The sequence below is a fragment of the Danio aesculapii genome, chromosome 5 (genome assembly GCF_903798145.1).
Source record: "Danio aesculapii chromosome 5, fDanAes4.1, whole genome shotgun sequence".
Classification (NCBI taxonomy): Eukaryota; Metazoa; Chordata; class Actinopteri; order Cypriniformes; family Danionidae; genus Danio; species Danio aesculapii.
In genome coordinates this window covers 9,791,201-9,935,379 of record NC_079439.1, presented here as the reverse complement: position 1 = coordinate 9,935,379, position 144,179 = coordinate 9,791,201, and the positions used below count along the sequence as shown (strand labels likewise).

At 36.7% G+C, this 144,179-nt stretch overlaps 7 protein-coding genes and 1 pseudogene across 15 annotated transcripts in view; 1 reads left to right on the top strand and 7 right to left on the bottom strand.

Annotated features, from left to right (window-relative positions):
• Window positions 1-33,588, top strand: part of gak (cyclin G associated kinase) — an 85,833-nt gene extending 52,245 nt beyond the window's left edge. The window contains exons 12-28 of one of the 2 annotated variants that reach the window (XM_056457350.1): window positions 1,491-1,540; window positions 3,155-3,303; window positions 5,997-6,119; window positions 7,905-8,038; window positions 11,555-11,749; window positions 11,839-11,956; window positions 14,179-14,258; window positions 14,341-14,534; window positions 20,693-20,857; window positions 22,678-23,088; window positions 24,476-24,610; window positions 25,474-25,566; window positions 26,833-26,919; window positions 27,265-27,510; window positions 28,168-28,316; window positions 30,673-30,849; window positions 32,443-33,588. In XM_056457350.1, coding sequence (XP_056313325.1) covers window positions 1,491-1,540; window positions 3,155-3,303; window positions 5,997-6,119; window positions 7,905-8,038; window positions 11,555-11,749; window positions 11,839-11,956; window positions 14,179-14,258; window positions 14,341-14,534; window positions 20,693-20,857; window positions 22,678-23,088; window positions 24,476-24,610; window positions 25,474-25,566; window positions 26,833-26,919; window positions 27,265-27,510; window positions 28,168-28,316; window positions 30,673-30,849; window positions 32,443-32,544 — 2,608 coding nt within the window. In that variant the 3' untranslated portion in view covers window positions 32,545-33,588. Of the gene's footprint in view, window positions 1-1,490; window positions 1,541-3,154; window positions 3,304-5,996; window positions 6,120-7,904; window positions 8,039-11,554; window positions 11,750-11,838; window positions 11,957-14,178; window positions 14,259-14,340; window positions 14,535-20,692; window positions 20,858-22,677; window positions 23,089-24,475; window positions 24,611-25,473; window positions 25,615-26,832; window positions 26,920-27,264; window positions 27,511-28,167; window positions 28,317-30,672; window positions 30,850-32,442 lie in introns of both variants that reach the window. The other variant, XM_056457349.1, reaches the window with a different exon arrangement.
• Window positions 33,589-41,944: 8,356 nt separating this feature from the next.
• On the bottom strand, window positions 41,945-68,053 carry LOC130228868 (UDP-glucuronosyltransferase 2C1-like). 2 transcript variants are annotated; one of them, XM_056457353.1, is made up of 7 exons: window positions 67,303-68,053; window positions 54,808-55,431; window positions 51,524-51,672; window positions 46,412-46,543; window positions 46,179-46,266; window positions 42,823-43,045; window positions 41,945-42,721 (listed from the first exon to the last, which is right to left on the bottom strand). In XM_056457353.1, exons 1-7 carry the CDS (start codon window positions 68,009-68,011, stop codon window positions 42,439-42,441), a joined length of 2,208 nt encoding a protein of 735 aa, XP_056313328.1. In that variant the 5' UTR covers window positions 68,012-68,053; the 3' UTR covers window positions 41,945-42,438. The 2 variants fall into 2 exon arrangements, with proteins under 2 accessions (XP_056313328.1, XP_056313327.1); XM_056457352.1 differs by lacking the exons at window positions 41,945-42,721; window positions 42,823-43,045; window positions 46,179-46,266; ... (1 more) ...; window positions 51,524-51,672; window positions 54,808-55,431 and adding exons at window positions 62,733-63,382; window positions 63,504-63,726; window positions 63,927-64,014; window positions 64,194-64,325; window positions 66,723-66,871.
• LOC130228869 (UDP-glucuronosyltransferase 2B15-like) lies at window positions 62,733-108,848 on the bottom strand. Of its 5 annotated transcripts, XM_056457358.1 has the most exons (8): window positions 108,136-108,848; window positions 105,370-105,371; window positions 103,410-104,034; window positions 98,688-98,836; window positions 92,591-92,722; window positions 91,703-91,790; window positions 91,088-91,310; window positions 90,071-90,966 (listed from the first exon to the last, which is right to left on the bottom strand). In XM_056457358.1, exons 1-8 carry the CDS (start codon window positions 108,842-108,844, stop codon window positions 90,684-90,686), a joined length of 2,211 nt encoding a protein of 736 aa, XP_056313333.1. In that variant the 5' UTR covers window positions 108,845-108,848; the 3' UTR covers window positions 90,071-90,683. The 5 variants fall into 5 exon arrangements, 4 of the variants coding, with proteins under 4 accessions (XP_056313333.1, XP_056313331.1, XP_056313332.1 ...); XR_008837815.1 differs by lacking the exons at window positions 105,370-105,371; window positions 108,136-108,848 and adding an exon at window positions 62,733-62,979 and having other exon boundaries at window positions 90,565-90,966; window positions 103,410-104,163; XM_056457356.1 differs by lacking the exons at window positions 103,410-104,034; window positions 105,370-105,371.
• Window positions 73,488-105,659, bottom strand: LOC130228870 (UDP-glucuronosyltransferase 2B15-like). 2 transcript variants are annotated; one of them, XM_056457360.1, is made up of 6 exons: window positions 105,638-105,659; window positions 77,474-77,622; window positions 75,549-75,680; window positions 75,286-75,373; window positions 74,997-75,219; window positions 73,488-74,896 (listed from the first exon to the last, which is right to left on the bottom strand). In XM_056457360.1, the coding sequence occupies exons 2-6, from the start codon at window positions 77,597-77,599 to the stop codon at window positions 74,614-74,616; spliced, it is 852 nt and encodes a 283-aa protein (XP_056313335.1). In that variant the 5' UTR covers window positions 77,600-77,622; window positions 105,638-105,659; the 3' UTR covers window positions 73,488-74,613. The 2 variants fall into 2 exon arrangements, with proteins under 2 accessions (XP_056313335.1, XP_056313334.1); XM_056457359.1 differs by lacking the exon at window positions 105,638-105,659 and adding an exon at window positions 78,064-78,816.
• LOC130228872 (UDP-glucuronosyltransferase 2A2) lies at window positions 98,843-103,395 on the bottom strand. The gene is given in 3 exon segments (XM_056457362.1): window positions 98,843-101,026; window positions 101,029-101,191; window positions 101,193-103,395. Coding segments are annotated over 3 exon segments (783 nt in total). The 5' UTR covers window positions 101,736-103,395; the 3' UTR covers window positions 98,843-100,949.
• LOC130228873 (UDP-glucuronosyltransferase 2B17-like) lies at window positions 105,630-106,453 on the bottom strand (annotated as a pseudogene).
• Window positions 108,849-119,375: 10,527 nt separating the features above from the next.
• LOC130228871 (UDP-glucuronosyltransferase 2C1-like) lies at window positions 119,376-129,393 on the bottom strand. Its single transcript, XM_056457361.1, has 6 exons — window positions 128,664-129,393; window positions 128,445-128,593; window positions 124,672-124,803; window positions 124,466-124,553; window positions 120,677-120,896; window positions 119,376-120,594 (listed from the first exon to the last, which is right to left on the bottom strand). The coding sequence occupies exons 1-6, from the start codon at window positions 129,370-129,372 to the stop codon at window positions 120,312-120,314; spliced, it is 1,581 nt and encodes a 526-aa protein (XP_056313336.1). The 5' UTR covers window positions 129,373-129,393; the 3' UTR covers window positions 119,376-120,311.
• A 10,026-nt stretch (window positions 129,394-139,419) lies between these two features.
• On the bottom strand, window positions 139,420-142,336 carry tal2 (T-cell acute lymphocytic leukemia 2). Of its 2 annotated transcripts, none has more exons than XM_056456837.1 (2): window positions 142,084-142,336; window positions 139,420-141,980 (listed from the first exon to the last, which is right to left on the bottom strand). In XM_056456837.1, exon 2 carries the CDS (start codon window positions 141,963-141,965, stop codon window positions 141,636-141,638), a length of 330 nt encoding a protein of 109 aa, XP_056312812.1. In that variant the 5' UTR covers window positions 141,966-141,980; window positions 142,084-142,336; the 3' UTR covers window positions 139,420-141,635. The 2 variants fall into 2 exon arrangements, with proteins under 2 accessions (XP_056312812.1, XP_056312813.1); XM_056456838.1 differs by having other exon boundaries at window positions 139,420-141,977.
• Window positions 142,337-144,179: the final 1,843 nt, after the last annotated feature.

Here is a 144,179-nt window from a genome sequence, read left to right as displayed (position 1 = left end):
CTTTTAAATTTCCCTAGGTTGCAGTTATTAAATAAAAATGCAGTAAAATTAATATTTTAAACATTTGTTTTTATTTTGTATTTCATTTTTTTCAAATAACAGTCCTTTTAATAATGTACTTTTGTGATGGAAAAATGCGTTTTCATTATTACGCCAGCCTGATGTGTTTATGCATCAGCCTGATTTTGTTTTGAATTGGTAAAGTGAATAAAAAAGTAAAATAATTAATATTTTTACAACAGCAAAGTTAAAAATAATAATAATAGTAATAATAATAATTTATTGTTATTATTATTATTATTATCATTATCATTATCATTATTATCATTATTATTATTATTTAATCCAGAGTTTGTATGGTTTGTTTTATACACAGTTTATTAAAACTTCTTTTTTTAATTGGGCTTATAGTTGTTTTGATTAAATAATTATTACTTAAATAATATAAAATAAAAATGTTTATTATTAGTTAAACATTCGTTAAGGTAAATCAAAAAACACAATGATATAAAACAATTCAAAATTTGATGATGATAATAATAATAATAATAATAATAATAATAATGTGTACAAATAATAATCTTATAAATAACAATAATGATAACAATAGTAATAATACAAACAATTAATAATTGTTTTGTTTATTTACCCTGAAAATTTTATTAATAATTTTTATTTAACGATATAATTTTTAATAATCTGTTAATTTAATAGTTTGAATATATTTAATTATTATTTCTATTATTAAATATTATTACTTAATAATGATTTAAACTAAACAACTATTAAATAAACAATATAAAATAAAAATGTTTATTATAAATTAAGCATTTTTAAGGTAAATAAAACGCAAAAAGATATAAAACAACCCAAAATTTGATGATGATGATGATGATGATGATGATGATGATGATGATGATGATATTAATAATAATCTCAATAATAATAATAATACCGATTATTAATATTAATAATAGTTAGACAGTTTTTATTTTTGGTTTTGTTTCATACTATTCAGTGTTTATTAACCTTAAATAAATTTGATTAATCATTTTTTTCAATGTTTGATTATTTTTTAATTTTTAAATATTTTTTTTTATCTATAAATTGAATTTAGTTTAGATTTAATTATTATATTTAATCAATAATTTAGAAAAATCATGCCATATTTGAAATGGAAATATTTTGTGACACGATTCGATCGATTTAATGAATCTTTGCTAAATCAAACTATTAACGTCTTTCAAAATAAACAAACTAATAAATCACTCAACTCCAAAATTCTGAATGATACTGGACTGTATGTAGCAGACATTCTGAGTGAACTATCCCTTTAAGTGCAGCCTTTGCCTTTTTAGCCTCAGATTTGTGTCAAGAGTAGTATTGTTTTTTGACTCGTTGACAGTTTAGCCTGTAATCTAGATGTTCGTTTAGTACCTTCTCGTTCTGTTGTGCTCTCATATCTAACTGTTTGTGCTTTCTTGACTCAGTTATGCTAAAGGAGACCTGGACCTGTCCTACATCACCTCCAGACTAGCAGGTAAATTTGTTTATTTACAGTAGGTTTCCTAAAGGGACAGTTCACCCAAAATTTTAAATTGTGTTCATTTACTCACCCTTTACTTGTTTCAAACATTTATGAGTGTCTTAACACACTAAAAAGTACTTTGAAAAATGTTGGAAACCTGTAACCATTGACTTGTTTTTTTCTGCTATGGAGGTCAATGGTTACAGGTTTCCAACATTTCTCAAAATATCTTCTTTGGTGTTTAACATAAGAAGCTCATTAACATTTAAAACTCGTTGAGGGAGTAAATGTTCATTTTTGGGTGAACTATCCCTTTAACAGAAATGCTAAAGATGTTAAAGTCCGCATGAACCGGAAGCTGTTTTTGCTTTATTCATATTGTAATGCAGTTCAAGAGAGCTACATTATCATATTGAGAAGCTGATTGGTTGCCTGAGTCAAATGAGCCCACACCCATGTCTATATGGCACTGCTATGCTAAAATATGCATACAGTCCTATTATAATGGAAGTCTATGAAATCAGTTAATAGGGGTATTAAAATGGTTTTGGGGTGTGGCTTGAGAGCTACATTATCATATTAAGACCCTGATTGGTTGCCGGAGTCAAATGAGACCACCCCCATGTCTGTATGGCACTGCTATGTAATGTTATTGATGTGTCACATTTATAATAGGAGTGAATGTGATCAATGTATTTTTAATGGGGCGCCCCGTCCCCATCTTAAGTCAGTGGGACCACTTTGGGATGTCCTAGCGCCCCAGTGGTACAGCTTATAACCCCTTGCGGTGTATGTTCTCACTCAAGCTGCAAACCCCTACAGATGTTGTTAATCCCATATTTCTACAAAATTCACATTCGGCGCTGTGATTGGTCAGATTTTGACTCAATGTTAAGTCTATGGGATTTTTGGAGGTTTTTTTTACATGGGGACAAGGTGCCCCGTTAAAATACATTGATCCTATTGACTCCCATTATAAAAGTCACATATTAATAACATTACTTAGCAGTGTCTAACAGACATGATGGTGGTCTCATTTGACTCAGGCAACCAATCAGGATCTAAATTTGACAATGAAGCTCTCAAGCCACACCCCCCAAAACCATTTTAACACCCCATTAACTGATTTCATAAGCTGCCATTATAATAGGCCCGTATGCATATCATTGCAAAGCAGCATCATAGACATGGGGTGGGCTTATTCTAAGAAACAGAATATTAAATGAGAAAAAGGTGGGCGTGGCTTGTTTTGTTCTACTGCGAGCTGATTGGATGTAGTAAAGTAGGCAGTTCATTCAGAAAGATCTGGAAAAGGGTTTGAGGAGAGTTATTACAACCGAACAGACCGTTTCTGTTTGTTGTCTAAACTGACAGTTGGAGGGGCGTGGTTATGCATGTTAGCCACGCCCAATACCTCAGGCAGACGTAATCTGAGAATTTAACTGAACACAAACAGGAAGTGCATTTTCAGATTTCACTTACAGATTACAAGCGTTTTTCTTTTCTTAATGACATGCACAGATGGATTGTTCACCACAAAACTAGCAATGTGAGCTAACAAAATCAATATGGTTAGTTTTGAATTCACGTGTACTTTAAAGTTGTGTCTTTGTGTGTTTCTTGCAGTCATGTCTTTCCCAGCTGAAGGTGTTGAATCTGCCATTAAGAATAACATTGAGGATGTGCGTCTGTTCCTGGACTCTCGACACGCGGGTCATTACGCCGTTTATAACCTGTCCAAACGCTCCTACAGACCGGCCAGGTTTCACAACAGGGTGAGAGCAAAGAGCCAAGAGTTCAGCTTGTTTCTGTAATTGTTAAACTGTTAACTCATTACTGTGAGCTAGGGCTGCACAATATATCGTTTGAGCATCGATACAGCAATGTGTGTCCGCAATAGTCACATCGCAAGATATACAATATTGAGATGGGATTATAGATGACCAGGAACCACAGGTCAAAGCACATGAGATTTGTGGAGACTTTAAGCGTAAAAGAGTGAAAGTTATTTATCTCCACGTGTTCTTAAAGCCTGTGGCTATGTAAGCATTTTAGGAGAGTTTGAAGCATTTTAATAGAGCATAAAGAAGTTTAATAAAGATTAATTTTATTGAACAATTTATATGATGAACACAACGCGTTTTTAATTTACATTTGATTATTACATTTCTGTAACCGAATACTGTTAGACTCTCCCCAGAAAACCATAAATCACTATTTGTTTCACTTTAATATTTGCTCCGTTGGATTTTATGACTGTATTTTGTTTATTTTATGTGTATAATAAATTACATAAAAATATATTTATCTTTCACTCCCCCATATAATCATCCCAATCAATCTAAAGTCTTTGCAAAAAGAGTTATTTAAGTCTTCTGGGGAAATTATATCGTATTATATTATATTATATTATATTATATTATATTATATTATATTATATTATATTATATTATATTATATTATATTATATTATATTATATTATATTATGTGTTATATATATGCTCAGCATATAAAAGTACACCCCTCAGAAATCTCTTTTAAATTCATATTTTTAATAGAAAGCTATGCAATATTATATTTGTGCGTATACATTAGATTATTCAGTACTGAAGCCAAATCTGGAGATTATTTATAAAAATAACTTATGATAACGGTCTAAAAACTAGTACACCCAAATTTATATGTTATTGAAAAATATTAAATACAAATTTAAAAAAGAGAAAAAAAATCAAGAAAAGCAAAAAAAATTGAAAAATTTAGTTTAAATTTTGTAGTTTGTAATTTTTTTGCTATATTTAGCCTAAATTTAATTGTATCATCTTTCAATTTCTAAAGATGTTCGGTGACTAAAATATTATTTAAATAAATATATCTGTTTAATAAATCTGTTTTGTTTAAATGCACCAAAATGCACTGCCTATATTCACTGAGAAATGGAGAAAAATATTCATGTTCAAAATGGGGTGTACTTAATTATGCTGAGCACTGTATATTGCAACATATATAGCAGAGAAAAAATATATCACATTATTCCAATATTGTTCAGCCCTAGTGAAACCCAAGTTAATATATTACATTCTTGTTGACAAATGCAGTGTTGTTACTGGTAAATAAAACTATTCATGTAGTTTTATTTACCTATTCAAATAGTTTTATTTAATGAAAGTTTAGTTTGATTAGTTTTTTTTAATCAAAATTAGCTGAAGTAAAATATTAAAGGGATAGTCTAGATCAGGCATGGGCAAACTCGATCCTTGAGGGCCGGTGTCCCTGCAGAGTTTTGCTCCAACACTAATCAAACACACCTGAACACCCTAATTAGTGTCTTCAAGATCACTAGAAAGCTACAAGCAGGTGTGATTGATTAGGGTTGGTGCAAAACTATGCAGGGACACCGGCCCTCCAGGATCGAGTTTGCCCATCCCTGATCTAGATTATAGATAGTTAGAAAGTCTATAGATTATAGATAATATATATAGATTATATAATATATAGATTATAGATAATGTAGATTATAGATAGTACAGATTAAAGGAATATTCATATAGTTTTATTTAATCAAAGTTTAGTTGGATTAGTTTTATTTAATCAAAATCAGCTGAAGTAAAATATTAAAGGGATAGTCTAGATTATAGATAGTTAGATAGTCTATAGATTATAGATAATATATATAAATAGATAACATAATATATAGATTATAGATAATGTAGATTATAGATAGTCTAGATTAAAGGAATATTCATACAGTTTTATTTAATCAAAGTTTAGTTTGATTCGTTTTATTTTATCTAAATCAGCTGAAGTAAAATATTAAAGGGATAGTTCACTCAAAAATGAAAAATTCCTCTCCATTCATTTACTTATGAATTTTTTCTGTTGAACACAAATGAAGATATTCAGAAGAATGTTGGGGAAAAAAACAGCCATTGACTTCTATAGTAGGAACAAAAAAATATTGTGGATATCCATGGCTTTTTTTTTTTCAACATTCTTTAGAATATATTCATTTGTGTTCAACTACTACTACTGCTAATCACATGGGACTTACCTAAGTGTACACTATTGAGGGGGTTTACAAGGACATGTTTTGGACACAAGAACACTTAAGTCATACTTTTGACATTAAAGATTTGCCACACTTTTGCTGTAAGAGTTGGGTTTAGGTTAGGGCTGGGGTAAGGCCATTTAATAAGCATTTTCTTTTTACAGTATGTAATACATTAAGCCTATGGAAAGTCTGGTAACACTTTACAATAAGGTTGTATTAGTTCATGCTGCTGAATGCGTTTACTAGCAGTAACAAACAATAAACAATACATTTATTGCATTTACATATATATATATATATATATATATATATATATATATATATATATATATATATATATATATATATATATAAAAGTAATGTGTGTGTGTGTGTGTGTGTGTGTGTGTGTGTGTGTGTGTGTGTGTGTGTGTGTGCAGGTATCAGAGTGCGGTTGGCAGCCTAGACGAGCTCCTACACTGAAGAACTTGTACAGTATATGTAAAAACATGCATCAGTGGCTCAAACAGGACCAGAGGAACATCTGCATCGTACACTGTCTGGTGAGCATCAGCAATGGGTGTAATTAGTTAAAAAGTAATTATTTGCTTTACTTGAATTACTTATTTAATTAAAGTAAGGGGTTTCTCTTCATTTTTAGGTAATTTAATTAGTTACTTGCCGTGAGGCTGTAAAGAAATTCCACAGTTTTGTATAAATGAACGCAGAGAAACAGTTTAATTGTATTTATTGTATTCGTATTCGTAGTTTTTGTATTCAAATGCAAATTGCTGAATACATTGTTCAACATAATAAGGTTGCATTTGTCTGAGAATTGTACATGCTTAAAAAACAATTGAGAAATTAATGATAAAATATGGTATTTATGAAAAATGGTGTCAATTACTTTGAAATGTGTCATTAATGTGTCATTAATAATTGCATTAATGTGTAATGTTTTGATACGTATACTGTAATGTTTAACTACTCTTAAATCTATATATATAGTTGAAGTCAGAAAAAAAATCAAAAGGGGGCTAGTAATTCTTTTTAAAATTTAACAGAGCAAGGAAATGTTCACAGTATGTCTGATAATATTTTTTCTTCTGGAGAAAGTCTTATTTGTTTTATTTCGGCTAGAATAAAAGCAGTTTTAAATTTTTTTAAAAGCCATTTTAAGGTCAAAATTATTAGCCCCTCTAAGCTATATTTTTTCGATAGTCTACAGAACAAACCATCGTTACACAATATCTTGCCTAATTACCCTAACCTGCCTAGTTAACCTAATTAACTTAGTTAAACCTTTAAATGTCACTTTAAATATCACTTAAAAATATCACTTAAATAACACTTGAAAAATATCTAGTCAAATATTGGTTACTGTCATCATGGCAAAGATAAAATAAATCAGTTATTAGAGATGAGTTATTAAAACTATTATGTTTAGAAATGTGTTGAAAAATCTTCTCTCCGTTAAACAGAAATTGGGGAAAAAAATAAACAGGGGCAGCTAATAATTCTGACTTCAACTATGTATATATATATTTATTTTCAAATATAGCCAAAAAGCATTAGCATTTGATTTCTATTGTCTAGGCAATATAAATTTATTGAGTTAAGTACTTAAATTACTTATTGAGTAATTCAGTTATGTTACAAACAAAGTAATAAGAAAAGTAATTAAAATAATTATGTATTAGAGCTGCACGATATCGGAAAAATTGAACACAAACTGAACATTGCAAATATACTGTGACGTGACCATTGCGAATGATCACATTGCGAAATCAATGCTGAAATGATATATTGTGCAGCCCTGATATGTATATATTTTGTAATTAGTAATTTGTTAGTGTTTGTGCAGTACCTTACACAACACTTTTCAGCGCGCGCACTCTTTCCCACCAATACTACTGTCTATGTTAAACTATAAGCAATGAAAGTAATGCATTTTTCTATTATTTATAGTTAAATTCAGCACATTCAGAATGAGTTAGGCGAGTCCAGTTGCCTTTATATTGTGTTTTTCAATGGTGGAAAGAGTACTGAAAAATAAAACTCAAGTAAAAGTACTATTACTTGGCCAAATATGTATTGTAGTGTAAGTAGTAATAAACCAATCTGACTTAACCAATCTTTTGTAGACAAGTATAAATAAACCTATCAAGTTGCGACTGCCGTTTAAAGGAAAATAGTGTAGTGAAAGTACCGGTGCAGCACTAAAAATGTGTTCAAGTACATATTTTTAAATCTACTTGGTAAAGTACAATTCCTGAGAAAGCTACTCGGTTACAGTGATTTGAGTATTTGGAATTGGTTACTTTACAGCACTGGTGTTTTGTGTGCAGGATGGACGGGCAGCGTCTGCTGTGGTGGTTTGTGCTTTCCTCTGTTTCTGTCGTCTCTTCTCCACCGCTGAGGCTGCAGTTTACATGTTCAGCATGAAGCGATGTCCACCGGGCATCTCAGCCTCACACAAACGGTAAACACTTCCTCTGCTTTATCACTCGGTTGGTTTGAGTAAAAATGGCATAAGCAGGCCTGAGTAGAAATAAATGAATTCATTCAACATGAAACATCAAGCCACAGGTGTAAGTTTAAAGAAATATACTGTATTATATGCAGACAGACACCGCGATGCAGACAGATTCGGTATCGGTTCAGTAATAATCACAACCGTTTATTACGTACTGGCGTTATTTATCTCATATGCGCTAAATAGCGGTAGCTTACTATGATGTGGGAGGTGAGCATGAGTAAGTAAGACACTCACTTAACTACTTAAAGAGCACCTAGTTTACCCCTTTTTTAGGATTTAATATTAATATTATGGTTCTTCAGAGTGTGCCAGTTTAGGTTCAGTTCAAAACACAATTCAGATTGTTTTATTATAATGGGTTAAAAAGAGTCATTTTGGGGGCGTGTACACAGGTCGTTGTTTTAGGGGTGTGTTGCTTCACCTGAAAAATTGGTTTCGATTGAGCTCTTGCGGACTATGGAGGCATTTGAGTACAGTGAACTCATTGTCATGCACTGTTAACCAGTCTGAGATGCTTCGCGCTTTATGACATGGCAAGTTATCCTGCTGGAAGTAGCCATTAGAAGATGGGTACACTGTGGTCATAAAGGGATGGACATGGTCAGCAACAATACTCAGGTAGGCTGTGGCATTGACACGATGCTCAATTGGTACTACTGGACCCAAAGTGTGCCAAGAAAATATCCCCCACACCATTACATTACCACCACCAGCCTAAACCATTAATTCAAGGCAGGATGGATCCAAGCTTTCCTGTTGTTGAATTCAATGCTGCATTTTCATTGTTACTTCAGCCTGAAGTGTTATTTATTGAATTCAATTATTAAATAATTCAAACAACACAAATTATATATAAGTAACAAAATTAAAAATAATTATATTATAATGATTATTATATATCTATTTTATTATGTGTTTTATTTTTACCTTAGAAAAGGGTTTGCTTAATAATTTAAGGAAATTTAAGCTTTTTTTTTTTTTTTTGCGTCTCAGCATCTCAGCCTCACACAAACACAAACTCTGTTAATTTCAGTCGAGCACAAGCAGACCGGAACAGAAGTAGACAAATTCAGCACGAAACATCAAGCCCCAAGTGTGACACGTCTTTCTTTGGTACTGAGGTCACTTCCTACCACAGCTGTTTTTTTCAGTTCACTAAGTGTTTCTGGCGAACTTCGCGAGATCATGGGAATCTTCTGATTTTAACCAAGTGTGAATGTGTGCGGTTACTGGAGCTGATAACAGTGGCTCTGACAGCTTGATGGAAAGGAAGTGATGTAAAGATTCACCAGAACCCGTGAGCACACAGAGCTGCCGCTGAAGATCATGCATCATGGTATTAGGATAAATATAAGCAACTTTAGCACACGTGTGTTTATACCTGATGTGTGTGTGTGCTGATGCGTGAGATCTGCTTTTGAGGATGTGGGATTCACTGCAAAGATCATCATGATCTCTCTTTTCACTCTTCATGAGAATGAGGTCAGACTTTTACAAACCTGAGATTCTAGATAATTGATTTTCTAAGGTTTTCAATGGTGCTGACTGTGCAATTATCACCATTATAGTTAAATTTTATTTTAAATTTTAATTCAATAGTTTAATTCACTTATATATAGATGTATATAAATAAATACAGTGCTCAGCATATATAAGTACACCCCTCACAAATCTACCTTTTTAATTCATATTTTAATAGGAAGCTATACAATATTATATTTGTCCATATACATTAGATTAATCAGTCCAAACTCTGGTCTAAAAGCTAGTACACCCACATTTATATGTCATAGAAAAATATTAAAAACAATTTTGAAAAAGAGGAAAAAATCAAGAGAAGCAAAAAAAAAAAAAAAAATAGAAAAATGTAGTTGAAATTTTGTAGGTTTTATTTTTTATTTTTTACAATATTTAGCTTGAATTGAATTGTACTTTCAATTTCTAAATATGTTTAGTAAGTAAAATAGATTTTTTTAAATAAATAAATCTGTTTAATAAATCTGTTTTGTTTAAATGTACTAAAATACATTGCCTATATTCACTGATAAAGGGATAAAGAGCATATTTTTTATTTTACTAAAGGGCACCTATGATGAAAATCAACTTTTTTTTGTTAGCTGTTTGGATAGTACTGTCATATTGGAGTAATACAAACACAACAAGTCTCTTTTTTTACATTTCCAGGCGTTAAAATAGGATACGAATCCCTCCCATTTTGAGGCCGACCACAACATGATGTAGGAGTGCCGTTTCCCCGCCCAATGAATTGATTGACAGCCGTGTATTAACTTGCCTTCGTAGTAACGTGTCATTGTGTGCGACTTATCATCACAGACTGTCTTGAATTAACTCCACAACAAATACATCAAATAATCATTAGGAAAGTTCTTACAGTAGTATTTATTTCTCACAAACCTTCCTTCATGTCTGTCACTGTGCTGTTTATCTGACGCAGCCGAGGTGGAGATTGAGGCACACTCTGACAGGCACGTGGGGGCAGTGGGCGGGGAAACTTGCATCAAAGGCAACAAAAACAGCTCCATAGTGTTCAGAGCAGAAAACTGCAGTATTTTGAAAGGTATAATAAATAATCAGATAAGTGTTTTTAAACTTTACAGACACATTCTGGAGACACAAAAGACTTATATTAAATCTTGAAAAAGGGGTCAAATTGGTGCACTTTAAGCTTTACGCAGCTAAAAAATAAATACGTTGTGATTACGCCATCGCCAAGGAAAGTAAATGAAAGAATTATTCTTATGCACAGATTGCGCTGTTATTCCTGTACGAAATTTAGTCATTCTTATACCTGTAGATCGATAAGCAATCTTATTTTATATGATATATTATTGCTTGTTTTTTTTAGACATGGTGTACATACACACACAGTTGAAGTCAGAATTATTAGCCTTCCTGATAAACTTTGATTAATAATTTCTGTTTAACTTAGTTTTTTTTCAACACATTTCTAAATATAAAAGTTTTAATAACTCATTTTTAATAACTGATTTATTTTATCTTTGTCATGATGACAGTAAAAATATTTGACCAGATATTTTTCAAGATACTAGTATTCAGCTTAAAGTGACATTTAAAAACTTAACATTGTTAATTAGTTTAATTAGGTAAGTCATTGTATAATGATGGTTTGTTCTAGAGACTATCGAAAAAATGTTGCTTAAGAGAACTAATAATATTGACCTTAAATAGTTTTTTAAAAAATTAAAAACTGCTTTTATTCTAGCCGAAATAAAAAAAAAAAAGACTTTCTCCAGAAGAAAAAATATTATAGGAAATACTGTGAAAAATTCCTGGATCTGTTTAACATCATTTGGGAAATATTTGAAAAATAAAACAAATTTTGTCTTGACTGTATATCATTCTTTAGCGTGAGCATGATTGATATCCGTGCACTTTTGTTCAGTGAAATTAACTGCATTAGTCTGCTGTTGTGTGCAGGTATATTGAATACATGTGTGATATGATGGCAGAAGAGCCCATAATCCCCCACAGCAAGCCTATAACCATTCGTTCAGTGGCCATGACGCCCGTACCGCTCTTTAATAAGCAGAGAAATGGTTGTCGGCCGTTCTGTGAGGTTTATGTTGGAGATGAGCGCGTCGCCACCACCTCACAGGAGTACGACAGGATGAGGTAAAGACGTTGTTTTACTTTGTCATGTAATTTTGACTGTCATTGTTGCACAGAATCTCCATCTGTAACTGTCTGTGCTGTTTTTATAGGGATTTTAAGATGGAGGACGGGCGAGCAGAGATTCCTCTGAATATCACTGTACAGGGTGACGTGTTGATTGTGATTTATCATGCACGATCCACACTGGGGGGACGCCTGCAGGCTAAAGTAAGACACACACTGATGATAGATATTTGTATACGTTGTCGTAAGTGGGATTAATAAAAAAAGATTTTGAGCAAATGAGATTTCTTTTTAGGAATGACATGACAGTGCTGCAGTGTATAAATGAAGTTTATTTTATTTTTAATTACATTTTATTATTCATTCATTCATTTATTCAGTCATTCATTTATTCATTCATTCATCCATCCATTCATTTATTTATTCATTTATTTATTCATCCATTCAGTTATTCATTCATCCATTCATTCTTGTATTCATTCATTCATCCATTCCTTCATTTATTCATTCATGTATTTATGTCATCCATTCATTTATTCATTCATTTATCCATTCATTCATTTATTCATTCATTCATTTATCCAATAATTCATTTATTCATTCAGTTATATATTCATTTATTTAATCATTCATTTATCCATTAATTCATTTATTCATCCATTCATTCTTTCATTTATCCATTCATTCATTTATTCATCCATCCATTCATTCATTCATTTATTTATCCTTTCATTTATCCATTCGTTTATTTATCCTTTCATTTATTTATCCATTCATTTATTTATCCTTTCGTTTATTCATTTATTTATCCATTCATTTATTTATCCTTTCATTTATATATCCTTTCATTTATTCATTTATTTATCCATTCATTTATTTATCCATTCATTTGTTTGTCCTTTCATTAATTCATTCATCCATTCATTTATTTGTCCATTAATTTATTTATCCTTTCATTTATTTATCCTTTCATTTATTCATTCAATTATCCATTCGTTTATTTATCCTTTCATTTATTCATTCATTTATCCATTCATTTATTTAGCCATTCATTTATTTATCCTTTCATATATTTATCATTTCATTTATACATTATTTTATCCTTTCATTTATTTATCTTTTCATTTATTCATTCATTTATCCATTTATTTCTTTATCCATTCATTTATTCATTCATTTATCAATTCATTTATTTATGCTTTCATTTATTTATCCTTTCATTTATTCATTCATTTATCCATTTATTTCTTTATCCATTCATTTATTCATTCATTTATCAATTCATTTATTTATGCTTTCATTTATTTATCCTTTCATTTATTCATTCATTTATCCATTTATTTCTTTATCCATTCATTTATTCATTCATTTATCAATTCATTTATTTATGCTTTCATTTATTTATCCTTTCATTTATTCATTCATTTATCCATTCATTTATTTATCCATACATTTTTTTCATTCATTCATTTATTTATTTATTTATTTATTTATCCATTCATTTATTTATTAATTCATTTATTCATTCATTTATTATTCAATTCATTCATTTATGTATTCATTCGTTTATTTATTCATTTATTTATTTATGTATTCATTAATTAATTTTTTCATAAATTTATTTATTTATTTATTCATTCTTTTATTCATTCATTCATTCAATAATTTATCCATTTATTTGTTCATTCATTTATTCATTAATTTATTTATTCATTCATTAATTAATTAATTTACTCATTCATTAATTTATATTTTTATTATTTCGTTTATTTAGTTAATCATTCATGTATTTATTCATTTATTTATTCATTCACTTATTCATTTATTTATTCGTTCATTCATGCATGCATTCATTTATTTATTTATTCGTTTATTTATTCATTCATTTATTCATTCATTCATTTATTTAGTCATTTATTTATTTATTTATTTATTTATCTATTCACTAATTTATTTATTAATTAATTCATTCAGTCATTTATTCATTTATTTATATATTCATTTATTCATTCATTTATTTATTCATTTATTTTTTTCCATTCATCTATTTATTTATTCATTTATTAGGTTATTAATTTATTAATTTATTTATCCATTCATTTATTTGTTTGTTTATTTATATTTTTAATCTGTTTATCTTTATCTGTTTATTTGTTTTTTATTTGCGTTTTATTGCAAGTCTGGGTTTCTTTTTTGCTACTCAAGCAGGCAAATTTAGGTTTTGTTTGTTTTCTTTGTATATTTAAGTATTTGATTTGGATATGGTAAACAAATAGTAAGTAATAGCATATTAATGAGATTAATCATTTTATCACTTAAGATGCAATACAAGATGCAATATTTTCTACTTTATTTTCTAAGTGCCTCTTTAAGTGCCTCTTTGTCGGTCATCGCAAACATGTTGTTCTGTGTTTGTTTTTTTGCAGATGGCATCTATGAAGATGTTTCAGATTCAGTTTCATACAGGCTTTGTGCCCAGAAATGCCTCTACTGTTAAATTTGCAAAGTAAGTTTCCACATGAACTGTTTAGTGTATGTCTTTGGGATGTTTGTCAGAATGTTATGGTGCTTTTTGTGTGTTTCTGCAGGTATGATCTGGACGCGTGTGACATCCAGGAAAAATATCCCGACCTCTTCCAGGTGCACGTCAATGTGGAGGTGGAGCCTCAGGATCGTCCCAGCAACAAAACTCCGCCCTGGGAAAACTTCGCCACAAAAGGACTCAATCCCAAGATCCTCTTCTCCAGCCGAGATGAACAGCAGGAGATCCTGACTAAATTTGGTAAGATTTCTCTCTGTCTATTTTTTAAATTTTTTTTATTTATTTGACTCTTTTTGTATTCTTAGATATTCTTTTTACATTTAACTTACATTTTTTTACGTTACCTTTATATTTATATCTTATATTTACTTTTTTACAGTTTCTTACTTTGTTTTTACTGTCGTTTTACATTTATATCTTATACTTTTTTATAGTTTATTACTTTATTTTTACTATACCTTTATATTTATATCTTATACTTCTTTGCCTTTCTTTACATTTTACCTTTATATTTTTTACTATATTTTAAAATTTTCATTTTATACTTTTTTTTTTTTTTTTTTACATTTTCTTGCTTTATTTTTACTATACCTTTATATTTATATCTTGTACTTCTTTACATTTTCTTACTTTGTTTTTACTATACCTTTATATTTATATCTTGTACTTCTTTACATTTTCTTACTTTGTTTTTACTATACCTTTATATTTATATCTTGTACTTCTTTACATTTTCTTGCTTTATTTTTACTATACTTTTATATTTATATCTTGTACTTCTTTACATTTTCTTGCTTTATTTTTACTATAACTTTATATTTATATCTTGTACTTCTTTACATTTTCTTGCTTTATTTTTACTATACCTTTATATTTATATCTTGTACTTCTTTACATTTTCTTGCTTTATTTTTACTATACTTTTATATTTATATCTTGTACTTCTTTACATTTTCTTACTTTATTTTTACTATACTTTTATATTTATATCTTGTACTTCTTTACATTTTCTTACTTTATTTTTACTATACTTTTATATTTATATCTTGTACTTCTATACATTTTCTTACTTTATTTTTACTATACCTTTATATTTATATCTTGTACTTCTTTACATTTTCTTACTTTATTTTTACTATACCTTTATATTTATATCTTGTACTTCTTTACATTTTCTTGCTTTATTTTTACTATACCTTTATATTTATATCTTGTACTTCTTTACATTTTCTTACTTTATTTTTACTATACCTTTATATTTATATCTTGTACTTCTATACATTTTCTTGCTTTATTTTTACTATACCTTTATATTTATATCTTGTACTTCTATACATTTTCTTGCTTTATTTTTACTATACCTTTATATTTATATCTTGTACTTCTTTACATTTTCTTACTTTATTTTTACTATACCTTTATATTTATATCTTGTACTTCTTTATATTTTCTTACTTTATTTTTACTATACTTTTATATTTATATCTTGTACTTCTATACATTTTCTTACTTTATTTTTACTATACCTTTATATTTATATCTTGTACTTCTTTACATTTTCTTACTTTATTTTTACTATACCTTTATAATTATATCTTGTACTTCTTTACATTTTCTTGCTTTATTTTTACTATACCTTTATAATTATATCTTGTACTTCTTTACATTTTCTTGCTTTATTTTTACTATACTTTTATATTTATATCTTGTACTTCTTTACATTTTCTTTATTTTTACTATACTTTTATATTTATATCTTGTACTTCTTTACATTTTCTTACTTTATTTTTACTATACCTTTATAATTATATCTTGTACTTCTTTACATTTTCTTGCTTTATTTTTACTATACTTTTATATTTATATCTTGTACTTCTTTACATTTTCTTTATTTTTACTATACTTTTATATTTATATCTTGTACTTCTTTACATTTTCTTACTTTATTTTTACTATACCTTTATATTTATATCTTGTACTTCTTTACATTTTCTTGCTTTATTTTTACTATACTTTTATATTTATATCTTGTACTTCTTTACATTTTCTTACTTTATTTTTACTATACTTTTATATTTATATCTTGTACTTCTTTACATTTTCTTACTTTATTTTTACTATACTTTTATATTTATATCTTGTACTTCTATACATTTTCTTACTTTATTTTTACTATACCTTTATATTTATATCTTGTACTTCTATACATTTTCTTACTTTATTTTTACTATACTTTTATATTTATATCTTGTACTTCTATACATTTTCTTACTTTATTTTTACTATACCTTTATATTTATATCTTGTACTTCTTTACATTTTCTTACTTTATTTTTACTATACCTTTATATTTATATCTTGTACTTCTTTACATTTTCTTGCTTTATTTTTACTATACCTTTATATTTATATCTTGTACTTCTTTACATTTTCTTACTTTATTTTTACTATACCTTTATATTTATATCTTGTACTTCTATACATTTTCTTGCTTTATTTTTACTATACCTTTATATTTATATCTTGTACTTCTATACATTTTCTTACTTTATTTTTACTATACCTTTATATTTATATCTTGTACTTCTATACATTTTCTTGCTTTATTTTTACTATACCTTTATATTTATATCTTGTACTTCTTTACATTTTCTTGCTTTATTTTTACTATACCTTTATATTTATATCTTGTACTTCTTTACATTTTCTTGCTTTATTTTTACTATACTTTTATATTTATATCTTGTACTTCTATACATTTTCTTACTTTATTTTTACTATACCTTTATATTTATATCTTGTACTTCTTTACATTTTCTTACTTTATTTTTACTATACCTTTATAATTATATCTTGTACTTCTTTACATTTTCTTGCTTTATTTTTACTATACCTTTATAATTATATCTTGTACTTCTTTACATTTTCTTGCTTTATTTTTACTATACTTTTATATTTATATCTTGTACTTCTTTACATTTTCTTACTTTATTTTTACTATACTTTTATATTTATATCTTGTACTTCTTTACATTTTCTTACTTTATTTTTACTATACTTTTATATTTATATCTTGTACTTCTATACATTTTCTTACTTTATTTTTACTATACCTTTATATTTATATCTTGTACTTCTTTACATTTTCTTACTTTATTTTTACTATACCTTTATAATTATATCTTGTACTTCTTTACATTTTCTTGCTTTATTTTTACTATACCTTTATAATTATATCTTGTACTTCTTTACATTTTCTTGCTTTATTTTTACTATACTTTTATATTTATATCTTGTACTTCTTTACATTTTCTTACTTTATTTTTACTATACTTTTATATTTATATCTTGTACTTCTTTACATTTTCTTACTTTATTTTTACTATACTTTTATATTTATATCTTGTACTTCTTTACATTTTCTTACTTTATTTTTACTATACTTTTATATTTATATCTTGTACTTCTTTACATTTTCTTACTTTATTTTTACTATACTTTTATATTTATATCTTGTACTTCTTTACATTTTCTTACTTTATTTTTACTATACTTTTATATTTATATCTTGTACTTCTATACATTTTCTTACTTTATTTTTACTATACCTTTATATTTATATCTTGTACTTCTTTACATTTTCTTACTTTATTTTTACTATACCTTTATATTTATATCTTGTACTTCTTTACATTTTCTTGCTTTATTTTTACTATACCTTTATATTTATATCTTGTACTTCTTTACATTTTCTTACTTTATTTTTACTATACCTTTATATTTATATCTTGTACTTCTATACATTTTCTTGCTTTATTTTTACTATACCTTTATATTTATATCTTGTACTTCTTTACATTTTCTTACTTTATTTTTACTATACTTTTATATTTATATCTTGTACTTCTTTACATTTTCTTGCTTTATTTTTACTATACCTTTATATTTATATCTTGTACTTCTTTACATTTTCTTACTTTATTTTTACTATACTTTTATATTTATATCTTGTACTTCTTTACATTTTCTTACTTTATTTTTACTATACCTTTATATTTATATCTTGTACTTCTTTACATTTTCTTACTTTATTTTTACTATACCTTTATAATTATATCTTGTACTTCTTTACATTTTCTTACTTTATTTTTACTATACCTTTATATTTATATCTTGTACTTCTATACATTTTCTTGCTTTATTTTTACTATACCTTTATATTTATATCTTGTACTTCTTTACATTTTCTTACTTTATTTTTACTATACCTTTATATTTATATCTTGTGCTTCTTTACATTTTCTTGCTTTGTTTTTACTATAACTTTATATTCATATCTTACAACTTTTTGTTTAATTTTTCTTACATTTACTGTTATATATTTTGTACTCTTTCTCTACATGTATATCTTATTTATAACCTGATTTTTACGTTTTCTGACATTTAATAATAATACATTTTATTTAATGCACCTTTTAAGAAACCAACATATACACAATTCAATAATTAAAATAAACCGACAGTATAAAACAGAGGAAAAATACAAACACAAAATATAAAATGAAGTAGTTTGATTGGAATCCATTGCAGATCTTGTAAAATGGGGCTGATATGGTGAAGTTTTGGAGATTATATAACTTTATATATTTTTATTATAATTTTATATTTATTTATTATACATTTTTACAATATCTTTAAATCTGTTTACTATACCTTTACATTTATGTCTTATACTTCGAAACATTTTCTTGCTTTTACCTTTAACACCTCGTTCACACAGGGCATCAGTATTAACGCTCCTCTTTTTTTTTTTTTTTTTGATGGCATGACTTCAGGCATTACTGAGCATATTTAATGGTCCACTGCTTACAATAAAAGTTTAAAAGCAGGGGCTAGCCAATCAGAGTCCTGTATGCAAATATAGTACTGCAGATGCAAACTCCAATCATGTTTGTGCAACACCAGAGAATAGAAATATGTCAAAATGCTGGAAAATCTTATTATAGTGATTAACAATCACACAGCGCTTTATGATCAATCTTTATATACATACTGGTACTGCAGCTGCTTCTTCTGTGTGTATTTTGTGTCACGGTCCAAGCTGGATGTAATGTTATGTAAAAAAACAGAAATCTAAATTTTCCAGGAACACAATTTAAAAGAAATTAATTTTTTTAAGTGCAGCTTAAAGGTTAAATTAAAGGTAAAAACAGTCAACTTTTAGCATGAATCTTAAAAATTCTAAGATTTTTGTATGGCAATTTGTGTATTTTATGCCTAAAATTGTAGTTTCGTATGTGACTAATAAAATTTGAATTAGAATTTTATTAATTTAAAAAAGTACAAATTGCAATTAAAAATTAATGTGTTCATTAAAATTGAAAATATTATGATTTGATGTTCTTTGGGTTTGCTGCTTCAGGCTAACTTAATTATTCGGCAACAAATAATTTATTAATAATAATAATAATAATAATAATAATAACAACAATAATATTAATAATAATAATAATGTACATTTATGCCAAGCCATTTCTTATGATCTACTTTCAGGTTCTCAGTTATAAAAAAAATATCTACCTGTCCGTCCGTCCGTCCATCCATCCATCCATCCATCCTCAATATTGTCACTATTTTAATCACAGTTGTTTAAAATGATTATGAGTGGGTCATATGACCAAAACTTTTTTTAATAGATTTTTTAATGTATATACTTAAACTATATATATATATATATATATATATATATATATATATATATATATATATATATATATATATATATATATATATATATATATATATATATATATATATAAGTTTAAGTATAAACATTTGAAAAAATCTATTAAAAAAAGTTTTGGTCATCGGTGTAGTGGTTAGTGCGTCGACACATGCACTCTGGTGCTCACAGTGACCCGAGTTCGATTCCGCCTCGCGATCCTATGCCGGCCCGTCTCCTATCTCTACTCCCCATGCCTTCCAGTCAATTCTCTCTACTGTCCAATCAAATAAAGGTAAAAACCCCTAAAAATATTTATTTAAAAAAAAAAAAAGGTTTTGGTCATATGACCCAGTCATAATCATTTAATGGTGTTGTGATTATTGCACGGCACTAAGATCTACTGATGATTTATTACAAAGTTTACTCTGTACTTGTAAGAATACATATTTGATCTCTTGTCTTTTTAAGTGTGCAGGTTTATATAGAAAACATTGCAATTACAAATCAAAAGTGACTCAGGACTGTTTCTGATTGGTGTGTTTAAAGGTACCGCATTATTTTTTGTGGATATTGTTGGTATTTTGGTATCACGGTGAACTACTTCTGGCATAATCTTCAACCTTGCATTAAGATTTTGTCCGATGTGGTTTTGACATAGTTTGTTGTTGATCAGGTAAACCAGAGCTTCCTCGTCAGCCTGGTTCGACAGCCTGTTACGCCTCTGACCCGCCGCAATCGGAGAACTCTCCAGATGACGCGCAGACTGAGCCGGACTCACCGTCACCTCAGAGCACAGACACCAACGCAAACAACTTCTTCCAGACGCTGGACTGGGAAGGTATACAAAACATGGAACATTACTTGGCAAATATACAAACAAAAATCCAAACACTTCGAATTTTTACCGTTTTGTTGTTAATGTTGTTGTTTTTACACAATAAAACTTGTAATGTTTAATCTTTAAAGAATTAGTACCTGGCAAAGATTAAAAGTTTGTTTTGACATAAGATATGTCAAGCGTACCGAACTGTACTGTACCACAGCATCTAGCACTAGCATATAGCCTAGTGGATAGTGCGTCGACACATAGCACCAAGGTGCTCACGGCGACCTGAGTTCGATTCCCAGCTCGAGGTCCTTTGCTGATCCTCGTAAAATCTCTATTGTCCTATCCCAATAGGGTGAAAACCCCTAAAAAATAATTATTTATAAAAAAAAAAAAATACATTCAGTTAAATAGACTAAAGCATTCATTTAGTTGTTCAATCGTAAAACGAGATGACAGACTGTGTAACTGCTAGCTCCGTCAGTACCAGCAGGTGAGCTCAGAACCTTCATTCAAAATACTGTGGTAAAATAAATGTTTATATTTTAAAGAGATGGCAAGGAAAAATGTCATTTAATGCAGTTCTTCTTGTCCGGTCTAAGACCAACTTTATTTCAAAATCTATTAGGCAGAGAAGATCACTGATTTTTAAAGAAAACAGATCTTAAACGTGGCGATTTTGTAATGGGAAGCCGTCGGGCTGGCTGAAAATTAAAAGTCTTGGTGCATATAGCCCAATAAATTATTTATTAATTAATTTATTTCTAATGGTAAATGAGTAACTCCATGAAATGATAGGCATGTGTGAGCTATTTACAATGTAGCAAAAGAAAAAGGGAAAAAAATTAAACAAGTTAACTTGGCGGAGAGTGGAGGGAACTATTGTGAGGCCAAAGCAAAGAAATAACCGCATAGATTAGATCCCAAGAGCCCTCTAATCTTCTAGGAAAAATAAAAATGTGAAAAAGAAACTGAAATCTGTGGCGTATCCGATGCCACAAAATACAATACCTACATAGAATAAACAAATACAAAACACAACTCTCACCGTCTTACCTAGTGCATCTAAACATTGTTAGCCACAAGCAAATTGTGTCGCGCGACCCGATTACCTATAAAAGGAGTTGTAAACCATTATTTGTTCTGAGGTTAGGTAACACCACCCCAGACAAATGAATAATGATCACATACTAAACACAACGAAACACAAGCTTACACACCATATCAGGCCTATCACCCTACAGCCCAAGACCAGTTACACACTGAAGCTATGCAGGGCTGAGCCTGGTCAATACCTGTCATTGAGTGCCGTCTTTCGGATGAGACGTTAAACCAAGGTCCTGACTCTCTGTGGTCATTAAAAATCCCAGAGTAGGGATGTAACCCTGGTATCCTGGCCAAATTCCCTCCATCGGCCCTCACCCATCATAGCCTCCCAATCATCCCCATCCACCGAATTGGCTCTATCACTGTCTCAACACTCCATCAATAGCTTGTGTTTGGTGAACACACTGGCGCTGTTGTCCCGTGGCTGCCATTGCATCATCCAAGTGGATGCTGCACACTGGTGGTGGAGTGGAGAGACCCCCTCTCATGATTGTGAAGTGCTTTGGGTGTATGACCATACTTGATGAATGCGCTATATAAATACACACGTTACATTACACACACAGCACTGAACAGCAGTGCCTGTAAAATTGAAAGTCCACAGAACGGCACCTGATTGGTCCACAAGGAAACGTCCGAATGAAGATCGACACATTTCAAAGCACTTCACGGGAACTTTAACCTTTTTTTTTTTTAATTCACAATGGGTTATGGTGTGTTTACAGACACCAGTCGACACTTTGACCACTCTGACGGCCACTTGGATGACCAGGAAGATTTGAGTGGTGGCTCGGAGGAGGAGTCAGTGTCTTACTCTGCCCCCATTGACGGGACACTGTCACGGGACACCAGTGAGCCGCTGTTTGAAGCAGACTTCACAAACACTCCGCCTGAAGCCCAGCCCGACACTGAGGACCTGCTGGGTCTGAACTCTGAGCCTGGTCCTGCAAACGCTGCTCCAGAGAGTGGCTTGAAGAGCTCCGCCAGTAACAGTGATTTACTGAACGATCTACTGTTCGCCCCTCAGACCAACACTGTGCCTTCAGCGAACAATGAAGACCTGATGGGGGAAGATGCGAGAGAAGATCTGTTCTTCTCCAACTCGTCCAGCCAGCCGCCACCAGCCACTAATAAAGGTGAGACTGACCAGTCTGATCTGTGTGATTAAGTGTTGTGGTCATTAGTGGAAATTGGTTGATCGCAGAGTTTCAGGTTTGATAATAGAAAGTACAAATAAAGTCAAAACTAATGTGATTCATTTAAATGAAATTGTTCAAATTGTGTGTTTTGTGTATTGTTCATCCATTTCGTGATGTTCGGGGCTGTTTTTGCTCCATTGACTTTCATTATAATGACATTCTTGTTTGCAAAGCTGTGACTGCATATTAGATGTTGTCACGATACTGGAATTTGGTACCAATCGGTGCTTTAAAAAGTTTTAAAAACCTCCATTGCCCGCGAACATTTGATCGCTGTTCTACACATACTTAAACAGCGCTGATTTATTTGCCATTGTGTTCAACAGAAATAACAGTGCTTGGCCGTGAAGGCCATCAGTTATCAAACTCACCGCTGTTTACAGAGTGTAAACACAAACACAGGGACACTGGAGCATTTCAGAGTCACATCGATTAGCTGGTTTGTCTATAAGCTGAGATACAAGTGATCCGCTGATGAATCGCGGCTTTAAAATGCTCCAGTGTCCCTGTATCTGTTGTTACACTCAGTAAACAGCGGTGAGTTTGGTGAACTGATGATGTTCACGGCCAATCACAGTCATTTCTGTTGAGCACATGAACACATTGACAAATCAGCGCTGTTTAAGAACGTGCTCAAATGTGGGAAATGGATGTTTTTATATTTCAGTATTGATAGGTACTGAATTCCAGTATCGTGACAACCCTACAGCATATAATCATGCATTCTTGATTGTTTCCCTGTTGCAAAGAGATACAATTTGTCATTTTTACTGTTGGGAGTTGGGGCAACAACAGCTACCAGTGTAATGAAAGGGTAGTACATTTGAGTTTTTGAAAACTTTGAAAAATTTTCCCAAAATGTGTGTCAAAAAAAAGATTAAAAACCCTCAAAATCATTTCATTTGCTGAAGCACAGAGAAAGTTGTGGCCAAATTAAGAGTTAAAATCACTCCAGAGTGGATGAAAACATCCCCAACAGCACACAAGGTTTAATATAAAGTGGGACCAAAAACTCTTCTGATTTCGTAATAAGTGTCTGATTTCTGCTCTGTAAGACGGTCTGAGCCATCTTACCAATCAAAGCAGAGCAGGCTCTTGGAAAAGAGGAGTTTAGAATGATCAAATGATTAAAATGAATCATGTAAGGTGCTTTGAGAGCTGATTTTTAGTTGTGTAAAATTGTTTTCTAACCTTGGATGCATTTAAACTTTGTAGGAGACCTACAAAACTAAACAAGGAACATTTTATATGTCATAAATGGTGCACTTTAAAAATGTATAAGTGATCAGTTGGCTAAATTATGATTAATTTTGTTTTTGGACAGATTTCTTTGACCCGTTCGGCGTGGGTTCGGCCTCCTCAGGGTCTGATCTGTTCTGTGATCTGCTGGGTTCAGATGCTGCTAACAGTGGCTTCAAAGCTCCAGCTCCTGCATCAAACTCCAGCCTCTTTAACCTCAGTGAGTTTCACTGTCGAAACACTCAACTGCTTCATAAAATGTTTTAGCTACCACAGGAAATCGGGTAATTATGGAATTATGGTGGTTGAAAGCAATGTTTTTACTTATAACCATGCACAATAAATTTCCCTCCTTTGTTCATTACTGCGTGCCGCCATTGTATTATCATGGCCTGCACCCGAACTTCCATATTATATAGTATGTTAAAAACAGTATGTCTGAATTCATAGCATTGGAAAAACAGTATGCAAGAAGTTACCGGATGAGTTACTACTTCCGGCGAGATTCTGAAATGCACATCCAATGAACACTACTCTATCCAACGATGGCCCGTGAGAGAATTCTTGAATAGGACATGTATAGGTCACATTAAAATGACAAATAGCAGATGTAGTATATTCAAATTCCATTCATACTTCCCACATTCATACCATATTGATTGTACTTTTCTAATGGTCATGTAGTAAATTCACAATCAAATGTAGTTTATACTTGAGTAGTAGGCGCTTTCGGATGCAGCCACGGTGTCATGTTTTGGCTGTGTATTTAAAAATGGTGCTTCCCGTGTAGTTGTTTCTTTGTCTTGTTGCACATGCTGATGACTATTCTCCGTAAACCAATCAGCATTAAACATTTTGCTAATTTGTTTTGCTAATTAATGTAGCAAACGTTAAACATTTTGCTCATTTTCTACCATAAATATATCAAAACCAACATTTTCGGGGAACATAATTTAGACAACTTTAAGGGGGATTTTCTCAATATTTATATATTTTTTTCTTTTTTTTTTTCCAAAATCAAAAGGCATTAAACTGTGGTTTTATATTTCAGGGTGTCTGAAAGTGTTTTGATTGTTTTTACAGACAAGTTAGCAAACGAAACCCCGAAGATGACATCATCAGCGAGTCAGCCTGATCTGCTGAGTGGATGGGACAGCTGGACCACCAGTGGAACCAGTACGACTGCTAACTTGAGCACTGCTGCCAACAAACCTTCTATGAGTGGTAATCTGTCATTCATTTGGTAACACTTTACAATAAGCCTCTGTTACTGAAAGCTAGTTAATGCTTTCTCTAATATGAATTAACAATAACAAAAAAATGTACACTTGTATGTAAATGGATATATATGTAAAAGGAAGTTTATAAATGTTACTCTAGTTCTGTCAAAACATTAAAAGTAAATGCTTGTAAGTACATAGTTAATAATAACATTAAATATATATATATATATATATATATATATATATATATATATATATATATATATATATATATATATATATGCACATCGAGTACACACACATCATGTAAATACAAAATCTGATATATTTAAATATGTTCTGAAAAATATTAAGTTTAATTGTTGATGATATTTTCCACTTATTAAAGTGGTATAGTAGTGTAGGGTTATAGTTGTTCTTTGTTTATTTGCAGTTTTTTTATATAGTTATTTAATTTGCTTTAATATTGACATTTAGATTTTTTATTAAAAATGTAATAGCTAATATGAACGTTCATTTATTTATTGTTAATTATGGTGGATTATTTTTGTGCTTGCCTAAAACATTATATAGTTTACATTAGGTTTAATTGTTTTTTATAGTGCTGTATTTAATTATTTGTACTTTTTATGCTTTAAATAATGTTAACATTCAGATTAATAAATGCTTTAGAAGTATCCGTCATTATTATTTAAATGGAAATTCACTGTAAAGTCACTTAATTCAGAAAACAAATCTTAATGAGATTTATTCAGTTATATAAGATCTAATTTGTCAGTATGAGTTATTCCATTATTGTTCATGATTGTTTATAATGCATATATTAAACAGGTACAACTTATGATCTTAACCCTTATAAAAAGCTCCTCATAGGCTACAAATGTCCAAAAACATCATAAAAATATCACTTTTTTTCACCAACATTAGTTTGAGTCATAATTACCAAACATTTATTCATTTTGAGAATATTAAACATGCTTATTTTGCTTATTGTTAACTAATCAAGCCTAATTGTAAAGTGTTACCTGTGAGTTTAACCATTAACAGCTCATGCAATGAACGCTTTCTAGCTTTATCAGCTAATCAGATGTCCTGGTTAATCATTACACCACTCATAAACCAATTACAGCAGCCCATAAAACATTAAATACTTTTATATTTAGCAAATTTTCATTTAACTCATTTTAATTAATTAATTTTTTTTTTACATTTATTACAGCCTCAGGAGTCTCGTCTTTCTCCAAGGCCAAATCTCAGAGTTTTGACCCCTTCGCAGACCTGGGAAACCTCGGCTCGACACTACCTGGTGAGTTTTTTTAGGTCACACTTTATTTTGATGGTCCGTTTGTTGAATTTAAGTTACATTGCAACTTATTCTCATTAGGTTATAAGTGGACTGTTCGGTTGGGGTTAGGGTTGGGCTTAGTATTAGGGTTAGTGTAAGTTGACATGTACTTGCAAAGTATCTTATAGTCAGTTAAATGTGTGTTGAGTGTCTGTATCAACAGATATTAAGCAGACAGTCTACTAATACTCAGACGAACCTTCAAAATAGTGTTACCATTTTTTACAGCAGTAACTTATTTATCTGGCAATTTTTCTCCTACATCGTCGATATCCTGTTACTGACTAACATTGTTTTTGCGTTCAGGCTCCTCCAGTGCTGGCTTTTCTGGCTCAGGGTTTAAAACTGCACCCTCTGCAGGTGGCCCTAAAAACTCAGGTCAGCAATGGCAGCAAACACCTCGACCCTCTTCAGGCCCCAACAAACCCTGGATGCCTCCAAACTCCACGGCCCGACCGCAAGCTGTTCCTCAAGCAGCCAAACCAAACTACAACCCTAGCTTCAGCGTAATCGGCGGACGGCAGGAGAGGGGCATCAGGGGGCCTGGATTTGGTATGCTTTCACACAGTCTGCACAAACATTACAAACTTCAATTTGCAATTATCTATCTATCTATCTATCTATCTATCTGTCTATCTGTCTATCTGTCTATCTGTCTGTCTGTCTGTCTGTCTGTCTGTCTGTCTGTCTGTCTGTCTGTCTACAGTATCTGTCCATCCATCCATCCATCCATCCGTCTATCTGTCTGTCTGTCTATCTATATACAGTGTCTATCTACAGTATCCATCCATCCATCCATTCATTCATCCAGCATTACAGCAATATAATCTAGAGGTCATAAAAGCATGAATTAGCTTTTTTTGCATCCGAGATAGATAGCATAGTGATATTTCTAAGATGAAATAAGGCTGTACCAGCATTGCAATGACAGCACATTAGCATTATTGCAAGCAATAGAAACGAATATACTAGATAGAAACATCCTGTCTGCGCATTATTTGTACAGACTTTGATTTTTCAGCAGTGCAGTACAGCTTAGCTTTTCAATTAGCTCATATTTTGGCCTTTTTGTCTCTATAAATATATATATATATATATATATATATATATATATATATACCTAATTTCAATGCATCAAAGACAATAGATTGTGTGATTATTGACGTCTGTTTTTAAATCATAACTCTATTCTTCATTTGTCTCCTTAAGGTCCAAAGCCAAAAGTGAAAGAAGACGACTTTGAGGATCTTCTGTGCACACAAGGTTTTGGCTCTAAACCTGACAGGAAAATGCCTAGAACAATCGCTGAGATGAGAAAGCAGGAGCTGTCCAAAGACATGGACCCTCTCAAACTACAGGTCCAGATATTTTCAAGACATTGGCTTTCTCCAGAATAGACATACAGTGCTCAACAAAAATGAGTACACCCATTACAAATCTCTAATTTAAATTAATATTTTCTACAGGTAACTTTATAACATTATATTTGTGCGTATTATATTGGATTAGTCTGTACTGAAGCCAAATCTGGAGCTTGTCTAACAAAATAACTTACAATACCGGTTCAAAATTAGTAGCCCGAATTTATGTTAGGGAAAAATAATAAATAAAAAAAAATTGCGAAATTCAAGAGAAACAAAAGATTTATGAAATTTTGTAGTTAAAAATTTTTTTCCCAATATTTTGCTTTAATTTAATTGTATTATCTTTCTATTTCTAAATATGTTTGGTGACTAAAATATTATTTTATTAAATATATCTGTTGAATAAATCTGTTTTGTTCAAATGCACCAAAATCACCATATATGTCCTATATATACCATATACCATATATATACCATATATGTCATATATGTACCATATATATCATCATATATGACCTATATTTACTGAGAAATGGATACAAATATTCATTTTTAAAACAGGGTGTACTCGTTTATGTTGAGTGCTGTATTCCGATATTCAATTATGAACATGCACAATCATTATATTGGGCACTTCAAAACACAGTGAATAATTATGAAACATTTAAATTGCCTTTTAAGAATATTAATATTGTTGTATTAGTGGTTGTTTATCACAGCAGCAAATGATGAAGACTTAATTGGTGATTTATTTTCAAACATTAATATTTTCATGTTACTCTGGCCTATGATATTGAAAATTGTGGCATTTTTAATTAACCATTAATATATTTTATTATTTGTTAAAGTTAAGTTACATGTTGTACCAAATAAAAGTCAGTTGTTGTTTTTTTACTTTAACATAAAACCATTTAACATAAAACCAAAGTTTACTATTGAGACTGTATTGTAAAGTGTACTTCATCATCCTTTTGACCTTTTAGTTTGTGTAAAGCATTTATTTACTCCTGAACATGGACATTGCTCAGCATAAATGAGCACACCACATTTAAATATATATATTTTCTTATCCATTTATGAATAAAGTTAATATAATTTGGTGCATTTGAAAAGAAAACTGATTTCTGAAACAGATATAGTTATTAAAATAATATCTTAGTCACAGAACATCTTTAGAAATAGAAAGATAAAACATTTAAACTCATGCAAAATATTGAAATAAAAGTTAACATTTTTGCTCTTTTAACATTATTTATTGAAAAACCTGACATTGTGAGTTGTATTTCTGCGATATATGTTGCGATGTGAATACAATTTCACCAAAAGACTTTAAAAAAGCTTTATTTGGAAAGAATTCTTCAATTTACATTGATTGGGGGTGATTTTGTAGGGAAGCAAGTCTCGAATAATATAGAACAAATAAATTACAAGCACAGATAAATACTATATAGGAAAGATACAAGTAAATTATAGTTTTCTGGAGAGTCTAACAGTATTCACGTACAGATATTGAATAATCAACACTGCATAGGTTTCATTGAATATAATGTTTTCTTTATTAAAGTTACAAACATTATCATTGCTTGTGGCCAGATGTCTTTAACTCTGTAGTATTGAAATGTTTACACAGTAACAGGCTTTAAACGGCATGGTTCACCCAAAAATGAAAAAGTACTCACTATTTAGTCGCCCTTCACTTGTGTCAAACGTTTATGAGTTATTAAATATCTTGTTTTTGTGTTCAACATAAAAAAAAGAAACTCATAAATGTTTGAAACAAGTAAAGGGTGAAACGAAAATAGTGAGTAAAGTAACATTTTTAGGTGAACTATCACTTTAAAAATGCATGCAGATGATAAACTTTTACTCCATTATATTTAAACTCAGCATTGATTAAAATCAACTATAAAATCAACTCAACTATAAATTCCAACTCAACATTGTATATCCAATAATGTGACTATTGTGGATGCGCACATTGCAACTATAAAATCAACTCAACTATAAATTCCAACTCAACATTGCATATCCTATAATGTGACTATTGTGGATACGCACATTGCAATATCGATGGGGAAACTATATATAGTGTGCAGCCCTATTGTAAAGAATCCTATAGAAAATATTAATTTAAACGAGAGATTTGTGAGCGGTTTACTTGTATATGCTGAGCACTGTATATACAATACACGAAGTAATCCTTGTTATTATACCTGTTAAAATGATATTTTTCATAAATTAGGTCTATATCGTGATCAAAGCTTCAGCAATTAATCACAACGAGAACATTTCTCCAGGAGATGTTTACTGGTGGACCTGCTGTGATGATGAATGTTGTTTTGTGTGTTAGATCTTGGACTGGATCGAGGGAAAGGAGAGGAACATCCGCGCTCTTCTGTCCACGCTGCACACAGTCCTGTGGGAGGGTGAGACCCGCTGGAGACCCATCAACATGGCAGATCTGGTCACTCCTGATCAGGTCAAGAGGGTCTACAGAAAGGCTGTGCTCGTCGTGCATCCAGACAAGGTGCGAAATTTTAGCTTTTCCCTCTATTCTTTCAAACAGTTCTGAGAACAGTCAGGTATGGTTGTATTTGAACTAGCGATGCACAGAATTGTCTTTTTAAAAGGATCAGCTGAAAATGCCATCAACTGAAAGTGAAAAAATATGAGCCAAATAAAAAGCAGTGCTGCACTGCTGAAAAAGCAAAGTCTGCTCAAATATTGTGCCGACGGGATGTCTCTATATAGTATACTTGTTTTTGTTGCTTGCAATAGCGCTACTGTGCCATCAGCGGAACGCTGGTACAGCCTTCTTTCATCTCAGAAATATCGCTAAGCTTAGAAGCATGCTAAGGAAGGAGTATATCCTATATATACTACCTGACAAATTTTTGTCGCCTAAACAAGTTTTAGGATCAAAAAATAATAACTTGACTTCTAGTTGAGGCAAAAACCTTTAGATTACGCTTATTTTACCAAAATAAAATATGATCATGCCTTGAATTTGAATTATTTCATTAGGACTGTAAGGTCTGACTTTGCTTAGACAAAAGTCTTGTCACTGAACAGAAATAATGTCCAGTATAGAATATAAGGTCATGGTGCAGTGGAAAGAGAATGAATATTGTGTATGACTCCCATGAGCTTGGAGGACTGCATCCATACATCTCTGCAATGACTCAAATCACTTATTAATAAAGTCATCTGGAATGGCAAAGAAAGCGTTCTTGCAGGACTCCCAGAGTTCATCAAGATTCTTTGGATTCATCTTCAATGCCTCCTCCTTCATCTTACCCCAAACATGCTCAATGTTCATATCTGGTGACTGGGCTGGCCAATCCTGGAGTACCTTGACCTTCTTTGCTTTTAGGAACTTTGATGTGGAGGCTGAAGTATGAGGAGGAGCGCTATCCTGCTGAAGAATTTGCCCTCTCCTGTGGTTTGTAATGTAATGGGCAGCACAAATGTCTTGATACCTCAGGCTGTTGATGTTGCCATCCACTCTGCAGATCTCTCGCTTGTGCCCATACTGAATGTGACCCCAAACCATGATTTTTCTTTCACCAAACTTGACTGATTTCTCTGAGAATCTTGGGTTCATGAGGGTACCAATAGGTCTTCTGCAGTATTTGTGATGATTGGGATGCAGTTCAACAGATGATGCATCTGAAAAATCCACCTTCTGCCACTTTTCCAAATGATCAACTAGAAGTCAAGTTATTATTTGTTGCTCTTCCAACTAGGATCGACAACAGGACTTTTGTCAGGTAGTGTAGGTGCTTTGTCAAGCCCACTCACCTATTAAACTAGAACTACACAATATGCACATTTGCACACACTCTGGTCATATAAAGTGTGGGCTTATATGCTCATATAGTTCCAAAAGTAGTAATAAATTACTAATAAATATTATTTCATGTTATCTGTTCAATTTGTTTGGTAAATATGTATAAATGTATATAATAAAAATTACATATCGTAAAATAACTACAAATGTATAAATTGTATAAAGCATATAAATATATATACATTATATAGAAAGAGAGATGTTTTCTGAGCTTTCTACTTGTGTCCAGAAACAGTGCAGAACTCATTGTCTTTCACTGTGCTCCTGCAGGCCACGGGTCAGCCGTACGAGCAGTACGCTAAGATGATCTTCATGGAGCTGAGCGACGCCTGGTCCGAGTTCGAGAACCAAGGATCCAAAGCCCTGTTCTGAGCGACAGTCTGCTCCAGAGGCCCAGCGCTTTCTCTCTGTCCACACACACATGGACACACTGCCACTGTCAACAAACACACACATACGCAAACTGTGGCTCTGCAGAGAGAGAGAGAAAGAAGGACTGAAGAACACTCACATCTCTGCCTGAGGAGAGACACTGCAGCTGGACCACTGTGCTAAGATCCTTCTGGCATATGTAGACCAAAAACACACACACACACACATCTGAGACTACAGTCTGTCTTGCACTTCAGAAGAGCTTCAGAAAAGATGGATTCTTGGATGACGAATGACATGATTATTGCTCTTTTTCGCCATTCTATGCATCACACTTTTGGTTTTCACTTAGTCGGTGTGGTTTTGTCAGTTCCTGGTGTAAATATTCACTTGAGTGAGTGTGTGTGTGTGTGTTTGACTGGGGTTTGTATGAAGCTGAAGCACTTCTGCGCTCGCTCCACCATGTGAGGATTTGGTTGGGCTTCTTTGTCACTTTCACTTTGGTTTTTATCATGTTTTCCACGGATCTCAAGTGTTAGCTCTCTCCCAGCACCTCGCTTTGGAAGGTGCGTTTGTGTATTTGTGGGTTCAGGGCTCTTTTTCTGCAGTCCTAAGGGTATTGAGTGAGTGAAAAAACAGACAACGTGTATGATCTTTCCATTCTTTTGTTTGTTTTTTCTTTTTATCTCAAGGACCAATCAGAAATGTCTGTCTTATTTATTGTTTGGAAAGCTGTACATGGCTAACTGATGGATATAAAGAGGACTAAAATAGCAAATTTATTATTATAAAAAAAGAAAATGACGGAAGAAACACGCTGAGCATTTTGCAATACTAAAATCATTCCAAAGCATCTACTAATATGAATGTGCTTTTTAAGATTACTGCTGGCAATTTGGAATGTAAATTGTTTTGTTTTTTTGGTACTCCCTGTATTATTATTATCATCCTGTTTTCCATTTGTGAGAGAGCCTATATTTTATCTCATGTTTCCATCATTTCTTAAAGGGACAGTTCACTTAAAAATGAAAATTCTGTCATTTACCGATTGATTCAAGCTTGTATGAGTGTTTTTTATGTTGAACACAGGAGTAATTTTGAAGAATGCTGATAACCAGAAAATAATGATTGTAATATTTTCAAAATGCAGGCTAGTTTTAACAAAATATGTTACTTTTGGCTAGTTGGTAACAGCTGATTGTGCCCTAGGCTAGTTTTGATCAGCAGCTGGCGCTCTAGGCTAGTTTTGAACAGCAGATGGTGCTCTAGGCTAGTTTGTAACAGCAGAAGGCGCTTTGGCCTAGTTTGTAACAACAGATGACGCTCTAGGCTAGTTTCGAACAACAGAGGACGCTCTAGGCTAGTTTTGAACAGCAGAGGGCGCTCAAGGCTAGTTTTGAACAGCAGAGGGCGCTCTAGGCTAGTTTTGAACAGCAGAGGGCGCTCGAGGCTAGTTTTGAACAGCAGAGGGCGCTCTAGGCTAGTTTTGAACAGCAGAGGGCGCTCTGGGCTAGTTTTGAACAGCAGAGGGCGCTCTGGCCTAGTTCGTAACAGCAGACGGCGCTCTAGGTTATTTTCGAACAATAGAGGACGGTCTAGGTTAGTTTGAACAGCAGACAGCGCTCTAGGCTAGTTTTGAACAGCAGAGGGCGCTCTAGGCTAGTTTTGAGCAGCAGAGGGCGCTCAAGGCTAGTTTTGAACAGCAGAGGCCGCTTTAGGCTAGTTTTGAACAGCAGAGGGTGCTCTGGGCTAGTTTTGAACAGCAGAAGGCGCTTTGGCCTAGTTTGTAACAACAGATGACGCTCTAGGCTAGTTTCGAACAACAGAGGACGCTCTAGGCTAGTTTTGAACAGCAGAGGGCGCTCAAGGCTAGTTTTGAACAGCAGAGGGCGCTCAAGGCTAGTTTTGAACAGCAGAGGGCGCTCTAGGCTAGTTTTGAACAGCAGAGGGCGCTCGAGGCTAGTTTTGAACAGCAGAGGGCGCTCTAGGCTAGTTTTGAACAGCAGAGGGCGCTCTGGGCTAGTTTTGAACAGCAGAGGGCGCTCTGGCCTAGTTCGTAACAGCAGACGGCGCTCTAGGTTATTTTCGAACAATAGAGGACGGTCTAGGTTAGTTTGAACAGCAGACAGCGCTCTAGGCTAGTTTTGAACAGCAGAGGGCGCTCTAGGCTAGTTTTGAGCAGCAGAGGGCGCTCAAGGCTAGTTTTGAACAGCAGAGGCCGCTTTAGGCTAGTTTTGAACAGCAGAGGGTGCTCTGGGCTAGTTTTGAACAGCAGAAGGCGCTTTGGCCTAGTTTGTAACAACAGATGACGCTCTAGGCTAGTTTCGAACAACAGAGGACGCTCTAGGCTAGTTTTGAACAGCAGAGGGCGCTCAAGGCTAGTTTTGAACAGCAGAGGGCGCTCTAGGCTAGTTTTGAACAGCAGAGGGCGCTCAAGGCTAGTTTTGAACAGCAGAGGGCGCTCTAGGCTAGTTTTGAACAGCAGAGGGCGCTCTGGCCTAGTTCGTAACAGCAGAGGGCGCTCTGGCCTAGTTCGTAACAGCAGAGGGCGCTCTAGGCTAGTTTCAAACAATAAGAGGACGCTCTAGGCTAGTTTGAACGGCAGACAGCGCTCTAGGCTAGTTTTGAACAGCAGAGGGCGCTCTAGGCTAGTTTTGAGCAGCAAAGGGTGCTCTGGGCTAGTTTTGAACAGCAGACAGCGCTCTAGGCTAGTTTTGAACAGCAGATAGCGCTCTAAGCTAGTTCTGAACCACAGAGGGCGCTCTGAGCTAGTTTTTAAATACACAAATTTTCACAAAGAAGGTTTGTGCGTTCAGCTGTGTAAGTTGGCTTTAATGTCACAAGATTAACTATGTACATTCTTGTTATTCGCTTGCATCTATATCTTTATTAATGATTATTTTAGCTTTAAGTGGGATTGTAAGGAATTGAATGCAAGCAGAGTATGGCTGTAAAGTAACAGCGCTATCTGCTTTAAAAACCAGGTTAGAGTGCAGTCAGCTTTTAATTACTACCCTAGAGTGCCATATGCTGTTAAAAACCAGCCTAGAGCACCATATGTTGTTAAATACTACCATAGAGCACCATCTGCTTTTAAGAACTACAATAGAGCGCCATCTGCTGTTAAAAACTACCATTGAGCCCAGCCTAATGCACCATCTGCTGCCACCAAGCCATCTGCTGTAGAAACTAGCCAAGAGCGCTGTCTGCTGTTAAAAACTACCATAAAGCGCTATCTGCTGTTAAAAACTACCATAGAGCACTTCGTGCTGTTAAATACTACCATAGAGCACCATCTGCTGTTAAAAACTACCCTAGAGCACCATCTACTTTTACAAACGAGCCTAGGGTCTGCTATCGGCTGTTTAAAACTAGCCTAGAGCACCATTTGTTGTTAAAAACTAGCCTAGAGAGCTGTCTGCTCTTAAAAACGAGCCTAGAACCCAGTTTGTTCTTAAAAACTAGCCTAGAGCATCATCCACTCTTAAAAATGAGCCTCTATAGCGCTATCTGGTGTTAAAAACTAACCTAGAGCTCCAATTGCTGTTAATAACTGCCCTAGAGCACAATTTGCTGTTAATAATTACCCTAGAGTGCCATCTGCTCTTAAGAACTAGCCTCTAGAGCGCCATCTGCTGTTAAAAACTAGCCTAGCGCTAGTGTAATAGCTCAAAAAATGGAAGTCAGTGGTTACCAACATTCTTCAAAACTCATCAGAGGAAACATAATACAGGATTTAAATGACCTGAGAGTGAGTAAATGTTCATTATGTGGTGACCTGTGCCTTTATAAATAACAGCAGTTTGCACCATTCCCTCAGGCTGAATCCATATGCAGCCATGATCCGACTTTAAAAAACGAATTCCCAATGTAGTTGCAGTGGTGCCGTTTTGAAACACATGATAGCTTGAAACATTGCTTTATAAATGCGTGGTGAGTTCTATGACCTGTATTTCTGAGATTATTAATATATAATAATATATGTTGCAAGGATCAAGGAGAGTGTGTGCAGTTTTGGGAACTGAGGGCCTGGTTCAGATTGTCTGTTTTGGGAAATATTTTGGCTTCTTTCCCCTCCACCAAAGTCATAAATATTTCAAACTGATCAAACTTCAAAATCTTTATTGGTTGTAGAATTAGTGAACCAGATTAATGGGCTCTGAGTCTAAATAAAGTGACTATAAGTTTATTTTCCCCATAAGTAGGAACATGAGAATATAATGCTGCTGTAATGGTGGAGAGTGAATCTTGGTTTTAGTTCTGTTTTCCTCCTCATTTGGCCCGCTCTGCTTTCCTTGGGATGTCAAACTAGTGTTTCTCACCAGCTCTCCTGCAGTGGAGGATGAAATCATAACACCACGGTCTTAACATATGTTTGTCATATTTTATTTTCAGATTTTGACCAATAAACCATGATCATGGTTTGCGTTTGGGATGGCCTGATTTTTATTTTTAGTGAACTTAATGATTAAAAATGCATTTAAAGTCAAATTCTTGTAAAGAATTTACATTTGCACATATGAAATATCTAGTGTTGTTGTTTTTTATTATTATGATATATATATATATATATATATATATATATATATATATATATATATATATATATATATATATATATATATATATATATATATATACTCAATGGCCACTTTATTAGGTACACCTGTCCAACTGCTCATTTACGTAAATTTCTAATCAGCCAATCACAAGGCAGCAACTCGATGCATTTAGGCATGTAGACGTGGTCAAGATGATCTGCTGCAGTTCAAACTGAGCATCAGAATGGGGAAGAAAGGTGATTTAGGTGACTTTGAATGTGGAATGGTTGTTGGTGCCACATGGGCTGGTATGATTATTTCAGAAACTGCTGATCTACTGGGATTTTCACACACAACCATCTCTAGGGTTTACAGAGAATGGACAGAAAAAGATAAAGTATCCAGTGGGTGGCAGTTCTGTGGGCACAAATGCCTTGTTGATGCCAGAGGTCAGAGGAGAATGGCCAGACTGGTTCCAGCTGATAGAAAGGCAACAGTAACTCAAATAACCACTCATTACAACCAAGGTCTGCAGAAGAGCATCTCTGAACACACAACACGTCCAACCTTAAGGCAGATGAGCTACAGCAGCAGAACACCACACTGGGTGTCACTCCTGTCAGCTAAGAACAGGAAACTGAGGCTACAATTCACACAGGCTCACCAAAACTGGACAATAGAAGATTGGAGAAACGTCGCCTGGTCTGATGAGTCTCGATTTCTGCTGCCACATTTGGATTGTGGTAGGGTCAGAATTTGGCATCAACAACATGAAAGCATGGATCCATCCTGCCTTGTATCAATGGTTCAGGCTGGTGGTAGTAGTGTAATGGTGTGGAGGATATATTCTTGGCACACTTTGGGCCCATTAGTACCAATCGAGCATCATGTCAACGCCACAGCTAATCAGGGGTGTAGCGGACATAATCAGGGGTGTAGCGGGGGGGGGGGGGGGGGGGTCTGTATGAGATCATATGTTAATATAATGATTAATCACCTGTTTATAAATGGTCTGTCTCTAAAAGTGAGGGGGATGGATCCCCCCCCCGGTTGCTACGCCCCTGATACTAATATTTGCTGGTAGGGAAAATCTGTTTGTTCACTTCTGCTATTTATACTTTGATTTGCATTTCAATTTATTTATTTTTCCACTGAACTGCAAATTAGAATACAAACTGTATAAAGAGCACACAAACATACTGACAGTTATAGGTGCTGTACATTGTTATGGGTCAATGATGCTAATATTTGGCACAAATCTATCAATTTCCCCTTTCTGGCTGTTCTTTCTATGAATGAAGTATGTAAAAGCACTGTTCATGCGTGTTTCCTTGCCGGTTAGTAATGCTATATTTCATTTATATTTCAATTAATCGATCAGGCTTTTTGGCTAAAAAAGAGAAATCACTGTTTAATTAGTTATTATTAGATTATTTGTAAATTTCACCTCTCCTGCTGTGCATGAACTAAGCTGTTGAATGGTCAGCGGATGAGGCGGCTAGGCTAATCTAGCTTTAATTTTGATTAAGTTATTTTCTAATCAGTTGCCTATTATGTGGTGAATATACACGTGTAATGCATACTGCAGTCCTGTTTAGTCTGGCTTTCTATGGCTTTCGATATAAAAATAGCTAATTATATCCCTGGGAATGTCTGACACTGGCGCATACATATTATAATAGACGTGCCAGGCTTGACAGGCGTAGCAACAGTAACTAAGGAGGGCGGAGCTTAGCGAAGGGTCAATTGTTAGAGTATTTTAAGGAGTTCACATACAGAGTGGGGGAACTATGACATCACTTAGTAGGCGAATCGGCTGCTAGCATAAAACTGGTTCCCTCGATAAACTCCAATGGATTTCCCCATAGGCTTTTCGAAGATTGCAAATAATAAGCTCTGTGTTCAAACACTGTTCATTACACTTACACGTTTTGTCCAGCCGGATAATCCTCACACAAAAATACAACTTTAAGCACTTTTAGATCTTAAATGCAAACGCAAGAACTGAAAAGCTAACATTAGGCTATAAACGGACTACAGAGCCTTCAGTCGCTCGCCTGTGACGTCAGCACCACCCTGCTACAGACAACTTTTCCAGCTTATTTTTAGAAATATGGTCCATGACAAAGAGTTAATCTCTCTGTTTATTATATTATAATGCACGCTATATATTATAAACAAATAAATATGTAAATACACATAGACCTACGTGCCTTTTGGATTGTTTTTACGAGGGAAATACATGTTTTGCTTTACGGTTGTTGTAAAAGTTTTAAAACTGTATGTGTAAATGTGCCAACATGGTATTATCATAAGACATATTTAAATGTGTATCGCTCGCGTGCACACGGCCCCATTACTGAGAGCAGGAAAGAGACAGACTGCACTGGTAAGCTGTATCCCCATAATATCGATTAATTAAAATAAATGATCAACAAATGAATCTGTCCAGACAGTCTTTACAAGTGAATGCATTACCTACACAAAAAAAAATGAATTCACAATTGGAAAAATACTACAAACTATAATATACTATTGATGAAAATACCTAAACAACAGACAAATGCAAATGCCCAACACAAGCGAGCTGCACTTTAGACCAGTTCAGCTTGATAAGGTATAACTCCGACACCGCCTGTAGTCCAGTTTAGCAACTTGATAGCAACAGTCTTTTTAAAGAATGAGTGAGATGTAACTGATGTGTTTTATGTCATAGAACAAAACTTGAAATTATATTGAGTTTGTGTTGACCACGAACCTTATTTAAAGCGATTTTTCTAAAATCCCATTCAAAAAACCCATTGACTTTGGGACGAGGGAACCGGAACTGCTAAAATGCTAACTCGCTTCTGGGTTTTTGCATACAAATTGACGTCATAGTTCCTCCACTCTATAAATCAAAGTCCTTTCTGAAAATAAAGAAGTAAGGGTGTTTCTTTAAAAATTCACATTTATGCATGTAAAGTTTTGCCAAAAGAAAACAATAAATTAATACAAAATGTACAATGGGAAGGATCTACAATCAGAGAGTAACCAAAGAATTCAATTTTGGGGGAAATACAAAAGTTTGGAAATAAGAATTGTTTTAATGAAATTGGAAAAGTCAACCTAAAACACTTTACAGTAAGTACGCTCCCAAAATAAATGAGTGTTTCGTCATATTGAGAACAAAATGAGCATTTAGTGGAAATATTGTTAAATTTGCTGTGGTCTCAGGTTCACTCAGCCTAGCACATCATCAGTTGCGTCAGAAGGCGCAGCTCTGTGACATCATCATTGACCACGTGCTCTTATTTTGAAACTGAAAACTACACCCGAAGCTCTGAATGCTTGAAATTATTTAACACTGTCGAGATAATTTAAATGTATTCTTGAAACGTATTGTACTAACCGAAAAGTCAATACTAAATGTAGCCTAAAAGCAATACTAATTTGAACTCGGATTGACTGTCCATAAAAACAGATGCGTTAGATCTACCGTTACATTAATAACATTACAGTGTGAACTACAGTCAAAAGCAAAACCATCAAACAAGCAGCAAATCTCGATCACCAAACCTGTTCTAATCATGTCGGGTTTGAACCGATCATATAAGGAAAACTGACAGGATCACAGAAAAGATTTGCGTGCCTTTTTAATGGTCTGCTGCTTGTCGATCGCGATCATAGACTGTAAAAGACCGCGATGTGTGAAGTAAACTACAAACCCTGGTTTCCGTTTCCGAAATGTAAAATAGAGGTCCCGTGCAATTATTTACGACCGTGTTGCAAAAAAATAGGGTTTGTGACATTTCACATGCTGCAAAACAGATACAGGATGACACCCTATGTCTGTAGCAAAATATAAAACATTCAAAGTATTTTAAATAGCCACTTAAGAGATAAATGGTTAAAAGACACTAATAGGGTATATGTTAAATTTTATATTTTAGTTGTATGGTTAAATCATGCTAATAGGACTTTTAATTTGCCAGTAACCTGGGTTAAGCGCTTCCGGTGAACTGTTTGCTGTTGCAAAATGTGGTGCGTTTAAGGTCTGTTTTCTTTCAAAATCAGCGATCTCCCCCGGCTGAGTGATATACGACATAAAGTGGGTCTCAGATTGTACAAGAAGCACTGCATTAAATTAAATTTTTACCGCCATGGCTTTATAATATGAACATTTATTTTACCCCAGTCTATTCAATGGAGCTTCTGCGCTAGCCTGCCGATTCTGACAGCCGCAAACAGCTTTTTGGCTCGTTTTATGCTTGAGCAACTAAATGAATGTCGAAGTCTATTTAACTGATTGTATTTAAATTACAGTACAACGTCGATGCTGTATAAAATGGAAAAAAAACACAATAACAGGTCACCAACAGTTTATCAGTATGTGAACACTAGCTCGGCATATACCCTATTTATTTAAGAAGTACACCCTGTTGAAGCTTTTTCCTTACACAATCAGTCCATACATCTCACTCAGTTTATTGGCCAACAATCATTCATTCATTTTCTTTTCAGCTTAGTGCCTTATTAATCTGGGGTCGCCACAGCAGAATGAATCGCCAACTTATCCAGCACATGTTTTACGCAGCGGATGCCCTTCCAGCTGCAACCCATCACTGGGAAACATCCATACACATTCACACTATGGACAATTTAGCCTACCCAATTCACCAATACCACGTTTTTGGACTTGTGGGGAAAACGAGCACCCGGAGAAACCCACGTGAACATGCAAACTCCACACAGAAATGCCAACTCACCCAGCCGGGGCTCGAGCCAGCGACCTTCTTGCTGTAAGGCGATTGTGCTACCAACTGCATCACCGTGCTGCCCTTATTCTCCAACATCACACCCAAGTATTTATAATTTGTTACTAACTTTTAATATTTCACACTTGAATATTTTCACATATGAATATTTTCATTACATCATTGGTTATTTAGCAGAGGTTTAACCAGTGAAGGAAAACAAGCTCGTCCAAACAACATTAGAATGATCACACATTTGAAGGAAGAACACAGTACAAAAAATACAGCAATGTATCTGCATAAAAGTCTATTAATTGTTTTATTTATGAGAAAAAGTTGATTATATTAAATATATATATTGCTATAGTAGCACTTCTCATATCACTGATATTTTCAAAACAGTTAAAGTTGTGCTTTAAGATTTAATCAAACTCAAGGCGACAGCAACAATGAACAACTAAGATTTAAAATGGCTGTATTTTAATTAATATTGTAAGATAAGAGTTCAACCAAAGTATGTGGTGCTGAAGAACACCCTAATGAGAGATAAATTCGAGTTGAGTTCATAGGAAAGTGCAAATTTCAGTGCCACAAAAAAGAATTCTCTCTGACTTTAATCACTCTTTTTTGCTTTTCCTCTTTGATCTAAAGCAGCAGCGCATGATGAAGAATTTGGCCATTTTAAAGCAGATGTAGAGGACTAGAGTAAGGACAGTGGTCAGAAAAGCGAACACATCCAGACAGTGGTACTGATACCAGGTCAGGTTGTGGGCCTCCACACGCAGGTGTTTTGCACCTTTATTGCGCATGACGAACTCAATCCAGAACACAGACTCATCTAAAGGCTTCATTGGTCTGTCATGATGAATCCTGGACAAACGCATTGCGTTCTCTTTATACCTGCGGAGAAAAAATACAATTATTCTAGAGTAGGAGTCCTTAGATAATCTGCAGTATTATGCACTGATAACAGTGTAAATCAGATCATATGAGTGACTTACGAAGGGTCATTAATGACTGTATTGATTTTGTCCACCAGTTCTTGTGGCTGCATGCTCTTGATGCTGTCTACTACAACAGCAGCACCTCTGGTGGTCATATGAACCAAATTATCAGGCTGGTCACCAAACAAGGGGATCCCGACCATCGGGACACCATGATATATGGCCTCATATATGCCATTAGTGCCTCCGTGAGTGATAAACGCTCTGGTTTTGGGGTGACCTGAATCAGGAGACAGTATTAAGGCAAGATTAATGATTAAGATAGACTGCAAGGCTTACTGTATGTCATAACACATGCAAAGACAAGATTAGCGTGTTAGACCTTAGTGTGGGCCTAATCATAAGGTAAACACAAAACAACAGTTTCCACCTGGAGCTCCTTCACGGGACTCCACAATTGTAAACACTCACTCCATCAGGCTCGCGGCTCTCAGCACCACCCATGCTCATCACAGCTACCTAGCAGACCAATCACAGAGCTTGTGCTACGTATCGGTGCAATGTGTAGTTACTTTTTTTGGGAGGTCAGCGTCGGCATCAAGGGGTCTGCGACCGAGTGAAGGCTGCGCCAGACCATGTGTGCGCTTGACACAGAAGTATAAATCAGCCTTCACTGTTTGTCCAAATCAAAACTTAGTGTAAGTTGACTAAAACAGAAACTTTCTGAAAACTCCAGGCCAGGGTTAAGATTTTCCGAAACTCCAGGTACAGTGTTGTCTTGTTGACACTACAACCAGAGTTTTCGTCTCATGACATCAGCATGTGTGCTGTTTTCTCCTTTCTGATTGGCTGGGTTCACAGCAAACGTGGAAGGGAATGAGGTAGAATTCCCCACATTCGCAGCAAGTGCGTCACATATTTCGTGTTGTTCACCCGTGGGATGGAAATTCGCCTCTGTTCTCACGTTTGCATTGACGTATGCAATTAACTCACGCAAATACTTAATTCCCCGTTTGGTGTGGACTTAGCATAAAAGTGTCATTATCGCCCCCTGTTGGTTCTGCGTGCCCTTAACATGCATCACAGTGCTCTTTGCATTTTCACGTGAACTGAGATTATTTTATATAAACGAAATCAGTGAAAACTGTATTCATAAAAATACCCATGTACTAGTGCTGCACATTATATCTATTCAGCATCGATATCGCAACATGTGCATTCGTAATCCGCTTGTTAAGTCGCGAGGTGTCAGTGACGTATAGAATACTGTTCCTGGGTCAGGCTCCTCATTTGAATAGAGAAAATTATCGTTTCCGGACACTTTTTAGTCCCATCACACATTAAAGTGAATTTTATTTAAAATCATCGTGTACACATCTGTCTCTGGACTGGCTGCATCACAAATACCAAAATTTTAACAATTTATAAAAAATTAATCACTTTCTGGCCATCAGATATTAGACATGGATATATATATAATATATATATAACCTGTATATTTATAACAATCTGTACATACAACTCAACATCCAGGTTTCTTGACTAACCGCATCTGTTTGTTGCAACCCAGGCTCATTCTGAGAACGTAGTCCCGGGGACGTTTCTGGAGACCGCGAAATACGTAGCCGGGGGTACGTACGGCTGCATTTCATTTTTTTAAGCGAACGCTGCGGGGCGGTGTGACGCCGTTCCCTTCGGCGCTCGCCGGCCGACCAGCCGGCCGCTCGCCTCCGTGTGGAGGGCTTTCCTGCTGCAGCCAGTTTGTCCGGTTAGCTCTTCGTGTACTCTGGCGGACTCGAGGCGCAGAGAGGGGCTGACCACGACGACGACAACCGGGTTCGAGTCCGGGGAAGAGCGGTTCCAGAAATCAGGTAAGAAAACAAAAACAAAATCCAAAAAATGAAGCGGACAAGTTCGTCACAGGGTGAGAATGTGGTCAAAATCCGAAAACGTGGTAAAAATCGGACGAGGGCTTTCTTTTTCTGGACGGCTTTTGTGAATCGTCGTTGGTTGGGTTTAGGGACGGAGGAGGGTGGGTCAGCCGATTGGCCGGTCGCACGGTCAATCATTCTGTCATCCAGGCAGACAGGCGGAAGGACGTTTGACAGCGGCCTCTAGCGGGTTTACGCGAGAACGGCGCGGGAAAAAGCGCGCACAGCGGCCTCTCGCGGACTCGCGAAAACAAAAACTGCACAAATACGTACCTCCCGGGACGTATTTCGCGGTCTCCAGAAACGTCCCCGGGACTACGTTCTCAGAATGAGCCTGGGTTGGTTTAATGTTTTTCATTTTTTTTTTTTCATATTTATTTTGTGTTGTCACTTCATGTACACTGGAAGCTTCTGTAGCCAAAACAAATTTCTTGTGTGTGTGAAGCACACTTGGCAATAAAACTGATTCTGATATATTCGAAAGTTTTACATCACTTTTTAAACGTTTATTATTACTGTTTGTTGACTCTCCCCATACAGTTTAATAGAGCTCTTGGACCCGGAAGCTGCTTCATGAATGAATGAGAGTGTATGGGTGTTTTCTAGTGATGGGTTGCAGTTGGAAGGGTATCCGCTGTGTAAAACATGTGCTGGAATACTTGGCGGTTCGTTTCACTGTGGCGACCACTGATTAATAAAGGGACTGAGCCAAAAAGAGACTGAATGAATGAACTTTTTCAAGCGATTTTCCCTCTTCATTTACAAATATCATGATATAATGTGGATGGTTTTCTTGTGATATGTCGCTGATATCCTGATCTATCATTATAGAAAGCAAAATATCATGATAATATCGTATCGTATTGAATATCGGACTACTTATTCACTTTTATCTTTGCTCTATCTTATTTATTTATTCTTGCAATTTTCTTGATTCACTCCTCTACAAGATTATTCCAATCAAAGTGAATGATTTTGAAGTCATCTGCCGAAATTGTATTCATATGCCAATTTAAATCGCAGCAAAATAAAATATCGCAATATGAGTTTTTCCAATATCGTGCAGCCCTACCATGTATGGCTGGACATGGCCTTAATCTTTAAAGTCTGCGTGAACTGAAAGTTGCAGATACTTTTATTTCAGTATGTTGATGTACTTCCAACTGAAACAGAATATTGAGCAGGGGGCGGGGCTTTCTTTTTGTGCATCATTGCCTCATAGCAAACTAATGCTAAGAGGGGTGTGGTTAAGAATACTGTAGCTGAAGCATCAAACTGACATCAGAGTAGCACCACCACTCCAAATGCTGAAGCAAATGCTCAGACTTTAATTAAACATTTTTTTCAGTGATTAACTTACACCAATTAACTGTTCACCAAAATATTAACAATGTGCGCTAGCAAAATTTGGATTACACACAGACTTTAATAAATAAAAGTATATAATAAAAGTATTTTACAGTCACAAATGATAATACAAACCCAATAAATCATTCTGAGGGATCCACTTATAGATTCTAGTGTTTTCACCAAGAGTATCTGGTTTCTCTCCACCGTATCGCCACAAGACCTGCAACACAGTTACACAAAATCACTCTCAACTGATCAGTGTTTCATGAGACTGTACTCTGATAACCTTGATAAAACTCATTTCAACGTAGGTGACTTGCTAATCACATCAAGAGGAAATGCATGTTAGTTTGTGGTCATGCTACCTTCTGTGGTATCTGTGCCAGTGCAGAGGCGATTCTGTTGCTGATCTCTTTGGGTACTTTGCCTACCAAAGACCCCAGTGTGAAGACCACAATCCCATCATCCCCTGAGCTCTGCACAAACTCCTCCATGTCCTGCACATAAAAATAACACTGTGAACTTGTCACTGTCAAATTGATTCGCCCTATTGTGATTTTTTTTTCTTCTTTTTCTAACATATCTGAAATGATGTTTAACAGCGGACTGAATTTTTCACAGCAATTACAGCAAGTATTTAAAATGCCAATTTAAGCTGTATAGAAGCGTCTTGAAAAATATCTAGTAAAATATTATTTACTGTCATCATGGCAAAGATAAAATAAATCAGTTATTAGAAATGAGTTATGAAAACTATTATATTTAGAAATGTGTTGAAGAAATCTCTCCGTTAAACAGAAATTGTGGAAAAAAATACACAGGGGCTAATAATTCAGAGCACTGTACATTTATGGAATGTTCTACTGCACATAAATATGACTTTACCAAGACATGTATTTTTAAATCAAACTAGAGGCCCTTTTCAAACAAAGAGTACAAGTAATTATGCTGATCAGAATAAATTGGCCCAATTCAATTAGTGTTTTTTCCTCCAATTCTCCATCTTTAAGTGTGTGTGTTTTGTAGCATACTCTTACCTCAATTTTTTTTTAAATAAATTTTTTGACCAATCATTGCACAAACAAAAAGAACAGAAAAAGTTGGCATCACTGAAAACTGCTGACGAAAAAAAAAGTAATTCTATATTGCATGGTAAAGCTAATATAATCTGAGAAATAGCCTTTTTTCAGGGTTCCCCACTCATTTTGTGTTGTAAAAAAACTTTTTGTAAAAATGTGTTAAAAATAGTTCTATGTTTCACATTAGGTGGCTCCATGCTAATCTCACTGGAATCAAAACTAGTCACCATTTTTGAAAGTTACGCCAAATGATTCTTCTTTATTTTGTATTACTATACAGGCTGGTTTCCTTGTCGCTCTAGGGTTCCACCACGATACTAAAGCACACAAAACAGTGCATAAAGAAACAATGTAGTTGATTGTAGAAAGTTCAGAGTTGTAGAAAGGTTGCTGACCACTTATTAAGGCCCAATGCCAATTCTATTTTTGTACCTCTACCCCTTCTCCTAGGCCCTTAAAACAGACTGTGAATGGGGAAGGGCTTCAAAATTCACCCTTAAGAAATGGGACAGCACAACAGCACCAGCACCGTCATCGTGATCTCTTACTTCATGTAAGATCGACGATGGTAACTGCTGTAGTTATTACAGTTGCAATTTTTTTTTGGTACTTCAGGAAATCACTCAGTACTGCGCATTTACACAGTGGCCATATTAATCTATGTAAACACACAAAAACAACATTGACATTATAGCGGACACTGTAAAAAGCTCATTCCCAGCCGCTAGACTTTTCTGACAGGGTATTTGAGTGTCATCGAGAGTCAGAATGTTGTGGGACTGCTGTACAGGAGTTATTATCATGGATTACAGATAGCGAAATTTAGCTGTTTTTATTTTAGCGTTTTTTTTTGTAAGCTTGACATTAAAACACGAACGCGTTATATATTAAACACGTGCTTGTTTGTTGTAAAAATTCGAAATAATGACAAAAAAATACTCATTTGTGGATCTCCTTACTTCCGGGTGCAGCCATGTTGCCGTTGTGGCAGGTGTATTCTGGAAAATTTTCTTACCCCTTGGTTTCGAGTGTACTCCTGAAAAATCTTAGTTTGAAGGGGTATATAGGCCTTCCCCTTAGCCCTACGCCTTCACGCTAAAGAAAATTGGGACACCCCTACCCCTTCACGTGAACATGCAAAATGAGCCACCTTGTGACCCACAGCGCATGCAATGGGCGTAGTTGTGCATTTATACTTCTGTGTGCTGTTTGTGTTACTCTGCAATAACACTCTGTTATTACTCTGCAATAACACTAGCTGGCAGTGAGGTTTTTATGTTCCTGTGTCGAGTTTCTTTACTACTGTTTTGCTTTTTCTGAACGCTACCTTAATGTACAAGTTAAGCTCAAACGCTAGCTCAAACTCGCTCATTCAGAGGCAGGAACCGGCGGACGTGCAACAACTTTAATCATAAGGTAAACACAAAACAACAGTTTCCATCCGGAGCTCCTTCACAGGACTTGTAAACACTCACTCCATAGGGCTCGCACGGCTCTCAGCCACGTCCACACTCGTCAGCACTACCAAGCCGACTAATCACAGAGCTTGCGCTACACTTTATTTTTATTTAATTCAGAGGCTTTGTTAGTTCACTGAGTGGCACAGTGGCTCAGTGGTTAGCACGATCGCCTCATAGCAAGAAGGTTGCTGGTTCGAGTCCAGGCCGGGCCAGTTGGCATTTCTGTGTGGAGTTTGCATGTTCTCCCCATGTTGGCGTGGGTTTCCTCCGGGTGCTCTGGTTTTTCCCACAGTCCAAAGACATGCGCTCTAGGTAAATTAATTTAACTAAATTGGCCGTAGTGTATGAGTGTGTGTGGAAATGTGAAAGTGTATGGGGGTTGCCCAGTACTGGGTTGAGGTTGGAAGGGCATCCGCTGCGTAAAACATATGCTGGAATAGTTGGTGGTTTATTCCGCTTTGACGACCCCTCATATATAAGGGACTAAGCCGAAGGACAATGAATGAATGAATGTTAGTTCACCCAAAAATGAAAATTATTTGTTAATTATAATTTTAGAAAAGCGCATTCCTGTCCAGCTGATGGCGCTAATGTAAAAGAAGGAGAAGAAGGTGACAGATGACTCAAAGCGGTTTACAAAGTATGGATACTTTTCTTTAAGAAAGCATGGATTCCCTACAGGAGACCTTTATTCATACTTGTGTTGACAGAAGACGAAAAGGTTAATCAGCAGGTATACTGTATAGTATGTGTATCTAGGGCTGCTCGATTATGGGAAAAATCATAATCACGATTACTTTGGTCATAATTGTAATGAAGATTATTCAAAACGATTATCAGTTGAAGTCAAAATTATTCGCCCTCCTGTGAATTTTTTTTTTATTAATATATTTCCCAAATGATGTTTAACAGAGCAAGTAATTTTTCACAGTATTCATTCATTTTCTTTTCGGCTTAGTCCCTTTATTAATCTGGGGTCGCCACAGCGGAATGAACCGCCAACTCATCCAGCATTTGTTTTATGGACACGGGGAGAACATGCAACATGCAAACTCCACACAGAAACGCTAACTGACCCAGCCGAGGCTCGAACCAGCGACCTTCTTGCTGTGAGGCGACAGCACTACCTACTTCTGGAGAAAGGCTTATATGTTTTATTTTGGCTAGAATAAAAGCAGTTTTAAATATTTTGAAGCCTATTTTAAGGTCAATATTATTAGCCCCCTTAAGCAATATATATATTTTATTGTGTGCAGAAGAAACTGCTGTTATACAATGACTTGCCTAATTACCCTAATTAAGCATGTGAATCGCACTCAAATCTTAAAAAATATCTAGTCAAAAAATATGTGCTGTCATCATAGCAAAGACAAAATAAATCAGTTATTAGAAATGAGTTATTAAATCTATTATGTTTAGGAATGTGTTGAAAAAATCTTCTCTCCATTAAACAGAAATTGGGGGGTAAAGGGTCGCTAATAATTCAGGAGGGCTAATAATTCTGACTTCAACTGTATATATACACGGTTATTTTCCTCCCTTTAAATAAGGAAAGGGAAATAAATACAATAGGATAAAAACATGAAACAAACTGTGCTTTAAGCATCTTCACTGTAAGAAAAAAACTTTAATTACAGCTACAAAAGTCCTTCAGTCAAGAGCAGTGAGGGATTTTCTCCTTTTGTTTGATTAATGATTAAAGCAGTCAGCAGCAGGAATATTGCGCGCTGTCACTTTAAGAGCAGCGCGGTTCTGATTTATGGTTTCTCTTTTACATGTCTTTTAATTCTCAACTCGTTTGTTTATTGCATAAATGAGGGTTAATATAAATAATCATTAATCACAGCGTTTTTACACAAATCTGCATGTATTTGACCATTAAAGCGCTCACATTGAGATGACTTTAGATGTGTGTGCTCTGCTCGTCTCTGAGGCTGAGCGCACACACACAACAGCATGCGATCGCTTTCACGCTTTTAAAAACATGAATGATTCGAATGTACATCAATGCAGTCGCATCCCGACTGCAAACATTACATTACAGTACATGCTTTTAGTAATGTTCACGTGAAACTGAGCTTTGCAGAGCAACAAATGTGTACAACTGTATAGGAGCCATATTACTTTTCATTTAATATAATGTTTATTTGTATACTGATTAGTTTTGGGTTTCACTGTGACGTTTAATGTTTTTAGTCACGTGGGCCTACCTCGCACCTGCTAGACCAAATAAAGCTTGTGCACAATCCCACAGGTGTTAGGAGGAGAGAAGGAGAGTGGGGTAGCTGTACTTTTTGTTGATCGCCACAGCACAAGCAACAACGCCACAGCACACGCCACAGCAACCACAACAACTCTATACAATGCAATAATCAGCTCCATAGACAACAGGTATTTACCCATAAATTGATGTTTTGTTTGTCATGTTTCAACTATAAATATATAAAGTTTGTCTAAAAACATCTTGGGCTCAGCGTGTCTGTATCAGCCATCAGCGCGTCACAAATCAAAAGGACCCTCACTGCCTCTCCAGCGACTTAAGGACAAATCAGAAAGTCGCAATAAACTGGAAAGGGGGCGGTATATGATGGAATAATCGTTTATCTCGATTAATGTTTAGAAGCCAAAATCGGAATCGAAACCGAATTTTCAATTAATTGCACAGCCCTATGTGTATCACAAAATATTCGAGAAGATACTGTATGCTAAACCTTTCACTTTCTGGGAATCCAGCAGTTGACTCTCAAGGAGCAAAAATCGGGCCTCATTTCTTTTCTTTTCTTTTTTTGTGGTTTTTGAGGTATCACTGGACTGGGAATTTCAATGGACCTGGCAACCCTGCTTCAGAATGAGTGAGTAAATCATGGGATAATTAAAATTTTTGGGTCAATTTAACCTTTGACAGAATATAGGTCCTGATGTAAAAACACAGACTCACCTTGGGTAATGGCTTGGCAGGGGTGCAGTGAAGCCCTCCGATATATTTAAAGTTGGGTACAAATGGCCTTGGAAACTCAAAATCCCAGTAGGTTCTGATTAACCAGATATCAGCTTTACCCATCATCTCACAATAGGAAGTGGGTCGTCCTGGGAGGAGGATGAATAGATGCATTTACTTTATCTAAAGTGTGTAAAATCTAAATTTGCAATGTTTAGTTTGCTAGTGAACATTAACCTTTAGGTAAACAATTAATCCGTGCAAGTTAATCCACTGAAAAAAAAGGGTTTGTTTTGGTAATCTGTTAATCCATTTAGGCCGCAGGTGTCAAACTCAGTTCATGGATGGCCGCAGCCCTGCACAGTTTAAGCTGCGGTCACACTGCTCTTTTCTCCCCATAGACTTCCATTCATATGCATGTGAATGAGTCAGACTGGAAACGCAAGCTCGTGCGACAAGTTTTCGCAGTCTGCTGCGTTGGAAAGTTCACGCTTGGTGAACTCTGACCTGCGAAATCGCATCACACGATTGAGTGAGACCAATCGAAGATAAAAACATGACCTCTCTAGGCAGAAATTTAAAACATGGACCAATCGCTCGCTTTTTAAATGTCTTATCTAGTTTAATCCCGCCCCTTTTCGCAGCGCCGTACGACACAGAATTTCTCACACACAAACTCTAGTGTGACCGGAGCATTAGTTCCAATCCTAATTAAACACACCTGATCAAACTTATTGAGTGCTTTTGGCTTGTTTGATATCTACAGATAGGTGGAAGCAGGGTTGGAACTAAACTCTGCAGGGAAGACTGTCTGAAGTATTGTCTGAGTATTCAGTCTGAATAGGGCAGAGGTGTCAAACTCAGTTCCTGAAGATCCGCAGCCATGAACAGTTTAGTTCCAACGCTGCTTCAATACACTTACCTGTAGGTTTCAAACAAGCCTGAAGGACTCAGTTAGTGAGATCGGGTGTGTTTAATTATGATTGGAACTAAACTGTTCAGACATGTGCAGAGGAATTGAGTTTGACACCTGTGGAATAGGGTATTTCCACAGCTAGTGTTTCTTCTTACCGATAAACGTCTGGTGAACGCTTAATGTCACTTTTTTCAATTTCATATGGTTCCTTTTACAGCATCGATGTTGTAATGTAATTAAAATATAATCAGTTAGATAGATTTCAGCATTCATTTAGTTGTTCAAGTATATAATGAGATGAAAAGTAACCGCTAGCGCAATCAGGATAAGCAGGCTAGCACAGAAACTTCACTGAAAATACTGGAGTAAAATAAACTGTCATATTTTAAAGACATGGTGGAGGAAAATGTAATTTAATGCAGTGCCTCTTCTGATTCTGAGACCCACTTTATATCGTATACCAATCAGTCATTTTTGGAGAACAGACCTTAAACATGCCAATTTTGTAACTCCATTAGGCAGATAACCGTTTTCAAGGTATACCGCGGTTTGGACAAGTCAAGGTTTTAAAACCGCCAAAATTTTCTGTAATGCACGTCCTAAGGTATGTGTAAGATTTGTTATTTACTTTTTTGTTTGTTTTTTAGGACAACAGTATCTCCAGCAGAAAAATATATATTTAATCCAAAGATGCTGTTTAAAATTGTAAAGAAATTCTGTGTTTTTGACAAATGAAGACAGCAGAAGTCAATGATTCATTTAAATTATTTAGCCTGACATGTTTACTGCTCCAAAATATTAGAAATCTTTCAAAAAAATAAATATATTGTTTTCAAAGAGGAACAATTTTTTTTGTTTTTTTTACCCAGACACTTAAAAAGAATATATTTAAGAGCGGTGAGCACAATACCGTGAAACCGTGATATTTTTATCCAAGGTTATCATACCGTCAAAATCTTATACCTGCCCATGCCTAACCTGCATACAGTACAGTTCACCGGAAGTGCTTGACCCAGGTTGATCATTCATTCATTCTCTTTTCGGCTTAGTCTCTTTATTAATCCGGGGTCGCCACAGCGGAATGAACCGCCAACTCATCCAGCATTTTGTTTTACGCAGCGGATGCCCTTTCAGCCGCAACCCATCAGTGGGAAACGCATACACACATTCACTACAGACAATTTAGCCTACCCAATTCACCTGTACCGCATGTCTTTGGACTGTGGGGGACACCGGAGCACCCGGAGGAAACCCACGCGAACGCAGGGAGAACATGCAAACTCCACACAGAAACGGCAACTGAGCCGAGGCTCAAACCAGCGACCCAGCGACCTTCTTGCTGTGAGATGACAGCACTACCTACTGCGTCACTGCTTCGCCCTATATTGTTTTCAAAGAGGAACAATTATTATTTTATTTTTTTTACCCAGACACTTAAAAAGAATATATTTAAGAGCGGTAAGCACAATATCGTGAAACCGTGATATTTTTATCCAAGGTTATCATACCGTCAGAATCTTATACCTGCCCATGCCTAACCTGCATACAGTACAGTTCACCGGAAGTGCTTGACCCAGGTTAGTGAAAATTAAAAGTCCTTCTGCATACTTCCGCATATAGAAATAAAAGTCTCAGCAACATAATTAAGAATACTGTGGCTAAAGCTGTGAAACACGTCAACAGAGAAGAACAACCACTCTAAATACGGAAGCTAATGGTCACCCTGCTGAAAAATCCAGCTTAAACCAGCCTAGGCTGGTTGGCTGGTTTTAGCTGGTTGACCAGGCTGGTTTAGAGGGGTTTTGGCCATTTCCAGGCTGGTTTCCAGCCATTTCCAACCTGGTCTTAGCTGGTCAAGCTGGAAAATGACCAGCAAAATCCAGCTAAAACCAGCTTGACCAGCCTGGTTTAAGCTGGACATAGTTGGTTTTGGCTGGTCAAGCTGGTTTTAGCTGGTCATTTTCCAGCCTGACCAGCTAAGACCAGGCTGGAAATGGCTGGAAACCAGCCTGGAAATGGCCAAAACCCCTCTAAAACCAGGCTGGTCGACCAGCTAAAACCAGCCAACCAGCCTAGGCTGGTTTAAGCTGGATTTTTCAGTTGGGCAGAGTTTGAAGATTACCAAAAATTAAATAAAAATCAGTAGATTAATTGCACAAATGAATTATTTGTCTAAAGATTAACATTCTGCATTTTGATTTCACACTTTAAATATCTACATGTAAAAATGTAAACACAAAGCATTGTTTTTGGTTTTAGCACATGCAAATTATGTCCTTTATGTTTTTGGGCCAATGTATGAACAATGTTAGGTAAATACATATGAGGAAATAAATACCTGTTGGACTCGAACTAGCTCTTTACTCACCAAAATATTCAGTGTAGTAGTTGTCAATTTTTTTCCAGGCAAAAATAGCAAAGGCGTCTTGAGACAGATAGAATAACATATTGAAGATTCGCTCGGAAAAGCTCATCTTGTCTGTGAGTTTACTCATGGCTCCAGGAACATATGATGGTGGAGCTGGTATCTGACCACACATGCGCTCTGCTGCATGAGCAAGGGAAAACCGGAAAGTGTAAACCAAGGGAACGTTCAGCTCTTCAGCCACAATATCACCGCATGGATAAATCGGATCAGAAAAAACAACATCAAACTTGTCTTTCTTCAATTTATCCAGCAACCCTGGAGCTTTCAGCACACCGTCACAGTATGAAATAGACATATCCTGAAGTTTGGAGGTGAACTCGTAGACTTTTGATTGCATCTGGAGAAAGTTCAGCTGGTCCATTTCATACAGTGAAAAATACAAAAACTCCTCAATGAAGACTTTCATCTCCTGTTCATCCATAGACACGTTAAAGGGCTGGTAGGAGAAGCGATCCGATTCTTTGGCTTTCATGAAGAGAGAAGCATCGGGAACCAGCACTGTAACATCGTGTCCCCTGTCAATCAATGTTTCCAATACAATCTTCAGATTAATCCAGTGGCTGCCTTCAGTAAACCAAACTAAAACATTCCCACATTCTCCAGCGCTGAAGAGAGAGAGAATAGAAAGAAAACACACCGACAGTCTCATGTTTGCCAACTAGATGGTGTGTGAGAGAGAGAGCAATATGAAATCAACAGTGTTCCGCCTTTAACCCTCACAGCACCTACAGTATACTGTAGGCTACAGAACATTAATTATTAACCAGTAAGAAGTAAAGCATTCAGGTAATGAAGAAAGGAAAGCTCAGCTATTTAATCTTCTTTTGTGATTAAAATACTTGAAGCACTTATGATCGTTCATTTTAGCTATGTTGTATTTGTTTACCGTTGGCTTGTTTATATTGAACGAAAGCATATTCTGCATATTAAAATTCAAAGTTACGACCGTGTAGAGGCAATTAAATGTGCTTTTTTGTCCTGATATGGAATTGCGCGTCGACGAAAACAGCTTTCGCGGGTTTATCCAGGGTTGCCAGGTCCGTTGTTTTACCGCCGGATTTTGATACCTTTAACCCTTACAGCAGAGTGGTGTTTTGTTTTTGTTGTTGTTGCCTCAACTACATTACTGGTTGCACTGAAATATTTTACTCTACCCACAATAATTAATATTTTACCGAATGATAAAAAACTGTGCTAGGATGATGAGTAAGGATATATTTGTGAGGTTCAGGTGCTCTGGGACTGCCTGATTTGCTGAATGTTCCACTGTATGAAATATTGTTACTGCTTTTTATTCTCTTTTCGTCATCTATGTTAAGCTGATTTGGACATAACTGTTAAAGCACTATAGAAATAAAGATGAATTATGTAAAATAGAAGAAAAATGTTGCTAAATAATTGAAAAATAATAAGTACAGTATATGTAATTTACAGCTCTGATGTCCCCTGATTAATAAAGGGAATAAGCCGAAGGAAAATGAATGAATCTTGAATGGATATACCATGTCAGTGGTGTTATCAACAGGGTGCGAATTACATGGGGGGTTGGGGGGATTGACCCCCTTAATTAATGCCTGATCCTTCCTGAACGATGTTAAGATAACATGTTTTGGGGGGGGGGGGTGAATAGTTAAATAATATACATAAACATTTGGGGCAGCACGGTCGTGCAGTGAGTAGCGCTTTCACCTCACAGCAAGAAGGTAGCTGGTTCGAGCCTCGGCTGAGTCAGTTGGCATTTCTGTGTGGAGTTTGTATGTTCTCCCCATGTTGACATGGGTTTCCCCCGGGTGCTCCGGTTTCCCCCACAAGTCCCGGTGAATTGGATAAGCTAAATTGTGCGTAGTGCATGTGTGTAAATGGAAGTGTATGGGTGTTTCACAGTGATGGGTTGCAGCTGGAAGGGCATCCGCTGCGTACAACATATCCTGGATAAGTTGGCGGTTCGTTCCACTGTGGCAACCCCAGATTAATAAAGGGACTAAGCTGAAAAGAAAATGAATGAATATACATTTGACCACCCCTATAACAGTTCATACCATTGTGAACGCAATATCATGCCAATCAATCAGTCTATGTGCAAGAAAAAAATTATTGGAAAGTCAGAAACCGGCAGATCTAGATCACTGATAGACACCGTAAGTGTTCAAAAGATACTTTTCTTGTAAAATGGCTGTTTGTTTCTACATACAGCCTAAAAGTAAAGTAAAATTGCTGGACAATTTGTACAGTTTGACCTACAGTAACCTCTGAAAAAGCAAATCAAAGTATACTGCAGCAGGTCAGAATACACTAAATATCCTTCAAAACACTGAAAACTTAAATACGTTTGATTAATAAATTAGATTTAATTTAAATAAATACAGGCGACACAGTGGCACAGTAGGTAGTGCTGTCGCCTCATAGAAAGAAGGTCGCTGGTTCGAGCCTCGGCTGGGTCGGTTGGCGTTTCTGGGCGGAGTTTGCATGTTCTCCTTGCGTTCGCGTGGATTTCCTCCAGGTGCTCTGGTTTCCCCCACAGTCCAAAGACATGCGGTACAGGTGAATTGGGTAGGCTAAATTGTCCGTAGTGTATGAGTGAGAGTGAGTGTGTATGGATGTTTCCCAGAGATGGGTTGCGGCTGGAAGGGCATCCGCTGCATAAAACATGTGCTGGATAAGTTGGCGGTTCCGCTGCATTCCGCTGTGGCGACCCCGGATTAATAAAGGGACTAAGCCGAAAAGAAACTGAATGAATGAAATAAATACATACTTTTGATTCACTGAAGCTTGTATTACACAAATTAACATTACCGTTACAAGTTCACCCCTGATCGTCAATGTTTAATTTGCACCCTGATTATCAGTCATTTTTAATGATAATAGATAACAATAACATTGTTATTTTTATAAAAGTAACACTTTATATTTATAATAGTGATGTAAAATGTGTAATTTGCGAATAGGTGGTGGCATAATTTGAGTTTTATATTACTGGGCTTTACTCTTGCGAAACCTGGCAACCTAGGCTTAACTGTAATTTGAGCACTACAGCGGGAGAGAGTGCAGTTTCTGTGAGTAATCACTTACATTTGATTCCTTTTCTCACGCAAACCTTTTTTATGGCTTTAGATCTTGTGTAAAGCAAGTATTGAAGATTATGGGCTCTTTTATGGTACATTGGTTTTCCTTTTTTGGAGTTGGTCAACAGTAAAGGCAGTGGGGTGGGGCGCTATCACTATCACTATGCTGCTAACTAAAAAGGAAAATAATTTAATAGCTACGCCTATCTGCCATTAATGCACAGATATACCAGGTGGTAATTGACACCCAGAGAAAATGCATTTCCAGCACTGGCAACCAAGCGTATTAATCAAGTGGCAACCTCCAGCTCTCCCTCATGAAGCAAATACGGAAGTAAGTAACTGAAACTGCAATTCATCGAAATTCTGCTGGTCCTGGCTCCATAATAGAGCAAATTTCTATTGAGCCCACTGTTAAAGTGGTCAACTTTGCAACAGAAAAAAGGTGTTTGCAGCCTGGTACAAAGAACGATTTTGGTTCATATAGCTAATATTACCCTTCATAACAACTGTGAGGAGGTGAATTTTTTTTATAACTCATCCATTTAGTTTATATTAAGTTGTATTAAGTCTGCATAAAGGGCGTGGCCACTTCAGTGACAGCTAGGTCTCACTGGTCGCCGTCACTTCACCTCAGCTGATTATTGCTGATTAGCTGCTGAACTCGGCATATACATCATATTTTTGTGTGGTTTTATGTGGCTTTACACAGTCAGTTGCCTTTTGGAATAATTTCTTACAATTATCAGATGATATGCCATGCTGTGTGCACTTAATTGTCCTTACAAAAACCATATCTATAAATGTATTTGTTTTATTTAAGATTATTTATCATTTATAATTTTCTGTAGAGCTGTAAAGTACTCCAGAATCTGACAGATTGATTAGCTGTAGGCTCTAGAATAGTCATCAGAAATGTTGTCATACAGTTTAATGCCTGGATTTCATCAATAGCCTTGCATTTACTAACACAGACTATATTTCAAGTATTTGGATGTAATTAGCATTTTCCTCCTGTAGAAAAACGTCATAAGAACAATATTAAGTGGCTCAATGTGTTACAACAGTGTTTTTAGAAGTCTAAACAATTTATTGATATAGTAAGCACATGTGGTCAGAACACAAACGCAGGTAAAAAAAAAAAAAAGTATTAAGTGTTTCTCCCAAAAGCTGCGGTCACACACAAATTTCTGTCCAGAGGGGTCCTGTTTTGATCCTCGATTGGTCTCACGCAGTCAAGTGATGCGATTTTGCAGGTCAGAGTTCACCAAGCTTGAACTTTGCACTGCAGCGGACTGCGAAACTTAACGCATGACCCTGCGTTTCCGGTCTGACGCATTCGCGTGCGTATGAATGGAAGTCTATGGGAGAAAAAGCCCAGTGTGACTGCAGCTTCAGAAAAGCCTGTCTAAGCAAAATGCTAGCAGGTGTCTGTAGCTCCGCTCCGCCTCTTTGCCCTTGTTTGGTATCCCCCCGGTCAGTGTGATGACACACTAACAAAATGGCAATAGTTAGCCACGCCTACTTGTAGTTTCTTTTGGGTTCTTCAGAAACCAGTGGGTGATGTCACAGATACTACGTCCATATCTTTTACAGTCTATGGTAATAATAAAAAAATCTGTTTTCTCGAACGATTTACAGCAGGGGCACATCACTAGCTGTTTCCATCCAAAAATGCGAATTAACTTTATGCGCAAAACTGGATTATCGCATAAAAGACGTGCGAATTAAGCAGCGTTTCCATCAAATGAGTCAAAGTGAACAAAATCGCCACTTCCTGATTATCTGGTGCCAAATATCAACAGTATAAATGGAATTTGCTGCAGTAGGAAAAGCTGCGTGAATCTTTTCCTCATTTAATAAATGACTTGTACCTCAGAAGGCAATGCTGATACGCAGTGAACGTGTGGTGGCCTTCGAGAGGCGTGAGATGAGGAGGACAGATGCTCTTGATTCTGGAGGAATACAGGAATGGTTACGCCGTTTTAAAATGACCAAAACAACATTTCAGATGTTTTACAGTGTGCTCAGCCTGCTGGTTTGTCCATTCACACACATTTTTATCATCACATGATCTCTGATAGCAAAATCACATGACCTTTCTTAATGCACATACTGGAATTTGTTTGGTAAAAGTGTTTCCATCGCAGTTTATGCGCATCTTTTCATATCGAATAAAAAGTTTATCCTACTCAGTCATGCGCATGATTTTTTATGCGCATTTTCAAAATGGATGCTCATCATGGTGATTCCTTCAACCGTTTTTTTAATGCGTATATCCAAAATGCGCATCAAAATAGGTGGATGGAAACATAGCTACTGACATAAAAAATACGTACTGTAGCCCAAACAATCGACTCTTAGCCTGTTGCCAGACGTAGGCCCAATTCCACCTCATAGCCCTTCCCCTTACCTCTATCATTTTGCACGTTCGCATGTAGTTAAAAATGCTAAATTTCGCTATCTATAACACGTAATAATAACTCTTGTATAGCAGTCCCACAACATTCTGCCACTCGATGACAGTCGAAAACCCTGTCAGAAAAGTCTAGTGGCTGGGAATGAGCTATTTACAGTGTCTGCTATAATGTTAATGTTGTTTTCTTGTCTTTACATAGATGAACATGGCCAGGGTGTAAATGCACAGTACAGTTGCGAGTTTATTGCCACATTATATTGTTATGATGACATGATATTGTTGCCTTCAGTGATGTCCTGAAGATAAATACCAAAAAATAACACAACTGGAATAACTACAGCAGTCGCGATTGTCAATCTCATATGAAGCAAAAGCATACGATGACATATGATGATGTGTGCAGGTGCTGTAGTGCTGTCCCATTTCTAAGGGGTACATTTTGAAGCCCTTCCCCTTCACAGTCTGTTTGCAGGGCCAAGGGGAAGGGGTAGAGGTACAAAAATAGAATTGGCATTGGGCAATAGTCATTATAAAGTTGTTGTTGGACTTAAAAAAAATACTAACAGTGACAGTGTTAATAATGTAATTTGTTATTTAATGAAGTTGGAAGATGGAGTTTGAGGTTAGTGATGCTTATCTTATTTGCAATATACTCTATTTGAAATTCATATTTTCCATGGTTGGTTGGTTTTTTTTTTTTTCATGGTAATATTTAACAACACTATTAATGACGCTTAGTTTTATTCACCCAAAAACGAATATTCCATCATTTACTCATTTACCCATTTACCCTCTGATTCTTCTGATTAACACAAAAGAAGATTTTATTGAAGAAAGCAGGAAACCTGTCAGTAACCATTGACTTCCATAGCAATTTTTTTTACTATTGAAGTACGATGGTTATAGGTATTCAGCTTTCTTCAAAATATCTTCTTTTGTGTTCAACAGAAGAAAAAAACCCATAGAGGTTTGAAACCACTTGAGGGTTAGTAAACAGTCAGATATTTATTACAGTGAAGAGACTATCACCTTATTTGGTAAAACAAACAGTAATCATCATCATCTTATCTATAGGCGAATTACCGGTTTTTAAACATTCAGGATGCGCACGCAGCGAGGTTGTGGAAAAAAAAATTGGGAGCGCCATCAGTTACAGCGAGGGGATGACATCCGATGCGGTACAGAGTTTGTTGTTGTATTAGAAATAAGTTATATTGATTATATATATAATTTACATAATGCTTTTAGCATATTATAACAGCTTGTCACCCTGATAAGCAGTTCTTCTTCAAAATTAACATTAAAGTTAGCGGCGTTCGTCTGACAGGTCCATTGGTGATAGCACCCTCCCAATGGATATTGGATAAGACAAAATGGCCAAGCATCCAGCCCCAAATATACAACTCAAGTGTTTTTACAAGAGAGAAGTTAAAGACCTACAAGTCTTTGGATGCACACAATGTTGTTCTGTGTGGTCATGTGCAAGAAATAATGCTCCATGATTACCAGATTCAAAACTCTGTAGTGCTAAAAACCGAGGTTCTGCCTAGCCAAAGACAAGGAAAGAAGACAGCTATACAAGGCCTGGGTTATCATTAACAAGCAAAACAACTGCATTCTGACAGCGAACTGCACCTGTATGGCAGGGTATGTGAACGTACATGTTTACATTTCATTCTTAGCATTCAGTGTCTACAGTTTAATTCACCATATTTAACTGTTTTTGCTGAAATCATTGCTGCAATCAGAAACGAGTAATGTGTATGATTCAGCATAGCCTGAACTTACCTGATATGAAATGAGAACTGCAGAGTCGAGCATTTTTAATTAGGTCCTCACTCCATTCAGCTCCTCTGATGGCTGTTAGCCAAAGACATTTGCGGTTGGCATTAAAAGCAGTGTGGTGTACGGTAAAATTTAAGTTTTCTATTTTTGTACTTTTGATTTTGGCATCCCACTGCACAACGTGCGGTTGAACCCGTGTAATGTAGGATGGTAATTCCCATATATGAAATTGTGTCAAATGCCATCAAAGCAGCAGCATATTTACCCTTATACAACAGATCATCAAAACAGAAATAAATCACAAACCAGGATGATGTAGACTACTGTTTCATTAAGTTTAGATATCTACATTTACAGTGGAAAATCCATTCACAGTGGCGAACTGGCCATAGGGAGCACCGGGACATTTCCTGCTATATGAAACAAAACTACATGAATTTTATTTGTAGTCCTTAATACAGCACAATTCTTAATATCTCTCCAGGTCTCATCATTTTAAACCCTAGAAAGTTGCAAATGCTGCTATTTAATTTCAACCCCAGGCAGCTGAGGGAAAGAGCAAACTGTAATATTAAGAATAAAACTCAAACTGGAACCTCTGATTTTAACAATCAAACTTTTATTAACTTGATCACATAATCATCGATAAACTAAATTTAAAAAACAGAAGCACCTTGGATTACCCTCCAGTGCACTTGAAGTTGACTCCACACACCCTTCAATTGCAGAACATGAGATTCAAAGGCATTGGGAAAAATGGTAAAACTAAACCGTTTAAGTCTAGGGGAGCTGCAAAACAAGCCTATGTTTTTAAGTGGAGTGTTTCTTTAAAAGTGCTTAGTTTACCTATTAGCACCTAAAATACAAAAAGTGTTGAGGTACCATCATGAACCCTTTAGGTATAAACATGTAACTTCTAGAAAGGTATATTTATATTAACCGCACCAATATTTCTATCAGTCCAAATCACTCTTTTTTGCTTTTCCTCTCTGATCTAAAGCAGCAGCGCATGATGAAGAATTTGGCCATTTTAAAGCAGATGTAGAGGACTAGAGTCAGGACAGTGGTCAGAAAAGCGAACACATCCAGACAGTGGTACTGATACCAGGTCAGGTTGTGGGCCTCCACACGCAGGTGTTTTGCACCTTTATTGCGCATGACGAACTCAATCCAGAACACAGACTCATCTAAAGGCTTCATTGGTCTGTCGTGATGAATCCTGGACAAACGCATTGCATTCTCTTTATACCTGCGGAGAAAAAAATACAATTATTCTAGAGTAGGAGTCCTTAGATAATCAGGAGCAAGTCCAGAGATCTGCAGTATTATGCACTGATAAGAGTGTAAATCAGATCAAATGAGTGACTTACGAAGGGTCATTAATGACTGTATTGATTTTGTCCACCAGTTCTTGTGGCTGCATGCTCTTGATGCTGTCTACTACAACAGCAGCACCTCTGGTGGTCATATGAACCAAATTATCAGGCTGGTCACCAAACAAGGGGATCCCGACCATCGGGACACCGTGATATATGGCCTCATATATGCCATTAGTGCCTCCGTGAGTGATAAACGCTCTGGTTTTGGGGTGGCCTGATTGAGAAAAATGGATACATTTGTCATTAAAGTAACATACTTACAAAGTATATCAACAAACAGTGGTGGAACGAAGCACCATTACTTGCCAAATAATGTGCTGCAATTAGAGTAAAAATATAGAGTGTGTTGAGGCCATTCGGGCTGTGATGCATGATTAAATTCTACTTGGCCTAGTCACAAATGATAATACAAACCCAATAAATCATTCTGAGGCATCCACTTATAGATTCTAGTGTTTTCACCAAGAGTATCTGGTTTCTCTCCACCGTATCGCCACAAGACCTGCAACACAGTTACACAAAATCACTCTTAACTGATCATAGTAATAACTAAGATTATAGACAAATGAATGTGAATGTCTAAAATGACTTCATTTCATTCCAGTTCATTCATTTAGAAGCAGTTTTTATTTGTTTATGATACTTGAAAGTAAAGGCTGTACTGTAGGGATGATCTCTTACCTTCTGTGGTATCTGTGCCAGTGCAGAGGCGATTCTATTGCTCATCTCTTTGGGCACTTTGTCTATCATAGACCCCAGTGTGAAGACCACAATCCCATCATCCCCTGAGCTCTGCGCAAACTCTTCCATGTCCTGCACAACAACAAAAACACTTAAACTAAAGATGTTTAGGACCAGGGTGTTTAAAGTTTATTACAGGGTGTTGAATTGCCACTGTGTATGAAATGTGCTATATAAATAATCTTGCCTTGCCTAAAGTAATTCGACATATTTATGAACAACTTGTAATATGCTGCAGCATGTACAACCCCAAATAAGAAAAAGTTGGGACTGTATGGAATTTTTTTTTTCTAAATTTACTGTTCCTCACACTTTTTATTTATTTAGTTTTTTCAAAATAAGCATGTATTACAATTTTGGTTCTTGCAACACATTTCGAAAACAATTTGAAAAAGTAAAGCATTTACCACTTCATAATGTTGCTATTCCTTTTCACAACTCTTAAAAGACGTTTAAGGACTGAAGGCACCAAGTGATGAAGTGTTTCAGGTGTAATTTTGTCCCATTCTTCCTGCAAACAAGTCTTAAGGTGGGCAACAGTATGGGGTCTTCGTTGTCTCAATCTATTGGAGACAGGTCAGGACAGCAGGCAGACCAGTCAAATACCTGTATCCTCTTCCTCCACAGCCAGGACTTTGCAATGTGTGGAGAATGTGATTTTGCATTGTCTTGCTGAAATATGTATGGTGTCCCTGGATAAGAAGGCAACATACTGTGCTCTGAAATCTCTGTACTTTTCAGCATTAATGGTGCCATCACAGAAGTGCAAGTTACCTTTGCCAAGGGCACTGACACAACCCTGACAACTGACCCTGGCTTTTGGACTTGTTGCTGTTAAGAGTCTGGATGATTCTTTTCTTTCTTTGGTCCGGAGCACACAGTGTCCTATTCTCTAAAAAATACTTGAAACACTGATTCATCTGACCACAGTACACGTTTCCATTTTGTGATAATCCATCCCAGATGCCTGTGAGCCCAGATAAGTCAAAGATAAGGCGCTTCTGGACATTGTTAACATAGGGCTTCCTGTTGGTACAGTACAGTTTTAACTGGCATTTGTGACTGTAACTACATATTGTGGTACTTGACAAAGGTTTGCCAAAGTAGTCCTGAGCCCATGTGGTGATATTGCTTATACAGTAGATGATTGATGATTCTTGATGCAGTGCCGCCCACCTGAGGCATCAAAGATCACAGTTGTTCAGCTTAGACTTTCGCCCTTTTCCTTTATTTACTGAAATTCCTCCAGATTCCTTGAATCTCTAGATTATGATATGCTTTTTTAAAGGTGAATTATCTAAATGTTTTCCTATCTTTCTTTGAGGAACATTGTTTTTAAACATTTCAATAATTTTCTCACATATTTGTTGGCAAACTGGCGATCCTCAGCCCATCTTTGCTCCTAAAGGACTAGACCTTTCTTGGATGCTGCTTTTGTACCAAATCATAATTATAATCACTTGTTTCAAATTACATCATTATTTAACCAATTTACCTGATTATTGGTCCTAAATTGCTAAATGCTAAATTTTAAAAAATTTAATCCTGAGGAACACATTAAATAATGTTTGTTGTATAAATCAAAGTAAATTTAGTAATCACTACTTTCCTTTTTATTTGCGTTTTCCATACTGTCCCAACTTTTTCTGAATTGGGGTTGTAGAATATACTGCAGTTTTCTGGTAAAATAAAGATAGTCAATAAAATATGAAATAATAATAATAATATGTAATAATAATAACAGCAAGAAATTAATTTTTCCAAAATTAACCCAAACCACATAGTATGATTCAAGAACAAATAACTCTTATGAGCTGTTGTTTTTCAATGAAGTGAACTAAATTAACATAATTCATTCAGACTATCATAAAAACATTGTAACAGGGGAAGTGACACTAACAACAGAGGCGCAGATACACATGCTGGTTTAAATGCAGAGTTAGGTAAGCAGTGGTCAACACTGGGGCAAACAGATGTATACAGGCAATTTAGAAACGTAGTCAAAGTAACAGGCGAGAGGTCAGAAGGCAGGCGGCAGACAGGGTTAAACAGATTTACAAGGCAAGGGTCAAAATACGGAAAAGCAAGACAAAGGAAACGAGTTGTAATGCCACTTTAACAGATAACAGTAGATAAGACTCTGACAACTGTGTGTTAGTGTGCTGTATATGTAGAGCAATAATCAGTCCAAAAGCAGCATCAGCTGTGAAAGTGGAGACTTGGAGCAGGTGTGTGTGTGTGTGTGTGTGTGTGTGTGTGTGTGTGTGTGTGTGTGTGTGTGTGTGTGTGTGTGTGTGTGTGTGTATGTGTGTGTTGCATCTCTGGTGGTTAGATCGCTGGTGATCAAGACATAACATCATGTGACTTGCTCACTAAACATTATTTTCAGTCAAATAATGAACTCTTCTTAGACTTGTAGGCATGCTTTGTACCAACAAATGAAGCTGAATGTTAAAAACACAGACTCACCTTGGGTAATGGCTTGGCAGGGGTGCAGTGAAGCCCTCCAATATATTTGAAATTGGGCACGAATGGCCGTGGAAACTCAAAATCCCAGTAGGTTCTGATTAACCAGATATCAGCTTTACCCATCATCTCACAATAGGAAGTGGGCCGTCCTGAAATGAAGTGTTTTAGATAATATGTAAAAAAAACTATTTTCCCTAAATTCCCTTCTGCAGAGGCATCAAAATGCCATTTTTTATTAGTAATATGCATTGCTAAGGACTTTCATTTTGGCTATTTTCTCAACTTTAAGATTTTTTCTAAAGCCTTAGTTTCTAGATTCTTAATTAGTTGCATCTCTGCCAGCTATTACTCTGTCCAAACTAATTATACCATTTCAGACCATACCAAACCATAACTTATCTATTCTGCTTTCAGATGATGTATAAATCTCACTGAAGTATTATAGAATTACAAATTGTGTTTGTTTAGCTAAAGGAACACACCCAAAACCAATCATCTGGTGACTTGAATATATATATCTTACATTCTGTGCATGCAATTTTTTGGATCAATTATTATTTGGAAGCTTCATGTTACTCACCAAAATATTCAGTGTAATAGTTATCAAATCTTTTCCATATTTGTCTAGATAAAGTGTCTTGAGAAAGGTAGAAGAGCATATTGAAGATTCGCTCAGTAAAGCTCATCTTGTCTGTGAGTTTACTCATGGCTCCAGGAACATATGATGGAGGAGCTGGTATCTGACCACACATGCGCTCTGCTGCATGAGCAACGGAGAATCTGAACGTGTAAACTAAGGGAACATTCAGCTCTTCAGCCACGATATCACTACACGGGTACATTGGATCTGACAGGAGGACGTCAAACTTTCCTTTCTTCAATTTGTCCATCAACTCCGGAGATTTCAGAATGCCGTCACAGTATGACAAACTCACATCTTGATGTTTGGAACCAAGCTCGAAGAATTTCATTTGAATCTCAAGCAAGTTTGACTTCTCCATCTCAAACACTGAGAAATGTAAAAGTTCATCAAAGAAATCTTGCATGTCCTGTGCAGATGTGGACACACTGAAGTGCTGGTAGGAGAAGCGATCCGATTCGTTGGCTTTCATAAAGAGCGCGCCATCAGGAACCAACACTGTAACATTGTGTCCCCTGTCCAATAAAGTGTCCAACACAATCTTCAGATTAATCCAGTGGCTGCCCTCAGTATACCAGACTAATATATTCCCACATTGTCCAGCGCTGAACACAGTGAGCAGAGAAAGAAAACAGACCACAAATCTCATGTTTGCGAATGACAGAGTGTGGGATTATCCGTGTTCTGCTTGAACATGTACTGTCTGGTTTAATTTTTAACCTAGTGTATAGATTTCAGCAAGTCATGGCGCATGGTATAAGTCAATAAGCTTTTAAGGTAAAAGGTAGGAGGCCAAAGGGAAAGGTAATGAAAGTTCATACACATAGGCCTATAATCACTTCTGAGAGGTGAAAACATGCGTACAGTGAAAACAATCCCAGTTTTACGCAATAGTTTTAAACTTATAAAGCAAAATAATATTAAAGGTTGATGTGACATTTTTGAGAAGGGAAGGAAGGGGAGGGGGGTGGGTGTTGGTGTATTTCAATTATCAGGAAATCACACTCCTCAGCCTCCCTTAAAAGCCTATGCCAGGGTCCTAGAAAGTAGAATCCAGCTGATAGATGAGCCTTGGATTCAGGAGGAACAATGCAAATTTTGTCCAGGCTGTGTAACACTGAATCAGCTGAACCAGAGTCAAGAAGCACGATTACTGAAAGGGATATATTACAGGCAGTAAGAGTCACATTGGAAGTTAGAGGAAATATATACTCTTTAACAGAAATAACAGCACTCACCGATGGACGTAGAGGTGGCGTGGGGGCATATTGCATGGAAATGCCCCGCCATACCACAATATAAGCACAAACCCCGGTTCAGTTGACGTTTTTTCGTTCATGACAGTCTTTTAACCACTTGTAGCACGGTGTTTAGTTTTAGTTTTGTTTTTTGCCATATTACATCAATTACATTTATGTTTGTGTTGAAATATTTTACTCTACCAAATTATTTATATTTTACCAAATGATAAAAACTTGGCTTATAAAACAGAGTATAAGGATAATTTATGAGGTTCAGGTTCTCTGAGCTTGCCTGATTTGCTGATTGTTCCACTATCTGAAATATTATAGCTTTTTATTCTCTTTTCTTCATGTTAAGTTGCTTTAACACAACATTGTAAAAGCACCATAGAAATAAAGATTACTGAATTAAATGGAAGAAAAATGTTGCTAAATAATAACTGCAAAGTTTATGCAATTTACAGATGAAAGTCAGTAGATTTACAATGTAGTTAATATCCTGAATGGATTATGATTATGGATTATGAGTACCATGTCAGCTGTGCTGTCAGTCATTAATGATAACAGAATCGTAATTACTATTACATGGTTATTTAACAAAAAAAGAAACATTTTATATTTATAATATTGCTGTAAAATTGTAATTTATGAATGGGTGGTGGCATAATTAGAGTTTTTATATTGCAGGGCTATATTTCTTGTGAAATCAGCAACCCGAGCTTAACTGTAATTTGAGCACAGAAAGTGGGAGAGAGTGCAGTTTCTGTGAGTAATCACTTACATTTGATATTTTTTCTCACGCAAATGTTTTTTATGGCTTAAGATCTTGTGTAAAGCAAGTATTGAAGATTATGGGCTCTTTTATTGTACATTTGTTTTCCTTTTCTGGAGTTAGACAACAGTAACAGCAGTGGGGTGGGGCGCCATCCAGGGGCGATTTTAGGACTTTCATTCTAGGGGGGCTCAGCTCCATGTGAGAAAAAAAAATTATATATATATATATATATATAACCCTAATGTATTTATTAGTAATAATTTAATAATAATACACTTAAAAATGAGGTGGCGCAGTAGGTAGTGCTGTCGCCTCACAGCAAGAAGGTCGCTGGTTCGAGCCTCGGCTGGGTCAGTTGGCGTTTCTGTGTGGAGTTTGCATGTTCTCCCTGCCTTCGTGTGGGTTTCCTCCGGGTGCTCCGGTTTCCCCCACAGTCCAAAGACATGCGGTACAGGTGAATTGGGTATAGTGTATAGTCATTTGAGTTCAGAATGAGCCATATAGGCTCAACAAACCTGTTTACTGTAGTGAAAGCCACATCATATGTTAAAGTACAATTTTTGTTTTCATGTATTCATTCATTCATTTTCTTTTTGGCTTAATCCTTTTATTAATCCGGGGTTGCCACAGCGGAATGAACCGCCAACTTATCCAGCACATGTTTTACGCAGCGGATGCCCTTCCAGCTGCAACCCATCTCTGGGAAACATCCATACACACTCATAGACTACGGACAAATTAACCTACCCAAACCACCTGTACCGCATGTCTTTGGACAGAGGGGGAAACCGGAGCATGCGGAGGAAACCCACGCGTATGGTTTCCACCCAAACTTCACACAGAAACTCGCTCGAACCAGCGACCTTCTTGCTGTGAGGCGACAGCAGTACCTACTGCGTGGCCGTTTCCATGTATTTAATAAATAAAACTGCCACTTTTCTAATTAAATGGCATACATTTAAAAATATATCTTTTTAAACCTACTGGCTAATTCACATATTTCACGGACTGAATCACAATATTAAAATAGGAAATATTTTTAATACAAGACAACACATGATGTTTCTATCTCTGTCAGTGACAGTTAAAATAAGTACATTCATTCAAGGGGTTCTGTCACTGTGTTTAATCCTTTCTGTGCATGACTGTGGTATACATAATGCCACATGCACTGTAATGTGTTTTGTAATGGTAGTTCATTTTGAAATAAAAATAGTAAAATGTTCGTTAAGAGTTACATTTTCGCTGGAGGAAACAGCTGTGTGAGGTGAGCACTGAGGAAACAGTAGATGGGAAACCCGATTGCTCCTATCTGACATTGGGGTACAAGTAATACAAGTGTATCCATGGCAAAGAACTGCAAACACCTTGTTCTCTCACTCTGCACAGCTGATCAAATGAAAAACGAAAGTCAGGGAGGAGCCGAATTTTGGCGCCGTCTTCATATCAAATTTAAAGGGGACAGAGACGATAATTTGGTCTACAGATTATCAGAAAAGTTTTAGAGGGGCTGAGTAGAAATATAGTGGTGCTACAGCCCCCCTAAAATAGGCCTTTCATTACGCTGACAACAAGTAACTAAAGCAGGTAAATAATTAAATAGACAGGCATATCTGATATTAAGCCATGGGGGTGGTAATTGAGACCCTGAGAAAAAGCTTTGCCAGCACTGACAAACCAAGTGTATTAAAATATAAATCAGTTTCCTCTACGAAAAAAAAAAATATATATATATGTAAAAATATGTAGTCCGAAAAAGTGACTCTTTAGCTGCATTTACACTGCATAATTAATGGTCAAATCCGATTTTGTGACTGTATCCGATTTTTTTGATGACATCATCTTTTAAAAGTGACTCGTATCCGATTGTCCGTATTTACACAGCACACGGCAAAGGCGCAATGACCAGGAAAAAAAGAGCGGGCGCTGACTGACAGCTGATAATTAAAGAGTGTTTTTTTCCTCCATTCCTGTATTTAATGAGTTCACAGGGTTTAGTTTTTTTTTTTATTCTTTCTGACAAGCTGTTTTACTATAGTTTATGACAGAAAAGTTTCCATTTGGCCATCTTCTTTTAATCTAGGCCTTTTTAAACCAGTAGGCATCTTAATTTAATGTTCATGCCTTGACTTATATGCAAGTGACGTATGCCACAGTTTTATATTATATAGTTTATGTGGTGGATGTTGCGCTCTCTCTCTCTCTCTCTCTCTCTCTCTCTCTCTCTCTCTCTCTCTCTCTCTCTCTCTCTCTCTCTCTCTCTCTCTCTCATTAACATGCTCAAATATTTGTGCTATATGACAATATAAAAGCTTTTTAAGTCTTCGTGTATGAAATTTAGGGTTTGGGACTCTGCTGAAGTCTGTTCCAAAATGAAAGCATCAGACTTGATGTCATTCGCTTCGGTTGTTACTGACACGTGACTCACATTGACCGAACTACCTGCTTACAGTGCAAACATGAGGGCACAGATCTGATTCATATCGGATAAATTTCCACTTATGAACAAGGCCTGAATCTGATTCCAGTGAATCCGGAATCCATGTGATTTTTTCCTGCTTACACATACATGGGAAATTGGAAATTGGAAAAAAATTGGAATTGAAGTTAGCTGTCCCCTGTTCTATTTGCAATATACACTATTTGAACCTGTTCTGAACATTTTCCATGGGGTTAGCTTGTTTGTAACATTTGGCAACACAATCAAAGACACTTAAAGGGTTAATTCACCCAAAAAATGAATATTCTGTCATGATTTATTCACCCTTCACTCATTCCAAACATTTATATTATTATTCTGATTAACACAAAAGAAGATATTTTAAAGGGCACATAGTTTACCTCCTTTTTATGATTTAATATTAATATTATGGTTCTTCTGAGTGTGCCAGTTTAGGTTCAGTTCAAAACACAATTCAGATTTTTTTATTATAATGTGTTAAAAGTGTCATGTTGGGGGCGTGTCCACAGTTCGCTGATTTAGGGGTGTGTTGCTTCACATGTAAATTAGTTTCGACTTCCCGCCAACGTAACAAGGGGGCGGGCCATGACCCGCTCTGTGTTTGCAACAGTCTGACAGGCAGACGGAGAAGGAGAGAGGATCACCATTCAGTCGTACATGTACGACTCGGACACAGACCAAGCAGAGAGTACACAATCATATGTGTCTTTGTACAGTTTTACAGCTAACTGTGTGCTAGTTTCAAGTGCCAAGCTTGTACACCGAGACTAATAACCACGCACACTGAATTAACTTTGACTGAGGCACCGGATGCGCCGCTCGAAGCCGCGACACGGCACACCAGACACTCTCTGTGGCGCGGCAGAAACATGAAGTGTCCCGAATCGTCGAGCCTCGCATTTTTGAATTCTAAACATAGGTTTCTGCAGCGGTCCGCGGCGCCCAGCCGTCGACTTGAGTGTACCCTGATAGAAACCTATGTTTAGAATTCTAAAACACATGCTAGTTAGTATCACAGGGAGCTTCTGGGATCGCGAGAAATGCAAACGGCTGAAGTATAAGGTAGACTCAATGAGAAGTACACATGTTTGCAAACCTACCTAAAGATACAACCAATAATTCCGATTAGAGTGATTAATGTGGAGAATATTGCTCTTGTGTTGAGCCCAATGTGCCTTACATCTAAAAATAGAGCTAGGGTGTTCCTTTAGTGATATCGCTTCGACTCACGCTGAAAATGGCGGACGTGAATCAACAAACTGAGGATATGATGACGCGCCTCTCAATCAATATTCGTTGGGCGGGGGGACCGCACTCCTACGTCAGGTAGCAGTCGATTTGAAAACAGCTCCAATTGGTCCACCGTTTTTTATATTGTTAAATTGAAAAAAAAAAGCACTGGGTGTGCTTATATCACCCCAATATGACGGTCTATACACCATACATGCACATATGTCTGTCCAAACAGCTTGAAAAGTAGATTTTTTACCATAGGTGCCCTTTAAAGAAAGATGGAAACATGTAAGTAACCATTGACTTCCATAGCATGCTTTTTTCCTACTATGAAAGTACAAGTGTTATATATATATTCAGCTTTCTTTAAGATATAGAAGAAAAAAAACCCATTGAGGTTTGAAACCCCTGAGAGTTAGTAAACAGTGAGACATTTTATTATTATAATTGTTAAAATGAATAGACCATCACCTTATTAGGTAAGGCAAACACAACGATTATCATCATATTATCTAACGGTGTCAAATGCCATCAAAGCAGCAGCATATATACCCTTATACAACAGATCAGTAGGCATAACAACAGCAATTAAATCACAGACCAGGATGATGTAGACTGCTGTTTCATTAAGTTTAGATACAATAAGTATATTTAGAAGTATTAGCTACATTTACAGTGGAATAACCCCTTTATAAATATCCATTAAACATTCATGTAAATCGCGTAGGGCTGCTTGTCATTAATCTATCATATAACAATTCTTTATGAAAACTATTACTCCAAAATAAGTATTGTGTACTGACCAAATTCCGAAAAGGTCTGAAAAAGTCCCATACATATTTTCATCAAATAGTCTTTGCTGATCCTTCCTTTAACAAATGGCTGGAGAATCCCACCTTGCAGGGCAGGTTATTGTATTAATCACCAGAATGTTCACTCATTAATAATTTCTCATCTCCAGTCATGATCAATCCCACACACACCTACACACCGCTAGTGTTTAAAGGGAACATTCACGTTTTACCAGATCTGGCACTTCATATTCGGTATTGTTTCGTGTCGACGTCAATACAAACAGGCAAATGATTCGGACAAACGACAAATCATTTAAACGACTCTGAGTCAATTTTTTTTTTTAATTCAAAAGTTTAAAACTAGTTGCACTTTCCGATTTAAACCTCAGCTGGATGTTTTCATTCACTTAGAGCTGTGTTACAGACTGCATAGTAGGTAATTTTCAAAAACCCATAATAGGGCATCTTCAAGTCTGGGGGAGTTGTAAACAAGCCAATTTCCAAAAGAAAAAAGTGGAGTGTTCCTTTAAAAGTGCATATTAGAATCTAAAGTTTACATATTAGTACCTAAAACACAAATAGTTTTTAAAAAAACTTTAAGCACCATGATAGACCTTTTAGGTACAAATATGTAACTTCTGTAAGACTACCACCCCAGTGACAGATTTTGTACCTTTATTTCTGAGAGTGAACTACTTTATATATGCATGTATGAACTGGACCGGTGGATATTTGTATCAGTCCAAATCACTCTTTTTTGCTTTTACTCTTTGATCTAAAGCAGCAGCGCATGATGAAGAATTTGGCCATTTTAAAGCAGATGTAGAGGACTAGAGTCAGGACAGTGGTCAGAAAAGCGAACACATCCAGACAGTGGTACTGATACCAGGTCAGGTTGTGGGCCTCCACACGCAGGTGTTTTGCACCTTTATTGCGCATGACGAACTCAATCCAGAACACAGACTCATCTAAAGGCTTCATTGGTCTGTCGTGATGAATCCTGGACAAACGCATTGCATTCTCTTTATACCTACGGAGAAAAAAAATACAATTATTCCACAGTAGGAGTCCAGAGATCTGCAGTATTATGCACTGATAACAGTGTAAATCAGATCATATGAGTGACTTACGAAGGGTCATTAATGACTGTATTGATTTTGTCCACCAGTTCTTGTGGCTGCATGCTCTTGATGCTGTCTACTACAACAGCAGCACCTCTGGTGGTCATATGAACCAAATTATCAGGCTGGTCACCAAACAAGGGGATCCCGACCATCGGGACACCATGATATATGGCCTCATATATGCCATTAGTGCCTCCGTGAGTGATAAACGCTCTGGTTTTGGGGTGGCCTGATTGAGAAAAACGGATACACTTGTCATTAAAGTAACATACTAGTCACAAATGATAATACAAACCCAATAAATCATTCTGAGGCATCCACTTATAGATTCTAGTGTTTTCACCAAGAGTATCTGGTTTCTCTCCACCGTATCGCCACAAGACCTGCAACACAGTTACACAAAATCACTCTTAACTGATCATAGGAATAACTAAGAGATTATAGACAAATTAATGTCTAAAATGACTTTATTTCATTCCAGTCCCTTCATTTAGAAGCAGTTTTTATTTGTTGATGATACTTGAAAGTAAAGGCTGTACTGTAGGGATGATCTCTTACTTTCTGTGGTATCTGTGCCAGTGCAGAGGCGATTCTATTGCTCATCTCTTTAGGCACTTTGTCTATCATAGACCCCAGTGTGAAGACCACAATCCCATCATCCCCTGAGCTCTGCGCAAACTCTTCCATGTCCTGCACAACAGCAAAAACACTGAAAAAACTAAGGGTGTTTAAAGTAATTCTACACACTCATGTGCAATTTGTAATATGTTGCAGCGTGTACAACCCCAAATCAGAAAAAGTTGGGACAGTATGGAAAACGCAAATAAAAAAAGAAAGTAGTGATTTCTAAACTTACTCACGATTTTTATTTATTTAGATTTTTCAAAATAAACACACTTTCCAATTTTGGTTCTTGCAACAAATTTCTAAAATGTTGTATCAGTAAAGCATTTAGCACCTTGTAATATTGCCATTCCTTTTCAGAACACTTAAAAGACATTTAGCGACTGAACCAAGTGATAAAGTGTTTCAGGTGTAATTTTGCGCCATTCTTCCTGCAAACAAGTCTTAAGGTGGGCAACAGTACGGGGTCTTCATTGTCACATTTTGTGCTTCAAAATGTGCCACACGTTCTCTATTGAAGACAGGTCAGGACAGCAGGCAAGCCAGTCAAATACCTGTATCCTCTTCCTCCACAGCCAGGACTTTGCAATGTGTGGAGAATGTGGTTTTGCATTGTCTTCCTGAAATATGCATGGGAGTGCCTGGAAAAGAAGGCAACATACTGTGCTCTGAAATCTCTGCACTTTTCAGCATTAATGGTGCCATCACAGAAGTGCAAGTTATCTTTGTCAAGGGTACTGACACAACCCCATAACATGACTGACCCTGGCTTTTGGACTTGTTGCTGGTAAGAGTCTTGATGATTCTTTTCTTCTTTGGTCCGGAGCACACAGCATCCATTTCTCTAAAAAAATACTTGAAACACTGATTCATCTGACCACAGTACATGTTTCCATTTTGTGATAATCCATCCCAGATGCCTCTGAGCCCAGAGAAGTTGATGGCACTTCTGGACACTGTTAACATAGGGCTTCCTTTTGGCACAGTACAGTTTTAACTGGCATTTGTGAATGTAACTACATATTGTGGTACTTGACAAAGGTCTGCCAAAGTAGTCTTGAGCCCATGTGGTGATATCGCATATAAATTGATGATTCTTGATGCAGTGCCGCCCGAGGGTTTGGAGATCACAGTTGTTCAGCTTAAGCTAGCGCTCTTGTCCTTTTATGTACTGAAATTCATCCAGATTCCTTGAATCTTTAGATTGTGATATGCACTTTTAAAGGTGAATTATCCAAATGTTTTCCTATGTGTCATTGAGGAACATTGTTTTTAAACATTTCAATAATTTTTTCACATATTTGTTGGCAAACTGGCGATCCTCAGCCCATCTTTGCTCATAAAGGACTAGACCTTTCTTGGATGCTGCTTTTGTACCAAATCATAATTACAATCACCTGTTGACATCACTTGTTTCAAATCACATCATTATTTAACTAATTTACCTGATTAATAGTCCTAAATTGCTCCTGTACCTTTTTTGTTATGTGTTCCAAGAATCAGAATTAGAACACATGTTTATTTTGAAAAAATAAAATCATGAGGAATACATTAAATAATGTTTGTTGATGGTCAATGAAATATCAAAGTAATAATAATAACAGCAAGAAATATTTTTTTTCCAAATTAAACCCAAACAGCACAGTATGATTCAAGAACAAATGAGTCTCATGAGTTGTTGGCTTTCAATAAAGTGGATAAGAAATACTGATCTAAATGAATACAACTCAGGGCATCACAATAACATCATGTGACTTGCTCACTGAACATTATTTTCAGTCAAATAATGAACACTTCTTGGACTTGTAGGCATGCTTTGTACCAACAAATGAAGCTGAATGTTAAAAACACAGACTCACCTTGGGTAATGGCATGGCAGGGGTGCAGTGAAGCCCTCCAATATATTTGAAGTTGGGCACGAATGGCCGTGGAAACTCAAAATCCCAGTAGGTTCTGATTAACCAGATATCAGCTTTACCCATCATCTCACAATAGGAAGTGGGCCGTCCTGAAATGACGTGTGTTTGATAGTATGTAAAAAAAAAATCCTTTAAGATATTTTTTACAAATTTCCTTCTACAGATTTATCAAAATGTCATTTTTGATTAGTTATATGCATTGCTAAGGACTTTCATTTTGTCAACCTTCTCAATATTTAGATTTTTTTTCTAAAACCTCAGTTTCTAGACTTTCAAATAATTGTATCTCGACCAGCTATTACTCTGTCCAAATGAACTATACCGTATCATGCTATACCAAACCATAGCTTATCTATTCTGCTTTCAGATGATGATTTGGTTGTACTGAAGTATTATATAATTACTAATTGTGATTGTTTAGCTAATGGAATGCACCCAAAAACCTTCATCTGGTGACTTGAAATAAATCTTACATTCTGTGCATGCTATTTTTTGGATCAATTATTATTTGGAAGCTTCATGTTACTCACCAAAATATTCAGTGTAATAGTTATCAAATCTTTTCCATATTTGTCTAGAAAAAGTGTCTAGAGAAAGGTAGAAGAGCATATTGAAGATTCGCTCAGTAAAGCTCATCTTGTCTGTGAGTTTACTCATGGCTCCAGGAACATATGATGGTGGAGCTGGTATCTGGCCACACATGCGCTCTGTTGCATGAGCAACGGAGAATCTGAAGGTGAAAACCAAGGGAACATTCAGCACTTCAGCCACGATATCACTACACGGATAGATTGGATCTGACAGGACAACGTCAAACTTTCCTTTCTTCAATTTGTCCATCAACTCTGGAGATTTCAGAATGCCGTCACAGTATGACAAACTCACATCTTGATGTTTGGAACCAAGCTCGGAGAATTTCATTTGAATCTCAAGCAAGTTTGAATTCTCCATCTCAAACACTGAGAAATGTAAAAGTTCATCAAAGAAATCTTGCATGTCCTGTGCAGATGTGGACACACTGAAGTGCTGGTAGGAGAAGCGATCCGATTCGTTGGCTTTCATAAAGAGCGCGCCATCAGGAACCAACACTGTAACATTGTGTCCCCTGTCCAATAAAGTGTCCAACACAATCTTCAGATTAATCCAGTGGCTGCCCTCAGTATACCAGACTAATATATTCCCACATTGTCCAGCCCTAAACACAGTAAGCAGAGAAAGAAAACAGACCACAAATCTCATGTTTGCGAATGACAGACTGTGGGATTATCCGTGTTCTGCTTGAACATGTACTGTCTGGTTTAATTTTTAACCTAGTGTATAGATTACAACAAGTCATGGCACATGTCATAAATCAATAAAGCTTTAAGGTAAAAGGTAGGAGGCCAAAGGGAAAGGTAATGAAAGTTCATACACATAGGCCTATAATCACTTCTGGGGGTTAAAATCATGGGTACAGTGAAAACTATAACCCAGTTATATGCAATAGTTTTAAACATATAAAGCAAAATAGTATAATAGGTTGAGGTCACATTTAAGAAGGGGAACCAGAGGGTGAAGTCCAACTATAAAGGGATCACACTTCTCAGCCTCCCTTGAAAAAAGCCAATGTCAATGGCTCTATTAAGGGTTGTCCGGTCTATGTTTTACTAGAGCAGGAATTTAGTTTACATTGCCGACAAAAAGTCAGACGTGTTCCTGAACATGTTGGACTCTGGGTCTGGTTTGGGGACACAGAATTGCGTATCTGCTATTTGCAGATGATGTTTTCCGGTTGGCTTCATTGGACCTGCACTGGGACAGTTCAACATGTACTGGGACAGTTTGCTCTCAAGTGTGACGTGTGGGGGTGAAAATCAGCACCTCCAAGTCCGAGGTCATGGTGGTCAACTGAAAAAGGAGGCTTGCCATCTCCAGGTTAGAGGAGACACTAGCAACATTGTTCATGTTGATTTCACACTTTGAATATACATGTTAAATGTAAATATAAAGTATTGTATTTTCTTTTCGCACATGACAATTATTTCCTTAATTATTTTTTGGGCCAAATTATTAACAACGCTAGACAAATAAATATGCAGAAATAAATTAGCCTATCTGTTGGACTAGAGCTAGCTCTTTATCTCACCAAAATGTTCAGTGTAGTTGTCATTTTTTTCCAGGCAGAAATAGCAAAAGCATCTTGAGATTAGAATAACATATTGAAGATTTTCTCTGAAAAGCTAATTTTGTCTGTGAGTTTACTCATGGCTCCAGGAACATATGATGCCACACGATGCAACGGAAATCTGAAAAATGTAAACCAAGGAAGCATTCAGCTCTTCAACCACAATATCCACAGTCGGGTAAATTGGATCAGAAAAAACATCAAACTTCAATCAATTTATCCATCAACGCTGGAGATTTCAGAACAAGATGTCATCTCGAAGTACCCACAAACTCTCCTCTGGTCCATACTCCTCCCAATCAATGAGATTTTCCCCCACGTAGTCTAGAATCCATGATCTCCTGCACCTGATATATGGTATCTTTGATGTGTATAGGAGGAGGCGGTTCCTCCCTGGGACCAGGTTCTGTGAAAACATTAATGGGTGAGTGAAAAGGTTTGAGGAGAGAAATGTGAAAAGTGAGATGAATTCTGTACTCAGGTGGGAGGTGAAGATAAAACATGACCGGGTTGATTCTCTCCTCTATGATAAAGGGACTAACAAATCTGGGACTCAGCTTTTTAGCTTTTTTTTTAGGTGAAGATACATATCCTTCAAGGACAGTCAAAACTTTTGGCCAACTCTAAACTCTGGGTTACTACGATTATACGAATAATTTTGTGTCTTCTTAAATGATTGTGCCTTTGAAAATGATGCTGAGCTAAGTCCCACCCCCTCTTGCTCTCCTGGAACTAATAGTTGACTGCTGGGATGTCAGATGGTTCTCCAGACCAGGGAAATAGTGGAGGCTGGTAATCAAGTATGCTCTAGAAGGGGTGTGAGTCCAGTGGTGGGTTGGCGCAGGGAGTTTTTAACATACTCGGCCCAGCCTAGGAATTGGTTCCAGGAGTTTTGGTGGCTGTGGCAGAAGGTTCGGAGGAATCGCCCCACTTTCTGAATCTTTCAATCACACCCAGGAGTTTTAAAGAGCCCATATTATACATGAAATAGGGTCATATTTAGGTTGTAAGGGTCTCCAACAACAGTCTAATATGCATGCAAGGTCATAAAACACTTTGATGGTCTTATAATCTGCATTTATTTTTACCTAATTATCCCAGCGACTCCCATATGAATCGTTCAGCGATTTATTTGTTCCCAAACCCCTCCTCAGCACGAAGCTAATCTGCGCTGATTGGACTGATGACAGCCTGCTGCGATTGGTCGAAACTGACAGCCTTCAGCGCGAGACAGAGTGAAATGCCCAGCACGTAATCAACAATATAAAAGTAGTCACAGTGCATACACGCTTCATAGTGTAAGGTGTGGATTTTGGCTGCCAGTGGATGAATGTAAATACAGACGATGCGCTTAAAAAAACAGACGACAAACTATTTTATTGAGCAAAAACTCCAAGAACTGGCGAGGAGCACGTCACCCTCTACCTGCTCTTTTCACACAGACGCACACACAAACACCTCCTCCTCCTCCTTGGAAGACACAGCACCAATAGAGGGTGAGACGTCCGCGACACCTCCCTCACCACCCGCGTCCTGAGTTATATCTGCGACACCCCACGTCCTCACTTTGCTAACGGGTCACTTTTTTTTCACTTTCGGGTTGAGGGCGAGGTGATCGTCTTTAACCTAGAGCGGCAGTTCAGCTTGCTGAACCGGCCCTGCGCAACACACACACGCAACACACACACACACAACCCTCACCGTTCGCCTAGATTAGAGCACCAGTTCAGCTTGCTGGGTGCAATTTAGACAGCTCCCTTGAACCTGAGCTAAAATATTTTGAAACTTGACTGTTGCATGCGTGTAGCAACACCTGACGATCCGTAATCAAAGCGGCACGCGTCACGTTTTCAACGTGGCTTTACACGCGATACGAGAATAAAGAGTTAACCTGATACAGTACACGCGGTTACAAGTAACAAAACACAACTAAATGCATCATTTGCAAGCTAGAGTAAACGAGGCAACAATTTTAATCGCACTGGTGAAATGGGGGAAGAAACTGATTCATGATCCACTGATCCTTGTTCTGACAGTCTTTACTGATCCTTCCTTTTACAAACCGATGAAGTCTTCTTTGTAAGCATGTAGTTTCCAGAATGTTATAAGGCTGAGCTTTCATCTTTGGGTAGGCTGTCGATAGTATCCATCTGCACAGCCTGACTTCATTCCACCGGTGTCTGTATGTGTCTCTGTGTGTGTGTGCGTGTGTGTGTTTGTGTGTGTGTGTGGGGCTTTTTTTCTGTGTTAGTGGGCGGGGCCGCAGGTTTCAAATCTCCCGGGTGTGTGCGTGCAACTACTTGTGTTTCGTAGCTGCGTCATCGCGAAACACCTAATGACTCGTTATCAAGACGACTCGTTTGAAGCACTATGAGTCGACTCCTTTATAGATGAATCAATAGTTTTAAACACTGTACACTTACACATTTAAGCCTTAGCTGGATATTTCACTTCACTTAGAGCTGTGTTACACACTACATGGAAGGGCATTTTCAAAAACCCATAATATGGGCTCTTTAAAAAGGCCCTCCAGACAAAAGAGATAAACTGGGTGCCTCTGTCTGAAGTTATATCTTCAGGTTATTCATAATATTGAATATATGATTAAACAATAACTCCACGGTTACCATGGGTGTGGGTAAACTGGGTATCAGTATCAATTCGCAGGACTTATAGAATCCGTCTATGATAACAAAGATTCAGGTATTACCTCCTGCAGCTGGAAGATCGGTCATGAAATCCACTCCTAGGTGTGACCAGGGGCGATTCGGGATGATGAGAGGTATTTATTTTCCAGCTGGAAGATGACATCAAATCTTTGACATGGTACACTCCTTGCACCCATGCACAAACATATTCACGTCCTGTGCCATCTCTGGCCATCAGAAGTGATCCCTTATCAGAGAGAGGGTTTTGTTGGCCCCTGAGTTACCAGTGCCCAGAGATGTATGTGCAGAATAAATTAGTTGGTTGCGCTGGTTATTAGGAATGAAGTGGGGCTCAGGTGGATAGTCTGGCTGAGCTGCTGGTGGATCCTGATCAGTGTCTGGAGGGGACTCTCATCCTATAGGGCTGACTGTCAGATTTGTGGTAAGATGGATACCATGTCTATGGTTGTCTCTTCAGCTCCGTGGAGATGTGAAAGTGCCTCTGCTCTGACATTCTTTCAACCTGGGTGATAGGAAATGGTAAAGTTAAATATAGTAAAAAACTGGGCCCACTTGGCATTAATGCATTGAGTTTCTCAGAAATATTGTAAACTTTTATGATCTGTGAATACTACAAACAGGTGTGTAGACACCTACAGCCAATGTCTGCATATTTCTAGGGCTAGTTTGATGGCAAGGAGTTATCAACTTTTTATGTCATAATTGACCTCCGCCAGGCTTAATTTTTTTGGAGAAAAAGACACAAGGATGGAGTTTTGGTGGTACCCCCCTTCCACTGCGATAACTCCTCTCCCACTCCTGTGGTTCATGTATCCACTTCAACCATGAATGGAAGCTCAGGATTTAGGTGTACTAGGAGAGGAGCTTGAATGAAAGCATTCGTCAGAGTTTGGAAGGCAGTGGTAGTGGCCGCATTCCAGACGAGGGACTTCGTTTTTTACCACAAAAGACTGATAAGAGGACTGGAAATGGTACTATAGTTTTCTATGAAACACTGGTAGAAATTTGCAAAATCCAGAAATCTCTGGAGCTCCTTTTTCTGTGGTAGCTTATGGCCAGGACGTAATTGCAGTTACCTTCCCCTTGTCCATCTTAACTCGGTGTTCATTGGTGATAAATCCTAGAAATTGAAGAGAAGACTGGTAGAATGAACAATTTTCAGCTTTGAGAAATAAATGATACTCACAGAGCTGGGTGAGGACCTCCACAATGTAGTGGCGATGTTCGGCTAGGTTTCAGGAGTATATGACAATATTGTCAATGTAGACAACGACAGTTTTGTACACAGGAACTCAAGAAACATCTCATTTATAAAGCCCTGGAAGACAGAGGGGGCGTTAGCTAATCCATAGGCCATTACCCGATATTTTGTAATGGCCACTTGCGCTTCGATGAAAACAGCTTTCGTGGCAGCCAAGTCCGTTGTTTCCCAACCGGATTTTGCCACTTTTAACCACTTGCAGCAGGGTGTATAGTGTTTTGCCATATTGCATCAATACATTTATGTTTGTGTTAAAATATTTTTCTCAACCAAAAAATTTAGATTTTACCAAGTGATAAAAACTGTGCTAGCATGATGAAACAGAGTAAAAGGACAGTTTTGTGAGGTTCAGGTACTCTGGGCAGGGGCGTAGTAACCGGGAGGGACGGGGTGATATGTCCCCTTCACTTTTTGAGACACCATTTAGAAACAGGTGATTAAGAATGTAAACTTTTGGATTTCATACAGCTGTTCCCCCCACTTTTAAATGTCCACTACACCCTTGACTCTGGGACTGCCAGATTTGCTGGAATATTCCCCTAAATGAAATATTGTTACAGCTTTTATTGTCTTTTCTTCATGTTAAGTTGCTTTAACACAACATTGTAAAAGCGCCATAGAAATAAAGATTACTGAATTAAATGGTAGAAAAATGTTGCTAAATAATAACTGCAAAGTATATGCAATTTACAGAAGAAAGTCAGTTAATTTACAATGTAGTTAATATCCTGAATGGGTTTGTACCATGTCAGCTATTCAATTCAATTCCCCTTTATTTGTATAGCGCTTTTACAATGTAGATTGTGTCAAAGCAGCTTCACATAAAAGGTCACAGTAAATTGGAACAGTGTAGTTCAGTTTGTAGTGTTTAGGTTCAGTTCAGTTTAGCTCAGTTCAGTGTGGTTTAATAATCACTACTGAGAGTCCAAACACTGAAGAGCAAATCCAACGATGAGCAGCTCTACAGATCCTGAACCATGCAAGCCAGTGGCGACAGCGGAGAGGGAAAAAAACTTCACTAATTGGCGAAAGGGAAGAAAAAAAACCTTTAGAGGAACCAGGCTCAGTTGGGCACGACCATTTTAATTTCTCCGCTGGCCAAATGTCTTGTGCAGAGCTGCAGTCTCAGCGGCGGAGGCCGGAAGCTGGCCTCAGCGAAGACTTGTTTGTCCCTGGAGTGTCAATTCAATTCAATTCAATTCACCTTTATTTGTATAGCGCTTATACAATGTAGATTGTGTCAAAGCAGCTTCACATAAAAGGTCATGCTGTGCTGTCAAAGTTTTTTTGTAATGATAACAGAATCATTATAATTGCTATCACATGGTTAATTAAAAAAAGAAACTGTTCATTTATGAATGGGTGGGGGTATAATTTTAGTCTTTATATTGCAGGGCTATATTTCTTGCAAAACCTAGCAAACCAGGCTAAACTGTCATTTGAGCACAGCAAGTGGGAGAGAGTGCAGTTTCTGTGAGTAATCACTTACATTTGATCTTTTTTCTCACGCAAACCTCTGTTTATTTCTTTAGATCTTGTGTAAAGCAAGTATTGAAGATTATGGGCTCTTTTATGGTACATTTGCTTTCCTTTTCTGGAGTTAGACAACAGTAACGGCAGTGGGGTGGGGCGCCATCACTATCATTACGCTGCCAACAAGTTACTAACAAAGGTAAATAATTTAATAGCTAGGCACATCTGATATTAAGGCATGGGTATACCAGGGTGGCAATTGACACCTTGAGAAAAAACAAGTTTATTAAAATATAAATCAGTTTTCTCGATGATTGCGGGGGTGAATCACTGTAAGGACATAAAAATATGTAGTCTGAAAAAAACGTCTCTTATGAACTGCTTTAAGTCAATCATGCAGCCACAGTCTCCATGTTGCCATTACTCATTACTCATTAATTAATTTCTTTATTAATCTGGGGTCGCCACAGCAGAATGAACCTGCCTCCCAGAAACTTGCGTTCTGTGAATGAACGTCGCCTCGTGGTTCCATCCCTAAGAGGGAAGAAATCACCTTCCCGAACTCTCGCATTCAATCTGCCCAGTTGGTGGAATGAACTCCCTAACTACATCAGAAGAGCAGAGTCACTTGCTGTCTTCAAGAAACGACTAAAAACGCAACTATTTAGTCTCCACTTTCCTTCCTAATCTGTATCTGCCTCTCTGGCTATACCAATAACTGTACTCTCTCTCTCTCTCTCAAAAAAAAAAATTCTATTGCTTAGCTTCTTAGACTTTACACACCTGAAACTTGTCTATAGCACTTGTTCACTGCTGCTCTTATAGTTGTGTAAATTGCTTCCTTGTCCTCATTTGTAAGTCGCTTTGGATAAAAGCGTCTGCTAAATGACTAAATGTAAATGTAAACTTATCCAGCATATGTTTTATGCAGCGAATGCCCTTCCAGCTGCAACCCATCACTGTGAACGATGCCATATATAGTCATTATAAACATTGTGTCATTGAACTTTTTTAAAAATAGTACTAATACTGATTAATACTAAATTAATAATGTAATTTGTTGTTTAATGAAGCAGGAAGATGGAGTTTGGGGTTAGCTATCCCCCATCCTATTTGCAAAATACTCAAACCTATTCTGTACATTTGCCAAGGGGTTAGCTTGTTTGTTTTTTCATAGTAATATTTGGCAACACCATCAATGACACTTTTTTTTTATTATTATTATTTTTTGGGGTTTTCACCTTTTATTTTGAGAGGACAGTAGAGAGTGTTGACAGGAAAGCAGAGAGAGGGCAAGTATTGGCATAGGACCACGAGGCGGAATCGAACTTGGGTCGCCGTGAGTACTGGAGTTCATGTGTCAACACACTAACCACTACACCACTGGCACCGACACACCATCAATGACACTTAAAGAGTTACTTCACCCAAAAAATGAATATTCCATCATCATTTACTCATTTACCCTCTGATTCTTCTGATTAACGCAAAAGAAGATATTTTAAGGAAAGCTGGAAACATGTAAGTAACCATTGACTAAAAGCATGTTTTTTCCTACTATAGAAGTACAAGGGTTATAAGTATTCAGCTTTCTTTAAAATATAGAAGAAAAAAACCCATCGAGGTGTTGTGAATTTCTCTAGTCTGGCTCACTGCACCAAACTGTTGTGAAATTCTAAGAAGAGCCCAAAAAACCAGGGAGAACTTTCGGTTGTCTTCAAAGCAGAATCCTTTAATAAAAAGAACTCAGCGTAGCTGTGGCGTCATCGAAAGAAAACTCTCAACTGTACACCAAGCACTAGTTTTTTATACATTCTAAAACAAAGCATGCAAATGAAGTGTTGTTGAAAAGGATAAACTGCCTTTTCAAGCCTGATCTCATCAGCATGTAAGTCTGCAGAATGGATGAAACCTGCCCAGCTGCTGACCACATAAAAGGGGTTTACCCTAAGACAAAGGCAGAAAACAGTGTGCAAAATGATGTTCTGGAGACCAGTCCCATCTGACCAGGTGACCGAAAAGAGAAAACAATAGACATAGCCATGCTGTGAAACTGACAATTTGCATTACTTTGGAGACAGTCAGGGCTCAGAAAAACCAAGACATTTTAGGGTCTGTCGCACCAGTTATATATATAGATAATATAAATTTATATTCCCACAGAGGTTTGAAACTACCTGAGGGTTAGTAAACAGTGCGACAATTATTACAGTGCATAGACCATCACCTTATTAGGTAAGACAAACACAATGATTATCATCATATTATCTATATTAAACAGTGTCAAATGCCATCAAAGCAGCAGCATATTTACAGTAAAGTCTAGATGGGATACGCGGCCGGCCGGAGGTGAGTATGCACATCAATTATAATAGCATTTTTTCTGACACTGTATAACAATAATTATTATTTTTACAGTACTGTGACGGTTAGGTTTAGGGTTGGGGTGGGGGTAGGTGTTAAAAAATAAAAATTTTGGGGTAATTTAATAGAGAGCATAAATGATACTCGGTACAACTACTGTTTTTACATTACTATGACGGTTGGGTTTAGGGTTGGGGTAGACATTAATAAAATACAATAACTGGGAAATGTAATAAGTAATATAAATAATTCTAGTCAACTTCCGGCCGCATCCACATCCGATCTAGCAACAACCCATATTTACCCTTATACAACAGATCAGTAGACATAACAACAGCAATTAAAACACAGACAAGGCTATAGATTCCTGTATGTCATTTCATTAAGTTTAGATAGCTACATTTGAATACAGTGGAATTACACTTTATGAATATTCATTAAACATTTATATTAATCATGTAGGGCTGGTTGTCATTCATTTATCATATAACAAATCTTATTAAAAACACCTAACAGTATGATTGTGTTGCTGCATAAAACAAAACTACATGCATTTTATTTGTAGTCATTAATGCAGCACAATTCTAAATAACCCCTCCTCCTGATCTCATCGTTTTCAAACCCTGGCAATAGCCATGCAAACACTTATGCTTTTCTTGAACTGAAGCATTCTACAGTATTTTATTGATGAGATGAAACAAACTGAAATACTGAATTACTCTAATACTTTACAACAAATGATGCTTTAGGGTTTTTAAAAAGACAATGCAAATATGAAAATTGATCAGGCGAAAGGATTTCTCAGTGTTTCTTGAGGTACACTCTAAAAAATGTTGGGTTATTTATTTAACCCAATGGTTGAGTTAAAATATTTGGTGATTTGTTGGGTTATTTTAAACCTTTTATTGGGTTATTTATTTAATAACTCAACCAGTTGGGTTACAATTTTGAAATTTCAACAGTCAACTGATTGAACTGACACAGAACCGCTGTATTAATGTGCGTACGTGATGTTGCTCTTGCGTTATAACGTTTATGTACACTCTAATGCAGTAATATTGTTATTTTTTTAATCAAATTGTCTCTCCGTGTCGTGTTTTTTTATATCTGTTTCACCTGAACTCTTAATTATTGATGATACAAGCGTGCGCGCCTCATAGCCGATCTACATGCGGATAAAAACGCTTTCTCTACCTCCGTGTTCATCTCTACAGTTGTTTTGGAGGACATGATACACGTATTTGAGATATTCCGCCGTCATTCTCGTCTTTAGGACCCAGCAGAGACATCAAAACGGAGTCGCGTCCAGTCTTGTTGAAGGTATGTTATGTTGTCCTAAAAACACTGTCCTTTCGCTTGGAAACTATATTGTAACATCTAAATGCTAATATAGACATATATATGTGCTACATTTTGTTCAGGAAGTTGCTGGTTTTCCCAAGAAGTACAGAATCTGAGCATTATATTATTATTGGTTATTATTATTAATTAATGGGTTAACCTTATCAACCCAATGGAACAGAAGGTCGGTGCCAAATTGACCCATCTATGGGTTACCTGTTGGGTTATTATTAACCCAACTGTTTTGAGTAGTTGCTTGCTAGTTATAATTGATCAGCAAAGTTGTCAACGCTGTACATGTATAGCACTCATTGAATCACAAAAAACCCGATTTTCTCGGCACCACATAAATAATTTTCTAGATCTGCCCCCGCTACTGTTATAATATGTACATTAGTATTTTACATTAGTTGCTCAAATATAAATAATATTACGTTATTAATAACAAAGTATTGAATTCGATTGAAACATTTGCTGCTTAATTCCAACACACTGACAGGACTTAAAATTAGACCAAATTGCACAATTAGCTTTGATCCCATTTGCTTTTAAGGAGAGATCACATGTTTTACCGTCTATGAACCAATGCTTTGAGACCACCAAAGCCTATACAGTAAGAGTGGGCCTTAACATTTATTTATTAATTACTGTCGTTATAATTTAATTTTATTCATCTTTTTTACTATGATGCTTTGAACAAAATACAGGAGTAATTTACATTAAACTGTAAACAAGCAAGTGTTAATGTATTGTATAATACTCTGTTCATCCACATTATTTTCTTTTTGTATAAGGCAGCATGGTAGCTCAGTCATTAGCACTGTTGCCTCACAGCAAGAAGGTCACTGGTTCGAGTCCCCATTTCTGTGTGGAGTTTGCATGTTCTCATCGTGTTGGCGTGGGTTTCCTCCGGGTGCTCCAGTTTCCCCCACAGTCCAAAGACATGTGCTATAGGTGAATTGGATGAACTAAATTGGCCGTTGTGTATGAGTCCGTGTGTATGCTGTGTATGTTTCCCAGTACTGGTTTGTGGCTTAAGCACAAAGGTAAACATACCTTTCTGTAAGTTTCCACTACCAATTTGGATTATTTGTTTTACACTACAGGACTTCTTTCCGTCACAGTCTCATTTAATTATGGCACAAATGTAATACTGTGCTGCCCTGACTAGATTATGCCCTAGAAATTTGCAAACAATGCAACCCCAGGCAGCTGAGTGAAAAAGCAAACTGTAATATTAAGAATAAAACTCAAACTGGAACCTCTGATTTTAACAATTAAACTTTTATTAACTTGATCACATAATCATCGATAAACTAACCAAAAAAAAAACCCAGATAAAAGTCTCTAGTGCACTTGAAGTTGGGTTCATACATCTTACAATTGCAGATTCAAAGGCACTAGGAAAATTATAAGCCAGTTTTACATCAAGTTCAAACACAAAGGAAGTCTCGCATGTCCCATGTAAAAGCATAATTCAATGATATTACAGAGCACCTGAAAATGGTTAGTAACCACAGAAGGGTCACGTTTTAAATAAGAAAATGATCAAAACTCTTTTTTGAATTTCTTAAAGGAGATGCTAATGGTCTAATCAGATTCAATGATGTTTGCTAAGCTAAAAGTGCTCCTGCCAGATCCAGAGATTGGCTGAATGGATTCAAAAATGGTAAAACTAAAGCGTTTAAGTCTAGGGGAGCTGCAAAACAAGCCTATGTTTTTAAGTGGAGTGTTACGTTAAAAGTGCTTATTAGTTTACCTATTAGTACCTAAAATACAAAAGTGTTGAGGTACCATCATGAACCCTTTAGGTACAAACATGTAACTTCTAGAAAGGTATATTTATATTAACCGCACCAATATTTGTATCAGTCCAAATCACTCTTTTTTGCTTTTACTCTTTGATCTAAAGCAGCAGCGCATGATGAAGAATTTGGCCATTTTAAAGCAGATGTAGAGGACTAGAGTCAGGACAGTGGTCAGAAAAGCGAACACATCCAGACAGTGGTACTGATACCAGGTCAGGTTGTGGGCCTCCACACGCAGGTGTTTTGCACCTTTATTGCGCATGACGAACTCAATCCAGAACACAGACTCATCTAAAGGCTTCATTGGTCTGTCGTGATGAATCCTGGACAAACGCATTGCGTTCTCTTTATACCTGCGGAGAAAAAAATACAATTATTCCAGAGTAGGAGTCCTTAGATAATCAGGAGCAAGTCCAGAGATCTGCAGTATTATGCACTGATAACAGTGTAAATCAGATCATATGAGTGACTTACGAAGGGTCATTAATGACTGTATTGATTTTGTCCACCAGTTCTTGTGGCTGCATGCTCTTGATGCTGTCTACTACAACAGCAGCACCTCTGGTGGTCATATGAACCAAATTATCAGGCTGGTCACCAAACAAGGGGATCCCGACCATCGGGACACCATGATATATGGCCTCATATATGCCATTAGTGCCTCCGTGAGTGATAAACGCTCTGGTTTTGGGATGACCTGATTGAGGAAAACAGAGAAATTTGTCATTAAAGTAACATACTTACAAAGTATTTCAACAAACAGTGGTGGAACGAAGCACCATTACTTGCCAAATAATGTGCTGCAATTAGAGTAAAAATATAGAGTGTGTTGAGGCCATTCGGTCTGTGATACATGATTGGATTCTACTTAGCCATAGATTACCATAGACAAACAAAAATAAACTGATAAAATAGTGACTGCAGGTTAAAGAAAAAAAAAAACACAGTAAAAGCTGGCACCACTGCCAACCTTAAATAGTCAAATACATTCTCAAAAATAATTAGTTTTGACTGGTTTATAAATATATATATATATAATTTTTAAATGTATTTCTTTAGTTCTTTACAGTCACAAATGATAATACAAACCCAATAAATCATTCTGAGGCATCCACTTATAGATTCTAGTGTTTTCACCAAGAGTATCTGGTTTCTCTCCACCGTATCGCCACAAGACCTGCAACACAGTTACACAAAATCACTCTTAACTGATCATAGTAATAACTAAGATTATAAACAAACGAATGTAAATGTCTAAAATGACTTTATTTCATTCCAGTTCATTCATTTAGAAGCAGTGTTGATGATACTTGCAAGTAAAGGCTGTACTGTACACTGTAAATGATAAATCCATAAAATTTACGGTAAACAAACGGCAGCTGTGGTTAAATACGGTAAAAAATACGGTACAAACCGTAAAAGAGATTTCTCATTTTTACAGTAAACTACCTTATTTTTATTAATTTATAGATGTAATTTGTCTGTATTTTGAATTACCAACATCTGCACATCTTTTGTTACACAGTTAGACACGTTAGCACAGCCATACGCAGGTGGTGATGAGAATGTTACATAATGTACCAATGCTTACCACAATCAACTTTTCACAAGCAGAAATGTGTATCACTGTATAGAAGGTGCTCGGTGTCATTCACACAGCTACGAAACACCAGTATGGTAACACGCAGAAATTAAAGTCATGAAATAAACATTGTTTATCAACACTAGATGTAACATATATCTCTAATGTACATCACTGATGGGGAAACAACTAAAAAGATCCATAGTAATGTCAACAAAATGCATAAAAGTGATGTGCCATACAGGGAATTCTGGGAGACTCAGTTAACGGTTATTCGCTGTATATATTAAGGAAACATGCGGTTAACCAGGTTATGGATTTTTACTGTAGCATTTTTACAGTTATTTACTGTTGAAATCACGGCCATTTTTTACAGTGTAGGGATGATCTCTTACTTTCTGTGGTATCTGTGCCAGTGCAGAGGCGATTCTATTGCTCATCTCTTTGGGCACTTTGTCTATCATAGATCCCAGTGTGAAGACCACAATCCCATCATCCCCTGAGCTCTGCGCAAACTCTTCCATGTCCTGCACAACAACGAAAACACTTCAAAAACTAAGAGTGTTTAAAGTAATTCTACATATTTAGATACAATTTGAAATATACAGCAGCATGTGGAATCTACTGCGGTTCTGGTAAAATAAAGATGGTAAATGACATATCACTGTGAAATATCAAATGTAACCCAAACAGCACAGTATGATTCAAGAACAAATTACTCTGTTTTTTTTATATACATTTTTTTAATGAAGTGGTTTAGAAATCCTGAGTTAAATGAACAGAGTTCAGACCATCACTAAAACATCATCGACTACCACAGCAAACATTATTTTCAGTCAAATAATAAACTCTTCTTGGACTTGTAGGCATGCTTTGTACCAACAAATGAAGCTGAATGTTAAAAACACAGACTCGGGGGATCACGTGATGCTTTGAGAGCGACAAGACGTGTCTGAAAGAGCTCCTCGCCATATAGCTGAATCTTTTACTAAACAGTCGTCCTAATAGCTATAAGAGTGCACAGAATTGAGGAGAAAGTGATCAAGATGTCTCTCGATGCCTTTTGGTCGCAATCAGATTCGACTAAACAAGCTAGAAGAAATAAACGCCATAACAAGAGCACTACGGCCGAGCAAGATGGCGATAATCCGGGCCCAACTGTTCCTAACGAAACCACGATTTTGGATGACGCAGTTAACTGTATAGTCGAAAAGGTGTCGATTGTTCTTGAAAAGAAGTTACAGGCGATAAGCGATCCAATTTCCGAGATATCAGGCAAGTTGGACAGTATGATCAAGAGAGTCATCGAGGCCGAGCAGAGAATATCAGACCTCGAGGATAATCAAGTTAACAGCTCAACGCGCCTCGGATCTATCGAGACATCCCTGCAAAAAGCACTCGAACGCATAGAAGACCTTGAAAATAGAAGTCGGCGTCAGAATATCAGAATCGTCGGTCTCAAAGAGGGCACTGAAGTGGGTGACCCGATAGCCTTTTTTGAGACCTGGATCCCGACTACGTTGAACATGAACGCAAAGGACGGACGGATCAAATTGGACAGAGCGCACCGTACTGGACAACTTCATAACGAAGGTGACCATCTGAGAGTGAGACCCGTGATCGTTCGACTGCACAACTATAAAGACAAAAGGCCGATCCTAGAAGCAGCGAGACGTCTGGGTGACCTCTGTATCGAGGGGAAAAAGGTGTCGTTTTTCCAAGATTTTTCAGCTGGTGTACAGAAGAAAAGAGCGGAGACGGCGGAGGCCCGGCGAAGATTACGAGAAGCAGGATTTAAATATGCCTTCATTTACCCCGCCACCATAAGAGTGTTCAACGTAGCCGGTAAGAGCACATACATGTCCTCGACCGCGGACGTGAACGCCTTCTTGGAATCGACTCAACACTCATAACAGTCCCTAGCAGGTACTTATGAAGTACGGAACGCGCGAAATACTTATTCAGTAGACATTTAATGCGTATGATGACTGTGATAAATATTAGCCTGTTCGGCTTGGAGCACTGTTGACACGAATAACTTTAATGATACGTAAGGAAAATACCTTCGTACTGCGAAGTTATGAGCACGTTATGACCCCCATGTTGTTACCTCTCTCCTTTCTGTTCCTCTGTCTATCGCTGAGAAGACCAGTTGACGAATGTGAGAGGTTCACAAACACTGTTTTTTTTGTGTTTCTATATTGTTCTGTCCCCCATTCTTAGTCGGGGTTGAGAGTTTACTGTACACCTGCGCAGTTCTGTTTTTACGCAGGTCTCTTGATTTCGTTTGTTTCTCTTCTAGCGGTTGTGGCTTATCTTTTTTTACCCTCTTACTGTTATGACTTTTATTTTTTTTCATGTCAGTGTGTACATTTTAAAACAACGAATACATACACATTTATTGGTAACTTAACTTACAATGAGTAGTACTTATAAATCTAACATAAGGATACGCACTTGGAATGTGAAGGGAGTGAATAATGTTGTTAAACGGAAGAAGATCCTAAATGTTTTGAAAAGGGATAAAATTAATATTGCGTTACTACAAGAAACACATTTGAATGACCTTGAACATCAGAAATTTGGAAAAGACTGGGTTGGTCAACTTTATCACTCATCCTTTTCATCCAAAAAGCGTGGAGTAATAATATTGATTCACAAAAATTTACCATTCAAATTACAAACGAGTTATACTGATAAAGATGGTAGAATAGTCATAATTAAGGGCCTGTTATATGGAGAGGAGGTTGTGATAGCAAACATATATGCTCCAAATTTACATGATGAGGATTTCTTTGCTCAGGTCTATAATAAAATAGCATACTTTGACTGCAACAATGTAATTCTGGGGGGAGATTTTAATTGCTATCTTAATCCAGACATGGACAAATCACCAGCAGCTGCCATAGCTCCTAAAATTGCTAATATTATTAAAACTTCGTGTCAGGAACTAGGTCTTATTGATATATGGAGATTCTTAAACCCTACTGTTAAGGCTTACACATTTTATTCCTACCCCCATCAAACCGCCTCACGTATCGATTATATATTCTTTTCAAATCAGATGATAAGCTTGGCTGTAAAATCTGACATAGGCCCGATAACTCTATCAGATCACGCACCAGTAACCGTTAATATGTCACCTCCACGAGCTAATTACCAATCATGGATATGGAAACTTAATCCCTTCCATCTCCTAGATGAGAAATTTGTTGAATATTTAAAAGAGCAGACAAAGTCATATTTTCAAAGTAACGATACAAATGGAATGGACCCTAGAACATTATGGGAAGCTTACAAGGCTTTTTTGAGAGGAATGATAATCGCCTACACAAGTAAGAAGAAAAAGGAACTACTATTCGAGCAAATGAAACTAGAAAAGAAAATCAACACAATAGAAAAAGAATTTCATTCCTCAAAATCAGCTCAACTCCTTGCTGAACTTAAATCTCTAAGAGCCCAATTAAATCAAATACTTACAAGAAAAGCAGATAAAGATATATTATTTGCAAGGCAAAGATTCTTTGAAATGGGCAATAAACCCAATCGGTTTCTAGCTAGATTAGTCAAGAAGATGTCCATAAACAGACACATTTCAGCAATTAAGGACCCCTTAGGATGTAGAATAACAGAAAATAAGAAAATAAGTGAGATATTTAGACAATATTATGAAAAATTATATAACACAGATATAAATACACAAAGTAAATTAGAAAATACCTTTTTCAAAAATATTGGAATCTCTAAAATAAATAATATACAAAAAGAACTCCTAGAAGCCCCCATCACACTATCGGAAATGAAAACTGCAATAAACTCTTTACAATCAGGAAAATCACCAGGGCCTGATGGGTATCCAGTGGAATTTTTTAAGATTATGAATGATAAAATAAGCCTATACCTCTTGAAAGCTATCAATACCTCTTTTCATGCATCCAAACTCCCTAATTACATGAATATGGCTAATATTATTGTAATACACAAAAAAGAAAAGGATCCAGAGGAATGCAGCTCTTACAGACCAATTAGTTTGCTAAATGTAGACCTAAAGGTTCTTGCAAAAATCTTGGCTAAACGCCTCGAGCAAGTAATCCCTGACATCATAGACCCAGATCAGACTGGGTTTATAAAAGGCCGCCACTCTTACTGCAATACTAGAAGATTATTTAATATAATATGCCATCTTGATCGTAATCTTATATCTGGAATCTTAGTATCGATGGATGCGGAAAAAGCATTCGATAGGGTGGAGTGGAGTTATATGTTTGATGTTATGTCTAGATTTGGTATTGGCGAAAAATTTATAAAATGGGTCCGATTGCTCTATACATCACCCAAAGCTGCTGTATTAACTAACGGCATTCTTTCTGACTCGTTTGTACTTCATAGGGGAACCCGTCAGGGTTGTCCCCTGTCCCCCCTACTATTTGCCATAGCGATCGAGCCCCTGGCAATTTACATTCGAAACAATCCAGAAATTTATGGTGTAACTATTGGCAATAGACAACATAAGATACTGCTTTACGCAGATGATATTTTGCTAACAATAACTAACCCACAAAGATCATTACCTGAATTAACTGATTTGATTAAGCAATTTGGAGTTATTTCCGGATATAAAGTAAATTTTCATAAATCAGAAATAATGCCGCTAGGGTCATTAGACGTATCAGAGCCCAAGTTTATCAAACCATTCAAATGGTCCCCTAGTGGTATCACATACTTGGGTATTCGTATCACACCCAAACTTTCACATCTTTATGATGCCAATATTAAAGCATCAATATTGCGTATCAAAGAAGACCTCACAAGATGGTCAAAACTCCCAGTCTCTTTCTCAGGAAGAATAAACCTTATAAAAATGATCATATTCCCAAAAATATTATACCCACTATCCATGACTTTTTCAAATCTGACAAATGCTGATATAAAAGATCTTAATAGTTCAATGTCTAAATTTATTTGGACCGGTAAACGACCTAAAGTAAAACTACAAACTTTACAATTTCCCACTGATAAAGGAGGATGGTCCCTACCAAATTTTAAATATTATATATGGGCAATACAGGCTAGGATCATTCTAGACTGGATACATAAATCTGAAGATGCTTTGTGGGTTGATATTGAACAAGAGTTTTGTAACCCAGTTTCTTTGATTAACTTACTTGACCAGAAAACCCAAATTCCTGACAAGGCAAAAGAAAACCCGCTTATTAACAGAACTATCAAAACATGGTCGCAGATAAGAAGATCGCTTAAGTACAATCAGAACCTGCCTATTCTATCCACACTGACCAGTAATACAAATTTTTATCATATCTATATGGGCTCTCAATTTGGTAGCTGGATTAATTTGGGAATATACAGGATATATGATCTCTTTCATAAGGATATTTTTATGTCATTCGAGGAGCTGCATCTAAAGCATAATATCCCTAAAAACGATTTCTTTAAATACTTGCAGATAAGACATTTCGTTCATACTAGACATGGCAGTCTTACCTTGAATAGCTCTGATTTCTTTTTGGATAAATTCTTTCTTAAGAATACTGAAGTTAAGCACTTTATATCCAAATTTTACTCCATGATAAATCAGTATAAAGCAGACAATCTGATTTCATTGCAGAAGGCATGGAGTAAGAACTTAAAATGTGACATTGATGAAAATGTGTGGGAAGATATTATCAAACTACCCTTGAATATTTCTGTCTGCAACAGATTTAAAGAAATGCAATTTAATATTGTACATAGAGCCTATATATCCCCAAATAAATATAGTAAAATAAATAACACTGTCTCACCTCAATGTCCAAAATGCAATAATAGTATCGGCACGTTTTTTCATTGTCTGTGGGAATGTCCTTTAATTGCTGATTTTTGGAATGACATTTGTGACAAACTGTCCATAATACATAAACAGAAGGTTACAGCCTCCCCATTAATGTGTTTATTAGGTATTCTGCCCTCCTCTTTTTTGGAACATTCAGATGAATTCAAATCTCTACTGATGCTGGGGAGGAAAATAATTATGAATAAATGGGTCGGGACAGAACCCCCTCTTGTCAAGGACTGGATAATCCTGATTAAAGAAACCATAGTGATGGAAAAAATTGGGCATGTATTAAAAGGAAAATCCAAACCATTCCAGAAAATATGGGAAACACCTTTGAACTGTCTTGGCATTGATTATAACTCTACTATGTATCCTTAATTGTACACACCACAATATTGTAATATTGTTTTGAACTACACCACACTGTTTTTTTTTATTTTTTTTTTTTATTTCATTTATCTAGTGTTATTTATACATTTTTCTTACTTTATTATTATTTATTTATCTTATAATTTCTATTCATTTATTTTTCTTTTCTATTCTTTCTTTTTTCTTCCCCTTAAAATAATGTATACTGTTCATGTTCTACTCAGTACTGTGTACACACAACTACTTTTGAAAATTCAATAAAAAAAAAAAAAAAAAAAACACAGACTCACCTTGGGTAATGGCTTGGCAGGGGTGCAGTGAAGCCCTCCAATATATTTGAAGTTGGGCACGAATGGCCGTGGAAACTCAAAATCCCAGTAGGTTCTGATTAACCAGATATCAGCTTTACCCATCATCTCACAATAGGAAGTTGGCCGTCCTGAAATGAAGTGTGTTTGATAGTATATACATTTTTTTGTATAGTATTCAGTATGTTGCAGCACATTATACTGTATGAACAGCTGTAAATGCTATATGGGACCCTGGACCACAAGCATTGTATAGCATTATTTGGGTCAAAATTATTGATTTGTCTTTTATGCCAAATTCAAAGGATATTATGTAAACAAGATGTTCCATTTCCCTTCTGCAAATTTATGAATATGTAATTTTTGATTAGTAATATGCATTGCTAAGGACCTTAATTTTGGCTATTTTCTCAGTATTTTGATTTTTTTCTAAAGCCTCGGTTTCTAGATTCTTAAATAGTTGCATCTCGGCCAGATATTACTCTGTCCAAACAAACCATATCAGACCATACTGAACCATAACTTATATCTATTCTGCGTTCAGATGAGGTATAAATCTCAATTTTAAAAATACCCTTATGACTGGTTTTGTCATTCAGGGTCACATATTATGAATAATTAAATAAGTATTACATAATTACAGAACTGATTAGCTAAAGGAACAAGCCCAAAACTCTTCAACTGGTGACTCCATTTTAAAAATGAAATATTTCATGTGTTAGACGGCAATTCATTTTTGTATTAAATAATAAGTCAATATTAATTTGACCGGTTAACAAGTTAATATTTGGTTAACCAGTGGCAGTTGTCGGTTGGGAAAATTAACTGAAATGAGTATCCCTACAGGGGACTGATACACACCCCAACCAACCTTAAACTGTTTACTGTTGCTCTCACTCCTAGACACATAACATCAGGGACGTAACAATACACGGTAATCGCTTTTGGGGGTGAAAACATGGGTACACTGAAAAATGTACCTGTAAGCCAATTTTACACAATACTTTTTTTAAAGCAGAAAGCTAAATAAAATAAAAGATTGATGTCACATTTTTAAGAAGGGGGACTGGAGGGTGTGTTCCAACTGTAAGGGCATCATACTCAGCCTCCCTGGAAAAGCCTATGCCAGCGTACTGGAGAGGAGAATCCAGCTGATAATTGAACCATGGATTCAGGAGGAACAATGCAGATTTTGTCCAGGACCTGGATCAGATCTGTTCTCTCTACAGTGCTTGAGGGTTCATGGGAGTTTGCTAGACCAGTCCACGTGTGCTTTGTAGACTTAGAGAAGGTACTGTATTTGATCATGTTTTTTGTGGAATTTTGTGGGGGGTGCTCTGGGAGTATGGGGTCGTAGGCACTCTGTTAAGGGTTGTCCGGTCTCTATATGATCAGAAGATTTGGTTTGCATTGCCAGCAAAAATTTTGACATGTCCATGAACATGTTGGACTCTGGGTCTGGTTTGGGGACACAGAAAGTCATGCTGTTTGCAGATGATGTTGTCCTGTTGGCTTCATTGGTCCTTGACCTTCAAAATGCACTGGGACAGTTTGTTCTCGAGTGTAACGTGTGGGGGTGAGAATCAGCACTGCCAAGGCCATGGTGCTTGCCCTCTCCCTGTTAGAGGAGAGTCCTTGCCCCAGGTGGAGGAGTTCAAGTATCTTTTGTGTTTTGTTCAAGAGTAAGGGAAGAATGGACATGAGACTGACGAATGGCTCAGTGCAGCAGCAGCAGCAATGCAGTCAATGTACCTGTCTTCTGTGGTGAAGAAGGAGCTAAGCCGAAAAGTAAAGCTCTAAATTTACTGCTCAATCCAAGGTCCTACTCACACCTATGGTCATGGGTTCCGGGTCATGACTGAAAGAACCAGATCTCGGATACAAGCAACTGAAACTTGCTTTCTTCCCTCAGAGATAGGGTGAGGAGCTCTGTCACCCAAGGGGCCACTGCTCCTCCATATCGAAAAAAGCCAGTTGAGGTGGCTCTCAACCAAATATTACGCTGTCCTAATGAACCATACATCAATTGAAAGCTTAACTATTTGGCTTTCAGATGATGTATACATCCTAATTTCCAAAAACGTACACTCATGCCTGGTTTTGTGGTCCGGGGTCACATCATAAATAACTACTTTGTACTGAGGTATAAACTGGCTAAAGAAACAAGTACAAACCCCTTCATTTTATGACTAAATGGAAGTGTGCCTCTTACATTCTGTGAATGCTATTTTTTAAGCAGGTCATTTAATTATTATTTGAAAGCTTCCTGTTACTCACCAAATATTCAGTGTAATAGTTGTCAAATTTCTTCCAAGAAACACTGTAAAAGCATCTATAGAAAGGTAGAAGAGCATATTGAATATTCGCTCTGAAAAGCTCATCTTGTCTGTGAGTTTACTCGTGGCTCCAGTAACATATGATGAAGGAGCTGGTATCTGACCACACATGCGCTCTGCTGCATGAGCAATTGAGAACCTCAAGGTGAAAAACCAAGGGAATGTTCAGAACTTCAGCCACGATATCACTACAGGGGTACATTGGATCTGACAGAACAACATCAAACTTTCCTTTTGTCAATTTGTCCATCAACTATGGAGATTTCAGAATGCCATCACAGTATGACAAACCCATATCTTGATGTCGGGAATAAAGATTGAAGAATTTCATTTGAAACTGCAGTAAGTTTAAATGCTCCATCTCAAACACTGAGAAACGCAGAACTTCGTCTATCAAATCTTGCATGTCCTGTTAAGATGTGGACACACTGAATTTCTGGTAGGAGAAGCGATCCGATTCTTTGGCTTTCAGAAAAAGTGCGCCATCAGGCATCAGCACTGTAACATTGTGTCCCCTGTCCATCAAAGTGTTCAACACAACCTTCATATTAATCCAGTGGCTGCCCTCAGTATGCCAGACTAATATATTCCCACATTCTCCAGCGCTGAACACAGTGAGCAGAGAAAGAAAACAGACCACAAGTCTCATGATTACAAATAACAGTGTATGATTATCAGTGATCTCCTTGAACATGTACTGCCTGGTTTAATTTTTAACCTATTAAATGGATTTCAACAAGTCATTGCGCTCATAAATCAATAAAGTAAAGGTAAAAGATAGGAGGCCAAAGAAAAAGGCAATGCAAGTTTATACATGTAGTCCTATAATCACTTTTGAGGGTGAAAACAGGAGTACACTGAAAAGTCAATTTTATGCAATAGCATAAATAGAACGCAAAATAATATAAAAAGTTGATGTCACATTTTTAAGAAGGGGGACCAGAGGGTGTAGTCCAACTATAAGGGATCACACTCCTCAACCTCACTTGAAAAGCCTATGTCAATGTCCTGGAGCGGAGAATCCAGCTGATCGTTGAACTTCGGATTCAGGAGGAACAATGCAGATTTTGTCCAGGCTGTGAAACACTAGATCAGTTCTGTATTCTCTCTACGATGCTTGAGGGTTCATGGGAGTTTACCAAACCAGTCTACATGTGCTTTGTACACTCAGAGAAGGTATTTATTCATGTCTGTTGTAGAATATGAAGTGGGTGCTCTTGGAGTATGGGGTTAGAGCAGGGGTGTCCAAACTCAACCCTGGAGGGCCGGTGTCCTGCAGATTTTAGCTCCAACATGCCTCACACCTGCCAGGATGTTTCTAAAAAGCCTAGTAAGAACTTGATTAGCTTGCCCAGGTGTGTCTGACTGGGATTGGAACTAACCTTTGCAGGACACCGGCCCTCCAGGACTGTGTTTGGGCACCCCTGGGTTAAAGGCACTCTGTTAAGGGCTGTTCAGTCTCTGTATGACCAGAGCAGCAATTTGGTCGGCATTGCCTGCAAAATGTCAGGCTTGTCCCTGAACATGTTGGACTCTGGGTCTGGTTTGAGGAAACAGAAAGTCATCTCTGTTATTTGCAGATGATGTTTTCCTGTTGACTTCATTGGACCTGGACCTTCAAAATGCACTGGGACAGTTTGCTCTCGAGTGTGACGTGTGTGGATGAGAATCAGCAAAAATGAGGCTTGCCATCTCCAGATTGGAGGAGAATACTTGCCCCATGTGGAAGAGCTCAAGTGTCTTTTGAGTTTTTTTCAAGAATACGGGAAGAATGGACATGAGGCTGACAAATGGCTCAGTGCAGCAGCAGCAATGCAGTCAACGTACAGGTCTTCTGTGGTGAAGAAGGAGCTAAGCCGAAAAGTAAAGCACTCAATTTACTTGTCAATCTAAGGTCCTACTCTCACCTATGGTCATAGGTTTTGGGTCATGACTGAAAGAACCAAATCTCGGTTACAAGCAGCTGAAATTAGCTTCCCTTGCTGTGTGACAGATTTCAACTTCAGAGATTAGGTGAGGAGCTCTGTCACCCAGGGAGCCACTGCTCCTCCACATTAAAAGAAGCCAGTTGAGGTGGCTCTCAACCAAATATTATCCTGTCCTAATAAACCATACTTAAAAGGAAAGATTATCTATTCAGCTTTCAGATGATGTAAAAATCCTAATTTCCAAAAATGTACCCTCATAACTGGTTTTGTGATCCGGGGTCACATAATTAATAAGTAGCCTGTACTGAAGTATGAACTGGCTAAAGAATCAAGTACAAAACTCTCCATTTTATGACTAAATAGAAGTGTGCCTCTAACATTCTGTGAATATTTTTTGAGCAGGTCATTCCATTACTATTTGAAAGCTTCCTGTTACTCACCAAAATATTCAGTGTAATAGTGATCAAATTTTTTCCAAGCAATAATGGAAAAAGTGTCCATAGAAAGGTAGAATAGTGTATTGAAGATTCGCTCAGTAAAGCTCATCGTGTCTGTGAGTTTACTCATGGCTCCAGGAACATATGATGGTGGAGCAGGTATCTGTCCACACATGCGCTCCATAGTGTGAGCAAGGGAGAATCTCAAGGTAAAAACCAAGGGGACGTTCAGAACTTCAGCCACAATATCACTACACGGGTACATTGGATCTGACAGAAGAACATCAAACTTTCCTTTCTTCAATTTGTCCATCAACTCGGGAGATTTCAGAATGCCGTCACAGTATGACAAACCCATATCTTGATGTCTGGAACCAAGGTCGAAGAATTTCATTTGAATCTGCAGCAAGTTTAATTGCTCCATCTCAAACACTGAGAAATGCAGAAGTTCATCTAAGAAATCTTGCATGTCCTGTGCAGATGTGGACACACTGAAGTGCTGGTAAGAAAATCGATCTGATTCTTTGGCTTTCATAAAGAGAGCGCCATCAGGCATCAGCACTGTAACATTGTGTCCCCTGTCCAATAAAGTGTCCAACACGATCTTCAGATTAATCCAGTGGCTGCCCTCAGTATGCCAGACTAATATATTCCCACATTCTCCAGCGCTGAACACAGTAAGCAGAGAAAGAAAACAGACCACGAGTTTCATGTTTGCGAATGACAGAGTATGAGATTATCAGTGTTCTGCTTGAATATGTACTGCCTGGTATAATTTTTAACCTAGTGTATGGATTTCAACAAGTCATGGCGCTCATAAATCAATAAAGTTTTAAGGTAAAAGGTAGGGGCCAAAGAGATAGGTACAAGTTAATAGTGTACACATAGTCCTATAATCTCTTTTTGGGGTGGGGGCATAGGACTGTTTGTATACATCTCAATTTCCAAAAACTGACCCTTATGACTGGTTTTGTGGCCCAGGGTCACATATTATGAATAATTAGCCTGCACTGAAGTGACATTATTACAAAACTGATTGGCTAAAGATATCAAATGACACAGCTCTGCACAGTTGGGAAAGGTCTGCCTACAGACTAACTCCACATGCACTCTCAGAGATAAACTCTCATGCTCTTTAAACCTCTACACCTACCCCGCCTCTAAACCTACCCCTCACAGTGAAGTCATGTAGAGGAAGTGCATGTAAAGGAAGTGCATGCCAGACACTCTTGGAACACACACTGCCTGTTCTCAATATGCGTTCTTCAGTGATCTTGCGTCTCTGTGTTCTCGTGTAACGTCATCATCAACTGCCAAAGTTCAGTTCCAAAACTGAGAACCGCAAGAACAGAGGACGCATAGAAGTTCCCGGATGCATTCTTGATATCGAGGATGCATCGATGCAGACTTGAGTGCAAAACTTGCTCGAGAAGCCCCAGAAGTCATTGTGGCTGAATTAAGGAGGTGGGAAGCAGCATCTTCTGTAGATTTCCTATTAAAGTTCAGATAACTTCTCAGGAGTTTCCCTGAATGAGACTGTGAAAGTAAACATTACCATAAAGTCTTATTAAAGGTTGTAAATCGAATGCTGTAATGTTTAATTAATTTCCGATAAAAACACGTGAAGATCATGTGACCATCAGAAAGAACCAGGGAAGAACGCAGCATCTCATTTCTCACTGGACACATTCTCTGTTCTCGTGGTCGCCCGAGTTTGTTCTTCTGAGGTAACTTATTCGGAAGGACTTATTCATCCCTATACCCTAATACCTCTGGAGGATCCCTCTGAAGGGATTAGAGCATAGGGATGAGCACTTCCAAATCATGGGGACCCAAAGTGTCCATCAGTTGTATCCTTCAAAATCCTTCATTTTGAATGGCACTTCGAAGTGGTCAGTTTTGAGCACTTTTATTTGGAACAATAATTAAATTTGATTGTTTCAACTGCCTTTCAAAAGGTGACATCTCATTTCAAACAAACTGAACATTTAGTTTTATCCCTAATAAACATACCTGATTAAACTAAATGAGTCTACCAGGGTTGTTTGCAATCTACAGGTAAGTGTGTTGAAGCAGGGATGAAACTAAATCTGCAGGGCAGTTTGACAACCCTGGGCTAAAAGATCAAGTCTAAATCCTTAATTAGACTAAATGGAATTGTGTCTTTTAAATTTTGTGAATGCTATTTTTGAGGTCAATCAATTATTATATAAAAGCTCCATATTACTCACCAAAATATTCAGTGTAATAGTTGTCAAATTTTTTCCAAGAAATACTGTAAAAAGCAATCTATAGAAGATGTTAGAATAGTGTATTGAAGCATTCGCTCAGTAAAAGCTCATCATTGTCTGGTGAGTTTTACTCATGGCTCCAGGAACATATGATGGTGGAGCTGGTATCTGAACCACACATGCGGCTCTGCTGCAATGAGCATTGGAAATACTACAAGGTGTCAACCAGGGAACATTCAGCACTTCAGCCACATATCACTATACAACGGGTACAGCTGGATCTGACAGGGACAGACCGTCAAACTTCCTTTCTTCAAGTTTGTCCATCAATCTGGCAGATTTCAGAGAATGCCGTCACAGTATGAAAGTCCCATATCCTGTTGTCTGGAACCAAGGTCAGAGAATTTTCTATGAATCTCCAGCAGGTTTGAATTCTCCAACTCAAACACTGAGAAATGCAGAACTTCATCTATCAAATCTTGCAAGTCCTGTGAAGATGTGGACACACTGAAGTTCTGGTAGAAGAACATCAGGCATCAGCACTGTAACATTGTGTCCCCTGTCCATCAAAGTGTTCAACACAACTTTCAGATTAATCCAGTGGCTGCCCTCAGTATGCCAGACTAATATATTCCCACATTCTCCAGCGCTGAACATAGTGAGCAGAGAAAGAAAACAGACCACGAGTTTCATGATTGCAAAGGACATTGTATGGGATTTTCAGTGTTCTGCTTGGACATGTACTGTCTGGTTTAATTTTTAACCTAGTGTATGGATATCAACAAGTCACAAAGCTCATAAATCAGTTAAGATAAAGGTAGGAGGCCACAGGGAAAAGTAATGCAAGTTCAAACACAATCGTATAATAACTGGAGGGGGTACAGTGAAAAATATAAGCCAAATGTATAAAAAATGTTTTTAAACAAGAAAGCAAAATAATATAAAGGTTGCTTTTACATATACCTCGTTTATTAGAAGCTTATATCCACCATTTTAGGGAGGGTTTATTTAAGACAACTATAAAACAGTTTTTCCTCTCTGTGTAAAACTCTGCAAGTACTGGATTACATTCATGTTAGTGTAAGTGCCTTTCTTACTAGTTCGGGCAGAGCATCATCAGACTTCAGTTCTTCAATTTTGTCATGGTATGCCATAGTATTTCCATATCCATAACTGAACTAAGACAATGAGTGTCACGATTACCAGCAACCGAGTCTGTTTCTCTGTGTCCTTCAACTATTTTCTGACAAACTCCTTACAGAGCATACAGATTTAACATGAAATGAGCCAGGTAAAAATGCTTTCCTAAAGCAGTAAACTGATAAATATTGCAGTTGCATATAGCATGGTGGTGGCAGCATCATGCTGTGGGGGGTATTTTTGCAACACAGGCTCATTTTGAAAATGTAGCCCTATATACATTTCTGCGAATTATGTAGCCAGAAGTACGTATGGCTGCACTTCATTTTTTTAAACAAATGCTACGGGGCGGTATGATGCCGTTCTTTTTTTGCGCTTACCAGCTGATCGCTTACCTCCGTATGGACGGCTTTCCCGCTGTAAACCAGTTTGTCCATTTAGCTCGCCATGTATGTCGGCGGACTTGAGATGCAGAAAGGAGTTGACCAAAAGGACGGGGTTCGAGTCCGGTAAAGAATGGTTCCAGAAAACAGGTAAGACAAAAACAGAAGCCAAAAAATAAAATAATCAAGTAAATAACAGGGAGAGAATGTGGTATAATCTAGTGAGGGCTTTTCTTTTTCTAGATTGCGTTTTCAAAAACTAGTCAGTTGAGTAAGGGAAGTCGGTGCGTTTTGAAAACCCTATTGACTATTGGTTGGGTTTAGGGAAGCGAGGAGGGTGAGTCAGTCGATCGGGTCAGTCAGTGAGTCAGGTGACATCGGCCTCTGTGGATTTACGCGAGAACAGCAAGAGCCAATGGCACTTGTGAGAGAAATTTAAGATCTCAAAAAGCATACACAGCAGCCTCTGGTGGATTCGCTAAAACAAAAACTGCAAAAAACATAGCTCCTGGGACAGATTTGGCACTCTCCAGAAATGTATATAGAGGTACGTTTTCAGAATGAGCCTGGTTGTATTTTTAGCTGCAGGGACAGGACGACTGGTTGCAATCGAGAGATAGATGAATGCCAGATACAGGGATATCCTGGACGAAAACCTTCTCCAGAGTGCTCAGGACCACAGACTGGGCTGAAGGTTTACCTTACAACAAGACAATGACTATTCAGCTTTCAGATGATGTATAAATCTCATTTAAAAAATAAATAAATGTATGACTGCTTTTGTCATTCAGAGACACATATTATGAGTAATTTGCTTGTACTGCAGTATTACATGATTACTAACTGTGTTTGATTAGATAAAGGAACAAGCCCTAAACCTTCCATCCGGTCACTTGAGATCTATCTCTTACATTCTGTGTGTTCTATTCTGGAACAGGTTAATTAATTATTATTTGGAAGCTTCATGTTACTCACCAAGATATTCAGTGTAATAGTTGTCAAATCTTTTCCAAATGAGTCTATAAAAAGTGTCTAGAGAAAGGTAGAAGAGCATATTGAAGATTCGCTCGGTAAAGCTCATCTTGTCTGTGAGTTTACTTGTGGCTCCAGGAACATATGACGGTGGAGCTGGTATCTGACCACACATGCGCTCTGCTGTATGAGCAAGGGAGAATCTGAATGTGTAAACTAAGGGAACGTTCAGCTCTTCAGCCACAATATCACTACACGGGTACATTGGATCTGACAGAAGAACGTCAAACTTTCCTTTCTTCAATTTGTCCATCAACTCTGGAGATTTCAGAATGCCGTCACAGTATGACAGACTCATATCTTGATGTCTGACAACAAGGTCAAAAAATTTCATTTGAATCTGAAGCAAGTTTGAATTCTCCAACTCAAACAATGAGAAATGTAAAAGTTCATCAAAGAAATCTTGCATGTCCTGTGCAGATGTGGACACACTGAAGTGCTGGTAGGAGAAGCGATCTGATTCTTTGGCTTTCATAAATAAAGCACCATCAGGTATCAGCACGGTAACATTGTGTCCCCTGTCAAATAAAGTGTCCAACACAATCTTCAGATTAATCCAGTGGCTGCCCTCAGTATACCAGACTAATATATTCCCACATTGCCCTGCGCTGAACAGAGTGAGCAGAGAAAGAAAACAGACCACGAATCTCATTATTGCAAATGGCAGAGTATGGGATTATCAGTGATGTGCTTGAATATGTACTGCCTGGTTTAATTTTTAAGCTATTGTAAGGGTATCAACAAGTCATGGAGCTCATAAATCAATAAAGTAAACTGTAGAGGCCAAAGGAAAAGGTAATGCAAGTTCAAAACACTGGGGAAAGGGGGTGACTTTTGTCTGTTAAGGTATGCCATAGTATTTCCATATCCATAGCTGAACTCAGACAAGGAGTATCATGATTACCAGCAACTGGGCTGTGTTTCTTTGTGTCCTTCAACAATTGTCTGACAAACTCTTTACCAAACAAACCAATTTAACATGAAATGAGCCAGGTAAAGTGCCAAGGCTTTCCTAAATCCGTAAACTGCTTAAAAGGTTCAATAATTTTAGTGTAAAATTAAAAATCAAAGCACATTAAGGCCCAATCACAACTCTACCGCTTAAGGCTGATTTATACTTCTGTGTCGAGTGATCGGCTTGACCCACGGTGCCTGCCTTGCATGTAGTCGTGCATTTATACTTCTGTGTGCTGTTTCTGTTGCTCTGCATTAACACTTCCTCGGTTCCTCTGTCAAGTTTCTTCGCTGGTGTTTTGTTTTTTCTGAACGCTACCTTAATGTAAAAGTAGCTAAAACTCACTCAGAGGCTGGAACTGGCGAACGTGTAACAACTTTAATCATAAGGTAAACACAAAACAACATTTTTCATCTGGAGCTCCTTCACGGGACTTGACACTTGTAAACACTTGCGGCTCTCGGTCCTGGCCTGCGTCAGCCACGGCGAGGGCTATGCAACAGTGCGAAAGCTGCGCCAGACCATTCACATGTGCTTGATGCAGTAGTATAAATCAGCATTTAGCCCAGGGGTGCCCAATCCTGTTCCTGGAGATCTACCTTCCTGCAGAGTTAAGCTGTTATCTTTAAATGCACCGGTCTTTAAATTACCACGTGTTTCTATAGATCCAAATTTGGTTTAGTTGCTTTTGATCAGGGTTGAAGCTGAACTCTGCAGGAAGGTAGATTTCCAGAAACAGGATTAGGCACCCTTGCCTTAGCCCTTCCCCTTAAGGCTGATTTATACTTCTGCGTCAAGCGCACGCGTATGCTTTGGCACAGCCTTCTCGCGGTTGCAGGCTGATGCTGACGCGCACCTCTCAAAAAATTTAACTACATGTCACAACGCGTAGCGTAAGCTCTGTGATTGTTCAGCTTGGTAGCTGTGACCAGTGTGGGCGGGACCGAGAGCCACGCAAACCCTCAAAACCGAAGCGAGTGTTTACAAGTGTGGAGTCCCATGAAGGACCTCTGGATGGAAACTGTTGTTTTGTGTTTACCTTATGATTAAAGTTGTTGCACGTATGCCGGTTCCCACCTCTGAACGAGCGAGTCTGAGCTACCTGTACATTAAGGTAGCGTTCAAAAAAAAAGAAAACACCCTCGAAGAAACTCGACACAGAGGAACATAAAAACCTACTGCCAGCTAGCGTTTAGGAAGTGTTATTGCAGAGCAACACAAACAGCACGCAGAAGTATAAATGCACGACTACCCGCAAGGTATGTGCCGTGGGTCATGCAATCACTTGACGCAAAAGTATAAATCAGGCTTCATTTCTACCCTCTGTGTTGCGCGTTCACGTGAAGGGGTAAGGGTGTCTCAATTCTCTTTAGCTTGAAGGCGTAGGGCTAATCGGAAGGGCTTGATAGCCCTTGAAACTGAGATTTTCCAGGACCACACTAGAAACCAACGAGTACAAAATTTTTCCAGAATACACCAGCTACAATGGCAACATGGCTGTACAAGCAAGTCAAGAGATGCACACATTTAAGAATTGTTTGGTATTATTCAAAATATTTTAAAGAAACAATTATATGTTCTAATACATTCATGATAATGTTCATGTTTTACTGTCATGCTTTAAAAAAACTGCTAAAATCTATAATCCATAATAATAACTCCTGTATAGTGTCCCACAACATACTTTCACATCTGACACTCGAATACCCTGTCAGAAAAGTCTAGGCTGGGAATTTGCTATTACAGTGTTTGGTATAACGTTAATGTTGTTTTCTTGTGTTTACATAGATTAATATGACCAGGGTGTAAATGCACAGTACAGTTATGAACTTGATAAGTAACTGATTAATAATAAATGATGATTGATAAATAATGTTATGATACTTTCGATAAAAGCACTATAGACCATTTCGATGTGATGTCATTAACCCATAAACATTTCCTGCTTGTTATCAAACTATTTCATAACTGTAACAAGAGGCAGCATCTGGCCACTTGGTGCACCGACAATAATCTGCTCCTTAACACCAGCAAGACCAAGGAGCTCATTGTGGACTTCAGGAAGGGACGAACAGGCTCACATGATCCCATCCACATTAATGGGATGGCCGTTGAGCCTGTCTCATCCTTCAAGTTCCTGGGGACCCACATCTCTAAGGACCTTTCCTGGACCACCAACACCTCCAGCCTGGTCAAGAAGGCTCACCAGCGCCTATTCTTCTTGAGGCAACTAAAGAAGAACCAGCTTTCATCAGCCGTCTTGGTGAACTTCTACCGCTGCACAATAGAAAGCATCCTGACTAACTGCGTCACAGTCTGGTATGGAAGCTGCTCTGTTGCTGAGTGTAAGGCACTGCAGCGGGTGGTGAAAACTGCCCAACGCATCACAGGGACTACACTGCCAACCATAGAGGACATCCAGAAGAAACACTGTCTGCGCCGAGCACGTAGTATTCTTAAGGACACCTCTCACCCTGCTCACAGACTGTTTTCTCTCCTGCCTTCCGGCAGACGCTTCAGGCTCCCCCGGACAAAAACCAGCAGACTGAGGAACAGCTTTTTCCCCAGAGCTGTCTTCCTTTTGAACTCTGCCCCTCACTGACTCTTTTGCCCCCCCCCCCCCCCCCCCCCAATAAACCCCCCACACTCCTCTAACTTATACTCCTCACAATCACTGCACTTTTTAACATTTGCACATTTAAAGTTTGCACATATTCATTGCACTGATTCATTTACTTGAACTGGACATACCCACAGCACATGGACATTTGTAATTGTTTATCTATCTGCACACTTCTGATTATTAATAGCATCCTGTACATATATTCATTTATTGTAAACCTGTTCATAGCTAATACAACCTGTATATAATGTTCATAGTACATCCATCTGTAAATATCACCATAGTTTTTCTATAACTGCACTTTATAACTTATACCTGTATCCTGCACTTGCTGCTATTGCACTGCTGGTTAGACCTAAACTGCATTTCGTTGCCTTGTACTTGTACATGTGTAATGACAATAAAGTTGAATCTAATCTAATCTAATCTAATCTAATCAATTCAATCATAACTTAATGTAAAACAGCTATCATAACACGCACAAGCACAATCAATTCAATTCAATTCACCTTTATTTGTATAGCGCTTATACAATGTAGATTGTGTCAAAGCAGCTTCACATAAAAGGTCACAGTAAATAGGAACAGTGTAGTTCAGTTGTAGTGTTTAAGTTCAGTTCAGTTGAGCTCAGTTCAGTGTGGTTTAATAATCACTACTGGGAGTCCAAATATTGAAGAGCAAATCCAACGATGCGCAATCTTGACACAATCTTCAGATTAATCTAGTGACTACCAGTCCCATGATGGCAACTGATTCTATGTAATTTCACTTGATATCATTTGAGTGTTCTGCCTCAACATGTACTGTATGGTATAATTTTTCTAGTGATAAATTTCACCAAAGGTTAGGGTTAGGCACTCATAAATCAATATATTAAGGTAAAAGGTGGAACCTAGAGAAGCAGGTTGATACACAGAGCCTATACTCTTATGATGACATTAGAAAATACTTCTATTACATATTACCTCTGTGCATTTGACGTGCCTTGTATATATCTCATTCATGGTTATGTAACCGATCCCGCTAGATAGGTCACCGACTCTGCGCTGTCTGAAGCATGAATAACGTCACACCTAGGTGTTCAGCGTCTCTTAATTCTGAGATTTCTGCACAAACAGAATTTTTTTTATTAAAAGACATGCTCACCCATTAAATCAAGGTGTCTTAGGCAAACATTCAGTATGAGAAGTTAACACACTGTGAAAAAGAGAATGTAATAACAATATATATGCCAAAAGACTGGCAATAATGCTTGGACTATACAACGACATATGTACACAACTGGACATATATCCAGAACTGGATATTTTGGCTTCTCCTATTAGCTTAATATAATACAAACCCATGAGATGGTTCATACAATAGTAAAGTGTACTACACTGTTTAAAGAAAGAAATAAAGATCACAAGCTTTCTGCTCAGATGGCTAGTCTTGCCCTGCAATCTCAGCAGTGCAGCCCTCTATGGGACCAATAACATCTTACAGCTGCCTTTCAATGCACTCACTGAAGAATTTAAGGTGGCACGCACAAGAGAAGCCCTGCAATAAACAGACTCCTGGGATCAGAAAGTGTCAGGAGCTGGCATTGAGGACAGTGAAAACAAGGGAGGAAGTGGAGGGCGGAAAGAGCAGTGGAGGTGGTGGAGTCATGCCTCAGGCAGGAGTTGGTTGGCACACTGGCAAGGAAAGCTGGCTTGGGATTTTTCACAAAGACCCTTGTGGGCAAGGCCAGAGAAAAGGAGAGACACCAGCTAATCCAGGAAGAAGTTCTCTACAATGGTTTAAGTCATACTTGGCTGACCGTTACCAGTTTGTGAATATTAATGGGCAGCTTTCACAAGTCAGCCCGGTAAAGTATGGGGTGCCTCAAGGATCAGTTTTAGGCCCTTTGCTGTTTACAATATACATGCTACCCCTGGGAGACATTATTAGAAGACATGGGATCAGCTTTCACTGCTATGCAGTTGATACTCAATTATATATTTCAACTAAACCTGACGAGACGTCTAATCTGTCCAAGCTAACTGAGTGTATTAAAGATGTTAAAGACTGGATGACCAACAATTATCTTCTCTTAAACTCAGACAAAACAAAATGATTACTTATTGGGCCTAAATCCTGTACACAGCAGATCTCACAACTCGACCTGCAATTAGAGGGATACAAAGTTAGCGTTAGCTGTACTATAAAAGATCTGGGTGTCATATTAGACAGCAATTTAACTTTTGAAAATAATATATCCCATGTCACAAAAACTGCTTTCTTTCATTTGAGAAATATTGCTAAGTTATGAAGTATGCTATCCATCTCAGATGCAGAAAAGCTAGTCCATGCTTTTATGGGTGGATTACTGTAATGCACTGTTTGCTGGCTGCCCAGCATCCTCTATTAACAAACTTCAGCTAGTACAAAATGCAGCTGCCAGAGTTCTTACCAGGTCTAGAAAATTTGATCATATCACCCCAATTTTATCCTCCTTACACTGGCTGCCTGTTAAGTTTTGTATTGATTTGAAAATATTGCTTCTTACCTATAAAGCTTTAAATAATCTAGCTCCTGTTTATCTAACCAATCTTCTGTCTCTCTACAATCCAACCCGCTCTTTAAGGTCTCAAAACTCAGGGCTTCTGGTAGTACCTAGAATAGCAAAGTCGAGTAAAGGAGGTTGAGCCTTCTCATTTAAGGCTCCTAAACTCTGGAATAGCCTTCCTGATAACGTTGTAGGCTCAGACACACTCTCCCAATTCAAAGCTAGATTAAAGATCTATCTTTTTAGTAAAGCATACACTCAGTGCATCACTTTGCTGTATGATACATGAATGTGCTCCACACAGGTTTCTTCATCTCATTTATATACACTATGAACAGCAGCTATGCTAATTATTCTCTTTATTCTCTATTTCCACCTATGGATACTCATCCCGAGGCCCTCAGACTATGCAGCGCCACTGATTCGATCCAAGACCAGCGACGAGATGATCCCAAGGTTTCCATAATCCTGGACCAGGCCGTATCCTGAGCAGTTGCTGTGATGGTCATGGAGGAGTGGAGAGCATGAGATACATTTCTGTGATACTCCAGTGACAGACGAGTCTTCTCTGAGGTCCAGCATTCTCCAGCCTCCGGTGCCTAGACTGCGCCACAAGACGTTTGGCCGTAGGAGAAAGGGTCGTGCCCAACTGAGCCTGGTTTATCTCAAGGTTTTTTAATTCTTCACTTTCGCCAATTGGTGAAGTTTTTTCCTCGATGCTGTCACCTCTGGCTTGCATGGTTCGGGATCTGTAGAGCTGTGCATCAGTGTTTGGACTCTCAGTAGTGATTATTAACCACACTAAACTGAGCTAAACTAAACTGAACTGAACTTAAACACTGAAAACTGAATACACTGTTTCAATTTACTATATCTTCTATGTGAAGCTGCTTTGACACAATCTACATTGTAAAAGCGCTATACAAATAAAGGTGAATTGAATTGAAAAATTTAATTAAAGTTCGAGCAAAGTGGGAGGGTAGCCTACAACGTAAGATCACCTGGAAAAACATAATGTACACAGACTTCCAGCACATCCGATTCCTCATCCAGGCTGTGTACGATACACTACCAAGTCCAGCCAACCTTCACGTGTGGGGCAGGATTGATACTCCAGCATGCCAGTTATGCACTGGTAGGGGATCACCTATTGAGCAGCTGTCCAAAGACCCTGGCAGAAGGGCACTACCATTGGCGGCATGACCAAGTACTGAAGGTGGTGGCAGAAAGCATATGCAATGCCATCATCTCTGGTAAGTACCACCTTGCCCCGAAAAGGAGGATTGACCCTGCCAATGCAAAGGTCAAGGTTGGGCCTCCTCGACTCAGCCCCTGACTGGCAGATGCAAGTCGACCTGGGAAAGCAGTTAAAGTTCCCTCAGCACATAGTTACAACATTACTCTGACCAGACATAGTTATCATTTCAGAGACAACAAGACTATGGTTATGATTATGTTTGAACTCACAGTGCTCTGGGAGGAGCGGATGAAAGAGGCAAATAAAAGGAAATACTCGAAGTACCAGGAGCTATTAGATAAGTGCCGGGAAGGGGGCTGGAAGACCAAATGTGAGCCAATAGAGGTGGGCTGTAGAGGGTTTGCAGGGCGTTCACTCTGTAAAGTCTTCAACCAACTAGGCCTAGCAGTAGCAGCTAAGAAGAGGGCCATTAAGTCCATTTGTGAGGCTGCAGAGATAGCCACAAGATGGCTATGGATAAAGAGGGCTGATCCGTGGGTGATGGCTACTGGGACGCAAGTTGTGAAGGTGGGTCACCTGGGCGAAGGTGTCTGATGCTGAAAGACCTGAAACACCCAGTTACCCCAGGATACATCCCTGATAATGCATGATGTATCTTGGACAATTTATATTAGTACATGTATTTTCAATGCTTTATTAATGAATGCTACAGCATAATGTAATGATAGGTGTATACTGGAGGTCAAAAATACAGTAATTAAAACATTTTGTAGGTGCTGGCCCAGTAAAAGACATTATCAAAGTGGCAAGTTTTGCCACTAAAATAAGTAAATGGCACAAATGTTTTGACACAATATACACTACACACTAATACACACAACACTATAGTCTATTGACTTTATAAGGTTATTTAGTCATCTAACATCAGAGTCTGGCGGCCTTTCATCGTCAACAAATAAGGAAAGCTGTGCAAATAAGGACAAACCTATACTAATACCACACCCAAGTATTTCAACTGTTTTTCAGGTACAGTTCACAAGGGTGTGATTAAATAATAAAAGAGAAATCCACACTGGGCTTTTTCCTATTGAGCTCTGTGTTTAAGTCACACAGTGGTGCATTCAGTTTTCATATGATCAAGTTTCTGAAAAAATCTTGCCAAACAGGTTTCTGACAATGAGTAAAGTGTTCATTTTGAATGGTAATGCCTCTTTTATATATTCATACTGAATAATGTCAGTATTATTCAAGATCAGATCAGATCAATTACCTGGGTTTCCCCCACAGTCCAAAGATATGTGCTATAGGTGAATTAAATAAAATAAATTGGCCGTAGTGTGTGTGAATGTAAGTGTGTATGGGTGTTTCCCAGTGCTGCGTTGCAGCTAGAAAGGCATCCGCTATGTAAAACATATGCTGGTTAAGTTGGCGATACATTCTGCTGTGGCGATAATAATCATGTAATTTTCATGAAATTACATTTACATCAGTGGTCTCAGACTCCAGTTGTCCTCAATTCCTGGAGGGCCACAGCTCTGCGTAGTTTAGCTCCAACCACCTCCAACTCACACCTGCTTAATAGTCTCTAGTAGTCTTGAACGCTTTTGCTGCGTCACAGTTCGCATACTATGCATCCTAAATAGTATTTGAAAATAGAATTATTATGTCCCAAACCATAGCATGTTGAAAAAAGTATGCCAGAGGTTCCCGGATGGTTTGCTATTTCCAGAAAAATTTTTTAGTGTAGAAACGTCCAATCTTTAACCGCCAACCCAGGCTCATTCTGAGAACGTAGTCCCGGGGACGTTTCTGGAGACCGCGAAATACGTCCCGGGAGGTACGTATTTGTGCAGTTTTTGTTTTCGCGAGTCCGCGAGAGGCCGCTGTGCGCCCTTTTTCCCGCGCCGTTCTCGCGTAAACCCGCTAGAGGCCGCTGTCGAACGACCTTCCGCCTGTCTGCCTGGATGACAGAATGATTGACCGTGCGACCGGCCAATCGGCTGACCCACCCTCCTCCGTCCCTAAACCCAACCAACGACGATTCACAAAAGCCGTCCAGAAAAAGAAAAGCCCTCGTCCGATTTTTACCACGTTTTCGGATTTTGACCACATTCTCACCCTGTGACGAACTTGTTCGCTTCATTTTTTGGATTTTGTTTTTGTTTTCTTACCTGATTTCTGGAACCGCTCTTCCCCGGACTCGAACCCGGTCGTCGTCGTCGTCGTGGTCAGCCCCTCTCTGCGCCTCGAGTCCGCCAGAGTACACGAAGAGCTAACCGGACAAACTGGTTGCAGCGGGAAAGCCCTCCACACGGAGGCGAGCGGCCGGCTGGCCGGCCGGCAAGCGCCGAAGGAAACGGCGTCACACCGCCCCGCAGCGTTCGCTTAAAAAAATGAAATGCAGCCGTACGTACCCCCGGCTACATGTCTCCAGAAACGTCCCCGGGACTACATTCTCAGAATGAGCCTGGGTTGCTAACCGCAGATATTGCCCACAACACATTGCGCATTGGACGTGAATGCGATTAGAACTACAAACGCGTGTGAAAAGTGTAAATAAACTACAAACATGATGGGTTTACGGTTGGCGAGACCAACAGTCAATTAGAGAGGCTTCGGTAAAGATGTTTGAATGATTGACAGGGGGCATAACTAAGCAACACAACGATCTGTTAAAGAGGAAGTAGTATGTCCCAAAGCTTGCATACTCTTCTGTTGCACACTCGAAAGTACATACTTTTAGGGTGTAGTATAAGTATGCTAATTGGGACGCAGCATTTGATTAGTTGGATCAGCGTGTTTGATTAGGGTTGGAGCTAAACTATGCAGAGCTGCGGCCCTTCAGGAATCGAGTTTAAGACCTAATATTTACATACTACAGACAGAATACCCTAATTGTAGGATGATAACTTGTGAGTTTATTCAAATGGTTTGTAAATTATTATACTTCATCTCTTAAAGCACCCAGCGCAATGGTGCAGTGGGTAGCACTGTCGCCTCACAGAAAGAACGTCGCTGGTTCGAGCATTGGCTGGGTCAGTTGGTATTTCTGTGTGGAGTTTGCATGTTCTCCCCGTGTTCACATGGGTTTTCTCCGGGTGCTTCGGTTTCCCCCACAGTCCAAAGACATGTGGTACAGGTGAATTGGGTAAGCTAAATTGTCCGTAGTGTATGAGTGTGAATGGGTGTGTGTGGATGTTTCCCAGTGATTGGTTGCAGCTGGAAGAGCATCCACTGTGTAAAACGTGTGCTGGATGGGTTGGCGATATTTATATATATAAAGAACAAAGCCATATTGTGATGTGTTTATTTTTTTATGCTTAAGAAAAAAACTATTAATTTACAGTTTATTTTAACACAATTTTTGCTATTAATAAAACCTAAGATTACTAAGATTTGTAGCTCAATAAACTCCTAATTTGCTACTTATTATTAGCTAGAAAGGTAGTAGTTGGGTTTCCGCATTGGGTAGTAGAACTTTACTGTAAAACTTTACATACTTTATACATACTAATAAACAGCCAATATCTTATTAATTGGCAGATAAGACAATAGTTAATAGTGGGAATTGGTACATAAACTAAAGTATTAGTATCACTTTATATGCATTTAAAGCACATTCAATTCAAGTAAATAATCATGTAATTAAACAATAGGGGAGTGCGGGGTAAAATGTAGCACAGAGTTTTAAGGTATTTGCTCAGGGTTAACCATGGCATGCTTCTGAAATTTTTACCATAGTGTCGGCAGACGTCTTCCTGCCAATTATTGAAAAAGTTTGGCGAAATTTGGATGAGAAACACAGGAGAAACCACTTTTGCAGCATAAAAGTATTTTTTATTATACTCAATATTTTATTTTAAATTAATCTGTGAAAGTAAGTAAAATCTTATATTGCTGTGATCACCATCTTCTAGGCTAAAAGATGAAACCATTTTGAAAAATGTAAAAAACACACAGTGACTGCTAGCCAGTGTTGAGGAAAACACAACACAGCAGGGTTAGTTGTAACAGGGTTACAATGAAGCCACATACTGTTGGACACCAATTAAACCAACGAAATAACTTTTGAATTTTGACTTTTTAAATAAAAATGTTTTTTTAACAGAAAATATTTTAATAGACAAAAAAAAAGATTTTATTGCTAATAATGCAATTAAATGCATTGTATAATAATGGATAAAAATGCAAATAAATCCTAATGTGTTTATTCAATAAATAAATAAACATGCTGTGCTATGTAGAATAAAAAAAAATTAGCTAAGTACTGAGAAAATATATCTACTATTTAAAGTAAACTGGATTTGAATTAATTGTGTAAAATCTGCCTTTGTAAGCATGTGTTACAACTAACCCTCAGCCTGTTACAACTTGCCCCACTGGTGGGGTAAATAGTAAAAATTTTACTCCTGGCACTTTTGGCAATACTGCACAGAAACCATAAGTCCGGCGATCATACAACCAGTGCTCATTTGTAGGAGAGGCTTGTGTGTTGTTGGTAAAAAAAATATGGTTTGTCTAACCCTATTACTTTGTTCATTATTTGGCCAAAACCAAAAAAGTGTTACTTATAAAGTGTTCCCCTATACTGAAAATCAACAGATTTTTGATTAAGTATAATGTTTGGTCATAGTCTCAGCTTGTAAATAGACACAGTACTGACCAATTAGGACTAGAGGTATTCATTTTATAAACAATATTTAAGCCACAACATCCTGTTTTACATTTGTTTTTTATCTTATATAGTATAATTTAAAACCAGTATGCACAGTACTGGATACATTAACTATATTGATCTTTGTATCAGTCCAAATCACTCTTTTTTGCTTTTACTCTCTGATCTAAAGCAGCAGCGCATGATGAAGAATTTGGCCATTTTAAAGCAGATGTAGAGGACTAGAGTCAGGACAGTGGTCAGAAAAGCGAACACATCCAAACAGTGGTACTGATACCAGGTCAGGTTGTGGGCCTCCACACGCAGGTGTTTTGCACCTTTATTGCGCATGACGAACTCAATCCAGAACACAGACTCATCTAAAGGCTTCATTGGTCTGTCGTGATGAATCCTGGACAAACGCATTGCATTCTCTTTATACCTGCAAAGACGAAGAGAAATACTGTAATATGCTTGTCTGTATAATTTTCAATATGTAAATATTAATGAGTCACGAAACTTACGAGGGGTTATTAATGACAGCATTAAGTCCGTCCACCAGGTCTTGAGTCTGCATACTGTTAAAGTCCATGACAACAGCAGCACCTCGGGTCTTCATATGAACCATATTATCAGGCTGGTCACCAAACAAGGGGATCCCGACCATCGGGACACCATGAAAAATGGCCTCATATATGCCATTAGTGCCTCCGTGAGTGATGAACGCTCTGGTTTTAGGATGACCTGAATTAGGAGGCAAACACAGATACAAAAAAAAAACGTGACAACCCCCAGCAGAGGGCGCTAGAGTTTCATTTAAAAGGATCTAAATGTAGTATTATATCGTATCACAGATTCATGGCATTGATTTTCCATTGGATCCAGAGATACATTTATTGGGCAATTATACAAATTCTAAACTCCAGGACAATCATGCTATTAAGCTTATTGAAATGTTATTGACAGTAGCTAAAAACTATATTGCTTTGAGATGGAAAACAGACATTGATGTACCAATTGGACTCTGGATCTCAGGTGTTTGCAACTGTATAGCACTGGAGAAGATCACATATTATTTGAGAGGAAGGGGTGAATTATTTTGAAAGATTTGAAATCCGTTTTTTTAATTATATAAAAACAATACATTATTAGATTTGACAAAATATTTCCCTCAATGGTTTATCCTCCTCCCTTTTTTATTATTATTTTAGATATTTTTATCAGTGGTATAAAGAGTGCTGAAAAATCTGACTCAAATAAAAGTACCATTACTTGCCTAAAAATGAAGTGCAAGTAGAGTAAAAGTGTCTGTTGTAAACATTACTCAAAGTATGAGTAAAAAGAAGACATTTCAAAAGTACCCAACAGTAGTGAGTATTACGCTGTTAAAAACTGATGTGTTTACATGTAATTTGTATGTGTGTGTAAACGTAACATTCTGTAGTGCATTTAGTTATTGCCAAGCAGGCACACAACGTCATAAGATGTTAATATTAGGTTAGATTTAGGTTGTTATGTCAGGTGACCAAAATTCAATGTCTAGCAAGCATCTAGGTACAATGTTATTTTGATGTCCAATAATGATGTCAAATGACGTTGATATTTGGTTGATTTTAGGTTGTTAGAAAGTGACCAAAATCCAACAATGAGCAAACATCTCAAACCAACGTCATATTGAAGTCAAATACTGACATTTTAATCATCAGGTATGGCAACCAAAATCCAACATCTGACAGACGTCCTAGTGGTAACGTCCACACAACGTTAAGCTGTAACATTATTAGACGTTAATATTTGGTTGGTTTTAGGTTGGACGTTGGACATTGACATTGAGTTCTGACATCAACCTGATTTTTATTTCCAAACAAAATGCAACATCCCCAGGACGTTAGGGGCGTGACGTCTTGTTGATGTCTTGTGCCTGCATGGTGTTTAAGGCCATTTCGGTCATCATACAGTAAACATCCATCATCTTCTCATCAGTGATATGCATCTAAACAGTCTCAGGATCAATGCATGTAAAGATTTTGGACAACTTCTTGGACACTTTTAATGCTTCCAAACAGTTTGCTGCAATTATAAAGCGCACATGTCTTAAGGTACAGTAGTTCATTATGATGCGATTTACCTTCTATGTGCGATTTGATTGGACAGGAATCACAGGACTGATTTTTCTAATTCCCAAAGACAAGAAAAAATAAAGTAGTGACTGCAGGTTGAAGGAAAGTAGTGGAGTAAAAGTACCGATACTGCACTAAAAATGTACTCAAGAGAAAGTAAAAGTACACATTTTTACAACTAACAATCCTGAGAAAAATGACTCAGTTACAGTAGTTTGAGCATTTGTAATTAGTTACTTTATACCACTGATTTTTACATACTGTGTATGCTTTACTTTAGTTTGTTGCTTAGTTTTGTTCTGTTTTATTAACTTTTAAAAAAGCTGAATAAAAATATATAATTGAAAAATGCATGAGAGAGTTTAGAGTTTAGAATTGGTACTCCTACCAATGTTAACCAGTGTAATGATTTTAAACTCTCTGCTGATGATCTTCAAGTGTGTACCTCTAACCAGGTGCGCAACCTTGGGGTACTTTTTGATGCGCAGCTCAGTTTTATCTCACACATCAAACACTTGACTAAAATAGCCTTCTTTCACCTATGTAACATTGCACGGATTAGACCTTTTCTATCCCGAACTGATGCGGAAAGGTTTATCCATGCCTTTATCACATCACATCTTGATTTCTGTAACTCACTCTTCAGGGGCCTACCAACAAGCTCTCTAAGACGTTATATTAATATACTGAGACAGTATATTAAAAATTCTGCTGCACGGGTTCTGACACACACTTCCTCACACCACCATATCAGCCCTGTACTTCAGCAACTTCACTGACTTCCTATTAAGTCACGTATTGATTTAAAGACTCTTATTTTAACATATAAAGCAGTGCATGGGCTAGCACTTGACTACATCTGTGACCTGGTAACTCTCGCCACTCCCATCCGCAGTCTTCGTTCTTCATCTGGACTTCTGCTGTCTCAGCCACGCTGTAAACTAAAGACTATGGCTGGTCATGCCTTTTTGTACAGTGCGCCTAAGCTAAGGAACGGCCTACCCATCAGCATCAGGAATGCTGCTTCTCTGGACTGTTTTAAGAAACTTCTCAAGACTCACCTTTTTACCGTTGCTTTTAACTTAGATTGATTATTTTTGTTAATTTAATCATCCAATTGCACTGAATCGTTCATATTATATTGTTTTAATGTGGTCTTTTTTACTGTTTTTATTGTTCTACTTTGTTTGCTTTGTATGCCTTGTAGCGCTTTGGGTCTGAGAAAAGCGCACTATAAAATATTAAGCGCAATAGTATTATTATTTACAGCTGTATCAGCTTCAATGACTATTTCATGGCAAAAACAGATCAGATTTACAATTATATACATTTAATACATTTTATAAATAACACTTTCATATAATACATAGATATATAACAATTGATAAAGTCTTGGTCACACTTTACTTTAAAGTACAATTCAACAATTGAAAAAAAAAAAAGTTTCGCCCAAGATTGCATTGAATAATATACAGACAACTCTGATAAAGAGTAATGCGCAATTAAAATAATAATGAGAGCCTATGGATAAAAGATCGACCAGGTGGTTATGATGCTTGTTAAAGGGTTAAGAAACCGTTAATAAAACGTTTAGCTCAATAAAGTATTACTTTGCTGCTTATTAATAGTAAGCTAGTAGTTAGGTTTAGGTGTAGGGTAGGAGAAGGGATATAGAATAAGATCATACTTTTTAAGTACTAATAAATAGCCAATAATTTAATAATACACACGTAATAGGCCAGTGATTAATAGTGGGAATTGTTACTTAGACTAAAGTGTTAACAAAAAAGATGGCTCAGTGGTTAGCATTGTCACCTCACATCAGGAAGGTCGCTGGTTCGAGTCCCAGCTGGATTAGTTAGCATTTCAGTGTAGAGTTTGCATGTTCTCCCCGTGTTGGTGTGGGTTTCCTCTGGGTGATCCGGTTTCCCCCACAGTCCACAGACATGTGCTGAATTGGATTAACTAAATTGGTTGTAGTGTAAGAGTGTGTGGGAATGTGAGAGTGTATGGGTGTTTCCCAGTACTGAGTCGGAGCCGGAAGGGCATTCGCTGTGTAAAACATATGCTGGATAAATTGGCGGTTCATTCTGCTGTGGTGACCCCTGATGAATAAGGGACTGAGCCGAAGGAAAAAGAAAGAATAAAAATAATTGAAATAAAATATATGAAATCTCAAATAATAATACAAACCTAATAAATCATTCTGAGGCATCCACTCATAGATTCTAGTGTTTTGACCAAGAGTATGTGGTTTCTCTCCACCGTATCGCCACAAGACCTGCAAAAACATTCATGAAACACTCTTAAAGTCTAATTTTCTTCTTTCAATGAAGTTATCAAAATGCAGGGTTCATAATATATAGAAGGAAAAGGAATATATAAGGTAGATCTGTTACCTTCTGTGGTATCTGTGCCAGTGCGGAGGCGATTGTATTGCTCCTTTCTTTGGTGATATTGTTTACCATGGATCCCAGTGTGAAGACCACAATCCCATCATCCCCTGAGCTCTGCACAAACTCCTCTAAATCCTACACAAAGGAAGTTCAGTACCTACTCTTACTGCTACAATGAGTTAAACATCAAGCAGGGGCGGACTGGCCATAGGAAGCACCAGGACATTTCCCTGTGGCCCGATGGTCAATGAATCTGTGAAACCCTGAATCTGGCCTGCCTCTAAACCCCCAGTCTTCACTTACCTATGTGGCCTGAGTTTCAATAACTTTCCCAGAAATACTGTCCCAGTCCGCACTTGATATTGTAAGAGTGTAAATTACCATATGAATTTGTTTACATGGCAAAACATGTCTTTTTTACAAAGAAGGTTCAACCTGATTCCAAAGGCAGATACTGATCAGATCAGGGCCTGGTTAATATGTGTAAAATTGGTCAATTTGTATGTCTCAGTATTTGGGCTTTGGTCACATGGTCAAGAAAGATACAAAATAGGTATGTGCACAATACAGCATGGTGGCGCAGTGGATAGCACAATCACCTCACAGCAAGAAGGTCGCTGGTTCGAGTCTCGGCTAAGTCAGATGGCATTTCTGTGTGGAGTTTGCATGTTCTCCCCGTGATCACATGGGTTTCCCCCAGGTGCTCTGGTTTCCCCCACAAGTCCAAAAACATGTGGTATAGGTGAATTGGGTAAGCTAAATTGTCTATAGTGTATGAGTGTGAAGGAGTGTGTAGGGATGTTTTCCAGTGATGGGTTGCAGCTGGAAGGGCATCTGCTGTGTAAAAAATATGCTGGATAAGTTGGTGGTTCATTCTGCTGTGGCAAACCCAGATTAATAAATGGAAAATAAAATTAATGACTGAGGTACGGTACCAATCTCTCTCTCTCTCACGTAACTTTAATTTACATTTAAGCTGGGTACATTTATTATCATATGTTTTTATCATTTAAAGTTTTATAATTTTATACAGTTATTTGTAGCTAATTCAGTTGTAACCATAGAGAATTATTGTCATTAAATAATTTCATTGTCAAGTATTTGTAAATTACTTTTAATTTTAACATCAACACTTAATTGCTCCATATTGCAATACAATATAATTACATAATAGCAACACTCTCCCACATTTTTAGCTATTAAAACAGCACTTATTTCCGTTTTTGGTATTAGAAATTGGTACATTTGGCAGAGCTACAGTTCGAACCGCTGTAGTTAAAAACCCATTCTTACAATATCAAGCACTACCTCATCTAGTACTGTACTAACAATAGACCCTTTTCACAAGACTGTCACAAGACATTTTTTAAAAAATGTATTACTGTATATCATCTTTGCATCAAATTACAAAAATAAATTAATGCTAGAGCGAGGCATTTAAAATGCAGCGTCTATGGGACAGGACAGTAAATTTGACGTTGTTCTCTCTTCTGGCTGCCGTTTTTAGTCTCACACTATTTTATTCCTTTTTTTTTTAAGTCTTGATGACACTATTGTCAAGTTTTCTTTTATTAAATCAGCAAATAAGATTGTAAAAAATTATTTGTTGTACTCTCCCATTCACTGCACTCTAAGTTTACCAAACTATGATGACTTCGGCTATTGAAAAACCTGGAAATATTGAAAGGGTCTATACTCATAAATGAATTTCAAACAAGTCATTTAATTATACTTGTAGTATAATTATAAATATAATTATTCTAAGAAAAAAAGTTGATGCATGTGACCGTGTTTATCAGTGACTAAATAATATGATCTTAACAACTGTACTGATCCAACACTAACAACTCTGGGAACAAAGGTACGTAGTTTAAGTACACCTTTACGTGGAAAAGATGTAAAAGGCTAAAGTTTTTGCTGTCATTATCTTTTTTGTTAGCTCTTATCTGGACTGGCTACCAAAGTATCTCAAAGTTGCAATACAAGACAGAAATCATCACTACACACAGCACCAGTGTGGCTTTTCTTACAGTGTGTGTGTGTGAACAGGAATTTTTATTTTTATTTCATTATGTACTTACAACTAAAAAAAGCATCATTCCCTCATAGCAAACTAACAGTAAGAGGCGTGTGGTTAAGAATATTATGGCTGAAGCGTCAAACTGACGTCAACAGAGAAGCACAGCCACTCCAATGAAGAGTTCAGACGCAAACCCTCTAAATCCATCAGACCTATCAGGCTCCTCAGATAAGGTTCAGAAGTTTCATTTTATAGATAATGAAAAGGTTATTAGCTGATAAATAAAATACTTTTTTTTTTTCAAAAATGTCACTTTAGACAATCCTTTGGTTTTTAACAAGGTACATTTTGGTCAAAACCAGCTAAATCCACTTGTGCTTTTGTTGCAAAAACCTCTAAATCCACCCATTGGAACAAGACAGTTTATTTAGTTGAAAAATCACTAAAGATGCAATTAGAAATGATTTTACCAAACATAAAACACATTACACAAGCCACCTAAAATTAAAAATATATAAATTTGTCAATTAAGTGACCAGGGAAAAAACAAAAGGAAAATGAATGAATGAAATCTGTAAGTGCATTATACAATAACATTAAAGGGCACATAGTTTACCCCTTTTTTAAGATTTATTATTAATATTATGGTTCTTCTGAGTGTGCCAGTTTAGGTTCAGTTCAAAACACAATTCAGATTTTTTTATTATAATGTGTTAAAAAGAGTCATTTTGGGTGCGTGTACACAGGCAGCCGTTTTAGGGGTGTGTTGCTTCACATGAAAATTAGTTTCGACTTCCCGCCCAACGTAACAAGGGGGCGGAGCCAAGAGCTCCCCCGCTCTGTGTTTAGCAACAGACAGGCAGACAGAAAGAAGCAACATGAGTGAGAGAACCAGCATTTAGTTGTGCATGTACGAGTCAGACACAGACCAAGCAGAGAGTACAAGATCATGTGTTGCTTTGTATAGTTTTACAGCCAACTGTGTGCTAGTTTAAAGTGCCAAGCTTGTACACCGAGACTAATAACCACACACACTGAATTAACTTTGACTGAGTGACCAGAGCCGCGACACGTTACACTCAGACACGCACATTCAGCTGTTATTTAAAATGAAACTATTCAGATGGCGCTCTGTGGCGCAGCAGAAATATGAAGTGTCCTGAATCGTGGCAGACTGACCAAAATTGTGTTCGATTTCTGGATATTTTAAAATAATTTGTGGGATTAGTTGTGAGATATTCTATAAGATTTAACATGAAAACGTGGTTTAATGCATAAAATTACTTTAAAAGGCCAACTGGTCCCACTTTACAATAAGGTTTATTAGTTAATGTTATTTAATATATTTACTAATCATAGTTTAACATCCAAATATTGAACGTCCATAGTTAAAATCCAAATTTGTTCTTGTTAACATCAGTTAATGCACTGTAAGTTAACAAGAACTTACTGTACAGTGAACAATAATCAAACTTTATTTTTATTAACGTTAACAAAGACGAATAAGGTGACACGGTGACGCAGTGGTTAGCATTTACAGCAAGAAGGTCACTGGTTCGAGTCTCAGCTGGGCCAGTTGGCATTTCTCTGTGGAGTTTGTTTGTTCTCCTTGTTTTGGCAACATTCTTAAGTATATCTTACTTAGAGTTCAACAGAAAATGAAACTCAGTCATGTTTGAAACAAGTGGAGAATGAGTAAATGGAGATGAGCTTTTTCATTTTGGGGTGAACTATGACTTTAAAAGCAGAGATGCACCTTGGGTAATGGCTTGGCATGGGTGCAATGAATCCCTCCGATGAATTTAAAGTTGGGTAGGAATGGCCGCGGAAACTCAAAATCCCAGTAGGTTCTAATTAACCAGATATCAGCTTTACCCATCATCTCACAGTAGGAAGTAGGTCGCCCTGCAATGAAAGCACATCTTAAAACACCTAGAGATACCATTTTTTTTAGGTAGTATGATCTTTAACTCACCAAAATATTCAGTGTAGTAGTTGTCAATTTTTTTCCACAGACTAATAGCCAAAGCATCTTGAGAAAGGTAGAAGAGCATATTAAGGATTCGCTCTGAAAAGCTCATCTTGTCAGTGAGTTTGCTTATGACTCCAGGAACATATGATGGTGGAGCTGGTATCTGACCACACATGCGCTCCATAGTGTGAGCAATGGAGAATCTTAATGTGTAAACCAAGGGAATGTCCAGCTTTTCAGCTAACACCTCGCTGCATGGAAAAATCGGATCAGCCAGCATGACATCAAACTTCTCATGCAGCAATTTGTCCATCAGTTCTGAAGATTTCAGAGCACCGTCGCAGTAAGCAAGACACAGTTCTTGATCTTTAGAGACAAGCTGGTATAATCTGATATGAATTTGCAGCAAGTTTAACCGATCCATCTCATACATGGAGAAATGTAAGAAATCATCCAAGGAATCTTGCATGTCCTGTGTAGATTTGGACACGCTGAAGTTCTGGTAGGAGAAGCGGTCTGACTCTTTTTCATGCATAAAGATTGAAGCATCGGGAACCAGCACTGTAACATGGTGTCCCCTGTCAATCAACGTTTCCAATACAATCTTCAGATTAATCCAGTGGCTGCCTTCAGTAAACCAAACTAAAACATTCCCACATTCTCCAGCGCTGAACACAGTGAGAAGAGCAAGAAAACACACTACGAGTCTCATGTTTGCCAGCAATACTGTAGGTTGTGTGTTCATTGAGTGTCCTGCAACCTTATAACATGTACTGTATAATTATTAACCAAGAAGAGCAAAGTCAAAGTTGAGAATGATCAATAACTGTTCAGGTAAAAGGTATACAGTATATATATCTAAGTATTTTAAAGGTGCCATATAGAGCATTGATTGAATATGGTAAATTGTTTTCTGATGTTTACATATGTGGCTTAGATAAAATCCAGCTGTTACGAAATCTAACCTTGCCCGGCTCCACACAGCAAGCCAAACCCGTAACAATAAATAATATTAAATTAAAATAATTAGAACTCCTCTAAATTAACAAGGAGCCCGGAGTCTCCTCTCTCCCGGCTTGTGTTGTTTGTGTTGTGAAGTAGTAACTGTGTTGCATTTACTCGGCTAAATTGTTGCAAGTTGAACGCTGAGTGTTGACTTTGAGATCTATACGGAGACACGTGTGCTGAGGAGGGTGCCTTTTTTGTTTTATTACATTTTCCTCATGCTTTGTGGTTAGTAGGGAGGTAAGTGAATGTTGTTTATTTGTTATTTTTTATTTCATGTGCAGGTAAGAGGGTTAAAATCTTAGTAAGCTGTTGAGTTTTGTTTGTTATTTTGGCATTTACCTCCATAAGCTTTTTATTGTCTCCTTTTTGAAGTTTAACGTCAAATAAATGTGACTTTACGTTATTTCCTTGGTCATTCGTCTTTGTTGTTGTTTTTCCTTTTGAACGGGAGATGAGACTCCGGGCTCCTCGTTAGTTTAGAGGAGTTCTAATTATTTTAATTTAATATTATTTATTGTTATGGGTTTGGCTTGCTGTGTGGAGCCGAGCAAGGTTAGATTTTGTAACACCAGCCTTAATGCATATCAGTGGAATAATAGTACATACACTCTTAATATGGTAAATATGGACTTACCCAACCACAGAGTTAAAGCTGAGTAACTTAATTTAAAGATTTAAAGCAGTGCTTGGGTTTGTCCATATTTTACCCAAATTCATGGTTTAAACAACCCAGCATTTATAGTGTGCATTCATCAACATAAATACTGGGTTGTTTTAACCCAATGTTGGGTCAAATACGGACAAAACCAATGGGGTTTTTTTTTAACTAAATTTATATTAAATTTTTTATCACATGGTTTGGTTTGTCCATATTTAACTCAATGTTGGGTTAAAATAACCCAGCATTTTTAGGAGTGTACCAAAGATTCAAACACGATCTATTTCTGTAAAAAAAAAAAGAAAGTATGAGGATACCACTCTTCCTCTATCAACCCAGATTTAACCCAGTGGTCAGGTTTGTCCATAAACCCAGCATTTTTAGAGTGTATTCACCAACATCTAAACAAAATTACAATACACATAAAAAGTGGGTTGATTTTTTTAACCCCACATAGATAAAACATGGACAAACCTAACGTTGGGTTGAATTTACATTACAGTTTTTGTCCCAGTGGTTGGGTTTGTCCAACAACCCAGCATTTTTAGAGTGTATTCACAAACATCTAAAAAAAATTATACTACACAAAAAGCTGGGTTGTTTTAACACTGGGTCAAATATGGACAAAACCAATGTTGGGTTCATTTTTTTTATAAAATTTACATCACAGTTTTTATCATACAGTTTGGTTTGGCCATATTTGACTCAGTATTGGGTTGAAAAACTTTTTTTAAAATGTAACAAACATTTAAACACCATCTATTTCTGTTTATTTAAAGGAAAGTATATTCAGAGGATCCCACTCTTCCTCTAATCCAAAACATTGGAGCTCTTACTCCTCTGCAAGTTACAGCACGTTACTTAGGGTTAAAGCTGAGTTACAAAACTTACATTTAAAGATTTAACCCAGTGGTCGGGTTTGTCCATAAGCCCAGCATATTTAGAGCGTATTCATCAACATCTAAAATTACAATACACATAAAAAAAGGGTTAACTTTTTAACCCAACATGGATCAAACATGGACAAACCTAACGTGGGGTTACATTTTTTTTAAATAAATTTACATTACAGTGTTTATCCCAGTGGTTGGGTTTGTCCAACAACCCAACATTTTTAGTGTATTCACAAACATCTAAAAAAATTACACTACACAAAAAAAGCTGGGTTGTTTTAACATTGAGTCAAATATGGACAAATTAAATAATGGGTTCATTTTTTTATTATTAAATTTACATCACAGTTTTTATCCCACAGTTTGGTTTGGCCATATTTGACTCAGTATTGGGTTAAAACAACCCAACATTTTTCTAGACTGTACCAAGCATTTAAACGCCATCTATTTCTGTTTATTTAGGTGTACTCATCAACATCTAAAAAAATTACACTGCACAACAAATGCTGGGTTGTTTTAACACTGGGTCAAATATGGACAAACCCAATGTTGGGTTCATTTTTTAAATTAAATTTACATCACAGTTTTTATCATACAGTTTGGTTTGGCCATATTTGACTCAGTATTGGGTTAAAAACTTATTTTATAGTGTAACAAACATTTAAACACCATCTATTTCTGTTTATTTAAAGGAAAGTATATTCAGAGGATCCCACTCTTCCTCTAATCCAAAACATTGGAGCTCTTCTTCCTCTGCAAGTTACAGCATGTTACTTAGAGTTAAAGCTGAGTTACAAAAATTACATTTAAAGATTTAACCCAGTGGTTGTGTTTGTCCCACAACCCAGAATTTTTAGAGTGTATTCCTTAACATCTAAAAAATACATTTAAAGATTTAACCCAGTGGTCGGGTTTGTCCTTAAGCCCAGCATATTTAGAGTGTATTTATCAACATCTAAAATTACAATAAACATAAAAAATGGGTTAACTTTTCAACCCAACATGGATCAAACATGGACAAACCTAACGTTGGATTACATTTTTAAAAAATAAATTTACATTACAGTGTTTATCCCAGTGGTTGGGTTTGTCCAACAACCCAACATTTTTAGTGTATTCACAATCATCTAAAAAAATTACACAACACAAAAAAGCTGGGTTGTTTTAAATAATGGGTTCATTTTTTTAATCAAATTTACATCACAGTTTTTATCCCACAGTTTGGTTTGGCCATATTTGACTCAGTATTGGGTTAAAACAACCCAGCATTTTTCTAGACTGTACCAAGCATTTAAACACCATCTATTTCTGTTTATTTAGTGTACTCATCAACATTTAAAAAACTACACTGCACAAAAAATGCTGGGTTGTTTTAACACTAGGTCAAATATGGACAAACCCAATGTTGGGCTATTTTTTTAAATTAAATTTACATCACAGTTTTTATCTCACAGTTTGGTTTGGCCATATTTGACTCAGTATTGGGTTAAAAAAACTTATTTTATAGTGTAACAAACATTTAAACACCATCTATTTCTGTTTATTTAAAGAAAAGTATATTCAGAGGATCCCACTCTTCCTCTAATCCAAAACATTGGTACTCTTCCTCCTCTGCGAGTTACAGCATGTTGCTTTTTGAAGTATAGATTTGCCTAATCTGATTACAGATCATTGGATTGTCAGTGTGCCATAAAACAGTGCTCTAGAGGAGAGAGACGCTGTCCAGCCAACAAAAGACGAGCGTCCAGCCAGCAATGCACCTGCCTGCACTCTTAACCAGCTCTCCTGTCTCGCACAGATAACACTTTCTACCCTCTCTTCCAGCTTTTTTTTCTTCCCTTTTTCAGTGGGAGGGGGGGAAATATAGGGATTTATGACCCCTCTAGCCACCCCCTCCCCACCTTTTTTTTTTTTTTTTTGGAGACAGGGGCTCAGACAGAGTGGGAAAAAATTTAGCATGCAGCATGTGAATTGGTTTAGACGTATAAAGAGATCAGGGCTAATCGGTTGGCACCAGAGACACTTGTGCATTCAGCCTGGTTTTCGGGGAGGGCAGCGGAGCGCGGGTGTGAATGCATGTGAGAGACGGAGGGAGGGAGAAGCCCATGATCTGCTCCATTGTGATAACAGATTTAGGCAGAGTGTGGGGTTTCGATAAGGAAAAGCACACTCAATAGAAGATTAGCCGCATACTTGGAGTAGAACAGTGAAGGAGAGGAGGACACTTGGAGAGAAGAGGAGATGCGGGGATGCGTTAGTCATGCTGAAATAGATTCTGCTTATTATTATTTGTTATTAATTGCGCTCTTTTCATCATTTTGACACTTTTTAAATATCAGTTGCTGTGTAACAACATGACTCGTGCATGAGCATTTCGATTGGTGCATTACTAAATAAAAAAAAAAAAAAAATGTTTACAAATAAATGATTGGATGGATTTATTGTCAGAATTGTAATTGTGCTCTTATGTGAGTTTCAACAAAATCTGTCAAATCTGAGTGTGCAAAATATGGATCTGGGTATTTAGAAACTATAATGGGGAAAAATGATGGAGGACTTGTTTTGAAACATATTAAACTCAGAAAAGGCTCTTTTCATCATGTTGACGTTAGCTTTAAATATTGGTTGCTGTGTAAAAATAGACTCATGCTAGAACATTACGCTATTGGTGATTAATGAAGAAAAAAATGTTTTTTTGGCTCAAAATATAAAGCATTTATATTTATTTGACTGGATGGATTCTTTGTCAGAATTGCAATGGTGCTCATGTGTGAGTTTCAGTTGAATCTGTCAAATCTGAGGGTGCAAAATATGATTCTGGGTGTTTGGAAACTATAATGAGGGAAAATAGTGCAGGATTTACTTTGAAAAATATTTCATTTAGAAAATACAAGTAATAATGCTCCTTTCACCATTTTGACATTTGCTTTAAATACCGCTTGCTGTGTAACAACATGACTCGTGCATGAGCATTTTGCTTGGTGCACTACTGAGGAAAAATTTGGGTAAAAAAAGAGTGTATTTGGGTCAAAATATAAAATGTTTACAATTATTTGACTGCATGGATTCTGTCAAAATAATTGTAAACGTTTTATATTTTGACCCAAATACACTCTTTTTTCAATTGTGCTCATATGTGAGTTTCAGCAAAATCGATCAAATCTGAGTGTGCAAAAATGCAAAGTATTATGCAGGTATTTTTGGAAAAGAAAAAAGCTATAATGGGAAAGAAATGACGGAAGACTTGTTTTGAAAAAAATTACCCCAGAAAGAGCTCTTTTCATCACTTTGACATTTGCTTTTAAAATGGTTGCTGTGTAAAAAAAAGACTCGTCCTAGAACATTACACTATAGAAAGAAGTGCATTTGGCTCAAAATATAAAACATTTAAAATGATTTGACTGGATAGATTCATTGTCAGAATTGCAATTGTGCTCATGTGTGAGTTTCAGTTGAATCTGTCAAATCTGAGGGTGCAAAATATGATTCTGGGTTTTTGGAAACTAAAATGAGGCAAAATAGTGCAGGATTTACTTTGAAAAATATTTAATTTAGAAAAGACGAGTAATTATGCATCTTTCACCACCTTGACATTTGCTTTATATATTAGGTGCGGTGTAACAACATGGCTCATGCATGAGCATTTCACTTGGTGCATTACTGAAGAAAAAAAGTGCATTTGGCTCAAAATATAAAGCGTTTATATTTATTTGACTGGATGGGTCATTGTCAGAATTGCAATTGTGCTCATGTGCGAGTTTCAATTAAATCTGTCAAATCTGAGGGTGCAAAATATGATTCTGGGTTTTTGGAAACTATAATGAGGGAAAATAGTGCAGGATTTACTTTGAAAACTATTTAATTTAGAAAAGACGAGTAATTATGCACCTTTCACCACTTTGACATTTGCTTTAAATATCGCTTCCTGTGTAACAACATGACTCGTGTAGGAGCATTTCACTTGGTGCATTATTGAAGAAAAGTGAGTGCATTTGGCTCAAAATAAAAACGTTTACAATTATTTGACTGGAGGAATTAAATTTCAATTGTGCCCATGTGTGAGTTTCAGTTAAATCGGTCAAATCTGAGTGTGCAAAATATGGATCTGTTTCTTTGCATACTATAATGAGGACAAAATAGTGCAGGATTTACTACGAAAAATATTAAACTCTGAAAAGACTATTAATTGTGCTCTTTTCACCACTTTGGCATTCACTTTATATATCAGTTGCTGTGTAAAAACAAACTCTTGCATGAGCATTTCGATATAGGTGATTAACGAAGAGCAAAAAGTGTATTTGGCTCAAAATAAAAACCTTTAAAATTCTTTGACAGGATAATTCAGTCAAAATTGTAATTTCACTCACATGCGAGTTTCACCTAAATTTGTCAAATCTAAGGCCGCAAATTATAGATTTGTTTGTTTTTTCCCATACTGTAATGGGGAAAAATGGTGAAGTATTTATTTTTAAAATATTTAATTCAGAAATAGCAATTTATTATGTTTTCATCACTATTTCACTTGCTGTCTAAGCAGATTTTTAATCGAAGCATGCCAAAGCACAATATTTTATAATGGTCTATTATATATTATACAAATTATAGTCTATTATAATTTACTATGTTATGTTTTTCATAATACACAGCTGTTTTAAAACAGCTTTACAATGATTTTAATGTTTATAACATCTTAATGTTTTATTGCTGCATACAGCAGACTGATATTATAATTGACATTTTGCATGAATACAACCATTTTTGTATAGTTGAGATTTAGTATATAGAATAATAGATCACCGTATGTGTGTATACTGCATGTATGTGCATTATACAAACAGCTGGCTGATAATTCAGTAACATTTAGAATAGAAAAAAACAAGCAGTTAAAAATTACTAAACTATTAAAAACGACTAAATATAGGTGGTTTATGCAAGTGTCCTGTATTAATGCTAGAACATATTCATACATCTAACATTACAATAATAAAGTAACATCCATTTATTCATTTTCCTTCAGCTCAGTCCCTCATTTATCAGTGGTTGCCACAGCGGAATGAACCATCAACTATTTCAGCATTTGTTTTATGCAGCGGATGCCCTTCCAGCTCACTCACTCATACACTATGGGCAATTTTGTTTACTTAATTCACCTACAGCACATGTCTTTGGACTGTGGGGAAATCGGAGCACCCAGAGAAAACCCACACCAACACAGAGAGAACATGCAAACTCCACACAGAAATGCCAACTGACCCAGCCGGGACGTGAACCAGTGACCTTCTTGCTGTAAGGGAACAGTGCTAACCACTGAGCCACCATGTTGCCCAATATTAGACATTCAAGGTCTATGCACACCGTGTTGTTTGAACACTGACTCTAAACTGGAAGAGATCGTGTAAATAAGCATTAGTTGCCGTTCACACACTCGCCAGATGAGCTTTGCTTTTCCATGTTTGGTTTTAGGATCACGGCGTTGCCTTTTTTGTGGTGTTTGCAGTAGTGATTGTGTGTTGTGTTAAATGGTGATTAGTAGAGAGGGCGGTCAGCTGCTGGCTTCATATGGGTAAAGTGAAACAAACAGCTGCCCACAAACTAAGTCTTTTTTTTCTGTGATGATACTAACAGAGCTAAATGGAATTAAATCAACATCTTTTTTTACTTTTAGGGTCAATATACTGTACAGTTGAAGACAAAATTCATAGCCATCCTATGAAATTTGATTTCTTTTTTCAGATTTTTTTTTCATAGTGCCTTTTTACACAACCCAATCATTTTAATAACGTCTGATTTCTTTTGTCTTTGCCAAGATCACAGTACATAATAGTTTACAAGATATTTGTGATCCAATTAAAATTCAATTTAAAAGCTTAACTAGGTTAACTAGACAAGTTATGTTAATTAGGCAAGTCATAGGACAACCATGGTTTGTTCTGCAACCAACTGAAAATCACAATTTATTAAGGCGGCTAATAATATTGACCTTAATAAAAAAGATTTCACATTTTTTTATTCCAGCCAAACTAATAGGAATTACTGTGAAAAATTCCCTGCTCTTGAACATCACTTCAGAATTAATTTGGAAAAAACATTAACATTTAATATGAGGGCTAATCATTTTGTCATTCGCTGTATATATAGACTAAACAATGTTTATTTGCAGTGTTTTCTTCCAAAGAATGGAGGGTTTGAAGCATCAACACTGCGAAAAAAAAGTCTTGTTTCTAGTGCAAATATCTAAAAATACTTAAAGCAAGTATAAGTTTCTAGACAAGCAAAAGATATTGTTTTGTTTTCAGAAATAATAAGTTTTTCCTTAAAACAAGCAAAATAATCTAGTTTTGGCTTTGAAATAAGATTTATTTTCTTACCCCATTGGCAGATTATTTTGTTTGTTTTAAAGAAAAACTCACTTTTTATTTCTACAAACAAGGCAATATTTTGCACTTGTCAAGAAAATCCAACTCGATTTAGGATTGTTTTTGATATTTGGACTAGAAACGAGACAATCTCCAAGAAAAGCATTTTGTTTTTGCAGTGAAAACAATAAAAGTGCGATATTTATTTTTAGATTTTTCTTAAAATCTTATATTTTAACCAGGATTTGAAGAAGACACCCACTAAAATGTCTGTGACACACACACACACACACACACACACACACACATACACAGTTAACTTGCATAAAATGCGATTCAAAATAAAGTAAAAGGTCCCTCAGGTTTCATCACTTCATGCTAAATATTTTTTATGTGTGTTTGTGAGGTTTTAGGGGGAAATATGAAAACACCTGAATGTTCTTAACAGGTTCAGTGAAATTACTTTAGTAAAAATTAGATTTTTTTTTCTATATAATCTGCATATCAATAATAAAATGTTATCTTAAATATCCAATTACAGCAAAAATTAGATGTACATTTTATTATAAACTAAAGCAACGTTCATGTGCAGTATATTGTATTCTCAGTTCAACAAAAAAAAAAACAGTTTCAAGCATCAAAACAATAAAAGTGCAATATATTTTGTTCTGATTAGTCTTAACATCATACATTTCAACAAGTATTTACAGATGACGTGCACTAAAATGATAACGTAACAAGTTTACACACATTTAGACACACACACAGACACACACACACAGACACACACACACACACACACACACACACACACGGTTAACTGGCATAAAAACGTGATTAAAATAAAATAAATGGTCCCTACTGTAGGTTTCATTACTTCATGCAAAATATCTGTGTGTGCGTGTTTGTGAGGTTTTAGGGTGAAATATGAATACATCTGAATGTTCTTTACAGGTTCAGTGAAATTACTTTAGTAAAAAAATTTGATTCGCTTTTTTTCTATATAATCTGCATATCAATAATTATTTTTCCCCTAAATATTCAATTACAGCAAAAATTAGATGCACATTTTATTATAGACTAAAGCGATGTTCATGTTCAGTGAATTCTACTCTCGGTTCAATACAAAACAAAAGGGTTTTAAGCATCGAAACAATAAAAGTGCAATATTTATTTTCTGATTCTTCTAAAAGTCAAACATTTTAACCAGGATTTATAGAAGACACCCACTAAAATATTTAAGTTTACACACACTCAAACACACACACACACACACACACACACGCGCACACAGTTAAGTGGCATAAAATGCGACTCAAAATAAAACAAATAGTCCATTGGTTTTGTGTTTTTTGTGTGTGTTTGTTAGGTTTTAGGGTGAAATATGAATACACCTAAATGTTCTTAACAGTAAAAAGCTTTTTTTTTTATTAAATCTGCATATTAGTAATTGGTTTTAAAATATTCAAATGAATAATTAAGGAAAATCCTAAGACTTCATGTTAATAGATGTACAGTTTAATAGATGCTCTGTATTGTTTTTAAACACTCCCTCTCTGTGCACCTGACTGGTCATTGACGAGTGTGGATTTTGACTCCAGGATGACCTCTGGACCAAAAGTTAAGCTGTGTCTACAATCCCCTCTCTCATGTGGCCTGGACACTTGCAGAGGTCATCGCTGTGGTCAAACAGCGCGCAAACAGACAAGTATCTGACCACCACATATAAGAGCCAATCAGAATCTTCAGAGCACACCAAACACATGCATATTAATTCACACAAAATAGTGAATTCACAGATTGTCCGAAAGGGCTTTTTAAAACCTTTTATTATCAATCGGACTAATAAATTAAATACAATAAATAATCATTTTCAGTTATCACAATTATCTGATAGGAACAAAAAGATTCTACAACTCCAATGACGAATGCACAAAAATAATCTTTGGCAAAACACGTTTTATACTTGTTAACGCAGAGCAGTTTAAACAATGACAATATTTCCATTCAATAAATTACAATTTAATGTACAACTAATCTGCATGAGCTGAATCCATATTCATAACATAAATATTAAATAAAAACTTTATCACATAAATTATAAATCTGAGGTCGCCTTCAACCTCAAACAAAACATTCTTGTGTGTTAAGGAAATTAAATTACATGATGGCAAGACACCGCAGCCAAAAACACCTTTCATTATGCATCGGTCAATCTTGGACTTTCATAAAGTGCTTTTATTTTTGAGTCTACTGTAAAGAAAATAAACTCTTAAGTTTTTCTTTTGTCATATTTTTTCAATTTATGTCTGGAGATTTCAATTATAATACATACAGTTGAAGTCAGAATAATTAGCCCCCTAAATTATTCGCCCCCCTGTTTATTTTTCTTTTCCAATTTCTGTTTAACAGAGAAGATTATTCACCACATTTCTAACCATAAGAGTTTTAATAACTCATCTCTAATAACTGATTTATTTTATCTTTGTCATGTTGACAGTAAACAATATTTGACTAGATATTTTTCAAGACACTTCTATACAGCTTAAAGTGACATTTAAAGGCTTAACTAGGTTAATTAGGTTAACTAGGCAGGTTAGGGTGATTAGGCAAGTTATTGTATAATGATGGTTTGTTCTGTAGACTATCGAAAAAAATATAGCTTAAAGGGGCTAATAATTCTGACCTTAAAATGATGTTCAAAAAAATTAAATTTTCCACTTTTATTCTGGTAGAAATAAAACAAATAAGACTTTCTCCAGAAGAAAAAATATTATCAGACATACTGTAAACATTTCCTTGCTTAGTTAAACATCATTTGGGAAATATTTTAAAAAGAAAAAAAAAAAATCAAAGGGGGGCTAATAATTCTGACTTCAACTGTATATTAAGGCATTTTCTTTGTCCTGCATGCGTTGAGCCGTAAATGTGCACTTGAGCAACACTTACATGCAGTTAAATTCATGTCATTAATCTGAAGGTTCCGACAAAGAAAACTGCTCATACATAATTAGCATATTTACACAAGAATTTCGTTTTTTGTGTGCTAGAATTGTATGCAAATGAGTGCATATTTAATTAAGTAAAGCCTCCTCTTGTCGTACAAAAAATGTTGTAATTCTTAAAGGGATAGTTCACCTAAAAACGAAAATTACCTCATCTATTACTCTCTCTCATGTAGTTTTAAACCTTTATGAGTTTCTTTCTTTTGTTGAACTCTATATACACAATATATTTTGAAGAAGTGCTAGTAGAACTGGCCGATATGGTACAAATGCAATCTCGATAATTATTTTCCATATCGAACGATAACGATATTTATTTCAATATCAATATATCAGCTGGTAATGCTTCCAGATTTAAAAGAGTACTCCAACAATGACTGAAGCCACTAAAATTAGAGGGTCCATTAAATGGCATAACATATTTCCGATACATTTTCGTTGGCCGAACATTCGGTACATTTCTAATCTTAAAACACTTTCAGATTAGCATTGTTGCACATTTCTGCTGTGTGATTGGCTTTTAGATCAGTACAGAGTAAAATAGTCCAGAGCTTATCATCGTTGTGTACATTAATTCTATCGCGACTCGATATAATATTGTTTATTGGCACAGCCCTAGTTGCTAGCACCCATTGACGTCCATAAGATGAAGAATAATAATTGTGAGTTTTCATTTCGGGGTGAACTATCCCTTAAACGCAATTAATCAATTGGGGAAGTATGGTAATATAGTCCAATATTTTAACCCTATTCACCTGCAGTGTCTTGCCTTGATATTTAAAAAGTTGAGATGCTTCCAAAGTGCATCCTTGACGATGCACACTGTATGTTAGGAATAGTAATTTCCAATCTGTAACACATGACAGCAATTTAAAAGCACCGTCTCCGGATTTCCATTCGTTCCAAAATAGAATGGAAGAGATGAGCGATTATGATGTCATATACAGAAATTTAACATTCCGGAATCCATCTCCATGGTGATGGAACTTTGTAAATTGTTCCAATCTCACTCTAACGGAATTCTCCCTTCTTCAGAAGCTCAAGTTGGTTCAGTTCTACCAGGCCTCTGAGCTGTCGCAGCTGGAGCCGGGTGAGGGCGCGTCGGTGTCGCTGGTCCAGGTGCGGTCAGTGCGCAGGTTCTGCATGTTCCCCGTGAGCAGTGTCAGGAGAGCTGCTTGAGAATGAGCGGAGGGTTCGCCCCCTTGACTCTCCAGCAGAGTCACAAGGAAATTAATATAGCGCATGGCCAGTCGCAGGATCTCATTCTTGCTGAGCTTTTTCTCCGGCGGGTGCGTAGGAATGAGTTTCCGCAGCTCTGCAAAGGCTGTGTTGACATTATGTTGGCGCCAGCGCTCGCGTGTGTTGGTGAACACCTTCCTGGTCATGATACTGCAGTACTTCTGGTTTTAAAAAAATTATTAATTAACAAATTATCTGAATATTATGCATAAAATTCAGAAGAAATTAGTTAATAGCAACAAGTGCAAACGAATGATATCTTACCAATATTTGTAGTCTTGGAGCTTTATGAATGTTGGTGCATCAGGCACAAATTGCCGAGCATGAAAAAGCAAGAGTCCAGACGGCAGGTGAAGAGCAGCAGCGAGAACAGTGTTTAGAAAGGATTAAACGCTCTCGGATAACAGCAGAAGTAATGAGCTAACATCCGTTCTCTCTCTCTCTCTGTATCTCTGCAGTCCGACGCTCACTGAAGCCTTGAAGAAACTCCTGTGATGGTAAACGGGGTGAAGGGAGAGAGGATAAGGGAGGGGTGGGGGTTTGGCTCGCGCTTCCCATTTTTATAGTCATGCTGCTGTGTGACGTTGCGGGGATTGAGAGGGGAGGGAATGATTTTTTTTTACATCTGCCATTAATGCACTTAAATCGATTTACATAAATCAATGTAAAGGGAAATCCAGCTTTTGAGCAAATGAACATGTAAAACAAACTGCTGTGTTGTTTTTAAAGCAAAAAGATTCATTAATCAAAATTAAAAAGATTTAGTCTTATGCATTTTTCAGTTTTATGTCTTTAATCTTGACTTAAACTGATTTTATTATATTAATTATATTATATTAATTACAAAATAGTAATTATATATATATATTTTCGTCTTTTATGCTAATATATGTAATTATAATAAATATTTTTTCAATAATTTTATAATAATAATAATTTATAATTTAATAATAATTTTATAATAATTTTTTTTACTAATAAAAATTATAAAAAAATTAACAGGGTAATTTTACATATTTATTTAGTATATGAAGGGAACTAAATGTAGAAATGTTTGTATTATATAAAATGTATTACATGTTTAAATCTCTCTAATAAGCATATTTAAATATACATTTTATATATGTTATTATAAATATTATAAATATTATAAATATATATATATATATATATATATATATATATATATATATATATATATATATATATATATATAATATATATATATATATATATATATATATATATATATATATATATATATATATATATATATATATATATATATATTATTCCATTTTACATTATATATCAGAACTTGCATTTTTAAATTTTTAAATGTTTAAGCTATAAAAACACTTAAATAAAAAAACATGAATTAAACACTAATTAGATAAGCACTTGAATAATAAATATCTTTATGTTTAGGCAAATAAAAACTCTTATATAATAAATAACTTTATGTTTAAGCAATTAAAAGCACGTAAATAACAAATATATTTATGTTTAATAATTAAAAACAGGTAAATAACAAATATATTTTTAGGCAATTAAACAGTTATTTAATAAATATCTTTATATTTAGGCAATTGAAAACATTTAACTTACAAATATATTTATGTTTAGGCAATTAAAAACAGTTATTTAATAAATATCTTTATGTTTAGGCCATTAAAAACAGTTATTTAATAAATATCTTTATGTTTAGGCAATTAAAAACAGTTATTTAATAAATATATTTATCTTTAGGCTATTAAAAACACTTAAATAATAAATATTTTTATGTTAAGGCAAATAAAAACACGTAAATAATAAATATCTTTATGATAAGGCAATACAAAACAGTTAAATAATAAATATCTTTATGTTTAGGCAATTAAAAACACGTATATAATAAAAATATTTTGTTTCAGCAATTAAAAACACTTAAGTAATAAATATATTTATGTTTAGGCAATTAAAAACACTTTAAGTTGTAATAAAACTTAATCCTTGTCATAAGTCAGTCTTCACTATGCTTTTAAATAGATATGATAAATATTGTAGCATACTCATTTTAATTCATGGAATAATAATGTCAGCATACAGTATGTTCTTCATTAATCAACTTTTGCATCTTTGCATTTTTCGAATAAACTTAATTGCGTGAGTAAACCAGCATAAGCCTCAAGTTTACTCATTATTACTAATCTTAAACACTTCTACATTCACCCCATCGGGCAACAACAGAAACAACACTATTCAAAGCAGACGTATTGCCTATGAGCTGGAACAAATACGTGGCTGTTGTACGAAATGTGTTTCTCTCTTTTGTTGAAATGCTGGACGTCCACCTGCTAACAGATCTATTACAGCAATAG

Coding starts and splice junctions, on each gene's coding strand:
- LOC130228870 (XM_056457359.1), bottom strand. CDS start 78,772: ATGAGATTTGTGGTCTGTTTTCTTTCTCTGCTTACTGTGTTTAGGGCT. Junction 75,681..77,473: donor CTGCCATGCCATTACCCAAG/GTGAGTCTGTGT, acceptor GCTGTTGTGCAG/GACATGGAAGAGTTTGCGCA. Junction 74,897..74,996: donor ACAGTCATTAATGACCCTTC/GTAAGTCACTCA, acceptor TTTTCTCCGTAG/GTATAAAGAGAATGCAATGC.
- LOC130228871 (XM_056457361.1), bottom strand. CDS start 129,372: ATGAGACTCGTAGTGTGTTTTCTTGCTCTTCTCACTGTGTTCAGCGCT. Junction 120,897..124,465: donor GCCTCAGAATGATTTATTAG/GTTTGTATTATT, acceptor CTCCTAATTCAG/GTCATCCTAAAACCAGAGCG. Junction 120,595..120,676: donor GCTGTCATTAATAACCCCTC/GTAAGTTTCGTG, acceptor TCGTCTTTGCAG/GTATAAAGAGAATGCAATGC.
- tal2 (XM_056456837.1), bottom strand. CDS start 141,965: ATGACCAGGAAGGTGTTCACCAACACACGCGAGCGCTGGCGCCAACAT.
- LOC130228868 (XM_056457353.1), bottom strand. CDS start 68,011: ATGAGATTTGTGGTCTGTTTTCTTTCTCTGCTCACTGTGTTCAGCGCT. Junction 46,544..51,523: donor CTGCCAAGCCATTACCCAAG/GTGAGTCTGTGT, acceptor TTTTATGTGCAG/GACATGGAGGAGTTTGTGCA. Junction 42,722..42,822: donor ACAGTCATTAATGACCCTTC/GTAAGTCACTCA, acceptor TTTTCTCCGCAG/GTATAAAGAGAACGCAATGC.
- LOC130228869 (XM_056457358.1), bottom strand. CDS start 108,844: ATGAGATTCGTGGTCTGTTTTCTTTCTCTGCTCACTCTGTTCAGCGCA. Junction 98,837..103,409: donor CTATTACACTGAATATTTTG/GTGAGTAACAGG, acceptor ACTTCATTTCAG/GACGGCCAACTTCCTATTGT. Junction 91,311..91,702: donor GCCTCAGAATGATTTATTGG/GTTTGTATTATC, acceptor TTCCTCAATCAG/GTCATCCCAAAACCAGAGCG.